This window comes from Macaca fascicularis, chromosome 19, assembly GCF_037993035.2.
Source record: "Macaca fascicularis isolate 582-1 chromosome 19, T2T-MFA8v1.1".
NCBI classification, from domain to species: Eukaryota; Metazoa; Chordata; class Mammalia; order Primates; family Cercopithecidae; genus Macaca; species Macaca fascicularis.
In genome coordinates this window covers 52874833-53010835 of record NC_088393.1, presented here as the reverse complement: position 1 = coordinate 53010835, position 136003 = coordinate 52874833, and the positions used below count along the sequence as shown (strand labels likewise).

General features: G+C 53.0%; 8 protein-coding genes across 14 annotated transcripts in view; all 8 read right to left on the bottom strand.

Moving 5' to 3' along the window:
- The window catches only part of CLPTM1 (CLPTM1 regulator of GABA type A receptor forward trafficking), a 39543-nt gene extending 17299 nt beyond the window's left edge, over positions 1 to 22244 (bottom strand). Inside the window, exons 1-4 of one of the 2 annotated variants that reach the window (XM_045380825.3) lie at positions 21612 to 22244; positions 14161 to 14273; positions 4059 to 4182; positions 2671 to 2829 (exon numbers count right to left, since the gene is read on the bottom strand). In XM_045380825.3, coding sequence (XP_045236760.1) covers positions 2671 to 2829; positions 4059 to 4182; positions 14161 to 14273; positions 21612 to 21698 — 483 coding nt within the window. In that variant the 5' untranslated portion in view covers positions 21699 to 22244. Of the gene's footprint in view, positions 1 to 2670; positions 2830 to 4058; positions 4183 to 14160; positions 14274 to 21370; positions 21460 to 21611 lie in introns of those variants that run through there. The other variant, XM_005595533.3, reaches the window with a different exon arrangement.
- A 4495-nt stretch (positions 22245 to 26739) lies between these two features.
- On the bottom strand, positions 26740 to 30310 carry APOC2 (apolipoprotein C2). The gene is made up of 4 exons (XM_015444652.4): positions 30272 to 30310; positions 27854 to 27921; positions 27552 to 27711; positions 26740 to 27147 (listed from the first exon to the last, which is right to left on the bottom strand). Exons 2-4 carry the CDS (start codon positions 27906 to 27908, stop codon positions 27057 to 27059), a joined length of 306 nt encoding a protein of 101 aa, XP_015300138.1. The 5' UTR covers positions 27909 to 27921; positions 30272 to 30310; the 3' UTR covers positions 26740 to 27056.
- Positions 30311 to 30860: 550 nt separating this feature from the next.
- Positions 30861 to 34897, bottom strand: APOC4 (apolipoprotein C4). Of its 2 annotated transcripts, XM_065535643.1 has the most exons (4): positions 34781 to 34897; positions 32255 to 32396; positions 31342 to 31516; positions 30861 to 31031 (listed from the first exon to the last, which is right to left on the bottom strand). In XM_065535643.1, the coding sequence occupies exons 1-3, from the start codon at positions 34854 to 34856 to the stop codon at positions 31351 to 31353; spliced, it is 384 nt and encodes a 127-aa protein (XP_065391715.1). In that variant the 5' UTR covers positions 34857 to 34897; the 3' UTR covers positions 30861 to 31031; positions 31342 to 31350. The 2 variants fall into 2 exon arrangements, with proteins under 2 accessions (XP_065391715.1, XP_045234950.2); XM_045379015.2 differs by having other exon boundaries at positions 30861 to 31516.
- A 10875-nt stretch (positions 34898 to 45772) lies between these two features.
- Positions 45773 to 62566, bottom strand: LOC123570222 (apolipoprotein C-I, acidic form). Of its 2 annotated transcripts, XM_074023877.1 has the most exons (6): positions 62541 to 62566; positions 62329 to 62406; positions 61420 to 61555; positions 50255 to 50326; positions 49364 to 49499; positions 45773 to 45946 (listed from the first exon to the last, which is right to left on the bottom strand). In XM_074023877.1, the coding sequence occupies exons 4-6, from the start codon at positions 50304 to 50306 to the stop codon at positions 45889 to 45891; spliced, it is 246 nt and encodes an 81-aa protein (XP_073879978.1). In that variant the 5' UTR covers positions 50307 to 50326; positions 61420 to 61555; positions 62329 to 62406; positions 62541 to 62566; the 3' UTR covers positions 45773 to 45888. The 2 variants fall into 2 exon arrangements, with proteins under 2 accessions (XP_073879978.1, XP_065391717.1); XM_065535645.2 differs by lacking the exons at positions 61420 to 61555; positions 62329 to 62406; positions 62541 to 62566 and adding an exon at positions 50471 to 50496.
- APOC1 (apolipoprotein C1) lies at positions 58396 to 62566 on the bottom strand. The gene is made up of 4 exons (XM_005589555.5): positions 62541 to 62566; positions 62329 to 62406; positions 61420 to 61555; positions 58396 to 58569 (listed from the first exon to the last, which is right to left on the bottom strand). Exons 2-4 carry the CDS (start codon positions 62384 to 62386, stop codon positions 58512 to 58514), a joined length of 252 nt encoding a protein of 83 aa, XP_005589612.1. The 5' UTR covers positions 62387 to 62406; positions 62541 to 62566; the 3' UTR covers positions 58396 to 58511.
- A 4776-nt stretch (positions 62567 to 67342) lies between these two features.
- APOE (apolipoprotein E) lies at positions 67343 to 71339 on the bottom strand. Its single transcript, XM_074023874.1, has 4 exons — positions 71294 to 71339; positions 70457 to 70522; positions 68823 to 69015; positions 67343 to 68204 (listed from the first exon to the last, which is right to left on the bottom strand). Exons 2-4 carry the CDS (start codon positions 70497 to 70499, stop codon positions 67487 to 67489), a joined length of 954 nt encoding a protein of 317 aa, XP_073879975.1. The 5' UTR covers positions 70500 to 70522; positions 71294 to 71339; the 3' UTR covers positions 67343 to 67486.
- A 2259-nt stretch (positions 71340 to 73598) lies between these two features.
- On the bottom strand, positions 73599 to 86087 carry TOMM40 (translocase of outer mitochondrial membrane 40). Its single transcript, XM_005589552.5, has 10 exons — positions 86028 to 86087; positions 85652 to 85931; positions 84893 to 84960; positions 84430 to 84522; positions 83468 to 83569; positions 83283 to 83388; positions 76523 to 76645; positions 76262 to 76338; positions 76056 to 76158; positions 73599 to 74142 (listed from the first exon to the last, which is right to left on the bottom strand). Exons 2-10 carry the CDS (start codon positions 85923 to 85925, stop codon positions 74003 to 74005), a joined length of 1086 nt encoding a protein of 361 aa, XP_005589609.1. The 5' UTR covers positions 85926 to 85931; positions 86028 to 86087; the 3' UTR covers positions 73599 to 74002.
- A 1696-nt stretch (positions 86088 to 87783) lies between these two features.
- On the bottom strand, positions 87784 to 131100 carry NECTIN2 (nectin cell adhesion molecule 2). Of its 4 annotated transcripts, XM_005589550.5 has the most exons (9): positions 130778 to 131100; positions 111191 to 111580; positions 105481 to 105777; positions 103768 to 103885; positions 102663 to 102811; positions 94114 to 94267; positions 90861 to 90924; positions 90643 to 90729; positions 87784 to 88902 (listed from the first exon to the last, which is right to left on the bottom strand). In XM_005589550.5, the coding sequence occupies exons 1-9, from the start codon at positions 130863 to 130865 to the stop codon at positions 88633 to 88635; spliced, it is 1617 nt and encodes a 538-aa protein (XP_005589607.2). In that variant the 5' UTR covers positions 130866 to 131100; the 3' UTR covers positions 87784 to 88632. The 4 variants fall into 4 exon arrangements, with proteins under 4 accessions (XP_005589607.2, XP_065391702.1, XP_073879974.1 ...); XM_065535630.2 differs by lacking the exons at positions 90643 to 90729; positions 90861 to 90924; XM_074023873.1 differs by lacking the exons at positions 87784 to 88902; positions 90643 to 90729; positions 90861 to 90924; positions 94114 to 94267 and adding an exon at positions 97527 to 100152.
- Positions 131101 to 136003: the final 4903 nt, after the last annotated feature.

Below are 136003 nucleotides of genomic sequence, written 5' to 3'. Positions count from 1 at the left end.
CCGTCCCCAGCAGTTTCCTCCCCGTCAATTCTCTGGCCATTTACTGAGTACTCAGGGTGAGGCATGTAGTTGGGTGGCAGTAAATGGGGGGAAATGCTGGAGTCAGACTCAGACGCCCACTCTACCCGCCATGGCCGTGTGAGCTCAGCTTCTCTCTAAGCCTCAGGGCCCCACCTAGAGGATGCGAGGTCCCCACAGCACTGACCTGAGGGTACTACTGCAGGGACTACCTGGAGCACTGGCACACAGCTCAGTCAACAAGCTCTCGTTAAGCTCACTCAACAGGAAGAAGCAGCTGACCGACATGGAGCTCCTACTACGGGCCAGACCTTGCCCTGGGTACTTCAGACAATAGCTCCCTAATCTAATGAGTTAACACACATGTAACATGTCAACCGTATGCAATGGGTCATGTTACCACCCCATTTTGTAGATGAGGCAAACGGGGCTCATGCCAAGGGGTCATACAGTGTGTGGCAAGTATGCAGATGGAAACCCAGTCTGTGGGCTCCTGGGTGCTACTCCCTGCTACCTCCAGCTGGCCCCTCTCTGCCCAAGTCTTCCTCATTATCTCATCAAGTCTCCTTGCCTCCCAGGGAAGGGGGACTATTCTCACTTGATACAGATGAGGAAACTGAGGCTTCGAGAAGGGAGGCAAGTTGTCCAGGGGCACTGAGTGGAGACAAAGGCGAGCACTGAACCTCTCTGATCTTTGAGCAGAGCTCGGATTCACTTGGTCCCATTGTGTTCTCCTCACTCTCCTGTCTTTTTTAGAGATGGGGTCTTGCTGTGTTGCCCAGGCTGGAGTGCACTGGCTATTTGCAGTTGTGATCGTGGCACACTATAGTTCTACACTCCTGGGCTCTAGCCGTTCTGCCACCTCAGCCTCCTGAGTAGCTGTGCTTACAGGCACGTGCCACTGTGCCCAGCATTCCCGCCTTTTAAGTCCACTCAGACCCCACCTTGAAGCTTCAACTTAGATCCAAGCCCTTGAAAGCAGATCCCCCTGCTGGGCCTGCCAGGCCCTGGTCCTTCCTTGGATCTTGGGGCAAGGCCTGGGGGCTGGGCTTGAGGTCTCTGTGGGAGCCACCTCTCAGTGCAGGTCAGAAAGTCCAGCTGGGTGGGGTGGTTCATGCCTGTAATCCCAGCACTTTGGGAGGCTGAGGTGAGAGGATCACTTGAGCTCAGGAGTTTGAGACCAGCCTGGGCAACATGTTGAGACCCCATCTCTACGAAAAACACAAAAAATTAGCTGGGCATGGTGGTGCATGCCTGTTATCCCAGCTACTTGGGAGGCTGAGGTGAAAGGATGGCTTGAGCCCATGAGGTTGAGGCTGCAGTGAGCTATTAACTGTGCCACTGCACTCTAGCCTAGGCAACAGAGCAAGACCCCATCTCAAAAAGAAAAGAATGATGGCTGGGCATGGTGTCTCACACCTGTAATCCCAGCACTTTGGGAGGCTGAGGCAGGCGGATCACTTGAGGTCAGGAGTTCAAGACCAGCCTGGCCAACATAGTGAAACCCTGTCTCTACTAAAAAAATACAAAAATTAGCTGGGTGTGATCATGTGTGCCTATAATCCCAGCTACTCAGGAGGCTGACACGAGAACCACTTGAACCTAGGAGGTGGAAGCTGCAGTGAGCCAAGGTCGCGCCACTGCACTCCAGACTGGGTAACAGAGCGAGACGCTGTCTCAAAAAAAAAAAAAAAGAAAAAAAGACTGTGTTCACATTCTGCTTCTAGCCACCCAGACAGAAATAGAACAGAAATGTGCCCTCCACCCCAAAGCTGAGAAGGCCTGCTGGGGAGAAAGGAATGAGGGCAGCTGTCTTGGACTCAGCCAAAGAAGGCCCCAAAGAGATGTCCCTTTCACTTGTTCGGTACTTGTACTTGTTGATTCTGTCCCCAGCCCCACATTGGGCAGTGCTGGGGATGTGGAAGTGATCTAGGCAGCCCAGCCTTATTATCACAAGGCTCACAGTCCCATGCAGGAGTCCCAGTGAGGCCCCAGAGTGGGCTGGGATGGGGAAGTCCAGCAGGTGTGACAACCCAGAGAGGGTGCTTAACCAAGTCTGAGTGCTCTGGGGTCAGGGAGGGCTTCCAGGAGGAGGCAGGATTTGAGCCTAGGGCTGCAAGAGTCCACAGCCATAGAGCCTGAGTCTGAATCTCTCATGCAATGTGGCCTTGGGTAAATGACCTTCCCTCTCTATGTCTCAGTTTCCTCATATGTCAAATGAGAATAGCAGTTCCTGCTTCAGAGGGTTTCTGGTAGGTTTCCATGAGTCAGCCTAGCTTAGTACCCTGCACTTAGCTCAATCAACATTAACTAATGTTATTTTGAAATGGGGCTGCCTGATAAACTGGTGATAGGCAAACATCCCCAAGGACAATTACTAATCTTTCACCGGTTTCAAGTCAAGGACTGCACAACCTTAGAGGTAGCCAGCAGGGTCCCAGGCCAATTCCACCCATATCTACCTTTTTCATAGGGGAAAGTGAAGACCAGAGACCTCAGGGACCAGCCTGTGGTCACAGAGCGTGTGAGCCCAAGGAAGGGCCAAGCCTGGAGCCCAAACTCCACACTGTCTCAGCAAGGAGCGGACTGGAGGAAAGGTCCTTCAGTGCCAGTCAAGCAGCCATGGGGCCAGAAACCAAGAGCTGCCCCCACCTGTGGGATGTCAAGCTCAGCAAAGTGCTCATAGCAGCCGTCTGAGTTCTCGCCGCTAGTCCAGTCGCCATACACAAGATCGTGCTGCTCCCAGAAGAGTGCCGACGTGGCGTTGAAGTCTGTAAAGTGCTCGTGCTCTGAGATGTACACATGCAGGTTCTGTTGGGACAGAAGGCGACAGAGCTCAGGCCCGCTCTTGAGAGCCTTTGCAGGCTGGCTAAAGAGTAGATGAAGAGCTATGGCAGCGGTCAGCACACGTAGAGGAACAGTAATTACAGAGGGCAGGGGAGAGGAGAGAGGAAGAGCAGCAGAGAGAACATATTTTCTCTTTTCTCATACCACCATGTCTGTCCTGGTCTGAGCCTGTGAAGTCAACGAACAAAGAACACTTGGAGACTGGCCAGTCTGCCAATTAGAATTTAGGGGTAGGAAGGGGCAGAAGCTCCCTGAATGATCTCCTGCCCTAGTGGCTGCTGGGCCTTCCTGGTCAGAGCTCTGCAGGCTATGGACAAAGCAGTCCAGAGCTACAAAAGCACTGTCAGCCACCGGGCGTGGTGGTCCACGCCTGTAATCCCAGCATGTTTGGAGGCTGAGGCAGGTAGATCACTTAAGGTCAGGAGTTCGAGACCAGCCTGCCCAAAAAGGTGAAACCCCATCTCTACTAAAAATACAAAAAATTAGTGGTGGCACATGTCTGTAATCCCAGCTACTCGGGAGGCTGAGGTAGGAGGATCACTGGAGCCCGGGAGGAGGAGGTTGCAGTGAGCTAAGATTATGCCACCGCACTCTAGCTTGGGTGACAGAACGAGACTCCATCTAAAAAAAAAAAAAAACACAACAAAACCATTGTGACCCAACAAGAACTTCCTCCTTTCTCAAGCCCCCATGGCCATGTTTGCTCAGAAAAGCCTAGACTGACAGGTCTAAACACTTTTGCTCTGGACGCTCCTGAAGCCCTGCCCTGCCCATGCCCAAGCCCACTGTGGAAGTGCAGGTCTCCTCTCCTTCTGTGCCTACCTCCCACCAGCCTCTGCTGGCTCCCTGCCCTCCCCACCTCTCACACTACCTCCCTTGCACATATCCCGCTGCAACCTTAGAAGGCTGAATATATTTTGAAATACGACATCCAAAGACCCTGGTTAGATATTTTAACCAAATGAATTTCCTTTTTCTTTTGGGTGACACAGGCTTCATGTGCTGGGGATGGACCCAGGTGACACAGGTCTCATATACTGGGGATGGGCCTAGAGTTCCTCAACCCTGGACCTGTTTTCCTAGACCTGCCAGTGGGCAGGGACCTGGTCTGTCCCGACTGCTGACATCACTCCTCCACATTCCACCCCTCCTTGCCCCATCATCTCCAAGTCTGCCCTACCGCTGGCAGTTACCATTAAAGTGTCTTTGGGGAACAGGTTGCGGCTGGCGACACGTGGGGCTCCTCCGGGGCCCGTCTGGTCCTGAGGGGCCGGCCCTCGGCGGAACCAGCTGCTGATGGCCCAGATGATGAAGATCCTGAGGAGAGAAGCAGCAAGGTGGTGAGTCCCCAAGCCTTGGCTCTCCGCAACAGACCCGCCTGACTTCCTTCTGACTTGGCACATGCTGGCACCTGACCTGGGGCTAGTGACCAAGTCAGGGAGGCCCTGAGAAGGTAGTCACAGGGCTGGCAAGAAGACAAGATGTCCCCAAAGACCACATCTGGGGAGGGAGCCCAGATGCCACCGTTTGCCAGTGCAGGGGGGGCTGGCACTGCCCTGGTCTGCATGCAGACCCTTGACTCTAAGTCCTCCAAGAGCTCCTGGTGACCACAGGGCTGCAGGGGCTGACTCTTGAAACCTCAGTCTGGGAAACCTGCCATCCAGCCCCTTGGGACCCCCCAGAGAGGATACTAAGACTCTGGAACCCCTTCAGTGTGCAGATGGGTGAATTAAAAGAAAAACGAAATAAAGAAAACATAATAATAAACATGACATTTCTGAAAGAAAGAATCTGGAATCCCAGCACTTCAAAAGCATAGAACTGGGGATGGTTAATGGCTACAAAAAATAGAATGAACGAGATCTAGTATTTGGTAGCAAAACAGGGCAACTATAGTCAATAGTAATTTAATTACACATTTTAAAATAACTTAAAAAGTATAGAGGCTGGGCATGGTGGCTCACGCCTGTAATCCCAGCATTTTGGGAGGGCAAAGCGGGCAAATTGCGAGGTCAGAGATCGAGATCATCATGGCCAACATAGTGAAATCCCGTCTCTACTAAAAATACAAAAATTAGCTGGTCCTGGTGGCATGCGCCTGTAGTCCCAGCTACTTGGGAGGCTGAGGCAGGAGAATCACTTGAACCTGGGAGGCAAAGGTTGCAATGAGCCCGAAGGCACAGAAGCTTAGAAAGAGCAACATTTCTGAACTTCAGCGGAATTTCTGGAGAAGCAGATAGTAAGCGATAGGTTAGTTCCAATTTTAGTAACAGTGGGCTAAATTATTCAGACCAACCCTCTCATTGGAAAGAATTGAAAAAGCTTGAAAAAATTAATACACTACGAAGACATCAATGTATTTTATATTTATAATTATACATATTGATAGGATGAGAATATATGCTGCTCACGTATTCTCATATTTGTTCTCATGCATATAATTTTTATCAAGTTTACATATGAATATATACAAATAGCTCTGAAGAATGAACAAGACTGTAGGCTACCAAACCTTCAGGCAAAGACTGAAGGGAAAGTAGGAATCCTAAAGTAGTAAAGGATGGGCCGTGCGCGGTGGCTCACGCCTGTAATCCCAGCACTTTGGGAGGCAGAGGCAGGTGGATCACCTAAGGTCGGGAGTTCGAGACCAGCCTGGCCAACATGGTGAAACCCCGTCTCTACTAAGAATACAAAAATTAGCCAGGAGTGGTGGCAGGCGCCTGTAATCCCAGCTACTCAGGAGGTTGGGGCAGGAGAATTGCCTGAACCCAGGAGAAGGAGGCTGCAGTGAACCGAGATTGTACCATCGCACTCCAGCCTGAGCGACAAGAGCAAAAAGTCCGTCTCAAAAAAAAAAAAAAAAAAAAGTAAAGGATCCTGGATTTGCAGGTCTAGGAAAAAAAAATAAGTAAAGGAGCCCTATAAGCTTCTTCATGTGTCTGAGGACATCTGCTAGGTGTTTTGATAGGTGACAAAAATGCTGGTCTAGGCTGGGTGCAGTGGTTCGCACCTGTAACCCCAGCATGCTGGGAGGCAGAGGTAGGTGGATCGCTTGAGCCCAGGAGTTTAAGACCAGCCTGGGCAACATGGTTTCTACAAAAAATACAAAAATTAGCCAGGCATGGCAGCGCGCACCATGCCTATAGTCCCAGCTACTCAGGAGGCTGAGGTGGGAAAATCACCTGAGTCCAGGAGGTTGAGGCTACAGTGAACCATGATCGCGTCACTGCACTCTGGTCTGGGTGACAAAGCGAGACCCTGTCTCAAAAAAAAGAAATGCTAGCCCAGGGCACATATGACGTATGAGGTAACCAGAGACCTACCCTACAGAAAACTAAGACCCTGCAAGGCGCAAGGCTCCACCCCTAGGAAGGAGGGAACCAGGCGACCTACTCATTTCCAGAAGTTACACACCAGGTATGCAGGGCCAAGTATGCAAGGCCACTCGTGGGACAAGGAGTCACGCAGGGCAGCTCAAGACCTGAACCTGGTGCAAGGAAACCTGGGACTTGGTAATGTCCCCAGGCAGAAGCAAAGGCAATCCTCTCTGTAGAAAAATATGCTCATCCTAGCCCTGAAATTCCTATAAATAACTTTTCAAGTATAATGATCAGGACACAGACAGAGATAAGCCGGGCACAAAAGCAAACAAGATATTATGAGTGAGAATCAGCACCAACAACAGATACCAAAAACAAAACGAGGCTGGGCGTAGTGGCTCACACCTATAATCCCAGCACTTTGGGAAGCCAACACTTGAGGTCAGGAGTTTGAGACCAGCCTGGCCAACATGGTGAAACCTCATCTCTACTAAAAATACAAAAATTAGCCGGGCGTGGTGGCAGGCACCTATAATCCCAGCTACTCAGGAGGCAGAGGCAGGGGAATCACTTGAACCTGGGAGGCGGAGGTCACAGTGAGCCGAGATCACGCCACTGGATGCCAGTCTGGGTGACAGAGTAAGACTCCATCTCAAAAAAAAAAAAGTCCTTAAAGAGAAGGAATATTCCTTATTGATTTCTTCTTCCCTCCTGTTGCCTGGAGTGTGGATGTGATGGCTGGATCTTCAGCAGCTGTCTTGGGCTATGAGGATAAAGGGAAAAACCTAGCAATGGTGGAACAAACAGCAAGAAGGAGTCTGGGTCACTGAAGACTGCTGAATCCTAGTCTGCCTCCATCCAGACTGGTATATCAGAGAGAAATTAATCTCTACCGTGTTAATGGAGGTTTCTCAGCTGCATGCAGCCATGTGATTATTAAATGATTCAAGTACTTATTAATTACCGGTATGATAACCATATAGCAGAAAAGGTTACGAGCCCAGCTTACTGTGACCTCAGTGGTCAACTTCAGTGGTTGAAATGGAGATAATAACAGCTCCTACTCTCATAGGGTAGTTTGTAAGCATTACACGCATTAAATTACATATATATAGATGTTTATATAGTGTGTATATATATCTGAAATACACACACACACGCGTACCTCAGAATGGAACCTAGACATACCCAATACATGATTTAGAAGTGTTAGCTATTACTGTTATTTTAATCATAGGAAAAACGCATACAAAAAACTTTGGAGTGGAAAAACACTATGAGTGAATTCTACTGTGGGTGGGGTGCCTCCCTGCTGAGCCCTGATCGGGGCAGGATCAGGCACAGGGACTTGCCTCTGCCTATAGAAGCCATGAGGCCTTGGAGTCCAGGGTCTCAGGGGCCATGGCCCAGATGAGCCATCTGCTACCTCCCTATGAAGTCCCTGATACGCATGGCTGGGGAAGACCTGGACCTGGCAATCTCTGGGGTACCAATGCCTCCAGCAGAGGCTCTCATTTTAGTAAACACACCTGGGGAGAGTGTGGAAGCAGTGATGCCTCCAGGCAGCTCTGCCCCTGGCTTAGTGTGTGGCCTGTGGGGGTCCTAACCCCTCTGGGCTTCTAGGTTCCCATGTACAAAACAAGGCTAGGCCTTTTTGGATTCCAAACCCCTAGTCACCTGAAGAACATCTGTGTGTATCTACATGCCCACAGTTCCGTGGACCCTCTCAGAGGGCTCATGGCCACAGTCCCTCATCCATGCGCCCAGGCCTGCAGGAGACTGGACCTTTCTAATGCTTCCTGATACACTTGAGTAAGCAAAGAAAACAGACATTAAATCCTCTCTCCCACCCAAATAGGTATTCTACATTCACAGGTTCAGAACATTTTTAAATATATGAAAAGACGTATAATCAAAACTCTCCCTCCCACCCCGTTCCTTTATATACCCAGTTCCTGCTCCACCTCCCACTCCAGGTAACTACATGTGCTCAAAACCACAAACACCACAGACACCACCCGCTATCCAGAAAGGCTATTCCTGCATAATCAGCTTCAAACTACAAGGAGTTCATGGGCCCCTGAAAACAAACCCTGAATCCCATTTTAAGAACTGCAGCCAAGACGGTCTCTGAGCACCCACCCGAACTGATGTTTGATGCTGCCTCGTTCTAAGAAAGGAAATTAGCCTACAGTGTGACTTGTATTAAAAATGTCTCTCTGAAGGAAGCTCCCTATGCACTGACGTGGAAAGATTTCGAAGACATATTGTTAATGAAAAAAATCAAGGAGCAGAACAGTGTGTAAAACAGGCTATCGCTTATGTAAAAACGAAGGGAAAGATAAAAATAATTTTCATGCAGAGCAGCTTGCAGCATGCAAAAAAAAGAAGGTGATATATAAGAAAATCTGAAGTCTTTACGTGGCCATGGGGAGGGGAGATGAAGTGAAGACGATAAGGGACAGGGGCCCATGACAGAAGCTTAGGGCACATGGCAGGAATTTTTGAGGCACACATGTCAGTTTTGCAACTTATCAGAGTGGGGAGGTTTCTTTCCTGCACAGTTTCTCAGTGTCCTGTGTGACACTCTTGGAGGACACCAGGCAGGCGGTTCTGCTCTAGTCTAGAATGTGATCGGTGACTATATCAGGGATCATGAGTTGTGTGTTTTTTTTTTTTTTTGAGACAGAGTTTCGCTCTTGTTGCCCAGGCTAGAGTACAACGGCACGATCTCGGCTCACTGCAACCTCCACCTCCCAGGTTCAAGTGATTCTCCTGCCTAAGCCTCCTGAGTAGCTGGCATTACAAGCACAAGGCACCACGCCCAGTTAATTTTGTATTTTTAGCAGACACTGGTTTCTCCCTGTTGCTCAGGCTGGTCTGGAACTCCCAACCTCAGGTGATCCACGCGCCTTGGCCTCCCAAAGTTCTGGGATTACAGGCATGAGCCACTGCACCCAGCCTCATGAGCTATTTCTTTTAACTCTTTCACTATATATTTCCTAAGGTTTTTGTTTGTTTGAGACACAGTCTCACTCTGTTGCCCAGGCTGGAGTACAGTGGTATGATCATGGTTCATTGCAGCCTTGACCTCCTGGGCTCAAGCGATCCTCCCTCTTCGGCCTCCCTAATACCTGGGACTACAGGTGCACACCATCACACCCAGCTAATTTTTTAGTTTTTTAAAGAGATGGGGTCTTGCTGTGTTGCTCAGGCTGATCCTAAGGTTTTTGTTTGTTTGTTTGTTTTTTGTTTTTTGTTTTTTTGAGACAGGGTCTTGCTCTGTCACCCAGGCTGGAGTGCAGTGGCCGGATCTCAGCTCACTGCAAGCTCCGTCTCCCGGGTTCACGCCATTCTCCTGCCTCAGCCCCCCGAGTAGCTGGGACTACAGGCGCCCGCCACTTCGCCCGGCTAGTGTTTTTTTTTTTTTGAGACGGAGTCTCGCTGTGTCTCCCAGGCTGGAGTGCAGTGGCGTGATCTCGGCTCACTGCAAGCTCCGCTTCCCAGGTTCACGCCATTCTCCCGCCTCAGCCTCCCGAGTAGCTGAGACTACAGGTGCCCGCCACCACGCCCGGCTAGTTTTTTGTATTTTTAGTAGACACAGGGTTTCACCGTGTTAGCCAGGATAGGTTTTTTGTATTTTTTAGTAGAGACGGGGTTTCACCGGGTTCGCCAGGATGGTCTCGATCTCCTGACCTCGTGATCCGCCCGTCTCGGCCTCCCAAAGTGCTGGGATTACAGGCTTGAGCCACCGCGCCCGGCCCTGGTTTTTTTTTCACGTTGAACAACAAAAGGAATCATGGCCGACATCGTCTGAGTGTGTGCCAGGTCCCGCACCTCTCAGTTGACACGAATTCTCTTGGAATCCTTTTGATGCACCCTAATTGTCAAGATTCCTGTCTGTGAAGTGGAAAGTGAGTCTCAAGAAGGGTGATCACCTGACCAGGCCACAGAGTTCAGAGGTGGCAGGGCTGATATGTTAGCAGGGCTGTGCTCTTACACGCTGTCTGACACTACCTGCCCCCCACCTCCTAATTTTTTCTCTATTTTAAACAACTCTTATCTGTGAGCATCTATATATAATCCCATTTAGGGTCAATTACAAAAGTGTGTGCTTATGGGATGGCCACCGATACATTACACTTTTTCTTCTTTCTTTTTTCGTTTTGAGATGGAGTCTCACTCTGTCACCCAGGCTGAAGTGCCTGGCTCACTGCACGCTCTGCCTCCGGGGTTCAAGTGATTCTCCTGCCTCAGCCTCCCCAGTGGCTGTGACTACAGCAGCCCGCCACCATGCCTGGTTAATTTTTTTTTTCTTTTTCATAGAGATGGGGTTTCACTATGTTAGCCAGGATGGTCTCGATCTCCTAACCTGGTGATCCGCCCGCCTTGGCCTCCCAAAGTGCTGGGATTACAGGCGTGAGCCACAGCACTCACCCCACATTACACTTTTTCATTGCTTTTTTCTTTTCACTCTTCTGTATTGGTTGAACTACTTAATTTGGTAAAGTAAACACACATTAATTATAAGTTAAGGGAAACAAGTAATAAGATTTTACGGAAGAGATAAGTAGCTGCCCCCCCAAAACCACTCTCCTCTTCTTCCTCAGTAATAGAAGTCCTGCTTTCCAGCAGGGTGCTCAGTTTCCCAGATTAAAGACCACATTTCCCAGCCTCCTGTGCAGCTGGCCATGGCCACGTGAAGACATTCTAGCCAAGGGAATGACTGTTTTATTTTCTTTTTCTTTTTTTTGAGACACAGTCTAGCTCTGTCGCCAGGCCTGAGTGCAGTGGCGCAATCTCAGCTCACTGCAACTTCCATCTCCCAGGTTCAAGCAATTCTCCTGCCTCAGCCTCCCAAGTAGCTCGGACTACAGGCATGCGCCACCACACCCAGTTAATTTTTGTATTTTTAGTAGAGATGGGGTTTCACCACGTTGGCCAGGATGGTCTCCATCTCTTGACCTCGTGATCCGCCTGCCTCAGCCTCCCAAAGTGCTGGGATTACAGGCGTGAGTCACTGCACCCGGCGGGATGATTGTTTTAAACATCTCTGCTGTGCAATTCCTTCTATCTGATAAGAAGGGGAGCTGACTGCCTAATTGCACGGTGTGGTCTCTTATTTTGCTAAAATACATCTCCAAAAAGAAAAAAAATAAAAGGAATATCTATTTTGCAGAGGAGTAAACAAAGGCTCAGAGCAAAGAAGGTGGCTGTCACCAGGTCTAGGCAGGAAGGATAGAACCCAGTGCCAAGCATATTTTCCTGCTACCACCCAGCATCTCCCCAGGGCCTCGGAGAGAAGCTGGGCTTTGAAAAAGCAGGCCCTGGGGTTCCACTGCCCAGGAATAGCATGTGAACCCACAGGTAAAAGGGTCACCACCAGGCAGTCACAGAAGGACAAATGCTGATTCCACATACAGGAGCTAACTAGAGTAGTGAAAGAGAGACAGGAAATAGAAAGGTGGCTGCCAGGTGTTGCAAGGAGGAAGAAATGGGGACCTGGTGTCTGACGGGTATGGAATTTCAGTTTGGGAAGAGGAAATTCTCAGGATGGATAATGGTGATGGGGGCACAACAGTGGAGATGTACTTAATGTCACAGGACTATATACTTAAAAATGGTTAAAATGGGCCAAGCGTGGTGGCTCACGCCTGTAATCCCAGGACTTTAAGAGGCTGAGGCGGGTGGATCACCTGAGGTCAGGAGGTCAAGACCAGCCTGGCCAACATGGCAAAACCCCATCTCTACTAAAAATACAAAAATTAGCCAGGCATGGTGGCGGATGCCTGTAATCCCAGCTACTCAGGTGGCTGAGGCAGGAGAATCGCTTGAAACCAGGAGGCAGAGACTGCAGTGAGCCGAGATTACACTATTGCACTCCAGCCTCGGTGACACAGTGAGATTGTCTCAAAAAAAAAAAAAAAAAAAAGGTTACAATGAAAACATAGGTTAGGCCAGGCGCGGTGGCTCACGCCTGTAATCCCAGCACTTTGGGAGGCCGAGGCGGGCGGATCACAAGGTCAGGAGATCGAGACCACGGTGAAACCCCGTCTCTACTAAAAATACAAAAAATTAGCCGGGCGCGGTGGCGGGCGCCTGTAGTCCCAGCTACTCAGGAGGCTGAGGCAGGAGAATGGCGTGAACCCGGGAGGCGGAGCTTGCAGTGAGCCGAGATTGCGCCACTGCACTCCAACCTGGGCGACAGAGCGAGACTCCGTCTCAAAAAAAAAAAAAAAAAAGAAAACATAGGTTAAAATTGTAAAATTGATATTACATGCAGATGTGGGCTGAACCATGTCTCCTGAAATTCATATGTTGAAGTCTTAACCTTCAGCACCACCGTGACTGGATTTAGAGACAGGGTCCCCTAACTTTTTTTTGCGATAAGGTCTCACTCTGTTGCCCAGACTGGAGTACAGTGGTGTGATCTCAGCTCACTGCAGCTTCAACTTCCGAGGGTCAGGCTGGGCGCAGTGGCTCACGCCTGTAATCCCAGCACTTTGGGAGGCCAAGGTGGGTAGATCATGAGGTCAGGAGTTCGAGACCAGCCTGGTCAACATAGTGAAACCCCATTTCTACTAAAAAAAAAAAAAATTAGCCAGGCGCTGGGTGCAGTGGCTCACGCCTGTAATCCCAACACTTTGGGAGGCCAAGGCGGGTGGATTGCCTGAGGTTGGGAGTTTGAGACCAGCCTGACCAACATGGAGAAATCCCATCTCTACTAAAAATACAGAAATAGCTGGGCATGGTGGCACATGCCTGTAATCCCAGCTGCTTGGGAGGCTGAGGCAGAAGAATCGCTTGAACCCAGGAGGCGGAGGTTGCAGTGAACTGAGATCGCATCACTGCACTCCAGCCTGGGCAACAGAGCAAGACTCCATTACAAAAATAAAAATAAAAAATCTTCCAAGGCTCAAGTGATCCTCCTACCTCAGCCTCTCAAGTAGCTGAGACTACAGGTACGTGTCACCATACTTGGCCTTTTTTTTTTTTTTTTTTTTTTTGAGATGGAGTCTCGCTCTGTACCCAAGCTGGAGTGCAGTGGCGCACGCAACCTCTGCCTCCCGGGCTCAAACGATTCTCCTGCCTTAGCCTCCCGAGTAGCTGGGACCACAGGCACGTGCCACCACGCCCAGCTAATTTTTGTATTTTTAGTAGAGACAGGTGTTACCATGTTGGCCAAGATGGTCTCGATCTCTTCACCTCATGATCTGCCCGCCTCGGCCTCCCAAAGTGCTGGGATTATAGGCGTGAGCCACCGCGCCCGGCCAGATTTTTTATTTTTGGTAGAGACAGGGTCTCACTATGTTGCCCAGGCTAGTCTCAAACTCCTGGGCTCAAACGATCCTCCCATCCTGGCCTCCCAAAGTGCTGGGATTATGGGGGTGAGTCATTGTGCCTGGCCCAGATAGGGTCTTTTAAAAAGTAAGGTTCAGTGAGGTCATTATGGTGCGCACTAAGCCAGCATGACTAGTGTCCCCATAAGAGGAGCTTAGAACACAGACACACACAGAGGAAAGACCACATGAAGACACAGGGAGAAGATGGCCTTCTACAAGCCAAGGAGAGAAGCCACAGAAGAAACTGCCCCTGCCCACAGCTGGATCCTGGACTTCCAGCCTTCAGAACTGTAAGACAGTCAATTTCCACATTTCAGTTGTTTAAACTACTCTTGTTTTACTTGTTACAAGGGTCCTAGCAAACCACTTCAGTATTTTTTGTGTTTTTATTTTGTTACAAATCAGGTAGCCCCCACCAAACCAGAACAGGTTCAGGGAGACTCCCTACTTCAATATGTTTTACCAGAGTAAAACAAAGGTTTAGAAAATATTCCATCATACAAAAAAAAAAAAAAAGTATCTCTACCAATGCAGTAATGATCACCATCCTCAGCTGATCAGCTGATTTTTCCTTTCTTCCTTACTTTTATTTGAATGTTTTCGGTGAACAAACCCAAGTCCCGTCTGCTCACCTGAACAGCACACCTTTGATGACCTGCCAGGCATTGGGTGCCGGCTGGGCCGGTGGGTTCTGAGGCTGGGTCTCTGCTGGCGGGTCCCTCCCGATGCTGCCATTGCTGGTCACCTGTGGGGGACAGAGGCCAGGGTAAGGAGGGAGAATGGACACAGGGGCTATCTTAGACACCATCACACATGAAGGCCAGACACAGGCTGGGCAAAGAGTGGCTGCTTATCAATAACTGGAGAATGAATCAGTGAAAGCACCTGGGAAGGTGGGGCCCTCTTGTTTTAGGAGGAAAACACTCCCAGAGCACCTCCTCTGCGCTGGGGACCCAGTGGTGACCTAGAGAGTCCTTTGCTGTCCTCCTGGGGTTCAACAGCTCAGTGGGGAGACAGACTCATCTCTAGACAGTGACTGTCCAGAACGGGGCTGGAATGCAGGAGCCCCGAGAGGTACCTGGTCCAGCCTAGAAGTCGGGGCAACTTCCTGGAGGAGAGGGCATTGGAGCTGTGACCTAAAACATAGCAAGCTGGTGGCGCAAAGGAGGAAGTGAGAGAAGCAGCAGGTGCAGAAATAGAAGATTAGAGACACAGTCTGATCCTGATGACTGTCCACTGCTCCCTGGGGCTGGAGCCAGGATGCAAGGAGGTGGCTACTGGGGACAACAACAGAAGGAGTCTCATGGCAGGTGCCAGATTCTTCAAGGCTGGGGCTTAGCTGAAAGGGCCTTCCCTGGGCAAACCATTCCTGAGACCCCCTCTGTGCCCAGCCCTGCCCTCCAAGGGCCCCTGGTCCAGCAGGTGAGACAGACACAGAAAAACACAATCAGACTATCAGCCGCTACCATAAGCCACGGCCACAGGACATGTCTGTGACAGCACACAGCACACTAACCCTGAGGCCAAAACTATGACCAGCTCCATCTGGCTGCTGAGCAAAGGGAGGCTCAGAGAGGTGAAGCCACTTGTCTGGTCACTCAGGAAGGACAACCGCAGAAGCAGAATGACAGAAGGGAAGGGGGGCGGGCGAGGGAGCCAGGCACGGCTTCCCAGAGGAGGGCTCTTCCCTCAGACACAGAGGGTCACAATCAGAGACTCTCAGAATGCCAGGTTTGGAAGGGGATGTCCTGCTCACCCTTCGTGCACCCTGCTAGCTCCCCAGTCCTGTTCTCATTCACCCCTCCTCCCAGCTGTCCCCTCAGCTGTCAGCCTTCAAGAGGCAGGACCAGGGCTGCCATGGTCATGGTCAGCTTGGGAGCTGCAGCGGCACAGAGTAGGGGTGTGATACACACCTGTGTAGCCATTGCTGCCTGAAGGGCTCACCCTGGACACTCAGGTCACCCAAACCCACTTCCCTCTGAGGCGCCAGTGTCTGGCCTTCCCCTCCACAGCCCCCAGTCCACTCCTCTGCAATGTTTTCTCCATTCACCTCACCCACCAGATAGCAAATGCCCCAGGAGCATGGTCAGAGGGGCCACATTTGTTAAATGTGTCACTTGTCACCTCCTGTCCCCTTCACCAGCAAGAGCTCTGTCCTGTAATCTCCCAAAGTACAGGACAGCACTGTAGGGGCTCCAGGGTCAAACGGGCCTCAGCTATTGTCCTGGTCCCACCGTTCTTGCTGTGACACTTTGGGAACATCACTTCACCTCTCTGAACTGTGGACCAGATTGTGAAAATACTGGTACATTTAAGACAGAAATGTGGGCCCTGCTTGCCCAGAGCTGAGGATCTAGAGGGAAACACACTAGAATGGTAAACAGGATAATTAAAAATGGTACATGAGGCCGGGCACGGTGGCTCAAGCCTGTAATCCCAGCACTTTGGGAGGCCGAGACGGGCGGATCACGAGGTCAGGAGATCGAGACCATTCTGGCTAACATGGTGAAACCCCGTCTCTACTAAAAAATACAAAAAACTAGCCGGGTGAGGTGGTGGTGGACGCCTGTAGTCCCAGCTACTCAGGACGCTGAGGCAGGAGAATGGTGTGAACCTGGGAGGCGGAGCTTGCAGTGAGCTGAGATCGCGTCACTGCACTCCAGCCTAGGTGACAGAGCGAGACTCCGTCTAAAAAAAAAAAAAAAAATGGTACATGGAAAACAAGCAGGGGGTAGTGACAGCAACTGAGTTGGGGACAGGGATCCACTTTGGAGTGGGTGGTCAGAGAGGTCTCCCTGAGGCGCTCCCTTTCGCGTCTGGGTCATTGGGTGAGACCCTTGGGCTGAGACAGAAGAAGCCACATTCTGATGAGATCTATGGAGCAGGGGTCGGCTGCGGAAGCTAAATCAGACAGGCACAAGGCCTCTCCTCACGGCCAGCCTAGCTCCTGGGAAATTTAGGGGCCCAAGTATGGGTTTCAACGGGTCTGAGCTGATTTGGGGTCAGGAATGGACATTTGATGCCAGGCCAGGATTTGAAGCTATGTCTGGCTGACTCCCAGGTCTCTTCTCTTACCTGTTAGTGATGGGCAGTCTGGCTGGGAACCTTCCCACGGAAGGGCAAGTTAAAACCACCATGAGATGTCACTTCACACCTATTACGATGGCTATCAGCAGAGAGACAGACAATCACAAGTGCTGGCGGGGATGTGGAAAAACAGGAACCCTCATACACTGCTACGGGGAAAGGAAAAGTGCAGCCACTTCGGAAAATATGGCAGTTATTTAACGAGTCATATGTGCACCTACTACACAATCCAGCAAACCCATCCTGAATGGCTACCCAGGAGGCAGAAAATGTGCAGCCAGGCTGGGCGCAGTGGCTCATGCCTATAATCCCAGCACTTCAGGAGGCCAAGGCAGGAAGACTGCTTGAGCCCTGGAGTTCAAGACCAACCTGGGCAACACAGCAAAACCTCATCTCTATAAAAAATACCAAAATTAGCCAGGTGTGGTGGTGCATGCCTGTGGTCCCAGCTACTCAGGAGGCTGGGGCGGGAAGATCAATTGAGCCTTGGAGGATGAGGCTACAGTGAGCCAGGATCGCACCACTGCACTACAGCCTAGGCGACAGAGCATGACTCTGCCTCAAAAACAAACAATGGCCGGGTGTGGTGGCTCATGCCTATAATCCTAGCACTTTGGGAGGCCAAGGCAGGAGGATCCCTTGAGCCCAGGAGTTGGAGACTAGCCTGGCCAACACAGGGAGACCCTGTCTCTCTTTACTAAAAAAAAAAAGACAAGAAATACTGCACAGAAAAGCTTGTACATGAACGTTCATAGCAGCATTATTGGCAATAGCCAAAAACTATAAACAACCCAAATATCCTTCGAGGTATGAAAGAATAAACTGTGTCACGTCTGTGGACTGCTACTCAGCAGTGAAAAGGAACAAGTGAGAGCATGTACTTTAGGATTTCCTCAAAGGCCAAATTTCCCTGATCCTAGGTTGTAAAAAATAAAATAAAAGGAACAACTGCAGATCTGTGTAACAACATGAACCTCAAACCCATTACACCCAATGAAAGAAGCTGGACACAAAAGACTGGATGTTGTTTAGGTCCTTGTTTAAGAAATTTGTAGAAAATTACAGAGATAACACCTCTGTGGCTGCCTAGGGCTGGGAGCAGCAGAGACTGCAAAAGGGAACTTTTTGAGGAGACAGAAGCTTTCTCAGACCAGACTGTGGTGATGGCTGCACCATACAACTGCATAAATGGACCAGGAGTCAACGAACTCTACCCTGACAACAGGTTAACTAACGTTATACCATCTAAATTATACTACAAGGCTGGGCATGGTGGCTTATGCCTGAAATCCCAGCACTTTGGGAGGCTGAGGCAGGCAGATTGCCTGAGGTCAGGAGTTTAAGACCAGCCTGGCCAACCTGGTGAAACCCTGTCTCTACTAAAAATACAAAAATTAGCTGGGTGTGGTGGCAGATGCTTATAATCCCAGCTACTTGGGAGGCTGAGGTAGGAGAATTGCCTGAACCCAGGAGACAGAGGTTGCAGTGAGATGAGATTGTGGTGACAGAGTTTTCAGCTCCTATTTCTCTGAGTAAAGGCCAAGTCCTCCCCAAGGCCTCCAAAGCCTGGCATAATCTGCATCTGTCCCCAGCCACTCCTCTCCCCTCACCTGCTCCAATCTCCTTGACATTCCTTCATCACACTAGGCACCTCCCACCTCAGGGCCTTTGCAATGGCTGTTCCTTTGCCTGAAAGGCTTTTCCCTCGTATCTTTGGGACTCCCTCTCTCACTTCCTTCAGGTCTTTGTTCAAGCATCACCTCCTCAGAGAGGCCTTCCTAGACTACCCTATTTAATTGCAACTCTTCTACCCACCCCTCACTTCCTATTCCCATCCCAGCTTTATTTCTGTCCATGGCACACAGAGTCATCTGAACTGCTGTTTTTCTTATTTATCTTGTTCACTGTGTGTCCCTGTCTGTGCTTCCCCTACAAATTCAGCTCCAACTAGAACACAAGGATAAGGGCCTTCAAGAGGGCAGCACCTATTCTGTTCACAGCTGTATCCCCAGCATCAGCACAAGGCCTAGCATGTAGTAGACTCAATTTGTATTCGCTGAAGGAATGAACGGCAAAGCTGAGTTCCTGGCTATAGGAGCATGCTGGCTAAAGCAGGAGACTGGGCCGAGGGTCTGCCTGCTGTGTGCTAGGCCCTGGGCATGGGAGAAGGGTGGCAGTGGCTGTGGACACATCAGTGACTAAGACACAGTTAGTTCTGCTCTTGGATCTGCAGATCGACGCGCACACACAATGCCCAGCAACATCTGCTAAGGGGCCCAAGAAGCAGCTAAGACCACCAGGGCTAGGCAAGAGCGGGAGGAAGCTACATTTTACGGCATGTCTTCACTGATTACCTGAATCCACCACTGCGCATCAGGGAATTTCACCTCAGCCCAGCCTCTGTTTCAAGATCTACTCATTCTACAAACACTGAGCACCTCCTCTGTGCCCAACCCTGAGCTGAGTGGTGCTAAGGAAGTAGTGGTGATCAAGGCAGTCCCGGCTCTGCCCTCCTGGGGCTCCCAGTCCAGTGGAGGAGACCAGTCCCCAGACAGTGAAACCCAGCTGGTGCAGGCCTGGCACAGAGGATCCCAGACAGTCAAAGAGGGCTTTCTGCAGGAGGGAACATCTGAAATCTGTAGGACTAACACAATCAACTAACTAAAGAGGGGAGAGATCTGTGCATAGACTGCGAGGAAAGAGACTGAGAGGCAATAAAAGAGGTTTAGAAATAAAATAGGTTTCAGAGCAGTGGATCCCCTTTAGCGCAGTGGTTCTCATGCAGGGATGACTTTGCCCCCCTGCTCCTGGAACGTTTAGCAATGTCTGGAGACATTTATGGCTGTCACAACTGGGGAGGGGCGTGGATGCTACTGAGCTACTGACATCTAGTGTGTAGAGGCCAGGGATGCTGCTAAACATCCTAAAATATGCAGGGCAGTCCCCCAAACAAAACATTATCCAATTCAAAATGTTGACAGTGCCGAGCTCGAGAAATCCTAGTCTAGTCTGAAGAAAAGAGTCGGATCAGCCGGGCGCGGTGGCTCAAGCCTGTAATCCCAGCACTTTGGGAGGCCGAGACGGGCGGATCACGAGGTCAGGAGATCGAGACCATCCTGGCTAACACGGTGAAACCCCGTCTCTACTAAAAGATACAAAAAACTAGCCGGGCGAGGTGGTGGGCGTCTGTGGTCCCAGCTACTCGGGAGGCTGAGGCAGGAGAATGGCGGGAACCCGGGAGGCGGAGCTTGCAGTGAGCTGAGATCTGGCCACTGCACTCCAGCCTGGGCGACAGAGCGAGACTCGGTCTCAAAGAAAAGAAAAAAAAAAAAAAAAGAGTCGGATCATGCGAGGCTGTGATTTATAAAAGAATTTGTACTTTGTCCTAAAGGCAAAGGGGTAAGTCTTGATTGTTTTTAAGCAGAGTTGGTACAAGAGAAGATCAGAGTGCCATTTGGAAGCTCAGGGCAATCAGAACAACCTGGGCCCTGGTCTCTCAATCCACCACCAACCCAATAATCAACAGAAACCCAGAGGGAAAACGACCTCCTTTCAGCAAGACTAGAAAACCCCTGAAGACAGGAACTGAGCCTTCATTCCAGCACTAACTCAACACACATTTCCTGAGCTGTCCCTGAGGCCAGGCTCTGGCTGAGAATGCTGAATAGATTCAGAGCAGATATAGTGGGCTCTATCACACTAACTTCATCCAGGTGTCCTCCCCAGGTAATACCACTTGCTCCTTCTCTGGGCTCCCCCAGTCCCTGGACACAGACTTCTGTCACCAACCTAATCATTCAGGATTATAACTGTTTGTTTACATGTCAGTCTCCTCTCCCCGTCCCATGACAGCAGGGATATGGCTGGCCCTCCTGTCCAACCTCTGCAGTTAACAGGGGAGAAATAAAGGCCTAAAGAGGGAAAGGAACTTGCCCAAGGTCATACAGAGAGTCAGCTTCATTCTCCCCTCTCAACCCGCACTCCTTTCCCCTGAGCTGCCTCCTACATGTCAGTGACATCCCAGTGGGTGGGTCGACAGCACCTTGATGTCTCCATCTATTCCCCAAATGCCTGAACGGTAGCTGCCTGAAATGGTATGCTCTGCAGTGTGTTAAGGCAGCAGTGGGTCAGAAGTCATCCGTACATGGACTAATTAACCTATAGGCCTAGTTCATGTTAAAAGCACATCCATACTAGTCCCTGTGTCAGCAATGTCTTGTAACTTCTACATAAAGTTACAAACCTAACCGGGATGACCTTCTGGAAGCGCCTTAGTCTCACTGTTCCTTGGATTCCCGTCTGTAAAATGGGTCTGTCGGCCATGCCCTGCTTATCCTGACTTCCCCAGAGCTAGAAAACTCTCAATTAATCACTGCGCACACCTCCAGCACTACAACGAAACCTGAACACCAGATCACTCTAGAAACGGCCTCAGAGCCTGGAATCGCGGAGTCGAGAAGCCAGCGCGCCAAGGCACAAGCCTGCGCCCCTCCGAGCCAGTGTCTTCCCGGCTCGAGCGATAAGGCTGGTGGCAGCCCGGCGCGAGCGCGCAGGGGACCCGACACGCAACAGGGCCCCGTTCGCGGCACCGTCCGGCCTCCCGGGCGGTCCGGCCCTCCCTGGGCCGGGTATTCAAGGTCCCTCTGGGCAAGGGGCCCCCACTGCACTGGATTCCACCACAAAAAGCAGGACACGCCCCGTGGGAGGCCCCCCGACTGGGGAAGAACCCCCTCAGTCCCCTTTCGGCCTCCGTACCTGACCGGAGCCGCCTCCCCCGGCCGCCACCACGGCGCTGCGGGCCCCGTCCACCTCCTGCGCCGCCGCCATCTTCCCGCTCCGGGTCCCCGCCCCCGCCGCCAGCCCCGCCCCGTCCCCGACGGCGCAGCGTAATCGCGCGAGATTTCATGCTTTCTAGCCCCGCCGGGCCACCGTATCCGGCAAGAGTGCCGCAGCCACGCCTCTCAGAAAGGCCGCTTTCGGCTGTGAAAGGACCAACCTGGCCACCGTATTCCTTTCCCGCAGGCTGTTTCCACCTAATAGAAACACTGTATGTTCCGAACTCCAGGACTTTCTCTGCCAGCATGCACCTCCCATAAGTTGTCTCTTCCGCCCCTTCACATTAACCCATGTTTTCGGTTATATGAGCCTTTCGGGCCATCCTGTCCGCTTCTCCCTGCCGATTCTTTTCGTCCTTTTCGTTCCATGTTTCTTGAGCTTTACCGGCCACAGTACGGCTTCGAACCACGCCCCTCTTTCGTCAGAGAAACCTTTCTGGCCACCGTATTCGGAGTCGAAGAGCAAGCCTTTTGCCCAGCACCCTTGTCTTCTGACCCCTCTTCCTAACACAACTCTTTCGTCCAAGTCTCCTGAGCTCATAGCCTTTCTGTGTATTTAGAATTCCAATTCCAGGGGTCTTACGGCCAACACACCTGCGATGAGACCCTATGATACACCCCGAAGCCTTCGGTCGGCCCTGCCTAGCACGCATGCGCGTTCCCTTAGTGGTCCAAACCTCGCATCCCTGGACTAGGCTTCACAGGCTCTGAGAATTCCACAGTTTTTCATTAGCTGTGTGTCTTCGTACAGCTCTAAACCCGGCCATGTGCTGGGAGATCCCTGGCTTGGAGAGGGTGTTACGGAGGCCCAGAGAGGACAAGACTCTAGGAGGCCGTTAACTCTTCGCACGTGAAATTGGGTGGACGTCTGGCCAGGGTTCAAATCCTTGTGGTGCTACTGACCGGATAAGAGATCCTGGACAAGTGGCATCTCTCTCTCTCACTCTCTGTCTTTTTTTTTTTTTTTTTTTTTTAGATGAAGTCTCACTCTGCCCACCAGGCTGGAGTGCAATGGCGCGATCTCGGCCCACTGCAACCTCGGCCTCCCGGGTTCAAGTGATTCTCCTGCCTCAGCCTCCCAAGTAGCTGAGATCACAGGAGCGCGCCACCACGCCTGGCTAATTTTTTTTTTTTTGTAAGTAGAGACGGAGTTTCACCGTGTTGGCCAGACTGGTGACAAGTGACATCTCTGAGCCTCAGTTTCTCCCCTTTTATAAACTAGGGATTATAATCGTACTCATTATTCGTCTTCCCGTTTTGCCCCCCTGTGTTATTGGGAAGACGTAGTTAGATCGCGAATGTAAAACATCAGGCCCTGGGCCTCATGCTTAAGTGGTCAATATTCGGGGCGCTGTGATTATGAACTTTATATATTACCTGGAAAGAGAGTAAGCTTTGCATTGGGATATTCTAAATGTTTAATTATCATTTTATTATCGGTTTCCTCCACTTTCCTCTAGGTCTCAGCTCTGTAATACTAGCTCTCGATCTAGGAAGCTCTCTCTGGGTTGCTTTCCCATCCTCCCTTGCCTCCTCAGCTGCTCCACCCCACCCCTGCTCACTTTGTGTCATCACTGTCAGGGGTGGGTGTGTCTCCCCAACTGGGCGGGCTGACCCTGGACTGTTGTGGTCACTGCTATATCTCCAGCACTGCCCTGGGGATTATTGCTGAAAGAAAGTATGAGGCTCTCTAAGTGCAGAAGGTGAGTGACTTACCTCTCTGAGGGCTAACACAGGGCAAGAAGGAACCTTAGAAAACTTCATGCCTCAGCAGGGCGCGGTGGCTCACGCCTGTAATCCCAGCACTTTGGGAGGCCGAGGCAGGCAGATCACCTGAGGTCGGGAGTTTGAGACCAGCCTGGCCAACATGGTGAAACCCCGTCTCTACTAAAAGTACAAAATTAGCTGAGTGTGGTGGCACATGCCTATAATCCCAGCTACTCGGGAGGTTGAGGCAGGAGAATCGCTTGAACCCGGGAGGCAGAGGTTGCAGTGAGCCGAGATCATGCCATTGCACTCCCAGCCTGGGCAACAAGAGGGAAACTGTCTCAAAAAAAAAAAAAAAAAAAAAGTACAAAATTACTTGTACAAATTTAGGTAGAGGACCATGGAAAGCCCAGGCAAGTGAGGGGCCCTTTTTTTTTTTTTTTTGACAGAGTCTTGCCCCAGGTTGGAGTGCGGTGGCGCCATCTCGGCTCACCGCAAGCTCCGACTCCCAGGTTCACACCATTCGCCGGCCTCAGCCTCCCAAGTAGCTGGGACTACAGGCGCCGGCCACCACACCAGGCTAATTTTTTTTTTTTTTTTTTTAGTAGAGACGGGGTTTCACTGTGTTAGCCAGGATAGTCTCGATCTCCTGACTTCGTGATCTGCCTGCCTCGGCCTCCCAAAGTGCTGGGATGACACGCGTGAGCCACTGGGCCCGGCCAAGTGAGGGGCTTTGAAACTTTCACCAGCCTCACTGCAACCCCAACTGTGCTCTAGGCTATAAATACAAACTGCCCCAATGTGCCGTCCAAGTCTCATACACTGCAAGGGCCAATGTGCTGGAGCATGACGAGGTCTCAGCTTCTGATGAAAAGTGTGATCTTGGACAGGGCTCCTGTGGAGCCAGGTTCCCTGCAGAGCCTTCCTACGCTCTGTTGAGTGACCAAATAAATTCTGCCATTCTGTCCAGGCTTGGTGGCTCATGCCTGTAATCCTAGCACTCTGGGAGGCTGAGGCAGAAGGATCGCTTGAGCCTGGGAGTTTAAGACCAGCCTTGGCTACATAGCGAGATCCTAGCTCTACTAAAAATTTAAAAAATTAGGCGGTGTGGTGGCATCCATCTGTGGTCCAGCTACTCCGAGGCTGAGGTGGGAGGGATGCCGGAGCCCAGGAGTTCGTTCGAGGTTGCAATTAGCTGTGATCACACTACTGCACTCCATCCTGGGTGACAGAGTGAGACTCTGTCTCTTAAAAAGTTAAGAATCATAGTAAGTAAAAAATTCTGCCATTCCTACTGTAAGTCACATGATAGACCCACTGTTCTCTCCACTAGGGGGCGCAAAATACTGATCAAGGGCTGTGATTTCAGGTTCTAAGGGAGAAGGGGACTGGGGATCCAACCTTCTAGGTCCTGAGGAGAAGGGATTGGGGGGTCCCAGACTCCTGAGTCCTAGGGGAAGAAGAATCTAGGGGCCTGGACTCTGGGGCCCCTGAGGGGAATGGGGTTCTGAGAAAGGAAGGAGGAGTCTGAGGCCAGCACCAGTATTGGTTGGAAGCGGAACTGGTCCGGGCAGTGCTTTGGTTTGGCTCGAGTCCGTGGGAACCAAGTGGACAGAGCAGGGATTGTTACTCCAGGGTCTCCCCCTCCCCACCACCTCCTGCGCTTGGCAGCCTCCGTTCTTCCCAGGCCCCGGGGACTCGGGGGCATTGCCCACAGTCCCTCTCCAGGGCCCCTGTTTTTTACTGGACTCAGCTGCCCAGCCCCAGGACCTGGGAAAACTGCCCCAAGGGTGTTGAAAGCCTGGCTGGAGGTTAATGCCAAGCAGATTAGGAGAAACACAAGCCGTGGATCTCCAGAGACCAATAGCCCCACCCATGGGACTTGGGGAGCAGGACCACCCTGGACTCCCTCAGGATACAGGAATCTCGGCCCCCAGCCCCCTTCATTCATGGTCCCAGCAGTGGCCTCCTTCAGACCATGGAGCCTCTGCTTATTTGCACCTTCTGCCTTCTGTGCTTTTTACTTGCATTTTTTTAAAATAAGTTTTTCTTTTTTCTTTTTTTTTCTTTTTTTTTTTTTTTTTTGAGACAAAGTCTCACTCTGCTGCCCAGGCTAGAGTGCAGTGGCCCGATCTCTGCCTCCTGGGTACAAGCAGTTCTCCTGCCTCAGCCTCCAGGTAACTGGGATTACAGGCGCAGGCCACTCTGGCTAATTTTTGTGTTTTTATTAGAGAAATTTTTGTGTTTTATTTTTGTGTTTTCACCATGTTGGCCAGGCTGGTCTTGAACTCCTCACCTCAGATGATCTGCCCACCTTGGCCAAGCAAAGCTCTGGGATTACAGGCGTGAGCCACTGTGCCAGCCCTAGAGGTCTGTCTTCTTAGGTCCCGCCCAATGCAGCACTGACTTGAGCACCATTCTCCCCTCTGCCACGGGACCTTTATACCTGATTGCAGTGGCACATTTAAAGTGTCAGCCCAGGCCTGGTGCAGTGGTTCACACCGGTAATCCCAGCACTTTGGGAGGGCAAGGTGGGCAGATCGCTTGAGCCTGGGAATCGGAGACTAGCTTAGGCAACATGGCAAAACCCCGTCTCTACTAAAAATACAAAAAATTAGCCAGGTGTGGCAGTAGGCATCTCTAGTCCCAACTACTTAGGAGGCTGGGATGGGAGGATCTCTTGAGCCCAAGAGGTCAAGCCTAGAGTAAGCGAAGATCTCACCCCTGCGCTTCAGCCTGGGCAACAGAGCAAGACCTTATCTCAAAACAAAATAAATAAAATAAAAAATGTGTTAGTCCAGCAACTGTGAGGCAGGAAAATAGGGTCTGGAGGCAGGGAACATAAGGCCAGTTCACTTCAGCTATAACAGGAAACATCCTCTCCTGTAGGCGGTAAATAACTTTGTAACTTTTCTTCATCCTCTTCATTTACATAGGGTGTACGGGAAGTAACCAGTGGAAGGGGAATCCTCTAGGGAGGGAGTTTAAACTCCCAAAAATTCTGTAACAGGACTTTTGAACCCATATGCTTGGGCCCGCTCCCACACTGTGGAGTGTACGTTCATTTTCAATAAATCCCTTCATTTCTTCCTTGCTTTGTCTGTTTTGTTCAGTTCTTTGTTCAAGACGCCAAGAACCTGGATACCATCCACTGTTAACAACTGGAGACTGTCAGAGGCCACTGTGGACTACCTGTGTCTATGATGTGTCATTTTACAAATGAGAAAGCCGGATTTTGGCCTGGCGCGGTGGCTCATACCTGTCACCCCAGTACTTTGGGAGGCCGAGGCAGGTGGATCACTTGAGGTCAGGAGTTTGAGACCAGCCTAGCCATCATGGGGAAACCCTGTGTCTACTAAAAATACAAACATTAACCGTGCACAGTGGCACATGCCTGTAATCCCAACTACTCCAGAGGCTGAGGCACAGAGAATCGCTGCAGCCTTGGAGGCGGAGGGTGCAGCGAGCTGAGATTGCACCACTGCAGTCCAGCCTGGGTGACAGAGTGAAACCCAACCTCAAAAAAAAAAAAAAAAGAGAGAGAGAGAGAGAAAGCTGGACTTCAATAAAGAGCAGTTCTAATTGCTGTTTCGATTATTTACTGTTACTATTCACTGTTTTATTCCCACGGACCCATGGGTTAGGGCTCCATACACAACAGTAGGTGCTGATTAAATGTTGGCTGGACTGAGTCAGCCCCTCCATCTTGGCCCCTGAGTCCTCAGAAAAGCAGTGCCATCCATGAGAAGCAACTTGAATTGTATTTTTTGTTGAAAAGAATTCAGGCTAGAGTTGGGAGCAGGATGCAAGAGCTACTGGGAAGGGGGAGCTCAGTCCGAACCTGGGGGATCAGGGGAGCGGGGGACTCTCCCCTTGTCCACAGATGGAGGGTCTGGCTGTTATTCCTCTCCCTTCAGCACAGAAAGAACTTGGTCAGTAAAAATGCCTGTGTAAGTGCTCATGGCTGCTGTGCTTTTGCTGTACAAGTCCCTGGGGAGAAAGCACAGAGGGTTAGAGGGAAGAGGGGCTGGGGGCCTGGACTCCTGGGTCTGAGGGAGGAGGGGCTGAGGCCTGGACTCCTGGGTCTGAGGGAGAAAGAGGGGCTGGGGGCCCGGGTCTGAGGGAGGAGAGGCTGGGGGCCCGGACTCCTGGATCTGAGGGTGGAGAGGCTGGGGGCCCGGACTCCTGGGTCTGAGGGTGGAGGGGCTGGGGGCCCGGACTCCTGGGTCTGAGGGTGGAGGGGCTGGGGGCCCGGACTCCTGGGTCTGAGGGAGGAGGGGCTGGGGGCCCGGACTCCTGGGTCTGAGGGAGGAGGGGCTGGGGCCTGAACTTCTGGGTCCCGGATACAGTCGGTGGTACGGGCCAGACCCCATTTCTCCAGGGGCAGGTGCTACCTGAGTTTCTCGTCTACAGCAGGCAGGTATGTCTTCTCGTACAGCTTCTGGGCGGCTGCCTTTGCTGACTCCCAGTAACTGGAGAGAGATTCCTGCACCCGGCTGAGCAAGGCCGGGCTGGGCGGTTCATCTTGCTGGGGGAGTTGGGCCCCCTGGACCTCTGCAGGGGGAGAGTGTGTCAGGGGAGCCCATGGGGCTGCAGCAGGGGGAAAGGAGGCAGGAATGAGGGGAGAGGGCAGAGGCAGGGGTAAGAAGGGCCTGAGCTGAGAAGATGCTTGGAGCTCATTCGCCTCCCCACTCACCGAATCCCAGTACCAGGAGGACGAGACACAGAGCCAGGAGGAATCGTGTGCCCATGGTGTCGGGAGACCTGGAACATTGAGTGGGGGTCATATGGCAGGCTGACTGGAGGCGGCTGTTCCTGTGGTCACGCCCCACTCTGGTGGGGGGACTGAGATCCTGCTCTGCGTGTACTCGGTGTCCAAGTCAAGTTTCCCATGCATGGACTTGGACACAGCCCCCTTCTTGGGCCTCACTTTCCAACATCCTGTGATTCTACTCCTGATTTTGACATTTTAATTCTTTTTTTTTTTAATTTCCTTTTTTGAAACGGAATCTCACTCTGTCACCCAGGTTGGAGTATAATGGTGCGATCTTGGCTCACCGCAACCCATACCTCCCAGGTTCAAGAAATTCTCCTGCCTCAGCTTCCCCAGTAGCTGGGATTACAGGCATCCGCCACCACGCCTGGCTGCTTTTTGTTTTTGTTTTTGTTTTTTTGAGATGAAGTCTTGCTCTGTCATCCAGGCTGGAATGCAGTGGTGTGTTCTCAGCTCACTGCAACCTCTGCCTCTGGGGTTCAAGCAATTCTCCTGCCTCAGCCTCCCAAGGAGCTGGGATTACAGGTGCCTGCCACCATGCCTGGCTAATTTTTTGTATTTTTAGTAGAGAGGCGGTTCCACCATGCTGGCCAGGCTGGTCTTGAACTCCTGACCTCATGATACATCTTCCTCGGCCTCCCAAAGTGCTGGGATTACAGGTGTGAGCCACTGCGCCCCACCTAAGTTTTGTATTTTTAGTAGAGATGAGGTTTCACTATGTTGTCCAGGCGGGTCTTGAACTCCTAACCTCAAGTGATTTGCCTGCCTTGGCCTCCCCAAGTGCTGGGATTACAGGCGTGAGCCACCATGCCTGGCTGCTAATTTTTATTCTTTTGTAGAGATGGGGGACTTGCTTTGTTGCCCAGGCTGGTCTGGAACTCCTGGGCTCAAGCGATCCTCCCATCTTGGCCTTCCCAAGGTGCTGGGAGTACAGGCGTGAGCCACTGAGCCCAGCCTAGAAGGCTTTCTTGAGCACCTAAACAGTTCTGGGCCCAGCAGGAACACAGCAAAGCCCCCGCCCTTTGCTAAGCCTGAGTCAGTGCAGGGAGGTGCTCTGCAGACACCATTAAGGACCCACACTAGATCAAAAGCCCTAAGTCAGACCTCATGTCCCTGCATCTGCTCATTGAGTTCTCACCCGCCCTATGAGGGAGGCACTTTTGGTTACGAAGAACATGCACAGGGCACAATATCATCATCCACACGTAGGAGATGAGGAAGCTACATCAGAAAGAGGTTTAAATCTGATCCCTGGAGAAAGAACGGCTCAAGCAAATGGTCTACAATTCTTTTTTTTTTTTTTTTTTTGAGACAGGGTCTTGCTCTGTTGCCCAGGCTGGAGTGCAATGGCAGAATTTTGGCTCACTGCAACCTCTGTCTCCCGGGTTCTAGTGATTTTCCTGCCTCAGCCTCCTGAGTAACTGGGAATACAAGCATGCACCACCACACCTGTCTAATTTTTGTATTTTTAGTAGAGACAGGGTTTCACCATGTTGGCCAGGCTGGTCTCCAACTCCTGACATCAAGTGATCCATCCACCTCGGCCTCCCAAAGCGTTTGGATTACAGGTGTAAGCCACTGCGCCCAGCCTACAATTCTTTTTTAGATTTTTTAATTCTTTCATTCTTTTTTTTCCCCCAAGATTGAGTCTTGTTCTGTCACCCAGGCTGGAGTGCAGTGGCATGATCTGGGCTCACTGCAACCTCTGCCTCCCGGGTTCAAGCAATTCTCCTGCCTCAGCCTCCGGAGTAGCTGGGATTACAGGCACGCGCCACCACACCTGGCTAATTTTTGTATTTTTAGTAGAGATGGGGTTTCACCATGCTGGTAAGGCTGGTCTTGAACTCCTGACCTCAGGTGATCCACCCGCCTCGGCCTCCCAAAGTGCTGGGATTACAGGCGTGAGACAATATGCCTAGCCCTTTTTCTTTTTTAGAAATGGGGTTTCTCTGTCACCCAGGCTGGAACACAGTGGCAAGATCATAGCTCACTGCAGCCTCAAACTCCTGGGCTCAAGGGATCCTCCCCTCCTCAGACACCCAACTCTAAGCAGAGGTTCAAATAGTCTACATTTCTAAATTCTGTGATTTACGGAGTGTGGTGATGCACCTATAGTCCCAGCTACTGCGGAGGCTGAGGCAGGAGGATTGCTTGAGCCTAGGAGTTTGAGTCTAGCCTGGGCAATATAGCAAGACTCCATCACACACACACACACTCACACAAAGTCACAGTTCCAACACGGGCTTCTAACATTGTGCCTCCTACAATTCCTACTTTATCGATCTTTGCCCTCTCCCTGCTGACGCCCCCCTGCCCCCGCACCCTGGGTCCCTCTCTTACCAGACTCGCGGGCTGTCCTCACCAGCTCTGGACAGGCATAGAGAGGCTTTATAGCATTTGAGACCCACTTCCGCTCCACAGCCACCACCCCCATCCTTTGTCTAGGCCAAAGTCCTGGCCAACAGAACCACTGAGGGGGTGGATGGGGACAGAAAGGGCAATGACATCCCCCAAGGTCACGCCACAGGGAACCTTCACTCAAGTGACAGGGAACCCTCACTCTGAGAATTTGCCTCTGACAGAGGCTGGCTTGGGGGCTGTGGAGGGGTCGGAGGTGCTGGGTGCCCACTGGGAATGGAGTCAGAGCTTGTGGGAGACAAGGGCGAAGTTCTCAATGAGGGCCATCATGGGGACCTGCTGACTCCACCTGCACTCCTGCCCTCACCCTCCTGAAACTGGTGCGCCTCGAAGTCCCCCATTCTCCACAAACCCACAATAGGGTGTTATCCCTTGATACCCTTCCCTACCCCCCAACTCTCCCTTCCCCATCAGGTGTCACCTCTTCTACTCATTAATTCCTGGGAGGAGGTGGGGTGGGTTTTCTTCTGGCCATACTGGGGAAGGATCCAGACAGGGACACAGGTGAGACTTTATTTATTGGAGAAGTATGAACTTTTTTTATTTCTTTTTGTTTCCCCCCCAAGGGATCTCGCTGTGTTGCCCAGGCTGGTCTCGGACTCCTGGGCTCAAGCCATCCTTCCACCTCAGCCTCCTGAGTCGCTGGGACTACAGGCACCCGCCACAACCACCCCTGGCTTTTTTTTTTTTTTTTTTTTTTTTTTTTTTGAGACGGAGTCTTGCTCTGTCACCCAAGCTGGAGTGCAGTGGCGCGATCCTGGCTCACTGCAAGCTCCGCCTCCTGGGTTCACGCCATTCTCCTGCCCCAGCCTCCCGAGTAGCTGGGACTACAGGCGCCCGCCACTGCGCCCGGCTCATTTTTTGTATTTTTAGTAGAGACGGGGTTTCACCGTGGTCTCGATCTCCTGACCTTGTGATCCGCCCGCCTCGGCCTCCCAAAGTGCTGGGATTACAGGCGTGAGCCACCGCGCCCGGCTTCACCCCTGGCTTTTATGAATATTTTAACCCTGGTCCTTGTCCCCACAGACAATCCTGGGGCACAGGCTGTGGGTCTTGTTCAAGAGGCTTTCTTTGGATTTGAGGAGCCAGGCCTTGGTGCGCGGACCCAGGTCCCTGAGGTGGTCGTCATAGTACGTCTGCATGAAGCCCCGGAAGGTGCTGAGGCTCCTGAGGGAGAGAGGACATCACGGTGGAGGCCCCAGCTCTCCCCAGGTGTTCTCTGCCCCATTTATCTGCTCCTTTCTCTGACCTAGTTCTTGCTCTCAGCTCTAACCCTCTGCTCCTCCCAGACCTAGGGGTCACAGCCCCACTGCCGCCCTTTCCTCCTCCCTGAAACCCAGGGGTTCCGGCCCCAGCCCCTCCTCCCTCAGACCCAGGAGTCCAGGCCCCCAGCCCCTCCTTCTCCCTCAGGCCCAGGAGTCCAGGCCCCCAGCCCCTCCTTCTCCCTCAGGCCCAGGAGTCCAGGCCCCCAGCCCCTCCTTCTCCCTCAGGCCCAGGAGTCCAGGCCCCCAGCCCCTCCTTCTCCCTCAGGCCCAGGAGTCCAGGCCCCCAGCCCCTCCTTCTCCCTCAGGCCCAGGAGTCCAGGCCCCCAGCCCCTCCTTCTCCCTCAGACCCAGGAGTCCAGGCCCCCAGCCTTCCTCCCTCAGACCCAGGAGTCCAGGCCCCCAGCCTTCCTCCCTCAGACCCAGGAGTCCAGGCCCCCAGCCTTCCTCCCTCAGACCCAGAGATACAGGGCCTCAGTCCCTCCTCCCTCAGACCCAGGAGCCCAGGCCCCCATCCCCTCCCTCAGACCCAGGAGCCCAGGCCCCCAGCCCCTCCTCCCTCAGACCCAGAGATACAGGGCCCAGCCCCTCCTCCCTCAGACCCAGGAGTCCTCTCCTGCCACCCAGTCCAGCACACACTCACCAGAACCACTGCCACCTGTCTCTGGTCCTGTTCAACACTGGCTCCAGCAGCTCCTTCATCCTGCCCGTCGCCAGGCTCCAGTGACTCATCTTTAGCTTTGGTGGGGGGCTGGGGGTTCCTTCATAGGCTTCTGACTGGCATGCTAGGTGGAACCAGAGGGCAACTTGGGCGGGCTGGGACCCTACAATCCCCCCTTCTCCCTTTCCCGCCATGCTCATCCTGTGTCACTCCTGGTGGCCCAGGGGCAGCCCCCTGCCAGTCCTCTTGCCTCCTGCCTTTACCCGTATATGTCCCATGATCGCTTACCCCTCCTTCAACCATCAGTCATCTCTCTCTCTCCCCCTTTTTTTTTTTTTTTTGAGACAGAGTCAGTCTCTTGCTCTGTTGCCCAGGGTGGAGTGCAGTGGCATGATCTTGTCTCATTACAACCTCCACCTCCTGGATTCAAGCAATTTTCCTGCCTCAGCCTCCTGAGTAGCTAGGATTACAGGCATGTGCCACCATGCCCGGCTAATTTTTATATTTTAAGTAGAGATGGGTTTTTGCCATGTTGGGGCCTTAAACTCCTGACCTCAAGTGATCCACCCACCTCAGCCTCCCAAAATGCTGGGATTACAGATGTGAGCCACCCCGTCCGGCCGGGCCATCTCTTCACCTTGTGTCAGTAGTCTCTCCTATCACCCTGTCTGCCTATGGTTTCCCTCTAACGGCCTCTCTAAGTGCCATCCTCTGATGCCTCCCTTCACCACCTGATTTTGCTGCCCAGGAACTACCCCTTTCCCCCTTAGTCTCCTGTGACCCCCACCCTGTCTAAGCTACCTCTATGGACAGTGGAGGGAAAGCAGGAGGTGACTTTCTGCCCCCAGGGGCAGACATTGGCTCAGCCTTGCTGTCAGTTCCTCTTTCCAGGCCAGACCTTCTACCCACGCGTCTGGACAAAGCCTCGCCTACAGAGACCAACCGTCACGCGGGGGCCACATGTGGCCGGCTGTGTGCCTTGGCCAGTGACTTATCCTCTCTCCCCATGACTCAGTTTCCCCTTCTGTAGAATGGGATAATAGTACCTACCGCAGGGTTATTGTGAGAATTGAGTTAATACATACGATGCACATAGAATGGTGCCTTGCACATTGTAGGCGCTATATACGTGTTAATTTCTTTTTTTTTTGAGACTGAGTCTTGCTCTGTCGCCCAGGCTGGAGTGCAGTGGCGCGATCTTGGCTCACTGCAAGCTCCGCCTCCCGGGTTCAAGTGATTCTCTGGCCTCAACCTCCCAAGTAGCTAGGACTACAGGTGTGTGCCACTATGTGTGGCTAATTTTTTGTATTTTTAGTAGAGACAGGTTTTTACCCGTCCGTTAGCCAGGATGGTCTCAATCTCCTGACCTTGTGATCTGCCCGCCTCGGCCTTCCAAAGTGCTGGGATTACAGGCATGAGCCAACGTGCCCGGCCCTGTGTTAAAAATTTAAATTTCTACTGGATGACACTGATCTAGAATATGATCCCATTTTAAAATAAAGTACATCGCCGGGCATGGTGGCTCATGCCTGTAATCCCAGCACTTTGGGAGGCCAAGGTGGGCGGATCACCTGAAGTCAGGAGTTCAAGACCAGCCTGGGCAACATGGCAAAACCCTGTCTCTACCAAAAATATAAAAAATTAGGCAGGGCCGGGCGCGGTGGCTCAAGCCTGTAATCCCAGCACTTTGGGAGGCCGAGGCGGGTGGATCACAAGGTCAGGAGATCGAGACTATCCTGGCTAACATGGTGAAACCCCGTCTCTACTAAAAATACAAAAAACTAGCCGGGCGTGGTGGCGGGCGCCTGTAGTCTCAGCTACTTGGGAGGCTGAGGCGGGAGAATGGCGTGAACCCGGGAGGCGGAGCTTGCAGTGAGCCGAGATCACGCCACTGCACTCCAGCCTGGGAGACACAGCGAGACTCCGTCTCAAAAAAAAAAAAAAAAAAAAAAAAAAAAAAAAAATTAGGCAGGCGTGGTGGCGTGCGTCTGTAGTCCCAAATACTCTGAAGGCTGAGGCAGGAGAATCGCTTGAACTGGGGAGGCGGGTGATGCAGTGAGCCGAGATCGCACCACTGCACTGTCACGCACTGGGTGACAACAGACTTCGTCTCAAAAAAAAAAAAATTAAATGCATATGCAAAACACAGACGTACACACCAGCACACACTCACAGACCCCCTCACATGTGTCCACACACTCAAATATTTTGCACACATGTACCCCACAGAGAGACAGGTGCACACAAATACATACATGCACACAGACATGCACTTTTACCACGACTGTGTACTCCCAGTTCCACGCACGCACACACACACATGCACAGATGATCCCAGTTTGTACCAATGTTATATTCACACTTTACTCTCAACTACTGACACACACACTCCCCGACACGCACACGCTCCGTACTCACGTCTCACGTGGCTACAGAGCCACAGGACACACAGCCACACTCACACCCACCAGGTGTGGGCCCCACATCCCTCCACCCTCTTCTTCTCACCCCCAATGCAGGCCAGGACCAGCACACAGAGGTACAGGGCAAGCAGGTCCTGGAGCCTGTTTCTGAGGAGGGACATTTCTGGGGGTTCCGTGCCTCTGTCCCTCTGGGCTCAACTCTGTGGGCCGGGGGAGGGGAGGCTGCACAGAGCAGGGCCCTCCTCCGGCCACCTCCCCACTTGGCAGAGACTTCAAAGAGCCGGGCCCAGGTGACAGTGGCAATCAGAGGTCATGCCTCTGTGGGCCTCCCTCCTTCCCACCCTCCCACACCGTGCCCTGAGAGAAGACAGAGGCTCTTGAGCCTCCTGCACTGAAGCAGTTTCAAATCCTGTCTCCACCTCCCATGACAGCCTCATTTGCTGGCCTGTTTCCTCCTCTATAAAGTGTGAGACATAGTACATATTTCAGGATATTACTTGAACAAATACAAAGAAAGGCACAGTGGCTCATGCCTGTAATCCCAACACTTTGGGAGGCCGAGGTGGGCAGATCATATGAGGCCAGAAGTTTGAGACCAACCTGGCCAACACGGTGAAACCCTGTCTCTACTAAAAATACAAAAATTAGCCAGACATAGTGACACGCGCCTGTAATCCCAGCTACTCAGGAGACTGAGGCAGGAGAATCACTTGAACCCGGGAGGTGAAGGCTACAGTGAGCCACGATCATGCCATTGCACTTCAGCCTGGGTGACAAAAAGACTCTGTCTCAAAACAAAACAAAAACAAAGAAAGCTCTTACCATGGAGCCTGGCATTATAGGTGCTCAAAGATCATCGCTGTTATTATTATTTTGTGTCTACTTTCTCCTAGCCACTGGGCTGCAGGGCCAGGCTTGTGGTAGGGCCTCAACAGGGCCTAAGGGATGATGGCAGGAAATAGCAACACAGTCTCATGTCTCCAGCCTCTGTTTCTTTCCGGGTAGGGTGGAACCCGATCACCTCCACGCATTCCTTAAGTTCTCAATTCCAGCTCTTTCTCCTCCAGGTGACTCTGGCTTCAGACAGACCTGGGCTTCGAATCCCCCACTCCTTCACCGCATGACCTGGGCAAATACGTTTTCTTTTCCAGGGCTCAATTTGTTCAACTGTAACATGGGGTTGATAGGGAGCACCTGCCTCCCAGCGTCCTCATGCAGGAGGGCTGAGGCCTATGCAGGAGAGCTGCAGGTGCACATAGTAGGAGGTCATCAACATCAGGTCCTGGGCCAGGGCGGTGGCTCCCACCTGAAATCCCAGCACTTTGGGAGGCTGAGGCAGGTGGATCACTTGAGGCCAGGAGTTCAAGACCAGCCTGGGAAACATAGTGAAACCTGGTCTCTACTAAAAATACAAAAATTAGCCAGGTGTGGTGGTGCATGCCTATAATCCCAGCTACTCAGTGGGGGGCAATGGAGCGAGACCTTGTCTCAAAAACAAAACAACATTAACAACAACAAAAACCAACAAAGGCCAGGTATGGTGACTCATACCTGTAATCCCAGCACTTTGGGAGGCCAAGGCGGGTGGATCATGAGGTTAGGAGATCGAGACCATCATGGCCAACATAGTGAAACCCCGTCTCTACTAAAAATACAAAAATTAGCTGGGTGTGGCGGCGTGTGCCTGTAGTTCCAGCTACTCAGGAGGCTGAGGCAGGAGAATCGCTTCAACCTGGGAGGCGAAGATTACAGTGAGCTGAGATTGTGCCACTGCACTCCAGCCTGGGCGATAGAGTGAGAGTCTGTCTAAAAAAAAAAAAAAAAAAAAAAAAAAACAACAACCCACATCAGGCCAGAAATAGTGCCGGAAATAGAACATTTTTCTCTTGACGGACCCAGCTGTACCCCAGGGCACATGGCTCAGTCAGGGGACTGTGGACTGGACTCTTTTGTCTACGCTTGCCAGATGAAGTAGAGGAGGCCCAATTATATTTGAATTTCAAATCAACAGTGCATGATGTTTTAGTATAAATATGTCCCATGCAATATTTGGGAATTGTACCAAAAAGTTTTTTTGCTATTAATCTGAAATTCAAATGTAACTGAGCATCCTGCATTTTTACATAACAAATCTGCAAACCCAATCTTGGCCACAACCTGAACAACTGTGCAGGACTATCTTGACCCAAATGTCTGCCTTGGCAGAATCCTGTCCATCCCAGAGGCCCCAGCATGAGCACAGCAGATGTCCCCTGGAGTTCCTTGGTAACAATCATCAGCAGATTGAAAACACCCAGAGTTTCTGTTTGGGATGACGAAGATATCCTGGAAATAGTGGTGATTGTTGCACAACAAGGTGAATGTACTTAATGCCACTGAACTGTACACCTAAAAATGGCTGCAATGGTAAGTTTTGTTTTTGTTTTTGAGGTGGAGTCTCACTCTGTCACCCAGGCTAGAGTGCAATGGCACGATCTTGGCTCACTGCAACCTCTGCCTCCCTGGTTCAAGTGATTCTCCTGCTTCAGCCTCCTGAGTAGCTGGAATTACAGGCGCGCGGCAACCATGCCCGGCAAAGTTTTTGTATGTATGTATGTGTGTATGTATGTATGTATGTATGCATTTATTTATTTGAGACAGAGTTTCGCTCTTGTTGCCCCGACTGGAGTGCAAAGGTATGATCTCAACTCGCTGCAACCTCCGCCTCCCAGGTTCAAGCAATTCTCCGGCCTCAGCCTCCTTAGTAGCTGGAATTATAGGCACCTGCCACCACGCCTAGCTAATTTTTTGTATTTTTAGTAGAGACGGGGTTTCACAATGTTGGCCAGGTTGGGCTCGAACTCCTGACCTCAGGTGATCCACCTGCCTCAGCCTCCCAAAGTGCTAGGATTACAGGCATGAGCCACCATGCCCGGCTCAATTTTTTGTATTTTTAAAGAGACGGGTTTTCACCATGTTGGCCAGGATGGTCTCGAACTGCTGACCTCTCAAGTGATCCACCCACCTCAGCCTCCCAAAGTGCTGGGATTGCAGGCATGAGCCACCGCACCTGGCCGCCCAGCTAATTTTTTTATTTTTGTAGAGACAGGGTTTTGCCAAGTTGCCCAGGCTGGTCTTGAACTCCTAGGCTCAAGTAATCCTCCCACCTCGACCTCCCAAAGCGTTGGGATTACAGGGCTGAGCCACTGCACCCAGCCATGTTGTTTATATTTTATCACAATTATAAAAACCAAAAACAGCCAGGTACTGTAGCCCCAGCTACTCAGGAAGCTGTGGTAGGAGGATTCCTTGAGCCCAGGAGTTTGAGAGCCTAGCCTGGGCAACATAGTAAGACCCCCATCTCTTAAAAAAAAAAGCCGGGTGCAGTGATTCATGCCTCTAATTCCATCACTTTGGGAGGCCAAGGCAGGTGGATTACAAGGTCAGGAGTTCGAGACCAGCCTGACCAACATGGTGAAACCCTGTCTCTACTAAAAATACCAAAAAAAAAAAAAAAAAGTTAGTTGGGTGTGGTGGTGGGCACCTGTAATCTCAGCTACTCAGGAGGCTGAGGCAGGAGAATTGCTTGAACCCGGGAGGCAGAGGTTGCAGTGAGCCGAGATCGCGCCACTGCACTCCAGCTTGGGTGACAGTAAGAGACTCCGTCTCAAAAAAAAAAAAAAAAAGGGGGGCCAGCATGGTGGCTTATGCCTGTAATCCCTTGTAATCCCTTGTGGGAGGATCACCTGAGCCCAGGAGTTAGACACTAGTCTGGGCAACACAGGGAGACCTCATCTCTACTAAAAATAAAAAAAATTAGCCAGGCGTGGTGGCATGCACCTGTAGTCCCAGCTACTGAGGAGGCCGAGGTGGGAGGATTGCTTGAGTCTAGGAGTTCAAGGCTACAGTGAGCTATGATTGTACCATTGCACTACAGCCTGGGTGACCCTGTCTCCACAACAAGCAAACAAAAACCCAAAATAAAAAACAAAAACAAACCCATTATGTGTTGTGTTATGAAAACCAGCTTGGTGTGGGGTTCAGAGCCTGACTCTACCTTTTTCTTCCTTTCCTCTCCTCTCCTCTCCTCTCCTCTCCTCTCCTCTCCTCTCCTCTCCTCTCCTCTCCTTTCCTTTCCTTTCTTCCTCCCTCCCTCCCTCCCTCCCTCTCTCTCTCTCTCTCTCTCTTTCTTTCTTTCTTCCTTTCTTTCTTTTTTGAGACGGAGTCTTGCTCTATCGCCCATGCTGTAGTGCAGTGGCGCGATCTCAGCTCACTGCAACTTCCATCTCCTGGGTTCAAGCAATTCTCCTACCTCAGCTTCTTGAGTAGCTGGGACTACAGGCGCTTGCCACCACGCCTAGCTAATTTTTGCATTTTTAGTATAGACAGGGTTTCACCACATTGGCCAGGCTGGTCTTGAAATCCTGACCTCAGGTGATCCACACGCCAAGGCCTCCCAAAGTGCTGGGATTACAGATGTGAGGCACTGCGCCCAGCCTCTTTTTTTTTTTTTTTTTTTTTGAGATGGAGTCTTGCTCAGTCGCCCAGGCTGGAGTGCAGTGATATGATCTTGGCTTACTGAAACCTCCACTTCCTGGGTTCAAGCAATTCTTCTGCCTCAGCCTCTTGAGTAGCTGGGATCACAGGCGTCCGCCACCACGCCCGGCTAATTTTTGTATTTTTAGTAGAGATGGGGTTTCACCATGTTGGCCAGGCTGGTTTTGAACTCCTGACCTCAAGTGATCCGCCTGCCTCGGCCTCCCAAAGTGCTGGGATTATAGGTGTTAGCCACTAGGCCAGGCCGATTCTACCTCTTTCTAGCGGTATGACCTGGGGCAAGTTGCTTCACCTGTCTGGGCCTGTTTCTTCATCCATGAATGGCAGTCATGGACTACCTACCCCCATAGGGTTGCCCGGTAGAGTAAAGATCGTGCACAGAAAATGCTGCATAGGTGCTCCGTCAACGCCAGCTGCTGTTTCATTAGTGCATGCTTCCCCAGCACACACTGTGTGGCAGGAACCACAGCAGGGCTTTTAGATGATTAATGTACTTAATAGGAGTGGGGCATAGTGGCTCATGCCTGTAATCCCAGTACTTTGGGAGGCTGACACGGGCAGATCACTTGAGGTCAGGAGTTTGAGATCAGCCTGGACAATATAGTGAAACCCTGTCTCCACTAAAAATACAAAAATTAGCCAGGCAGGCCGGGCGCGGTGGCTCAAGCCTGTAATCCCAGCACTTTGGGAGGCCGAGACAGGCGGATCATGAGGTCAGGAGATCGAGACCATCCTGGCTAATACGGTGAAACCCCGTCTCTACTAAAAAATACAAAAAACTAGCCGGGCGAAGTGGCGGGTGCCTGTAGTCCCAGCTACTCAGGAGGCTGAGGCAGGAGAATGGCGTGAACCCGAGAGGAGGAGCTTGCAGTGAGCTGAGATCCGGCCACTGCACTCCAGCCTGGGTGACAGAGCGAGACTCCGTCTCAAAAAAAAAAAAAAAAAAAAAAAAAAAAATTAGCCAGGCATGGTGGTGGGCGCCTATAATCCCAGCTACTTGGGAGCTTGAGGCAGGAGAATCGCTTGAACCCAGGAGGCAGAAGTTGCAGTGAGCCAAGATGGCGCAATGCACTCTAGCCTGGGTGACAGAGCCAGATTCCATCTCAAAAAAAAAAAAAAAAAAGTGGGGGGGCCGGGCGTGGTGGCTCACGCCTGTAATACCAGCACTTTGGGAGGCCGAGGCAGGTGGATCACAAGGTCAAGAGATTGAGACCACCAACATGGTGAAACCCCGTCTCTACTAAAAGTACAAAAATTAGCTGGGTGTGGTGGCACATACCTGTAGTCCCAGCTACTCGGGAGGCTGAGGCAGGAGAATCACTTGAACCCGGGAGATGGAGTTGGCAGTGAGCCGAGATTGCACCACTGTGCTCCAGCCTGGGTGACAGAGCAAGACTCCATTTCAAAAAAAAAAAGAAACCAAGGCCGAGCACAGTGGCTCACGCCTGTAATCCCAACACTTCGGGAGGCTGAGGCAGGTGGATCACCTGAGGTCAGGAGTTCAAGACCAGCCTGACCAACATGATGAAACCCCGTCTCTACTAAATACAAAAAATTGGGTGGGTGTGGTGGTGCATGCCTGTAATCCCAGCTACTCGGGAGGCTGAGGCAAGAGAATCGCTTGAACCCAGGAGGTGGAGGTTGCAGTGAGCTGAGATTACGCCATTGCATTCCAGCCTGGGTGACACAGCAAGACTCCGTCTCAAAAAAAAAAAAAAAAAACCACTTACTTATTTGCCACAAAAACCCTATCAGGTGAGCATCTTTATCACTTCCATTGTACAGATGGGGAAACAGGCTTGGGGTGGGGGCGGAGCCACTTACTGACAACTCCCCAACCAGCAGGGGGTGGTTTTGAACCGGGACCTCTCACACTACCTAACAAGGCCAGGACAACCTCGGCCCCTCTCCACCAAAATCCAAGAGGTCAAGTGGATGTTGGAGGTGGCGTGGGCCCAGGGAGGTCTCTGACCTCTGCCCCAGCTCCAAGGTCAGCACGCAGGGAGGGCTGTGTGTTTGCTGTTTGCTGCTTGCAATGTTTGCCCATCTCAGGGACGGGAACAGGCTGAAGGTCATTCAGGCTGGACTTCAGAGGCAGCACACAAACAGCTGCTGGAGGATGGGAACTAAGAGATCGGAAGGGGGCGGGGTGGGCCCCAAAACCCAAAAACAGAGCCTGCAATTCTGTTCTCTAAGTCACCAAGCCCCCAAACCACTCTCATCTCCTTCTCTCTATCCCTGGATCCTGTCCCTGGTCTGAATCCCATTCCCTCATCCCCCAAATCCCTGCACCCTCCTCTCTGCTAATCTTCTGGTGTCTCTAGCCGCTCCCCTCCTGGCTGGATACTCTGGGTGATGGTAGGGAAGGCTGGGGTAAAAAAGAGTTTGAAATGTCCCTCCTAATGCATGTTGAAAAATTGAGTTATAATTCACATTCCATAAAATTTACCTTTTTTTTTTTTTTTTGAGATTGAGTCTCACTCTGTTGCCCAGGCTGGAGAGCAGTGGGGCAATCTCAGCTCACTGTAGCCTCTGCCCCCAGGTTCAAGAAATTCTCATGCCTCAGCCTCCCAAGTAGCTGAGACTACAGGCACCTGCCACCATGCCTGGCTAATTTTTAAATTTTTAGTAGAGATGGGGTTTCACCATGTTGGTCAGGCTGGTTTAGAACTGTTAAGCTCAAGTGATCTGCCCTCGGAATCCGAAAGTGCTGGGATTACAGGCATGAGCCACTGCGTCCGGCTAAATTTACCCTTTTAAAGTGTACAGTTCAATGGTTTTTCCTATACTGGCAAGGATGCACAATCATCACCAGTATCTAATTCAGAACATGGCTCACTGCAGCCTCAACCTCCCTGATTCAAAGCCATCCTCCTACCTCAGCCTCCCGAGTGGCTGGGCCCACAGGTGTGCACCACCATGCCCAGCTAATTTTTCTTTCTTTTTTTTTTTTTTTTAAGGAGTGATGGGGTCTTGCTATGTTGCCCAGGCTGGTCTTGAACTCCTGAGCTGAAGCAATCCTCCCACCTTGGCCTCTCAAAGTGTTAGGATTACAGGCGTGTGCCACCACGTCTGGCAAGGGATGATTTTGGAAGAGAACCGGAGGAAGTGAGGAGGGAGTCAGGCAGATATCTGGACCCCTGGGAAGAGCATTCCAGGAAGAGGAACAGGAACTGCAAGGGCCCTGTGGTGGGAGCGTGCCCAATACGTTGGAGGAATAGCGAGGAGTTGCTTGTGAGTGATGGACAGAGAGACAGAGATGAGGCGATCATGGACAGGGTAGTGTTCCGTTTATAGGCCTTTGGTAAGTTCTTCTGGGTTGACTCTGAGAGTCAGGAGAGTTCTGAGCAGAGGAAGAGCATAGTCTGCCTTGAGGCCGGACACGGTGGTTCATGCCTGTAACCCCAGCACTTTGGGAGGCCGAGGAGGGTTGATCGCTAGAGCTCAGGAGTTCGAGACCAGCCTGGGCAACATGGCAAAACCCCGTCTCTACTACAAATACAAAAATTACCTGGGTGTGGTGGCACACACACGCCTGTAGTCCCAGCTACTCGGGAGGCTGAGCAGGAGAATCGCTTGAACCTGGGAGGCAGAGGTTGCAGTGGGCTGAGATGGTGCTGCTGCACTCCAGCCTAGGCAACAGAGTGAGACTCTGCCTCAAAAAACAAACAAACAAAAAGTCTGACTTGAGTTCTAACAGACTGCTGAGTGAGAAGAGAGGAGAGTATAGGAGTTTGGAGAATTGATTTTCGGGGAGAAGGGAATACATTAACCCCAGAGAGTAATATTTATACATTTATTTATTCTCTTTATATCTTTTTATTTTTTATTTTTTGGTAGAAACAGTGTCTCACCATGTTACCCCGGCTAGTCTTGAACTCCTGGCCTCAAATGATCCTCCCACCTCAGCCCTCCAAAGCGCTGGGATTACAGGCATAAGACACTGTGCCCACCTTCAGGATTTCCTTTTTCTTTTTTTTTTTTTTTTTGAGACAGAGTCTTGCTCTGTCCTCCAGGCTGGAGTGCAGTGGCCCAATCTTGGTTCACTGCAAGCTCTGCCTCCTGGGTTCACACCATTCTCCTGCCTCAGCCTCCCGAGTAGCTGGGGCTACAGGCGCCCACCCCCATGCCCCTACGCCCGGCTATTTTTTTTGTATTTTTAGTAGAAACGGGGTTTCACCATGTTAGCCAGGATGGTCTCAATCTCCTGACCTTGTAATGCACCTGCCTTGGCCTCCCAAAGTGCTGGGATTATAGGCGTGAGCCACTGCACCCAGCCCAGGATTTCCTATTTTCTTTTTTTCTTTTCTTTTTTTTGAGACACAGTCTCGCTCTGTTGCCCAGGCTGGAATGCAGTGGCACAATCTTGGCTCACTGCAACCTCTGCCTCCCGGGTTCAGGCAATTCTCCTGCCTCAGCCTCCTGAGTAGCTGGGACTACAGGTGCCCGCCACCATGCCCGGCTAATTTTTGTATTTGTAGTAGAGACGGGGTTTCACCATATTGGCCAGGCTGGTCTCAAACTCCTGACCTTGTGATCCGCCTGCCTTGGCCTCCCAAAGTGCTGGGATTACAGGCGTGAACCACCGCGCCCGGCCCAGGATTTCCTTTCATGTTTTGAGATGGAGCCTTGCTCTGACACCCAGGCTGAAGTGCAGTGGCATGATCTTGGCTCACTGCAGTCTCCACCTCCTGGGTTCAAGCGATTCTCATGCCTCAGCCTCCCAAGTAGCTGGGATTACAGGTGCACACCACCACACCTGGCTAATGTTAGTATTTTTAGTAGAGATGGGGTTTCACCATGTTGGCCAGGATGGTCTCCAACTCCTGGCCTCGACTGACCCTCCTGCCTTGGCCTCCCAAAGTGCTGGGATTACAGGCGTGAGCCACCGCGCCCAGCTTCAGGATTTCCTTTTCTTTTTTTTTTTTTTTTTGAGACTGAGTTTTGCTCTTGTTACCCAGGCTGGAGTGCAATGGCGTGATCTCCGCTCACTGCAACCTCCGCCTCCCGAGTTCAAGTGATTCTCCTGCCTCAGCCTCTCGAGTAGCTGAGTTTACAGGCACCCATCACCACGCCCAGCTAATTTTTTTGTATTTTTAGTAGAGACGGGTTTCGCCATGTTGGCCCAGTTGGTCTCAAATTCCTGGTCTCAAGTGATCTGCCCGCCTCGGCCGCCCAAAGTGCTGGGATTACAAGGGTGAGCCACTGAGCCCAGCTAGGATTTCCATTTTAAGGCTGCGTTACATTCCATTGCATGTATAGACCACATTTCCTTGACCCATTCATCTGTTGATAAACATTTAGGTTGTTTCCATATCTTGGGTATTGAGCAGAGCTGCAGTGAACAGGGGAGGGCAGGTATCTCTTCAAGGTCCTGATTTCAATTCTTTGGAATAAATACCCAGAAATGAGATTACGGCATCATTTGGTAGTTCTGTTTTTAACGTTTTGAGGAACCCCCATACTGTTTTCCACAGTGGCTGCGGTGTTTGGTGTTCCCACTAGCATTGTAGGAGTCCCTTATATATTTTGAATATTAACCCCTTATTAGTTATATGGCTTACAAATATCGTTCTTATGAAATCTTAAGCTGGGTGAGGTGGCTCACACCTGTAGTCCCAGCACTTTGGGATGCCAAGGTGGGTGGATCACTTGAGGTCAGGAGTTTGAGACCAGCCTGGCCAACATAGCAAAACTCCATCTCTACTAAAAGTACAAAAAAATTAGCTGGGTGTGGTGGCACATGCCTGTAATGCCAGCTACTAGGGAGGCTAAGGCAGGAGAATCCCCCAGGAGGCAGAGGTTGCAGTGAGCTGAGATCACGACATTGCACTCCAGCCTGGGGGACAGAGTGAGACTCTGTGTCAAGAAAAAAAAAAAAAAGGCCAGGCACGGTGGCTCATGCCTGTAATCCCAGCACTTTGGGAGGCCAAGGCAGGTGGATCATGTGAAGTCAGGAGTTCGAGACCAGCCTGATCAACATGGAGAAACCTCATCTCTACTAAAAATACAAAAATTAGCTAGGTGTGGTGGCACACGCCTGTAATCCCAGCTACTTGGGAGGTTGAGGCAGGAGAATCACTTGAACCTGGGAGGCAGAGGTCACAGTGAACTGAGATTATGCCATTGTACTCCAGCCTGGGCAAGAGGAGCAAAACTCCGTTTCAAAACAACAAAACATAAAACAACCTCAACCTCTCATCTCGGGTAGACCACACCAGGAAAAGAGTAGCGTAGTGACATTGCCAGGTTGAGGGTTCAATCTAGTCCCAGTTCTCCACTTCCTGGCTGTGTGACCTTACACAAGTAGCCTCACCTCTCTGGGCCTCAATGCCCTTATGGGATTAATAAGGCCCAGTTTGCAAGGTTCTTAGGAAGATTCTTTTGAGACCACGGAGTTAAAACATCCTCAGCACAGGGCAAGGAGATGGGGCATTGGAGGGCTTGTGAGGAGTCTCTAAGGTACAGCCTCTGCCCTCTCCCGCACCCCCTACCCTCTCTGGCACCCCTGGCCCACAGTGAAGAAGCACTCAGGAGAGAATTTTCTATAGGCTTTTTATTGGTGGCACCTGGGGCCACATGGAGGGAGTCCTCAGCACAGGTGCTAAGGTGCGGGAAATTTCAGAGCCCCCTCCTGGGATGTCACCCTTCAGGTGCTCATGAGTTAATCTTGAGTTTCTCCTTCACTTTCCGAAATGTCTCTGAAAACCAATCCCTGTGGGGAGGGATAAGGAAGGGGTCACTGTGTGCAGCCCCTCCCAGGCTGTCCACATTCTACCTGCTACCTGACTCCCACCTCTTCCCCTTCCTGAATCTCCATCCCCACTGTCTGTGGGATTAGGAGGTCCGCTGGGCTGGGTGGGCCAGCTTCTGTGCTTCAGTTTCCCAGATGGACCGGAGCACGATGAAGTCTAAACACTTTACCCTTGACTGGGCATGGTGGCTCACGCCTGTAATCCCAGCACTTTGGAAGGCCGAGACAGGCAGATCACTTGAGGTCAGGAGTTCAGGACCAGCTTGGCCAACATGGCGAATCCGTGTCTCTACTAAATTACAAAAATTAGCCACGCATGGTGGTGCATGCCAGCTACTCAGGAGGCTGAGGCAGAATTGCTTGACCCTGGGAGGTGGAGATCGCAATGAGTCAAGATCACGCCACTGCATTCCAGCCTAGGCAACAGCGTGACGACTCCATCTCAGAAAAAAAAAACAAAAAAAAAACCCTGGCCTGGCTTTCAAGGCCTGCCATCTCTTGCTACCAACTCTTTCTTCCAATCCGCCCTTGCCTTAGCTGTTCTCATTCAAAGGTACTTTCCAGTCTCCCTGCCTATGCCCAGGCTGTTCACATGCCTGGAATGCCACCCGCTCTTGATTATGATTATCGATCAACCTTCTTGGCTTAGGACCTTTGCCTCTCCCTCCAATCTTCCTTCCTTCCTTCCTTCCTTCCTTCCTTCCTTCCTTCCTTCCTTCCTTCCTTCCTTCCTTCCTCCCTCCCTCCCTCCCTCCTCCCCTCCCCTCCCCTCCCCTCCCCTCCCCTCCCCTCTCCCCTCCCCTCCCCTCCCCTCCCTTCCCTTCCCTTCCCTCCTTCCTTTTTTTTTTTTTGACAGAGTTTCCCCTTTGTTGCCAGGCTGGAATGCAATGGCGCGATCTCGGTTCACCGCAACCTCCGGCTCCCAGGTTCAAGCGATTCCCCTGCCCCATCATCCCGAGTAGCTGGGATTACAAGCATGCGCCACCATGCCCGGCTAATTTTTTGTATTTTTTTTTTAGAAGAGACAGGTTTTCTCCTTGTTGGTCAGGCTGGTCTCAAACTCCCGACCTCAGGCAACCCACCCACCTCGGCCTCCCAAAGTGCTGGGATTACAGGCATGAGCCATTGTGCCTGGCCTACTTTTGTATTTTTAGTGGAGATGACGGTTTCTCCATGTTGGTCAGGCTGGTCTTGAACTCCCGACCTCAGGTGATCCGCCTGCCTTGGCCTCCCAAGGTGCTGGAATTACAGGCATGAGCCACTACACCTGGCTTCCAATCTTTCTAAGTTTAGTCCTGGCTAGATTTTCCCTCCCTCCCTCCCTTCCTGCCTCCCTCCCTTTCCCTCCCTCCCTTCCTCCCTTCCTTCCTTCCTTCCTTCCTTCCTCCACCCCTTCCTCTCTCTCCTTCCTTCTTTCTTTTCTTTTCTTTTCTTTTCTTTTTTCTGTTCTTTTCTTTTCTTTTCTTTTCTTTTCTTTTCTTTTCTTTTCTTTTCTTTTCTTTTCTTTCTTGTTGAGACAGGGTCTCATTCTGTTGCCCAGGCTGGAGTGAAGTGGCACAAACATAGCTCACTGCAGCCTTAACCTCCTGGGCTCAAGGGATCCTCTTGCCTCAGCCTCCCGAGTAGCTGGGACTACAGGTACATGCCATCATGCCTGGGTAATTTTTTGTATTTCTAGTAGAGACAGGGTTCTCAAACTCCTGACCTCAAGTGACCCACTCACCTCAGCCTTCCAAACCTTCCAAAGTGCTGGGATTACAGGTGTGAGCCACCGTGCTCAGCATGTTCTTCACTGTTTTATTGCCCACAATGAAACAGTTTCCAGCACTTAACAGATGCTCAATAAATATGTGTTAAGGAATGATTCTCTAACTTGCCACAGGGAGCAAGGGTGGATTTAAAGATGCACTGAGCATCTACAATGTGCCAGACACCCTGTAGACCCTCTCCTTTACTTCCCCTCAGAACCACCATTTTACAGGAAGGAAACTGAGGCTCACAGTAATGCCTCTCTCTTAAGATCACACAGGGAGTAAGGGGCTCTATGCCAGCCTGGGGACACAGGTCTGGCCAAGTTTGGGTCCTCCATTACCCCACAAGACCATCTGTTTTTTGTTTTTTGTTTTTTTTCGAGACGGGAATTCGCTATTGTTGCCCAGGCTGGAGTGCAGTGGCATGATCTCCGCTCACTGCAACCTCTGCCTCCCAGGTTCAAGTGATTCTCCTGCCTCAGCCTCCCAAGTAGCTAGGAATAGAGGCATATACCTCCATGCCCGTCTAATTTTTTGTATTTTTAATAGAGATGGGGTTTCTCCATGTTGGTCAGGCTGGTCTTGAACTCCCAGCCTCAGGTAATCTGCCCGACTCGGCCTCCCAAAGTGCTGGTTTACAGGCGTGAGCTATTGCGCCCAGGCTTTTTTTTTTTAGAGACAGGATCGCCGGGTGTGGTGGCTCACACCTGTAATCCCAGCACTTTGGGAGGTCGAGGCAGGCGGATCACAAGGTCAGGAGTTCAAGACCAGCCTGGCCAAGATGTGAAACCCTGTCTCTAATAAAAATACAAAAAAAATTAGCCAGACATGGTGGCAGGCGCCTGTAATCCCAGCTAGTCAGGAGACTGAGGCAGAGAATTGCTTGAACTGGGGAGGTAGAGGTTGCAGTGAGCCGAGATGGTACCACTGCACTCCAGCCTGGGAGACAGAGCAAGACTCCATCTCAAAATAAATAAATAAATAAATAAATAAATAAATAAATAAATAAAATAAAAATAGAGACAGGATCTCGCCACGTTAGCCAGGCAGGTCTCAAACTCCTAGGCCCCAGCAATCCTCCCACAGTCATGAGCCACTGTACTTGAGCAAGACCATCTTTTCTTTTTCTTTTTTTAGACGGAATGTTGCTTTGTCACCCAGGCTGGAGTGCAGTGGCACCATCTTGGCTCATTGCAACCCTCACCTTCCGGGTGCAAGCAATTCTCCTGACTCAGCCTCCCGAGTAGTTGGGATTACAGGTTCATGCCACCATGTCAGGCGAATTTTTTTGTAATTTTAGTAGAGACAGGGTTTCACCATGTTGGCCAGGCTGGTCTCGAACTCCTGAACTCAGGCAATCTGCCCACCTAGGCCTCCCAAAGTGTTGGGATTATAGGCATGAGCCACGGCGCCCAGCCCAAGACCATCTTTTAAAATGTGACCTGGATGGGAGTCCGGGAAACTGTCCCTGAAGTCTGAGATCCTTGAGATCTAGCTGTGTGACCAGAAGGACGCTGTCAGCCTCTCTGGGACTTGTTTTTTTTCAATTTGTCCATCTTGGACCATCCTCCACGGCTCCACCCAAAAACACAGCCCAGCCCTCCTGTGCCCTGGGAAGGGTTCTAACCGTGTCTTGGCAGGAAGTTCACTCTGTGTGATGAGGTTGATGAATTCCCCAACATTGTCCTCCAGGGTCTTTCCAAACTCCTCCAGGACATCAAAGGGGTTGGAGATGTCTGGAACCCCCTGGGCTGGGGTTGGGCCTGCCAGGAAGATGGGCAGCGGTGCAAAAATTTTTTTTTTCTTTTTGAGACGCAGACTTGCCGTGTCAAGTGCTATGATCTCGGCTCACTGCAACCTCCACTTCCTGAGTTCAAGCAGTTCTCCTGCCTCAGCCCCCCAGGTAGCTGGGATTACAAGCGCACGCCACCACAACTGGCTAATTGTTTTGTATTTTTAGTAGAGATGGGGTTTCACCATGTGGCCCAGGCTGGTTTCGAACTCCTGACCTCAAGTGATCTGCCTGCCTCGGCCTCCCAAAGTGCCGAGATTACAGGCATGAGCCACCGCACCCGGCCAAAAATTTGTTATTGGAACCCCCTTGGGATGGGATCCTGGGATGGATAAGGAGATCCTTGGGGATCATGTGGTTAGAATGGGGAGGATACTGGAGTGACCGCGTGGGGCTCAAGCCGCTGGGAATTGCCTTACTCAGCACTGACCTCCTCCCACAGCCCCTCGCCCTGATCACCCAGTTTCAAGGCGGTAGAAGGAGGACAGCCAATCCTAGAGGCGTAGGCGTCAATACGTCATCAGATGCTAGGGCTCTCCTGGGCAGATTTGGCGCCTGCCGAACTGAGCCTGGGAGAACCTGGAGACCCACCCGACCACAATGGGGCAACCACGACCCAGAGGGGGCCCCAGAGCTCTCAGAGGTCCTCTAAGCCGGGACCCAGGCCTGTAGCCACCTTCACTCTTCCAAAAGTCCAACTCCGCAATTCTCCCATCCCTCTTTTACCTTCCAAGACCATCGACAGAACCACCACCAGGAGCGACAGGAAGAGCCTCATGGCGGGGCCGGAGGGGCACTCTGGAGGCAGAGGGGGAGGGGTGCAGGGGATCAGTAGCACCCTCCTCCGTGCCTCCCTTTCTTCCTCCCACGATACCCTCATCTCCTTTTTTTGAGTTCTTGCAGAGTGGAGGCTGGTGTCCCTCCCAAACACTCAGCACCAACTTGAATCCTTGCTGGAGGGCTCCGTTGGGAGGTCCTGTACCACCAGCAGGACCTTTATCAGGCTGGGGAGGGGGCGGGGCAGGTTGATGTTGATCTCTCTCCTCCTGAGCCTGCCTCCTTCTGCCCACCCAGGTTTTTCTCCTCTGCCCCTGGCCCGTGGGCGTTGGGGTCAGGTGGGGTCCCGGGCACTTCCCTTAGCCCCAAAGCCCTTTACCATTCAGCACCCTCACCTCCCAATCTCCCTGACTCTAGGGGGTCCTCAGACTACCATAGCCCCTTTCCTCAACTCAGAGGGCAGCCTCGTCCTGTCTCTGTGGACATCCTCCCTCAGGGGCCTTCCAGTAATAACCCTGTGATCTCATCCACCCCTCATTCACACCATGTCCCTAGACCACCTCTTTCCCCCACTTCCCCTCTCTTAGCAAGCCTCCTCAGCCCCAACAACTTTTCCTTTATGTTGCTGGGGTCTCTCAGTTGGCCCCGCACTCCTACCCTGCGTGCCACCTCCAATTTCTTTCAGATCAGCCCTTGAAGCACCCCAGACCACCCTGATACTCTCTGGGCTCTTAACTTGATGGTTCTGTCTCCCTTTTTTGCGAGGGGGTCACCTTAGCTGGACGACACTGTAAAAACCTCACTTGCATTAGCCAGGTGTGGTGGCTCATGCCTGTAATTCCAGCGCTCTGGGAAGCTGAGGAGGGAGGATTGCTTGAGCCCAGGAGTTTGAGACCAGCCTGGGCAACATAGGGAGACCTCATCTCTACAAAAAAATTCAAAAATTACTGGGTGTGGTGGCGCACACCTGTAGTCCCAGTTCCTCAAGAGGCTGAGGTAGGAAGATTGCTTGAGCCCAGGAGTTCAAGGCTGCAGTGAGCTGTGATTGCACCACTGCACTCCAGCCTGTTGGGACAGAGTGAGACCCCATCTCAAAAAATTAAAACCCTCGGCTGAAAAGTTCTGAGTGTATGCCCCTTCCTCCCTTCCACCAGGACTCACCCCCTTTGCCTGACTACCTCCCCACAACACTCCATCTGCTCTTATTCACCCTCCAAGGCCCCTCCTGGCACCAAGCCTGCTTCCCCCCATCACCACATCCGTCCCCCAAGGCTGGAGTCCAATTCCTTCCCCACCAGCTGCCTTTGACCGCCAGTGACCCTGGCAGCTGGTGGGGAGGGTGTCCTCGGCCCAGCCTCAGACTCTAGGTTGGCTGGCCTTGTGCCCCCACAACCACGTGTCAGCCTGGCGGTAGGGGGGTGGTTGTGAAAGGGACAGCGTAGACCAGACCCTGGCAGGATTGCAACATCCCTCTGGCCGGCTCAGAGCTTCCAGTCCCTGTCAGCCCCAGGGGCCCCCCTACTTCCCCAACTGAGCCCAACATTCCCCAAACATCCACCCAGATGTCTGCTTCCCTGACCCCACAAGAATAGAAAACAGTGCTCCTGCTTTTCCAACCTCATCCTCTCCTCTGCTCTAGGAGTTTCTGTTTTATAGATGGGGAAACTGTCGCCCAACCAAGAACATCCAGTAGGGCTCGGCGAGGGGCAAAGAGGGGGCTACTGGCTGGGCGCAGTGGCTCACACCTGTAATCACACCACTTTGGGAAGCTGAGGCGGGAGGATCTGCTTGAGCCCAGGAGTTTGAGACCAGCCTGGGCAACATAATAAGACCCCATCTCTAGGAAAAAAAATAAAAATTTGGCCAGGCGTGGTGTGCCACGCCTGTCATCCCAGCACTTTGGGAGGCCAAGGCAGGCAGATCACTTGAGGTCAGGAGTTCGAGACCAGCCTGACCAACTGGTGAAACCCTGTCCCTGTTAAAAATAGAAAAAATTAGCCAGGTGTGGTGGCGCAGGCCTATAATCCCAGCTACTTGGGAGGCTGAGGCACAAGAATCGCTTGAAATGGGGAGGCAGAGGTTACAGTGAGCCGAGATGGTGCCACTGCACTCCAGCCTGGATGACAGAGCCAGACTCCATCTCAAAAAAAAAAAAAAAATTCGGCCGGCTGCAGTGGCTCACGCCTGTAATCCTAGCGCTTTGGGAGGCTGAGGCTGACCAACATGGAAAAACCCGGTCTCTGCTAAAAATACAAAATGCGCCAGGTGTGGTGGCACATGCTTGTAATCCCAGCTACTTGGGAGGCTGAGGCAGGTAGAGAGGTTGTGGTGAGATGAGATTGTGCCATTGCACTCCAGCCTGGGCAACAAGAGCGAAACTCCGCCTCAAAAAACAAAACAAGCCGGGCGCAGTGGCTTATACCTGTAATCCCAACACTTTGGGAGGCCGAGGTGGGTAGATCACGAGTTTCAGGAGATCGAGACCATCCTGGCTAACACGGTGAAACCCCGTCTCTACTAAAAATACAAAAAATTAGCCGGGCATGGTGGCGGGCGCCTGTAGTCCCAGCTACTCGAGAGGCTGAGGCAGGAGAATGGCGTGAACCCGGGAGGTGGAGCTTGCAATGAGCTGAGATCATGCCACCGCACTCCAGCCTGGGCGACAGAGCGAGACTCTGTCTCAAAACAAAACAAAACAAAAAAACGTACTTATTTGCCACAAAAACGCTATCAGGTGAGCATCTTTATCATTTCCATTGTACAGATGGGGAAACAGGCTTCGGGGTGGGGGCGGAGCCACTTACTTCCCTACCAGCAAGTGGTTTTGTTTTGTTTTGTTTTTTTTTTTGAGACAGAGTCTCGCTCTGTCGCCCAGGCTGGAGTCCAGTGGCCGGATCTCAGCTCACTGCAAGCTCCGCCTCCCGGGTTTATGCCATTCTCCTGCCTCAGCCTCCCGAGTAGCTGGGGCTACAGGCGCCCGCCACCTCGCCCGGCTAGTTTTTTGTATTTTTTAGTAGAGACGGGGTTTCACCAGGTTAGCCAGGATGGTCTCGATCTCCTGACCTTGTGATCCGCCCGTCTCGGCCTCCCAAAGTGCTGGGATTACAGGCTTGAGCCACCGTGCCCGGCCTAAGCAAGTGGTTTTGAACCCAGACCCTCTCACACTACCTAAACCATGCCAGGACAACCTCTGCCCCTCTCCACCAAAATCCAAGAGGTCAAGTGGATGTTGGAGGTGGCGTGGGCCCAGGGAGGTCTCTGACCTCTGCCCCAGCTCCAAGGTCAGCACGCAGGGAGGGCTGTGTGTTTGCTGTTTGCTGCTTGCAATGTTTGCCCATTTTAGGGACGGGAACAGGCTGAAGGTTGTTCAGGCTGGACTTCAGAGGCAGCACACAAACAGCTGCTGGAGGATGGGAACTGAGGGGTTCCATGGAAGGGGGCAGGGTGAGCCCAGAAACTCCAGTGTGCCTCTGAGCCTGCAGCTCTGTTCTCTAAGTCACCAAGCCCCCAAACCACTCTCATCTCTTTCTCTCTATCCCTGGATCCTGTCCCTGGTCTGAATCCCACCCCCTCATCCCCCAAATCCCTGCACCCTCCTCTCTGCTAATCTTCTGGTATCTCTAGCCACTCCCCTCCTGGCTGGATACGCTGGGTCATGGTAGGGAAGGCTGGGGTAAAAAAGAGTTTGAAATGTCCCTCCTAATGCATGTTGAAAGATTGAATTATAATTCACATTCCATAAAATTTACCCTTTTATTTATTTATTTTTTTGAGATGGAGTCTCACTCTGTTGCCCAGGCTGGAGTGCAGTGGGGGAATCTAGGCTCACTGTAGCCTCCACCCCGCAGGTTCAAGAAATTCTCAGGCCGGGCGCGGTGGCTCAAGCCTGTAATCCCAGCACTTTGGGAGGCCGAGACGGGCGGATCACGAGGTCAGGAGTTCGAGACCATCCTGGCTAACACGGTGAAACCCCGTCTCTACTAAAAAATACAAAAAACTAGCCGGGCGAGATGGCGGGCGCCTGTAGTCCCGGCTACTCGGGAGGCTGAGGCAGGAGAATGGCGTAAAAACCCGGAGGCAGAGCTTGCAGTGAGCTGAGATCCGGCCACTGCACTCCAGCCTGGGCGACACAGCGAGACTCCGTCTCAAAAAAAAAAAAAAAAAAAAAGAAATTCTCGTGCCTCAGCCTCCCAAGTAGCTGAGACTCCAGGCACCCGCCACCACGCCTGGCTAATTTCTTAATTAATTATTAATTTTTTTTTTGAGATGGAGTTTCGCTCTTATTGCCCAGGCTGCAGTACAATGGTGTGATCTCGGCTCACCGCAACCTCTGCCTCCTGGGTTCAAGCAATTCTCCTGCGTCAGCCTTTGGAGTAGCTGGGATTACAGGTGTGTGCCACCATGCCCGTCTAATTTTTTGTATTTTTAATAGAGATGGGGTTTCTCCATGTTGGTCAGGCTGGTCTCAAACTCCCAGCCTCAGGTGATCTCCCCAACTCGGCCTCCAAAAGTGCTGGGGTTACAGACATGAGCCACCGTGTCCGGCTACATTTACCCTTTGACAATGTACAGTTCGATGGTTTTTCCTATATTGGAAAGGTTGCACAATCATCACCAGTATCTAATTCAGAACATGGCTCACTGCAGCCTCAACCTCCCTGATTCAAAGCCATCCTCCTACCTCAGCCTCCCGCATGGCTGGAACCCCAAGGTGTTCACCACCATGCCCAGCAAATTTTTTTTTTTTTTTTTTTTTTTTTAGGACGGATGGAGTCTTGCTATTGCCCAGGCTGATCTTGAACTCCTGAGCTGAAGCAATCCTCCCACCTTGGCCTCTCAAAGTCTTAGGATTACAGGCATGTGCCACCACATCTGGCAGGGGATGATTTTGGAAGAGAACTGGAGGAAGTGAGGAGAGAGCCAGGCAGGCTTGACCCTGGGAGGCAGAGGTTGCAGTGGGCTGAGATGGTGCCACTGCACTCCAGCCTGGGCAACAGAGTGAGACTCTGTCTCAAAAAACAAAAAATCTGCCGGGCGCGGTGGCTCAAGCCTGTAATCCCAGCACTTTGGGAGGCCGAGGCGGGTGGATCACGAGGTCAGGAGATCGAGACCATCCTGGCTATCATGGTGAAACCCCGTCTCTACTAAAAATACAAAAAAAAACTAGCCGGGCGTGGTGGCGGGCGCCTGTAGTCCCAGCTACTCGGAGGCTGAGGCAGGAGAATGGCGTGAACCTGGGAGGCAGAGGTTGCAGTGAGCCGAGATCGCGCCACTGCACTCCAGCCTGGGTGACACAGCGCGAGACTCCGTCTCAAAAAAAAAAAAAAAAAAAATCTGACTTGAGTTCTGACAGGCTGCTGAGAGAGAAGAGAGGAGAGTATAGGAGTTTGGAGAGTTGATTTTGGGGGAGAAGGGTATGCATTAACCCCAGAGAGTAATATTTATACATTTATTTATTATCTTTCTTTCTTCTCTTTTTGGTAGAGATGGTGTCTCACCATGTTACCCAGGCTGGTCTCGAACTCCTGGCCTCAAGTGATCCTCCCACCTCAGCCTTCCAAAGCGCTGGGATTACAGGCATAAGCCGCCATGCCCAGCTTCAGGATTTCCTTTTATATTTTGTCTTTTTTTTTTTTTTTCCTTTTTGTGGAGAACGGGGTCTCGCTATATTACCCAGGCAGGTCTTGAACTCCTGGGCTCAAGCTATCCTCCCACCTCTGCCTCCCTGAGAGCTGGGATTACAGGCGTGAGCCACTGCGCCCGGCTCCTTTTATGTTTTGAGATGGAGTCTTGCTCTGATGTCCAGGCTGAAGTGCAGTCGCATGATCTCCACTTACTGCAGCCTCCACCTCCTGGGTTCAAGCGATTCTCATGCCTCAGCCTACCGAGTAGCTGGGATTACAGGTGCCGGCCACCAACCCTTGCTAATTTTTGTATTTTTAGCAGAGACGCGGTTTCACCATGTTGGCCAGAATGGTCTCCAACTCCTGGCCTCGAGTGATCCTCCTGCCTTGGGATCCCAAAGTGCTGGGATTACAGGTGTGAGCCACCGAGCCTGGCTTCAGGAGTTCCTTTTTTTTTTTTTGAGTTGGAGTTTTCCTGTTGTTGCCCAGGCTGGAGTGCAACAGTGCAATCTCCACTCACTGCAACCTCTGCCTCCTGGGTTCAAGTGATTCTCCTGCCTCAGCCTCTCGAGTAGCTGGGTTTACAGGCACCCGCCACCACGCCTGGCTAATTTTTTTTGTACTTTTAGTAGAGACGGGGTTTCATCATGTTGGCTAGGCTGGTCTCCAACTCCTGGCCTCAAGTGATCCGCCCGCCTTGGCCTCCCAAAGTGCTGGGATTACAAGCATGAGCCACCGAGCCCGGCCTCAGGGTTTCCTTTTTAAGGCTGCGTTACATTCCATTGCATGTATAGACCACATTTCCTTGACCCATTCATCTGTTGATAAACATTTAGGTTGTTTCCATATCTTGGGTATTGAGCAGAGCTGCAGTGAACAAGGGAGGGTCCTGATTTCAATTCTTTTGAATAAATACCCAGAAGTGGGATTGCTAGATCGTTTGGGAGTTCTATCTTTAATGTTTTGAGAAAACCCCATACTGTATTCCACAGTGGCTGCGGTGTTTGATGTTCCAGCTAGGACTGTGGGAGTCCCTTACATATTTTGATATTTTTTTTTTTTTTTTTTTGAGATGGAGTCCCACTCTGTCGCCCAGGCTGGAGGGTAGTGTTGCAATCTTGGCTCACTGCAACCTTCGACTCCTGGGTTCAAGGGATTATCTTACCTCAGCCTCCCGAGCAGCTGTGATTACAGGCATGTACCACCCCACCTGGCTAATATTTTTGTATTTTTAGTAGAGACAGGGTTTCACCATGTTGGCCAGGCAGGTCTCGAACCCTTGACTTCAGGAGATCGGCCTGCCTCAGCCTCCCAAAGTGTTGGGATTACAGGCGTGAGCCACTTCGCCTGGCCTGAATATTAACCCCTTATTAGATATGTGGCTTACAAATATTTTTCTTTGAAATCTTAAGTTGGGCGCGGTGGCTCACGCCCGTATTCCTGGCACTTTGGGAAGCCAAGGCAGGTGGATCACTCAAGGCCAGGAGTTTGAGACCAGCCTGGCCAACATGGCGAAATTCCGTTTCTATTAAAAATACAAAAAAATAAGCTGGGCATGGTGGCACATGCCTATAATCCCAGCTACTCAGGAGGCTGAGGCAGGAGAATCCCTTGAACTCAGGTGGTGGAGTTTGCAAGGCTGCAGTGAGCGGAGATCATGCAAGTGCACTCAAGCCTGGGTGACAGGACCAGACTTCGTCTCAAAAAAAAAAAAAAAAAAAAAAAATATATATATATATATATATATTAATTACATAGGGTTCATAAGGTTGTTTCTCATGTGTATGTGGTTTAATTTTCCATAAGAGCCGGGCACAGTGGCTCACGCCTGTAATCCTAATACTTTGGGAGGCCAAGACAGGAGGATTGCTTAAGCCCAGGAGTTGGAGACCAGCCTGGCCAACATGATGAAACCCTGTCTCTACTAAAAATACAAAAATTAGCTGGGTTTGGTGGCACATGCCTGTAATCCCAGCTACTTGGGAGGCTGAGGCAGGAGAATTCCTTGAACCTGGGAGGCGGAGGCACCGTACTCCATCCTGGGGGACAGAGTGAGAGTCTGCCTCAAAACAAAAACAAAAACAAAAACAAAAAAACCCTCAGCTCCTCATCTTGGGTAGACCACACCAGGAAAGTGTAGCGTAGTGACATTGCCAGGCTGAGGGTTCAATCAAGTCCCAGTTCTCCACTTCCTGGCTGTGTGACCTTATACAAGTAGCCTCACCTCTCTGGGCCTCAATGCCCTTACAGGATTAATAAGGCCCAGTTTGCAAGGTTCTTAGGAAGATTCTTTTGAGACCACGGAGTTAAAACATCCTCAGCACAGGGCAAGGAGATGGGGCATTGGAGGGCTTGTCAGGAGTCCCTCAGGTTCAGCTCCTGCCCTCTCCCGCACCCCCTACCCTCTCTGGAAGCCCCCACTCTCTCCCGAAGCCCCTTCCCCAGAGTAAAGAAGCACTCAGAGAATTTTCTATAGGCTTTTTATTGGTGGCACCTGGGGCCACATGGAGGGAGTCCTCAGCACAGGTGCTGAGGTGCGGGAAATTTCAGAGCCCCCTCCTGGGATGTCACCCTTCAGGTGCTCATGAGTTAATCTTGAGTTTCTCTTTCACTTTCCGAAATGTCTCTGAAAACCAATCCCTGTGGGGAGGGATAAGGAAGGGGTCACTGTGTGCAGCTCCCTCCCAGGCTGTCCACATTCTACCTGCTACCTGACTCCCACCTCTTCCCCTTCCTGAATCTCCATCCCCACTGTCTGTGGGATTAGGAGGTCCGCTGGGCTGGGTGGGCCAACTTCTGTGCTTCAGTTTCCCAGATGGACCAGAGCACGTTGAAGTCTAAACACTTTACCCTTAGTTGGGCATGGTGGCTCACGCCTGTAATCCCAGCACTTTGGGAGGCCAAGGCAGGCAGATCACTTGAGGTCAGGAGTTCGAGACCAGCCTGGGCAACATGGTGAAATCTCGTCTTTACTAAAAATACAAAAAATACCATGTGTAGTGTTGCACACCTGTAGTTCCAGGTACTTAATGAGGCTGAGGTAGGAGAATTGCCTGAACCCGGGAGGTGGAGGTTGCAGTGAGACCAGATCGCACCACTGTACTCCAGCCTGGGCAACACAGCAAGACTCCATTTCAAAAAATGAAAAATAAGACCGGGCACGTGGCTCACACCTGTAATCCCAGCACTTTGGGAGGCTGAGGTGGGCGGATCAAGAGGTCAGGAGATTGAGACCATCCTGGCTAACATGGTGAAACCCCATCTCTACTAAAAATACAAAAAATTAGCTGGCATGGTGGCGGACGCCCGTAGTCCCAGCTACTTGGGAGGCTGAGGCAGGATAATGGCGTGAACCCGGGAGGCGGAGCTTACAGTGAGCCAAGAGCGCGCCACTGCACTCCAGCCTGGGCAACAGAGCAAGACTCCATCTCAAAAAAAAAAAAAAATAAAAAATAAAATAAAATAAAATAAAAATAAGAAACGTTTCACCCTGACCTGGCTTTCAAGGCCTGTCATCTCTTGCTACCAACCCCTTCTTTTTTTTTTTGAGATATAGTTTTGCTCTGTCACCCAGACTAGAGTGCAATGGCACTGTCTTGGCTCACTGCAACCTCTGCCTCCCAGGTTCAAGCGATTCTCCTGCCTCAGACTCCCGAGTAGCTAGGACTATAGGTGCCTGGCACCACACCCAGCTAATTTTTGTATTTTTAGTACAGAGAGGGTTTCATTATGTTGAGCAGGCTAGTCTTGAACTCCTGACCTCATGATCTGCCCGCTCGGCCTCCCATAGTGCTGGGATTACTGGCGTGAGCCACCGTGCCAGGAGTTTTTTTTTTTTTTTTTTTTTTTTTTTTTTGAGACAGAGTCTCGCCTTGTCACCCAGGCTGGAGTGCAGTGGCACGATCTCAGCTCACTGCAACCTCCACCTCCCGGGTTCAAGTGATTCTCCTGCCTCAGACTCCCCAGTAGCTAGGACTACAGGCATGCACCACCACGCCTGGCTAATTTTGTATTTTTAGTAGACACGGGGTTTCTCCATGATAGTCAGGCTGGTCTTGAACTCCCGACCTCAGGTGATCCGTTTGCCTTGGCCTCCCAAAGTGCTGGGATTACAGGTGTGAGGCACTGTGCCTGGCCTCCAAACAATCTTTCTAAGTTTAGGCCTGGCTCGATGTTTTGATTCCTTCCTTTTTCTTTTCTTTTCTTTTCTTTCCTTCTTTCTTTCTTTTTTTTTTTTTTGTTGTTGTTGAGACAGGGTCACATTCTGTTACCCAGGCTGGAATGCAGTGGCACAAACATGGCGCACTGCAGCCTCAATCTCCTGGGCTCAAGGGTTCCTCTTGCCTCAGCCTCCCAAGTAGCTGGGACTACAGGCGTGGGCCACCATGCCCGGCTAATTTTTTTTGTATTTCTAGTAGAGACGGGGTTCTCGCACTCCTGACCTCAAGTGATCCACCCACCTCAGCCTTCCAAAGTGCTGGGATTACAGGTGTGAGTCACTGTGCTCTGCACATTCTTCACTGTTTATTCCCCACGCTGAAACAGTTTCCAACACTTAGCAGATGCTCAATAAATATTTTTTAAGGAATGAATGACTCTCTAACTTGCCAAAGGGAGCAAGGGTGGGTTTGATGATGTACTGAGCATCTACATGTACCAGACACCCTGTAGGCCCTCTCCTTTACTTCCCCGCAGAACCACCAGTTTATAGGAGAGGAAGCTGAGGCTGACAGTAATGACCCTCTGTCAAGATCACACAGGAAGTAAGGGGTGCTACGCCAGCCTGGGGACGCAGGTCTGGCCAAGCTTGGATCCTTCATTTTCATTATCTCACAACACCATCTTTTTTTTTTTCTAATAGAAACAGGATCTTACCACATTGGTCAGGCTGGTCTCGAACCTCTGGGCTCAAGCAATCCTCCCATCTCAGCCTCCCATAGTGCTAGGATTACAGGTGTGAACCACTGTACCTGGACAAGACCATCTTTTTTTTTTGAGACAGAGTCTCGTTCTGTCACCCAGGCCCGAGTTCAGTGGCGCAATGTCAGCTCACTGTAACCCCCGCCTTTCTGGTTCGAGCAATTCCCCTGACTCAGCCTCCTGACTAGCTGGGATTACAGTCGCACGCCACCACGCCTGGCTAATTTTTTTGTATTTTTAGTAGAGACAGGGTTTCACCATATTGGCCAGACTGGTCTCGAACTCCTGACCTCAGGCAATCCGCCCACCTCGGCCTCCCAAAGTGCTGGGATTACAAGCATGAGCCACGGTGCCCAGCCCAAGACCATCTTTTAAAATGTGGCCTGGATGAGAGTCAGGGAAACTGTCCCTGAAGTCTAAGCACCCTGAGATCTAGTTGTGTGACCAGAGGGACGTTGTCAGCCTCTCTGGGACTTGTTTTTTTTTTCAATCTGTTCATCTTGGACCATCCTCCAGGGCTCCACCCAAAAACACAACCCAGCCCTCCTGTGCCCTGGGAAGGGTTCTAACCGTGTCTTGGCAGGAAATTCACTCTGTTTGATGCGGTTGATCACTTCCCAAGCCTTGTCCTCCAGGGTGTTTCCAAACTCCTTCAGCTTATCCAAGGCGCTGGAGACATCCGGGGCCCCCTGGGCTGGGGCTGGGCCTGCCAGGAATATGGGCAGGGGTTCAACATTTTTCTTTTTTTTTTTTTTTTGAGACGGAGTCTTGCTCTGTAGCCCAAGCTGGAGTGCAGTGGTATAATCTCGGCTCACTGCAACCACCACCTTCTGGGTTCAAGCAGTTCTCCTGCCTCAGCCTCCCAAGTAGCTGGGATTACAGGTGCGTGCATCCATACCCGGCTAATTTTTTGTATTTTTAGTAGAGACGGAGTTTCACCATGTGGGCCAGGCTGGTTTCGAACTCCTGACCTCAAGTGATCTGCCCGCCTCGGCCTTCCAAAGTGCTGGGGTTACAGGCATGAGCCACCCTGCCCAGCCAAAAATTTGTTATTGGAACCCCCTTAGGATGGGATCCCGGGATGGATAAGGAGATCTTTGGGGATCATGTGGTTAGAATGGGGAGGATACTGGAGTGACCTAGTGGGGCTCAAGCCGCTGGGAGTTGCCTTACTCAGCACCGACCCCTCCCGGAGCCCCCCATCCCGCTTACCCACTTTCAAGGCTGTAGAAACAGGACAGCCAATCCCAGAGGTGTGGGCGTCAATACGTCATCGGTTGCTAGGGCTCTCCTGGGCAGATTTGGCGCCTGCCGAACTGAGCCTGGGCGAACCTGGAGACCCACCCGACCACAATGGGGCAACCACGACCCAGAAGGGGCCCCAGAGCTCTCAGAAGTCCTCTAAGCCGGGACCCCCGGCCTGTAGCCACCTTCACTCTTCCAAAAGTCCAACTCCGCATTCTCCCATCCCACTTTTACCTTCCAAGACCATCGACAGAACCACCACCAGGACCGGGAGCGACAGGAAGAGCCTCATGGCGGGGCCGGAGGGGCACTCTGGAGGCAGAGGGAGGGGTGCAGGAGATCAGTGGCACCGTCCTCCCTCCCTCCTTCCCACGATCCCCTCATCTCCCTTTTTTGAGTTCTTGCAGAGTGGAGGCTGGTGTCCCTCCCAAGCACTCAGCACCAACCTGAATCCTTCCTGGAGGGCTGGTGTGGGAGGTCCCGGCCCGCAGGACCTTTATCAGGCTGGGGAGGGGGCGGGGCAGGTTGATGTTGATCTCCCTCCTCCTGAGCCTGCCTCCCTGTGTCCACCCACGTTTTTCTCCTCTGTCCCTGGCCCGTGGGCGTTGGGGTCAGGTGGGGTCCCGGGCACTTCCCTTAGCCCCAGAGCCCCTTACGGTTCAGCATTCTCATCTCCCAATCTTCCTGACTCTGGGGGGTCCTCAGACTACTACAGTCCCTTTCCCCACTCAGAGGACAGCCTCGTCCTGTCCCTGTGGACATCTTTCCTCAGGGGCCTTCTAGTAATAACCCTGTGATCTCATCCGCCCCTCATTCACACCATGTCCCTAGACCACCTCTTTCCCCCACTTCCCCTCTCTTAGCAAGCCTCCTCAGCCCCAACAACTTTTCCTTTATGTTGCTGGGGTCTCAGTTGGCCCCGCACTCCTACCCTGCGTGCCACCTCCAATTTCTTTCAGACCAGCCCTTGAAGCACCTCAGACCACCCTGATACTCTCTGGGCTCTTAAGTTGATGGTTCTCAGTGTCCCTTTTTTTGTGAGGGGGTCACCTTAGCTGGACGACACTGTAAAAACCTCACTTGCATTAGCCAGGTGTGGTGGCTCATGCCTGTAATTCCAGCGCTTTGGGAAGCTGAGGGAGGATCGCTTGAGCCCAGGAGTTCGAGACCAGCCTGGGCAATATAGGGAAACCTCATCTCTACAAACAAATTCAAAAATTAGCCGGGTGTGGTGGCGCATGCCTGTAGTCCCAGCTACTCAAGAGGCTGAGGTAGGAAGATTGCTTGAGCCCAGGAGTTCGAGGCTGCAGTGAGATATGATTGCGCCACTGCACTCCAGCCTGGTGGGACAGAGTGAGACCCTATCTCAAAAAGTTAAAACCCTCAGCTGAAAAGTTCTGAGTGTATGCCCCTTCCTCCCTTCCACCAGGACTCACCCCCTTTGCCTGACTACCTCCCCACAACACTCCATCTGCTCTTATTCACCCTCCAAGGCCCCTCCTGGCACCAAGCCTGCTTCCCCCCATCACCACATCCGTCCCCCAAGGCTGGAGTCCAATTCCTTCCCCACCAGCTGCCTTTGACCGCCAGTGACCCTGGCAGCTGGTGGGGAGGGTGTCCTCGGCCCAGCCTCAGACTCTAGGTTGGCTGGCCTTGTGCCCCCACAACCACGTGTCAGCCTGGCGGTAGGGGGATGGTTGTGAAAGGGACAGCATAGACAAGACCCTGGCAGGATTGCAACATCCCTCTGGCCAGTTCAGAGCTTCCAGTCCCTGTCAGCCCCAGAGGCCCCCCTACTTCCCCAACTGAGCCCAACATTCCCCAAACATCCACCCAGATGTCTGCTTCCCTGACCCCACAAGAATGGAACAACAGGGCTCCTGTTTTCCAGCCTCATCCTCTCCTCTGCTCTAGGAGTTTCTGTTTTATAGATGGGGAAACTGTCGCCCAACCAAGAACATCCAGTAGGGCTCAGCGAGGGGCAAAGATGGGGGCTACTGGCTGGTTGCAGTGGTTCATGCCTGTAATCCCAGAACTTTGGGAGGCCGAGGTGGGCGGAACACTTGAGGTCAGGAGTTGGAGACCCACCTGGCCAGCATGGTGAAACTCCGTCTCTACCAAAAATTCAAAAGTTATTCAGGGATGGTGGTGTGCACCTGTGGTCCCAGCTACTCAGGAGGCTGAGGCAGGAGAGTCGCTTGAACCATGAGGTGGAGGTCCCAGTGAGCCGAGATTGTGCCACTGCACTCTAGCTTGGGTGACAGAGTGAGACTCTGTCTCAAAAACATAAAAAATAAAAAAAAAGGGGCTCTTTGTCTTTCTCCTTCCCAGGCTCCAGGATATCTCTCTGGATTGTTGCTGGATCAGCTCCTGTCCCATACGACTCCCTGCCAGCCTTTGTTCTGGAACCTCCTTCCCATCCTTGCATCACCTCTGGATCTGACTGGGGATGTAGTGAGATAGGGCACCCTGTCTGCTTAGACGTCTTCATAGGTCGGCTGGTCGTGGTGGCTCACACCTGTAATCCGACCACTTTGGAAAGCTGAGGCAGGAGTATCTGCTTGAGCCCAGGAGTTTGAGACCAGCCTGGGCAACATAGTAAGACCCCATCTCTACAAAAAATGTTAAAATATAGCTGGGCGTGGTGGCTCACGCCTGTAATTCCAGCGCTTTGGGAGGCCGAGGCGGGTGGATCACCTGAGGTCAGGAGTTGGAGATCAACCCGACCAACATGGTGAAAGCCCGTCTCTACTAAAAATACAAAAATTAGCCTCGTGTGGTGGTGTGCGCCTGTAATTCCAGCTACTTGGGAGGCTGAGGCAGGAGAATTTCTTGAACCTGGGTGTTGGAGGTTGTGGTCAGTCGAGATGGTGCCACTGCACTCCAGCCTGGGCGACAGAGTGAGACTCCGCCTCAAAAAAGAAAAAATTAGCCAGGTATGGTGGTGGGTGCCTGTAGCCCCAGCTACTCAGGAGGTTGAGGCAGGAGGGTCACTTGAGTTGGAGGCTGCAGTGATCTATGATCGTGCTACTGCACTCCAGCATGGCCGACTGAGCAAGGCACTGTCTCAAAAAAAAAAAAAAAAAAAAATTCTTACGGGTGAGAACTCAAGGTTCGATTCTTCAGGTGGCAGATGTGACTGACGCTGATCCCCTCATTGACATCTGGGGAAACCGAGGCTCTGAGAGGCTGCTGCTCCAGTCCCTGGACACATAGTGAATCAGCAGCAGGCTCAGTGGACCAGGACCCCTGCCTGTGAGCACACTGACCCTTTCCCTCCTCACTCAGCCCTGGTGAGTCATCTCTAGGGGAGGGGAGCTGCCTCCTCGTGGGTGATCAGAGCAGCGCCAGGGAAAGCACCGAGTTCAGGACGTGTAGGAGCCAAGGCGGGCAGAGGGACATGCAGACATTGCAGCTGGCCCAGGAGATACAAGCTCAAGTCCTGGCCTGTCCCCCGTTGGTGGGAACCCTCCTCCCCGTCTCTGAGAACTGAGGGGGTGGGAGGGGAGGAGAGTGCCGGCGGCTCCTAGGCTTCCATCCAAGCTTCCCCTCTCTGAGCGCCAGCTCTCATCTCAGCATGGGCCTGGTGCAGACTTCGACAAAGGAGCCGCTCCCTTCTCTTCCCAGCCTGGACTCAGTACCCAGTAGGCTTGTTGGGAAACACAAGGGGTGGACATCACAACTGGAGGAAAGGATAGAGAATGAGGGATGGTCCGGGTGAGGTGGTTCATGCCTGTAACCTCAGCACTTTGGGAGGGTGAGGCAGGCAGATTACTTGAGGTCAGGAGTTCGAGACCTGCCTGGCCAACGTGGTGAAGCTTCGTCTCTACCAAAATCCCAGCTACTCTGGAGGCTGAGGCAGGAGGATCTCTTCAATCCGGCAAGTGGAGGTTGCGGTGAACCAAGATCACACCACTGCATTGCAGGCTGGGCAACAGAGCGAGACTCTGTCTCAAAAAAAAAAAAAAAAAAAAAAAAAAGAGAATGAGGGTTGGGCAGGGAAGCCCAGTTCACAGCGGGTGAAGGGACAGCTAGCTCAGAGGGAACTGGAGAAGAAGAGGGCTCAAACCAAACCGAGCGTTGGAGCGAGAAACCCAGATGAAGGGAGTTGGGGGTAGAAACAAGCAGGCCAGGGAGAGAGAAACCGTAGGAGGAAGAGATAAAAGATAGAGGTGGAGGAAAACAGGAAGCCAGAGTCTCCTAAGGAGAACAGGGAGACAGAGGGGCGGGGCTGGGTGAGGGGTGGGAAGGAGGCAGATATCAGATAAGACCAGAGGAGAGGAGGGAGAACAATGACAGCAGAAAAAAAGAAAAACGGCTTCATAATAAAGGCACCAATCTCAGGTCTTTTGGAGTTGCAACTCTGAGGAACAGGTATTAGGTTGGGCAGGCCGGGCACGGTGCCTCACGCCTGGAATCCTAGCACTTTGGGAGGCCAGTGGGGGAGGATCGATTGAGTCCAGGAGTTTGAGACCAGCCTGGGCAACATAGACCTTGTCTCTATAAATAATAATAATAATAAAAAGCGGGGTGTAATGGTGCTAGCCAGTAGTCTCAGCTACTCAGGAGGCCACAATGGGAGTATCGCTTGAGCCCAGGAGTTCCACATCAGCCTGGGCAACAAAGCCAGACCCCATCTCCACAAACACACACACACACACACCCCCAAAATTAATCCTGGTGGTGTGCGCCTGTAGTCTCAGCTACTGGAGAGGCTGAGGTGGGAGGATCACTTATCACTTGAGTCCAGGAGGTGGAGGCTACAGTGAGCTGTGATGGCGGGTGACAGAGTGAGACCTTGTCCCCCCCAAAAAAGAAAGAGGGGCAGAGGCCAGGCACAGTGGCTCAGGCCTGTAATCTCAGCCCTTTGGGAGGCCGGTGGGTGGGTCACTTAGTCAGGAGTTTGAGACCAGCCTGGCCAACATGGTGAAAGCTTGTCTCTACTAAAAATACAAAAATTAGCTGGATGTGGTGGCATGAGCCTGTAATCCTAGCTATTGAGGCAGGAGAATCGCTTGAACCCAAGAGGCAGAGGTTGCAGTGAGCCAAGATCACGCCACTGCACTCCAGCCTGGGTGACAGAGCCAGACTCCATCTTAAAAAAAAAAAAAAAAAAAGGCAGAGAGAAAGATACAGACACGCAAACACAGACAGAGAGGAGGGGGCTGAGAACTGTGTGGCCAGTGTGCGGGCAGAAAGAGAAACTGAGGCTGGGGCTTAGAGGAAATCACACAGGGAGGCCAGCAGATGCGGTGAAACTTGGCGAATCTTTATTAAACTAGGGCCCACCCCTGGAGGACGGCTGGGGCGGGGACAGGGTCTCCCGCTGCAGGCTGAGCGGAGAGAGGAGGCATGGGGTGGAGTCGGGTCGCATGGCTGTAGGCCTGGGCGTTCAGTGATTGTCGCTGGGCACAGGGGCGGTGCTGGCGCCCACGGCAGCCTGCACCTTCTCCACCAGCCCAGCCCACTGGCGCTGCATATCTTCCACCAGGGGCTCGAACCAGCTCTTGAGGCGGGCCTGGAAGGCCTCGGCCTGCAGGCTTATCTGCTGGGCCTGTTCCTCCAGCTTGGCGCGCACCTCCGCCACCTGCTCCTTCACCTCGTCCAGGCGGTCGCGGGTCCGGCTGCCCATCTCCTCCATCCGTGCGCGAAGCCGCTCACCCAAGGCCTGGGCCCGCTCCTGAAGCGGCTGGCTGGCCAGGGAGCCCACAGTGGCGGCCCGCACGCGGCCCTGCTCCACCAGGGGTCCCAGGCGCTCGCGGATGGCGCTGACCCCGCGCTCGGCGCCCTCGCGGGCCCCGGCCTGATACACTGCCAGGCGCTTCTGCAGGTCATCAGCATCGCGGAGGAGCCGCTTGCGCAGCTTGCGCAGGTGGGAGGCGAGGCGCGCCCGCAGCTCCTCGGTACTCTGGCCCAGCATGGCCTGCACCTCGCTGCGGTACTGCACCAGGCGGCTGCGCACGTCCTCCATGTCGGCACCCAGCCGGGCCTGCGCCGCCTGCAGCTCCTTGGACAGCCGTGCCCGCGTCTCCTCCGCCACCGGGCTCAGCTGTTCCTCCAGTTCCGATTTGTAGGCCTTCAACTCCTTCATGGTCTCGTCCATCAGCGTCCTGCAGCCGAAAGAGCAGGAGGGTGTGCGCACAGGGGGAGGCGAGAAGGGCTGGGATAGGTGTGGGTGAGATGGGGATCAGCCAGAGAGACCCGAGAAGGAAGAGAGGAGAGTCTCCTAAGGAGAACAGGGAGAGACAGAAGGGCAGTGAACCAAGAGAGAAGGAAGGGGACAGAGGCAGAGAGGAGACAAAGACAGACGCAGAGAGCAGAGGCAGAGACGAAGAAAGAGCTAGGAGGCCGGGCAAGGTGGCTCATGTCTCTATTCCCAGCACTTTGGGAGGCGAGGTGGGAGGATCGCTTGAGCCCAGAAGTTCAAGACCAGCCTGGGCAACACAGTGAGACCCCATCTCTCTGTCTCTATATAAAAGAGCTAGTGAAGGACAGAGACAGAGCCAGGACGAGTGTGAGAGGCTGAGTCAGAAGGGAAGAGGGAGAAACAGAACTGAGAGAGAGAATTCCAGAGAGCTAAAGCCAGGAGTCAGAAATGGGAAGAGGAAGCTAGAACCAGCAGAGACCCAGGACTCCCAAGACTTAGTGGCAGGGGCAGAATGAAACCTGGACCTGGGGAGGTATAGCCGCCCACCAGAAGGGTCAAGGGCCGGGATGGGGACACTCACGTCAGTTCCTGGGTGACCTGGGGGCTGAGCAGCTCCTCCTGCACCTGCTCAGACAGTGTCTGCACCCAGCGCAGGTAATCCCAAAAGCGACCCAGTGCCAGCTCCCAGGGCTGGCCGCTCTGCCCCTCAGCCTGCTGGCGAAGCTCGGGTTCCGTCTCTGGCTCCACCGGTTGCTCCACCTTGGCCTGGCATCCTGTGTGGAACAAGTTGAAGGTGGTTCAGGTTCCTTCTGACCCCGTCCAGGCACCTAGTACCTAGGGGCACACAGAAGGTGCTCCACAAATGCTGCTTTGGAGCCATGGTGGGCAGGGTGAGGGGGGAGTCTGTTTAATCACTTGAAAAGCGTTATTTATTTACAGACAGGGTCTTGCTCTGTCACCCAGGCTGGATTGCAGTGGCCTGAACGTGGTTCACTGCAACCTTGACCTTCTGGGCTCAAGCAATCCTCCTGCCTCAGCCTCCTGAGTAGCTGGGACCACAGGTGTGTGGCACCAGGCCTGGCTAATTTTTGTATTTTTAGTAGAGACAGAGTCTCACTATGTTGCCGAGTCTGGTGTTGAACTCCTGGGCTCAAGTGATCCTCCCACCTTGGCCTCCCAAAATGCTGGGATTACAGGGGTGAGCCACCGTGCCTAGCGGAAAAGCATGTATTGAGTGTCCTTGTGTGTCCCAGGCAGGGCTGTGTGGGGTGATGGAGAATAAAGATCACAGCTGTCCCGTGTCTGGTATTCTAAAGCAATGCATTAGAAGCCTCTTAACTCCCAGCTGGGCGCGGTGGCCCACGCCTGTAATCCCAGCACTTTGGGAGGTTGAAGCAGGCAGATCACCTGAGGTCAGGAGTTCCAGACCAGCCTGGCCAACATGGTGAAACCCCGTCTCTACTAAAAATACAAAAAAAGTTAGTCAGGTGTGGTGGCATGTTCCTGTAGTCCCAGCTACTCCGGAGGCTGAGGCAGGAGAATGGCATGAACCTGGGAGGGGGAGCTTGCAGTGAGCTGAGATCCTGCCACTGAACTCCAGCCTGGGAGCCACCGCACTCCAGCCTGGGCGACAGAGGGACTTCATCTCAAAACAAAACAAAAACAAACAAAAACTTCTAACTCCTATATTAAGGATGGGGAGGCCGGGCGCGGTGGCTCACGCCTGTAATTCCAGCACTTTGGGAGGCCAAGGCGGGCAGATCACGAGGTCAGGAGATAGAGACCATCCTGGATAATACAGTGAAACCCCTTCTCTACTCAAAGTACAAAAAATTAGCCGGGCATGGTGGCGGGCGCCTGTAGTCCCAGCTACTCGGGAGGCTGAGGCGGGAGAATAGCGTGAACCCGGGAGGCGGAGCTTGCAGTGAGCTGAGATTGTGCCACTGCACTCCAGCCGGGGCGACAGAGTGAGACTCTGGCTCAAAAAAAAAAAAAAAAAAAAGCGGGGGCAGGAAACCGAGGCTCACAGAGCGTCAAATCGCTGTTCTGAGCCAGAAAGCAGCATAGAAGCCTCAGACCTGGGCTTTCCCCTCAAGGGGAAGACAGACCAGCAGAAGAAGAGGGGGCCCGAGGTCTGCCTGAATGGGGCCAGGAGGTTGAGGTGAGGATGAGAGGGGGAGGAGCAGGGAAACCGAGCAAGCCCCGCCCCCATACCTGCCAGGAATGTGACCAGCAACGCAGCCCACAGAACCTTCATCTTCCTGCCTGTGATTGGCCAGTCTGGGGAGGGAGAAACAGTCAATCAACCGCCAGTGAGGACTCCTCCCACTCCCAGCCCGACCCCAACCCGGCCCCACCCCAGGTTAGCCTTCCAAGCCTAGTTCCATTATCTGCAACAGCCTAATCCTAGCACAAACAGTTACCAAGCCGCCCCCAACCCATTCCCTATTTAACTCCCTCCTGGTCTTCTCTTATTTCCCCATCCCCAGGTCGGCCTCCATAGTCAAAATTCCATCTTTCTCTCCCGGGGTTCAAATTCCACACCCCCTCCCCCTCCCCACCGCCGGTTCCATCTCAGTCCCAGTCTCGCATTCCTCATTCTCCCTTCACATTCTAAGCTCTAACCTCACATTTAAGCGCCGTTTTCCATTTATGAGCTAATTCAGTCCTCATTTTAAAGTTCTCCAATCGACGGCTAGCTACCGTGTCGCTGCCCCTGGCTTCCCTGTTATGGAGATCTGAGGACACTGGGGACACCCAGTAGGTGCTCGATAAATGACAGTGACAACTCGTGGGGGTCCTGCTGTGGCTTAGCTCCTAGTCCACATGCTCTGCCCACCCCACCTTCTAGCGGGTCGGGTCGTCTCTGCTGCCCAGCCCTTACCAGGTCCAGTCCCCTGCTGCTGGCCTCACCCCCGCTCCTCCTATCCCCAAGCCCGACCTCGAGTAGCTCTCCTGAGACTACCTGGAGGCCAGGGCTTCCCGAGGTCCCAGCTACATCTTTCTAGAGGCGCCTGAGCTCATCCCCGTGCCCCCGACTGCGCTTCTCACCGGCTCCTGGGGAAGGACGTCCTTCACCTCCGCTGGGGCTGAGTAGGACTCAAGGATCCCAGACTTGTCCAATTATAGGGCTCCCCCTGTCCCGCCCCCTCCTCCAGGGATAGGGCGGGCTGGGCCAGCCCCCAGTCACGAGGTGGGCTGTTCTCCCCCTGCCCCAGGCACAGCAGGGCAGAGGGAGGAGGTGGGGCATAGAGGCCTTTTGACCACCCCCCACAGTCCCCAGGAAGTGAGGACACCTCGCCCAGTAATCCAGACACCCTCCTCCATTCTGGGGGCCAAGCGTGGAAGGGGAATGTGCAGGCTGCCGCCCAGAGTCCTCCTTCCCTGACCCTGTCCTTTCCTGTGCCTGGATGAATGCAATCTGGAGAGGGGGCTGGGGATCTGGACTCCTAGATCCCAGAAAGAAAGTAGGGATAGGGGGCTGGACAGAAGTGGGATGGGAGGGGCTGGGCGCGGTAGCTCACGCCTGTAATCCCAGCACTTTGGGAGGCCACGGTGGGCGGAACACTTAAGGTCAGGAGTTTGAGACCAGCCTGGCCAACATGGTGAAACCCCATCACTACTAAAAATACAAAAATTAGCCAGGCGTGGTGGCGGGCGCATGTAATCCTAGCTACTTGGGAGGCTGAGGCAGGAGAATCACTTGAACCCAGGAGGTGGAAGTTACAGTGAGCCGAAGTCTCGCCACTGCACTCCAGCCTGAGCAAGAGTGATGCTTTCTAAAAAGAAAAACAAAAAAAGAAAAAGAAAAAAGAAAAGAAAGTGGGGCTAGGCGACTGGACAGAAGTGGGATGGGAGGGGGGTGGGAACAGTGTGGTGCATCTGCTAAAAGTCTAGGCTTTGCGAGTGGGACCTGGGTTTTAATCATAGCTTCCTCTTTGGTTGTGACCTTGAGCACAGGGGACCCACCCCTCCCCACGTGTAAAATGAGATTCCAGCACCTCCCCCTGGCTGCCACAGGCATTGTGGTTTCCAGGGTCTTGAAGCTGTGCTTCTGGGTTAAGGTTAGGATTCTGGAGTCAAACTGCCAGGGCTTGAATCCTGACTCTGCCAGTTGCCAGCTGTGTGACCTTGGGCAAATGACTTGTCCTCTCTGAGCATCGGGTTCCTTTGCTCATCAGACTGGGAAAGCAGTGACACGGATATGTTTGGTGACAAGCTAACGTGTATGGAGCACGGAGGACAGCCTTGGCACAGTGGTCCTGTTAGGGCTAGCAATGGACAGGCCGCAGTGAGCGCTCAGATGCTGTCCCTTTCCTAACAGCCCTGTTATAAATCCCAGATGTTTCAGAGGAGAAACCCGCGGTTCAGCAGCGAGATGAATGGCAAAGTCACACATCGAGAACTGGAGTGGGTGGGATCAGAGGATTCTGCGAGTCAGGGGAGGCTGGACTCCTGGTCCCGGTAAGGAACCCCCAGTGCCAGGCCGGGCCTGTTTGCTTTGGCTGGCAGGGGGTGGCTGAGGTAGCTTCTGTGGGTAACTTGGGGTCAGCTCTACTCAGCAGCCTCCCTCCCTAGACCCTGGGGGTAGACAGGGTTTCAGTTCCCGGAGGCTCGGGAGTGGTGCTGGTGGTGTTGGGTGTCAGCTGACACCAGCCCTAGGTTGGCAAAATCCAGACAGCACCACATCCTCAGACATAGGTGACCCAACCCCCATGGCTGCACAAGGAGCCTAGTCTGGCCTAGGCCCCTCCTCTCATGCCTGCAAGTCCTTGAGCCCCTTCTTCCCGACACAGCAGTTCCTAGTACCCTAGTTGTTCTGAAGCTGTTCCAGTAGCTTGAACCTTCTCCCAGCTCCCTGCCCCCCCATGTCTGCACTCAGAGTGTGTCATCTCTGCTGCTGCAGTTTGCAGGGACAAAGTCTTCTATAGCCACTCCGGCCAGGTCAAGCTGGGGCGAGTGACCTTGAGACCCTACCCTCGGACGACAGAAGGCCCGAGGTGTCCCCCAGCAGGGAAGATGTTCCGGATGGGGAGACCGCGATCCCGGGCCACGCTGCGCCCCTCTGAGCCGGACTCAATGCAGCGTCAAGCCAGGCAGTGGTGCGGCTCCGCTGCTTTCCGTGCTCCGGCCCTCTGGCGCCCCCTGCAGGCGGCCGGGGGAAGGTCAGGGCGGCCGGACTCTGGATGAAATGCTCCAAACAGGCCAGGCACACTTGAGAAAACGGAGGCCTCCCATCTTTTTTTTTTCCCACATATATTTTTTGTTGTTTTTTGTTTTTTTCTGTAAAATGTCCCGGTTCTTCCATAACTTATAAACATGATTTATACCGAGGAGTAGATGGGAAAGTGGACAGGGCAGGGTGGACTGACAGGGGATGGGGAAGCTCCTCTCGCTGCCCCCTCGGGGCGGGCCCAGGCCCTTTGGAGGATGGGGACGCCAGGACACTCCTCCCTGAGGTTGTCTGGCCGCCTCTGCCCCTGGTGCTCAGAATCCTGCGTGCCCCTCAATTCCGGAATCCTTCCCGGGACCCCAGGCCCACTGGGCACGCTGCCCCTAGTACTCAGAATCCCGAAGCGCCATTCGGTTCCAGAATCCCCTCCTCAGCTGCTGGGGTGGCGGGGTCCCTCCTTTCCGATGTCCCCCCCGACCCCCAAGGGGGGAGGGAAGGGAGGGGGGCTCAGGTCTCCCCTCTGTGGCAGGGGGAGGTGGAGGTGGAGGTGGAATTGGAAGGGCGTGGAAGGCGGGGGCCAGGAGGGCTCAGCCGATGGTGAGGCCAAAGCCACACTGGAACTTGTTCTTGCGGTGATTCAGGAAGGCCCCGAGGGCCAGTGTCAGGGGCAGGGGTGGGAGCTTCTTCTCCAGCGTGGCACCCACGATCCAGTTGCTGTCCACAGAGCCTGCAGGGAAGAGCTGAGGTGAGAGGCATGCCAGCTTCCCACCATATCCATGCAGAGTTCCTGGCCACCCTAGATACCAGTCACATGCTGACAGCTTCCAGACCTCCAACCAGAGGGCTCCTGCCACCCAGAAACCCCATCACACCCCCAACAACTTCACGCTGCAGCAAATGGCTCACTCCTCCTCTGCTCTCCGCTCAGTGACCCCTGCCCTCTGAAAAGCCCTCCAGACCCCTGGCTTCCCCCAACCTAGTCCTGCCCACTCTGGGGATGGATCTGTTCCTCCCACTGAGTTCCGTGAAGACAGGGCTGGTCACCGCTGTGTACCCAGCAGTGCTCAGCAGGAGGCTCAAACACCCAAAAGTCTGTGAGTCACAGATACCCAAGAAGACTTAAGCCTGGACATTGGGACTATGGCCAGTGAGCCTGAGATGAGGTTCTGGATTTGGCTGTGACCTTGAAACCTCTGGAAGCTTCCATTTCCACTAATGTAAGATGAATGGGGCAAGGCTGGATGCTTCCAAAGTGCCTTCTACCCTGGCTGGGTGTGGTGACTCACACCTATAATCCCAGCACTTTGGGAGGCCAAGGCTTGAGTCCAGGAGTTTGAGACTAGCCTGGGCAACATGGTGAAACCTCGTCTTTCCCAAAAAATTCAAAAAAATTAGCCGGGCCTGGTGGCATGCACCTGTGTTCCTAGCTACTCAGGAGACTGAGGTGGGAAGACTGCTTGAGCCCGGGAGGTGGCGGCTGCAGCGAGCTGCAATTGCACTGCTACACTCTAGCTTGGGTGACAGAGGGAGATCAGTCTCAAAAATAAGAGGGTCAAGTGCAGAAAAATAAGAGGGGATGGGCAAAGCTCCAGCTCGGTCCAAACACTCATCAGACGCTCCACCAAAATTTTTTTAAACATTTATTTCATTTTATTATTATTATTATTTTATCTTTTTATTTTTTCATTTCATTTTATTTTTTTTGGGTCTCGCTCTGTCGCCCAGGCTGGAGTGCAGTGGTGCAATCTTTTCTCTCTGCAACCTCCGCCTCCCAGATTCAAGAGATTCTTGTGCCTCAGCCTCCCGAATAGCTGGGACTACAGCTGCAGCACACTACCTAATCTTTGTACTTTTAGTAGAGAGGGGGGTTTCACTATGTTGGCCAGGCTGGTCTCCAACTCCTGGCCTCAAGTATTCTACCTGGCTTGACCTCCCAAAATGCTGAGATTACAGGCGTGAGCCACCATGTCTGGCCACTCCAGCCACTTTTTTTCCCAAGCATAAAACATAGTAGAGGGTCGTCCACCTACTTTTTTTTTTTTTTTTTTTTGAGACAGAGTCTTGCTCTGTTGCCCAGAGTGCGGTAGCGCCATCTCGGCTCACTGCAAGCTCTGCCTCCTGGGTTCATGCCATTCTCCCACCTCAGCCTCCTGAGTAGTTGGGACTACAAGCACCCGCCACCGTGCCCGGCTAATTTTTTTTTTTGAGACAGAGTCTGGCTCTGTCGCCCAGGCTGGAGTGCAGTGGCGTGATCTCAGCTCACTGCAACCTCCGCCTCCTGGGTTCTTGCTATTCTCCTGGCCTCAGCCTCTGCGTCTGGGACCACAGATGCCCACCACCACGCCCGGCTAACTTTTTTTTTTGTTATTTTTAGTAGAGACGGGGTTTCACTGTGTTAGCCAGGATGGTCTCAATCTCCTGACCTTGTGATCCGCCCGCCTTGGCCTCCAAAAGTGCTGGGATTACAGGTGTGAGCCTCCGCACCCGGCCCCACCTACTTTTTAACAAGTGTTCGTTCCCTGGTAATGTGCAGGCCCACAGGGTCGCAGCACACCATCCTCCAGCACCTGTGGTGGCCCACACACCCAGAGTTGAGTCACCTCTTGCCTGTTTCCCGCATAGGGAAACCGAGACCTTTACCTTTGAAGAGGAGGTTGGCCTTGGGCAGGTCCAGCTGGTACCCGAAGGAGACACTGGTGTCCTGCATCCTTGTGCTGGCCTCAAACTCCACGCCTACCTGCAGCTGGAGGGGCCGGAGCAACACACGAGAGTTAGTGAGTGGCCCCGCCTGGACTTCCAGGCCCGGCAGCCCCTGGCAGCACCAGCTAGTCCCTGCACCCACTCACCTGGTCACTGGCTTTGTGGTAGTATGTTGCGTGCATGCCCGCCTGGCCCAACGTTACCGTTGCCAACCAGTTGTTCACTGTCAAGAGAGTGGGGTGGAGGTGAGGGCTCATTACCAAGGGGATTTGGGCATCTGGGAACCCAGGCCTCCTCCCTCAGACCTAAGTGTCCAGGGCTCCAGCCCGTCCTCCCTCAGACCCAGGAGAAGTCCAGGGGCCTGGCCCCTCCACCCTCAGACCCAGGAGTCCAGGCCCCAAGCTCACATGTGTATTTCCCAGCTAGAGACATGACGGTGCCCTCCTCCCCAGGCCGCCGGTGGTAGACCAGCTCTCCGCCCAGGGCCAGGCAAGGTGTGATGCTCTGGAGGTAGTGGGCTACGAGGATTCCTGTGGACAAAATGACGAGCAGTTTCCACCCACCCTGGGTGCCAGGCCAGACTCCACCTCCAGGAAGCCCTCTAGGTTCACCCCTGCTGGAGGCTTGGGCTTGCTCTCAGGCCTCCCTCACAGGTTCCTTTTTCCTAACCCATCACCCAGGGGTTCCCACCGCTGAGCTCAGCGTCCCAGGCCCTGCTATGACTGCATTACCTGAAGGACCTCATCTGGTCAACACAAGCCCATGTGGTCAGCATTTATCCACCCCCACTTAGAGGTGGTCACCACCACTTACAGAAGCTTACAGGGTAAGTCACTCACTCATGCTCACGAAATGTGTCAGGGGCAGAATCCAAGCCTCCACACCTCCCAAACCCAGGCTCTGAGCCACTCTGCTGCTGATAGGCCGTTGAGTAGAGTGTGAGTAAGAACGCACAGCCTGGGTTCGAATCCCAGCCCTGCCACAGGCTGGGTGGTGACTGCGGACGCTGGCATCATCTCTCTGTGAACCTAACTGCCTCTTGGGGTCGTGAGGAATCGATCGCTCAGCTGTGGCTTGGACTCGCTACGCTGAGATCCAAGTCTCCGTTCCTCTGTCCCTCCACCGTAGGGAGTGCTTGCTGAACAAGAGAACTGCCACCTCTGGGCTGCCTTCTCAAGCCTCAGGATGGAGATAGATTCACTCTGGTTTCTTTCGAGCCTAGCAGGGTACACGCCACAAATGTGGTTTTATAGGGGCAAAAGAATTGGGGAGGAAGAGAGTGGGAAACAGAGAGGGAGGGACAGGGAAAGAAAACAAGCCTGGCGTGGTGGCACGGGCCTGTAATCCCAGCTACTTGGGAGGCTGAGGCGGGAGGATCGCTTGACCTCAGAAGGTCAAGGTTACACTGAACTATGATCATGCCACTGCACTCCAAACTGGGCAACAGAGATCCTGTCTTAAAAAATAAAAAATTGCCGGGCGTGGTGGCTCAAGCCTGTAATCCCAGCACTTTGGGAGGCGGAGACGGGCGGATCACGAGGTCAGGAGTTCGAGACCATCCTGGCTAACACGGTGAAACCCCGTCTCTACTAAAAAAATACAAAAAGCTAGCCGGGCGAGGTGGCGGGCGCCTGTAGTCCCAGCTACTCGGGAGGCTGAGGCAGGAGAATGGCATAAACCCGGGAGGTGGAGCTTGCAGTGAGCTGAGATCCGGCCACCGCACTCCAGCCCGGGCGACAGGCGAGACTCTGTCTCAAAATAAAATAAAATAAAATAAAAAAAATAAAAAAAATAAAAAGTTTAAAAAATTTTTAAAGAAAAAAAGAGGCTGGGCACAGTGGCTCACACCTGTAATCCCAGCACTTTGGGAGGCTGAGGTGGGCGGATCGCCTGAAGTCGGAGGTTCGAGACCAGCCTGGCCAACATGGTGAAACCCTGTCTCTACTAAAAATACAAAAAATTAGCTGGGTGTGGTGGCGGGCACCTGTAGTCCCAGCTACTTAGGAGGCTGAGGCAGGAGAATCGCTTGAACCCAGGAGGTGGAAGTTGCAGTGAGCTGAGATTGTGCCACTGCACTCCAGCCTGGGAGACACTGCAAGACTCCATCTCAAAAAGACAGGAAAAAAAAAAAAAGGAAACGACACGTCTGCAGAGACGGAAATGAAGGGAGAAGAGGGACTGAAGATTCACAGTTGAGAAATCCACCACGTTCGAGCAATCTCTAGGTTGCGGCCCTGGAGAGGAAGACACGTGGAGAAGGGAAGGGAGGTTGGGGGCCACGAGACTGAGGGCACACAGAGAAGCTGAGACAGCACACAGCAAGTCAGGTGTGAAGATGCTTCCCAGACCAAGATGACCAGAGTGGCAGACTTGGGGCCCCCGAGGGGGAGCAGGCTGGCCTGCTAGCCCGGAGCCAGCTCTCTGGAGCTGCAGGAATAGGGGCCTTTCATACCTGCAGGCATGGCTGGGTGAAGCTCTCAGAGGGGCTGAGTGTTAGGTGGCACCCCCCAAGATGAGCCTAGTGGGTGTGAGGGAGGCCATGAGTTCATGGCCAGTGTCCTGGTGGCATCTTCTGGGGAGGCTGAGATCAGAAGTGGGCTGGAGCTGATCCCCATGGGCTTGGGCAAGTGACTGTGTGACTCTCCTTCCCAGAGGAGATGAAGCAAATGAATCCCTGAACCCACCACTGGTTGTTAAATCACCATCCCACGGGCGGGGCACAGTAGCTCACGCCTGCCATCCTAGCACTTTGGGAGGCTGAGGCAGGAGGGTCATTTGATCCCAGGAGTCTGAGACCAGATGGGGCAACATGGTGAGACCCCCATCTCTCCCTCTCTCTCTCTTTTTTTTTTTTTTTTTGAGATGGCGTTTTGCTCTTGTTGCCCAGGCTGGAGTGCAATGGTGCCATCTCAGCTCACTGCAATCTCTGCCTCCTGGGTTCAAGCAATTCTCCTGCCTCAGCCTCCCGAGTCGCTGGGATTACAGGTATGTGCCACAACGCAAATACACAAAAATTAGCCGGGCGTGGCGGTGCGTGCCTGTAATCCCAGTTACTTGGGAGGCTGAGGCAGGAGAATCGCCTGAACCCAGAAGGTGGAGGTTGCGGTGAGCTGAGACTGTGCCACTGCACTCTAGCCTAGGCAACAGAGACTACGTCTCGGGGCAGGGGTATGCGAGCAAGGGCAGGGGAAGAAAAAACAATCACTACCATTACCACTCTGGTCAGTGTCATGCCCTCATTCAATCAAGGGGGAGACTGAGGCCCACAGAGGGAAAAGCAGCCATCTAGAGTGAGTGACTTAGGATCTCTGGCCTCTGAGCTCCAGGAACTGTTGGAACTGAGGCCATGAGGCCCTCAAGTATCTTTCTAACCATCCTTTCCCATCTCCTGGGCCACCCACCCAGTTTCTCTACCCACAGCCTCATCTCTAGTCTCCTGCCCCAACTTCAAGTGACCTCATAAACAGCAAACAGAGGGGTCATGTTAAAGCACAAACTTGACCCTTTGAACCCCTGCTCAGAACCTGCCATGGCTCCCTTGTGCCCTGAGAAGATATGCGTTCCTCAGCCCAGCTGCAAGGCCTTGGATGGCTTGGCCCCAGCTTCAGAATAGAACCACTTCCCCTTCCCAGGCTCCCAAGTAGCTGGGACTACAGGCGTGTGCCCTCCCAGCTCAGCCTCCCTAGTGGCTGAGACTACAGGCATGTACCACTATGCCTAACTTCTAATTTTTTGTAGAGATGGGGTATTGCTATGTTGCCCAGACTGATCTTGAACTCCTGACCTCCAGCGATCTATCCACCTCAGCCGCCCAAAGTGCTGGGATTACAGGTGTGAGCCACTGTGCCTGACCTGGGACCCCCATGAGGGCAGGAATGGGCTGTCTCGGTCACTTCTGTGTCCCAGCCCAGGGCTGGGCACACATGAGGTGCTCAGAGTGAAGCAGAAAAGGAGCTGTCGCCATGGGGAGGGGCTGGGGAGGCTTACAGGCTCCTGAATTAGGCTTCCATTCAAATCCCAGCTCCTCTGCTTTCCGGCCGTGTCACCCTGGGCAACCGATTTCACCCCTGGGCCTCGCTTTCCTTATCTGTGAAATGGGGGTGCCTGTGGGCTCCGGCGCCATGGAGATGCCAGCGTGGAGCAAGCGCTGACTGTGCATATGGCCCACTGCTGAGGCCGAGAAGTCGGGCCCTCTCACGGCCTCCTTCACTGGGAGGTAGTTGCTCCTATTGTGTCCAAGTGACAGATGAGGAGACTGAGACCCAGAGGGGCTGGAACCACTTGCCGGAGGTCACAGAGTCGCCTAGAGGTGGAGACGCCCTGGGTCAAGTTGGTGGCAAGACACTCAAGAGCCCAGCCCTGACAGGGCACACGGCAGGCACTGTTCTCACTGGTGTCTGGGGGAAGAGGCACTCGAAAGAACTAGAGACCAAAGCGTCACTGGTGGCCCTGGGCTCCAGGAGGCCAGTGCTGGGGAGCATGAAAGGACCAGGCTGGCAAGGAGGCACAGGGAACGGGGTTACAGGCACCGTGAAGAGCTGGGACACTGGAATCCCACTGGCCATGTGCCCTTAGTGGAGAACCTCCTCTTGGCCTTGCAAGATGGGGACGATGGTGGCCTCTACCTAGCAGAGAGGGCTTTCCTCCCAGCTAGCTCTGCCCCAGTGCCCAGCCTGAGCGAGGGAGAGGACGCACACAACAGGCTTAGGGAAAGGCAGAAGTGGGATGTCCATGCACGCTCCTTTCTTCAGTATTTCCTGAGCCCTCACACTGTTCCCAGCATGGTTCCTGGCATTGAGCAGACAGTGGAGAAGACAGGCAAGTCCAGGAACCCCAACAGCTGACACTGTTGTGTGGGCGACTGGAGACAGTGAGCGGGACCGTTCCAGAAGGAAGTGCGACCAGGACTAGGGGCCAGGAAGAGGTGATGCAGTGCAAAGACAGCTACCGCGTTCAGCACTGCAGGCCTGCTCACAGGGCGACGTGCACCCGCAAACCTTCCCAGCTGCGTCAAGACCAGAGGGAAGAATTCCATGCAGCAGGACCAGAGCATGCATCGGCCTTGGAGTAGAACCAACTCGGTGCTTTCAGGAACCGTCAGAAAAGCTTGCACGGTTGGCCGGGCAAGGTGGCTCACGCCTGTAATCCCAGCACTTCGGGAGGCCCAGGCGGGTGGCTCACTTGAGGTCAGGAGTTTGAGATCAGCCTGGCCAACATGGCAAAAACCTGTCTCTACTAAAAACACAAAAATTAGCCAGGCATGGTGGCGCATGCCTGTAGTCCAAGCTACTAGGGAGCCTGAGGCAGGAGAATCACTTGAACCAGGCAGGCGGAGGTTGCGGTAAGCGGGAGATTGCAACACTGCGCTCCAGCCTGGGCAACACAGCAAGACTCCGTCTCAAAAAAAAAAAAAAGGCTCATGTGGTTCAGCTGTAGTGTATGAGAAGATGGGGTGATGTCACCAGGGGAGCTGGGACAGGAAAGGTTTCTTCCTCATGGGGCCTACAGATCGGCCTCACCTCGGAAGCCTCTCTGTACCTGCTGCATCTCCAGCTTCCCTGTCTCCTGGGTTTTCTACCATGGCCCTTCCCTTCCCTCATCCCTGTTCCTACTGCTCCCTGCCTGCAATCTTCTTGCTCCTGTCCCCCAGCTGGAGTAGCCCCTTCTCCTCTGGCAGCTCAAATGTGAACACTTCTCTGAGTCTCCCTGGGCTCCTGCAGGGAGAAGTGGTGACTGTCCCTAGGCACTCCCAGGGGTCCGAGGCCAACCCTAGCTCCCCTCCCTGCCTGCACGAGTCATACACTCAGGACTCAGCGCCCAAGAGCCTGCTCTCCACGACACAGCGGATGGGTGTGCAAAGACACAAAGCTGGCAATCAGAAACTCCATCCTTCCAGTTCCAGCCAAAAACTATGGAGTCATCGCCTCCATCCAGTCTCTCCGCAAATCCTGGCAGCTCTGCCTTCAAACAACATCCAGAATCCAACCTCCCTCCCCGTCCACTCCCTCCCAGCGGTACCCTTTGGAGTCTGCTCTCTACGCCAGCTTCAGGGTCCTGTGAGAAGCTATGCCTTGGTTTCCGAAAGCCTCAGACTCACTCAGAGCAAAGGCCAAGGAGCTGTAAAGCCTTATGGAATCAGGTGACCATCCTCCTTGAGGTTCCTTTCACGAGTCCTGACTGCACTTGCTGCAGGCTGAAAAGCTCTTTCCCTGGCCAGGCGAGGTGGCTCACACCTGCAATCCCAGCACTTTGGGAGGTCAAGGTGGGAGGACTGCTTGAAGCCAGGAGTTCCAAGACCAGCCTGGCCAATACATCAAGACTCCATCTTAAAATTTTTTTTTTTTTTTTTGAGACAGAGTCTTGCTCTGTCACCCAGGCTGGAGCGCAGTGGCCGAATCTCAGCTCACTGCAAGCTCTGCCTCCTGGGTTTATGCCATTCTCCTGCCTCAGCCTCCCGAGTAGCTGGGACTACAGGCGCCCGCCACCTCGCCTGGCTAGTTTTTTGTATTTTTAGTAGAGACGGGGTTTCACCGTGTTAGCCAGGATGGTCTCGATCTCCTCACCTCGTGATCCGCCCGTCTCGGCCTCCCAAAGTGCTGGGATTACAGGCTTGAGCCACCGTGCCTGGCCAAAAATTTTTTTAATACACAAGAAAATCTCAGTTAAGACTACGCTGACTGGCCGGGTGTGGTGGCTCACGCCTGTAATCCCAGCACTTTGGGAGGTTGAGGTGGGTGGATCCTGACTTGAGGTCAGGAGTTCAAGACCAGCCTGACCAATATGGTGAAATCCTGTCTCTACTAAAAATATAAAAATTAGCTAGGCGTGGCGGCGCATGCCTGTAATCCTAGCTACTCGGGAGGCTGAGGCAGGAGAATTGCATGAACCCAGGAGATAGAGGTTGCAGTGAGCCAAGATCGTGCCACTGCAATCCAACCTGGGTGACAAAGCAAGACTCCATCTCAAAAAAAAAAAAAAAAAAAAAAAAAAAGACTGCGCTGGCTCTGAACTGTCTCACCCACTACAGTATATTGCCTGATGTTTCAAAATCACTCCTGCTCAACCACTTCTCCAATGGCAGAAAAGGAGGTTCACAGAAAGGGTGGATTTGCTGCGAAAGCCAGAACTGCAGTTTTGTGACCACTCTCCAAGCCCTCCACCTCTTACCTGAACCCACGAGGACGTCTGGGTTCCCCAGGGTGACGGCTGCTGTGAAGTCAGAGCCCCGATACTCCCCGTCCACCTGCCAGTTCACAAACTTCGACTGCTGGGTCTGTGGGGAGGAGGGGGTGTGAGGGCTGCTCCTTGCTCACGGTGGCCGAGGGGAGCAGCAGCCTCCGTGCCCCACTCACCTGGATGGCCATCTTGGATCTGAGGCCGGGGCCCAGCTGGTGAATGACCTGAGCGTTGAGGCTGCCGCTGTTGTCCATGTCACCCACCAGTACAGGGAACGCCTGTGAGGCAGACAGAAGGGCAGGGGTCAGAGGTCGCACACTGTGGAAGCAAGTGAGGTGGGCCAGGGTGAGAAGCCTGGGGTCAGAAAGCCTCAGATGGGGGTCCCCTCCTCCATGAAGTCCTCTCTGACCACCTAGGTTGAGTTAGGCTCCCCTACTTTTGGGTTCCCCCATGTCAGCCCTGCCCATCCTGGCTTGTTACTCTCTGGGAACAGGTCTGTCTTCTGCCCCACTGGTGAGTCCCATGGCTTTCAGTCATGTGTGCCAACACAGGGCTGGGCACAGAATATGTTGTGCAATGAAGGTTTGCAGAATAAACTCATTTACTGAAGGGAAACGATAGAAGCAGAGACCTCATTCAGACCCCCACACCCTGTCCAGGCCTCCAGTTTTGGCCTTCCTAATAACTAGCCCCTACACGGCTGCCCCAGAAATGCTTCTAAAGAAAGATTTCTACAGCGGGAACCTGTGGACCACGTCTTTCCCTTGACCAAACCATGCCATGACTCTTCACAAGCCCCTAGAGAAAGTCCAAAGCCTAGTTTGGCATTCAAAGTTCTGCATGATCTACAGCTCAGCTCTTTCCACCCTGGGTCATCGCTGTCTAGCAAGAGAGAGGCTGTGGTCACACCCCCAGCATTGCTCAGCATGGAGCCAGGCAGGCAGAGAGCAGGGGTTCGGCGGATGTTTGCTGGACGAAGGAATTACTCGTGTTCCACTACATCTCGGAGAGATGCAGTCCCCATCTCCAAGCTCTCGGCAGCTGTGACCTTTTCCTGATGATGCCAGTCTTAGCTTGGCATTTGGCCACAAATTTGTTATTCGAAAGATACAAAGAATGGATGAGAAAGGAAGCTCACCTCTGTGGGACTCAGCTGCTTTGTCCCCACATACGTGACCCCGAAGTGGTAGTTGGACTCCCCGATTGTGCTGAGGGCTACTGTGTGGTTCACCTGGGAGGAGAGCGAGGGCTGTGAGGATGCTGGACAGATGGGCTTGCCCAATGAAGAGGGTAACGAGAAGGTCTCTGGGCTGGGCAGGGGATGAAGACTGGGAGGCACAGCCTGACTAAGAGACTCGGAGAAAGGAGGTGCTGCCAACAGGCCCACATACCTGTTCCTTGACTCCAGCCTAGCTGCTATGGGAGACAGTACCTCTGGATTCTAGGTCCCCAAACTGAGTAGTCTGGCACTGTATCTCCGAGTCTTTTCAAGTATCAGGGAGCCCAGTTCTTGAGGGAGGAGTAAGGGGGCGAGTGTGCGGATGCAGGGAGGGGGATGGTGGGGACGATCTCTGGTGGGTAAGGACACCAGGAAGGCTCACCTGGAAATGGTTACTCAACCCTTTGTTGACTGTGAGCTTGACACCCTCCATCTGAATGGGAAACAGCTCTGGAGAAGAGAAACGCTGTCACACTCCACCCCAACCCCATACCAACTCTCATCTCTTCCTTCCCTGCTGTCCCCAGCTCTCTCCAGAGACCCATAGCAGAACATCTCACAAAGGCTTCCACCTGTAAAGAGGCAGTGCAGCCTAGTTAGACAGGGCCAGGGCCTTTGCCTGCTCAAATCTCACTGCCACCAAGCTGAGCAACTTTAGGTCAAACTCATCATCTCTAAGATGGGACCCTCACCATACAGAATTGGCCCAAGGATCTAATGAGTTAACATATAGTGAACACCAAAACAGAACTTCATAAACCTGTACCACTATTACTACTCTGATTGCTCCAGGCTGGGATCCGGAGGCTTTGGGTTCCACCCCCACGGAACCTTGCTGACACCGTGACCTTGGGCCTCAGTTGCGTTCCCGATAACAAGAGAAGTCTGGCTTGGCTGATCCCGGGGCTCCTGAGGTCCCTAAGGCTTTTCTCTACTGCTATGACATTCCACCCCGTTTCCACCATTTGATTCCATCATTCTAAGCCCCAAGTCCAACGTTCCACCATTCGATCCCAACGTCACCTCCTAGTGCTGTTGAATAATTCCAATGGTGCGCGCCAAATCCCAAAGTCCCCAGTGTCCTCCCCTTTCCCCCGAGATCCGGGCCATCGCAGCCCCGAGGGGGCCCGTCGCCCCTCACCCTTGCACTTCCGGTGGCACTCCTCGAATGTGCCCGGGTTGGGCAGGCAGCCGCAGGCCCCATCCTCGGCGGCCCCTGCGGCGCTGGCGGTTGCAGCCCCGGGGGTCCGTTCCGAACCTCGACTCGTACTGGTGCCGGCGCCCAGGCCGCCTCCCAGCGGTGGCAGCGTGAAGCCCGGCGGCGAGGGCGGAGGTGGCGGCAGCCCCACGAGGGCCGGCGCAGGCGGCGGTGGCGGCCCTGCGGGCGGCGAGCTGGCGGCCAACACATTCCCCATGGTCGCCTGCGAGGGGAGAGGTCAGAGGGCGGAGGTCAGGGCCCGTGCGCCCGAGACTCAGCCCCAGCAAATCCCCACCCGACTCCGGGCCCCGGTTCTCACTGGCGGCGGCGCCTGCTCCCGGCCTGGGCTCTGCTCCCACCCCGTGCGCCACGCGCAACCGAACCCGCTGCCGCCGCCGCCACCACCGTCTCCCCGCCCCGCCTAGCCCATTGGTTTAGTGTGCCCTGAGGCCCGCCCACCAGCGTCAAGACTCGGTCTTCCCATTGGACTTGTGAATAAAGTCCCGCCCACTTTTCCTAACTGTCCTTTTGTATTGGTTCTCACTCGCAGGCATGTCACGGCGCACCTCCCGCCCTTCTCATTGGCTCGCCGCGCTTACGCCTATTGGCTCGCGTCGCCGCGGGTTCCGGTGCTAGCCCGCCATTGGTGTGTGCTGCGCATTTTGCCACGCCCGCTGAGGCATCGCCCCGCCTATCACCTGGAGGAGGCCCTCTTTTGATTCCGCCCCGCGGCGAAGTTGCTGTGATAATTGGTCTGCTTTGACCCTTGCAGCATTTTGATTGGCTCCAATGTGTACGGGGGCCGACCTTGGTGGCGTATCAGCTTGGTACTCTCATTGGCTAACGTTCCAGGGTCGAAGGACAGGTAAAGGTGGGTTGCGCGGCAGAGGCGGCTAGGCAGCAAGGTCAGGCCTCGCGTCCCACCAGGCACCGCGGCAGCGGGGCACGCACCCCACCTCTGGTCCGGAGTAGCTGACCTAAAACCGGAAGTGCTGGCCCTTCCCAGAGTGCCTCGGGAGAATTGTAATCTGTTCTGAGAACCCTGCGCTGCTCCTCGTTACCCACAATGCCCTCATCACCTCTTAGACCCACCCCTTTCGTTACCCATCATGCCTCTTGTTCCTCGCGTCACTGCGGCTTCTATCTTTGGCCCATTCATTCCTCTCCCATTACCCATCGTGCCTCTGCCCCATTCATTTGAGCTTCATTGCCCGGACTACTTTTAGTTCCAGCAGCTTGCTCACTTTCGTCGTTCTTCCGGCCCTTCTCTAATTAGCCATCATGTTTTGGATCCATGAAGTCCTGTCCTTTACCTCCCTTGCCCCCGTCCCTATTTTTTCATTATTCATCACTCTGCCTCTGGCTCCTTCATTCAGGTTTATTACCCGTCATGCCTTGGGCTCCTATTACAACGTTATTCATGATTTTGCCTTTGATCTATTTTTGCTTGCCATTTATCCTTTAAACTTGAGCCTCTCATAGTTTCGATACTGCTTTTTTAATTTTTATTTTTTTAGACACAGGGTTGGACTCCGTCGCCCAGGCTGGAGTGCAGTGGCGCCATCATAGCTCACTGCAGCCTTGAACTTCTGGCCTCAGTCGATCCTCCCACCTCAGCCTCCAGAGTAGCTGAGACCACAGGTGCGTGCCATCACGCCCAGCTAACTTTTGTAGAGGCGGGGTCTCACTGTGTTTCCCAGACTGGTCTCTTAACTCCTGGACTCAATCGATCTTCCCGCCTCAGTCTCCCAAAGTGTGGAATTACAGGCATAAGCCACTGCACCTGGCCAATTGCTGTTTTTTATCTTTGTTCCGTTCATCATACTGCTGTTGCAATTATTCATATTCAGTAAACAGCATGCCCTGGACCCCTCCCCATTCCATTACTCAACATTTTTTGATTGATAGGTTTTTGCTCATTACTCTCTCAATTCTTATTTTGTATCTTTGGTCACTTTTTGTCTTTAACTCTCTTAACGCCTAGTTCACTGATTATCTCAAGCTCTTAGCCTCCTTCTTCATTCCCCTTCATGTCTCACCCCATCCCTTTCACATCCCACAGAAAACGCAAGTTCTGGTCAAAGTATAAATTCATATTTTGTAGGAAATGTAGTTTACAAAACAGTATCAATCGCTACCCCCAATCCAGGTGACCCACTTTCCCCTGAAGGGAGACGTTTAGGTCCTATTTCACTGGGCAAGGGTAAAATGATTCAGTAGTCTTCCAGGTTAACAGTAAATTCTTCTCCCAAGGCTGGGGGCGTCAAGGCACAGTCTGTATGAGGCTCACCCTGTCTGGTCCTAGGCTGGGCTGCTTGCTTGGTAGGTAGGAATTGGGGTGGGGATGGGGGCTCAGGGAAGGGTCTGGACCCTGAGACTTCTGCTTACAGGAGGGTGCTGGGAAAACTCTGTGTTGGGCTGGGGAATCCCCTCTCTCCCATCTTTGGGGAACAGGGTGGGGAGGGGGTAAGTGGGACCCTGCTGCCTGGAGGGCTCAGGTCTGAGCAGCAGGGAGCCCTCAGTGCCCACTCCAGCAGACCTATTGGGAATTTACTACCTGAAGACAAATTATAGGTCTAGGGTCTTCTTTGTGATTTGGGGGGAGTCGAGGCATTGGTGGGGGGTGAGAGGTATGATCTAAGGTCACAGTCTGGGAGAGGAGTCCTTGGGATCAGAGGTTGTGCAGAAGCACCTTCCCCACCTCCTGCCTCATGAGATAAGGTTGCCAGGATTCCATTATCATGGTGAGTTTCTCTGGGCTCATGGATTAGGGGTCATAGTGGAGCCACCAAGGTAGAAATCACAAATGGGATGCACGTGTGTTAACTGACAGTGGCCTGGCCAGAGGTCAGGGGGCACTAGATCCTTGGCAAGAAAGCTAAGGGATCAACAGGTGAGATGTGAGACACCAGACGCGTGGCAGCTCACACGTACATGGCCCGGGACATGACAAAGCCTTTGCCCTGGTAGGAATCAGAGGGGCTGCTGTAGGACAGAGCATCGTAGATGGGGTTGATCTTATCCAGATACTCTTCCTCCTCCTCCCCCTCCTCATCCTCTAGATCCAGGGAAACGTCTTCCACAACAGGTGGCCCTGGAGGCACCGGGATGGGGGATCCCAGGCTTGTGGCTCCAGGGTGCAGGGGTCCTGACCGCTCTTCCAAAGTGGGCAATTCATGGTATCGAGGCATTTCCTGGAGGTGGAGAAGGGACAGGAACTCAAGATCACTTCCTACGCATGACACAGATGACCAATCTGCTCTTGACCCCCAAATCCTGACCACTCTCTCTCCCCATGCCAACAAGATGCCACCTCACTCCTTGTCCATGAGGTCATATTGCACTGGGACATTCATTCGGCCCTTCCCTAACCCAAAGCCCAGCACACGCAACTCACCCTGTTAATACTGGGACTCACCTTTGTCCCTCGATCTCTGCAAATCTTTCCCCGTGAACTTTCACCTCAGTCTCAGCCTCAAGTACTTAACCTTGGGCTCTAAACGGCCCTTTGAACCTTCAGCGCAACCTCAGTGACCCCTGACCTCCGGTAGACCACTGAGGGGAGTGACTTGATTTGTCTTGTCCCAGCTTCAGGGATGGTATCCAGTAAATGTAGATAATCAATTTGCTTTCATTCTATTTTATTATTATTATTATTTTTTTGAGATGGAGTTTTGCTCCTCTCTCCCAGGCTGGAGTGCAATGGTGCAATCTCGGCTCATTGCAACCTCTGCTTCCCAGGTCCAAGCGATTCTCCTGCCTCAGCCTCCTGAGTAGCTGGGATTACAGGTGCCTGCCACCACGCCCAGCTAATTTTTGTAATTTTAGTAGAGACGGGGTTTCACCATGTTGCCAGGATGGTCTTGAACTCCTGACCTCAGGTGATTCACCTGCCTTGGCTTCCCAGAGTGCTGGGATTACAGGCGTGAGCGATTGCGCCTGGCCTTTTTCTTTCCTTTTTTATTTTTATTTTTGAGACGGAGTCTCGCTCTGTTGCCCAGGCTAGAGTGCAGTGTCATGGTCTCAGCTCATTGCAACTTCTGCCTCCCGGGTTCAAGCGATTCTCCTGCTTCAGCCTCCTGAGTAGCTGGGATTACAGGTGTGAGCCACCACGCCCGGCCAGATAATCAATTTTTGTTGACCTAGTGACTTTTCCTTTTCTTTTGTTTTTGAGACAGGGTCTCACTCTGATGCCCAGGCTGGAAAGTAGTGGCACAGCCTCAACCACCTGGGCTTAAGCAATCTGCCTACCTCGGCCTACAGGTATTTGCCACCACACCCAGGTAAGTTCTGTATTTTTGTAGATACACAATGTTGCTGGGTAGCCCATGTTGCCCACGCTGGTCTTGAGCGCCTAGGCTCAAGGGGTCCAGCTGCCTTGGCCTCCCAAAGTGCTGGAATTATAGACCAGAGCCACCATGCCCGGCCCAGGTGATTTTATTTTTTTGTTTTTATTTATTTTTTTGAGATGGACTCTTGCTCTGTTGCCCACGCTGGAGTGCAGTGGTGTGATCTTAGCTCACTGTAACCTCGGCCTCCTGGGTTCATGTGATTCTTCCGCCTCAGCCTCCTGAGTAGCTAAGATTACAGGCTTGTACCACCACACCTGACTAATTTTGTGTATTTTGAGTAGAGACGGGGTTTCACCATGTTGTTTAGGCTGGTCTGAAACTCCTGACCCCAAGTGATCCTCCTGCCTCAGGCTCCCAAAGTGCTGGGATTATAGGCCACCGCGCCCAAGTGACTTTAGATTCTAACCTTGTGACCTTGGGCTTTCTCGCCCCTGACCTCCCCCCACGGAATCCTGAACACACCAGGGACACACCCTTGACCTTGAGTTATGACCTTTAGTCTTTGACCTCTTCTGCCAGGTCTGACCCCTGGCCCTTCAACCCAGACCCCCAGCCCACCTTTGTCTTCCCATGAGCTCCTACCTGCTCAGTGCATGAGGCGCCAGCGTCAAAGTAGGGGGTCTTGAGTGGGCTGTGCTCCGAGGCCCCCAGAGTGAAGAGCTGGGAGGGCTGTAGCAGAGAGGGGCGGGGAGGTCAGGAACTGCCCCCACCACCCAGCCAGCCTCTCCCTGCAAGGCCCCTCCCAGCCCTGGGGTGCGTGTGGAGGTGGGGATAGCTTGGGCTCCAGGGAAAGTGCTCACCATCTCCTGCTCCTCCAGCTTCGCTTTTGGGGTCGGTGGCTTGTAGGAGGGAGGTCCCTCTAGGCTGTGGGGTAGGAAGTAGGTCAAGCGGAGACTAAGACCTGAGAACCCCTCAGACTCCGGCGTTACGGCACATGCTGTTCCTTTTGCCTGGGTCTCCCTTTCCCCTGCCCCCTTTTCTTTCCTGGAGTAAGAGTTATTATTCATTCCATGAATTCCTTTTTTTCCTGGAAGCCTTCAGGTTTCCCCAGCGGATCAGGAATTCCTGTTACATGGACATGCCTAGGTGTACTTCCCCCTCAGGGCACTCACTGAATTTGTACTTGAAATGTTATTTATAATTACCATGCCTCATGTGAGCTCTGGGAGGGAGAAAAGATCTGTGTTGGGCCGGGTGTGGTGGCTTATGCCTGTAATCCCAGCACTTTGGGAGGCCAAGGTGGGCGGATCACCTGAGGTCAGGCGTTCAAGGCCAGCCTGGGCAGCATGGCAAAACCCTGTCTCTACAAAAATACAAAAACTAGCTAGGTGTGGTGGTGCGTGTCTGAGGTCCCATTTACTTGGGAGGCTGAGGTAGGAAGATTGGTTGAGTCCAGGAGGCGAAGGTTGCAGTGAGCTCAGATTGTACCAGTGAACTCCAGCCTGAGGGACAGAGTGAGACCCCGTCTCAAAAAAACAAATTTTGCATACCTCACATACCTCAGACTGCTCTGAGCTATTTTTCTTTTTTTTTTCTTCTTTTTTTTCTTTTTTACGAGGTCTCACTCTGTTGGCTAGACTGGAGTACAATAGTGTGATCATAGCTCACTGCAGCCTCCACATGCCCCCACCCCCACCTCAGCCCACCCAAGTAGCTGGGACTTCAGGCACGAGCCACCATGTCTGGGCAATTTTTGTATTTTTTTTGTAGAGACAGGTTTCGCCATGTTGCCCAGGCTGGTCTCAAATTTCTGAGCTCAAGTCATTTACCTGCGTTGGCTTCCCAAAGTGCTGGGATTACAGGTGTGAGGCACCATGCCCAGTCTTTTTTTTTTTTTTGAGACGGAGTCTCGCTCTGTTGCCCAGGCTGGAGTGCAGTGGTGCGATCTCGGCTCATTGCAAACTCCGCTTCCTGGGTTCACGCCATTCTCCTGCCTCAGCCTCCCAAGTAGCTGGGACTATAGGCATCTGCCACCATGCCCGGCTAGTTTTTTGTGTGTGTTTTTAGTAGAGACGGGGTTTCACCGTGTTAGCCAGGATGGTCTTGATTTCCTGACCTCGTGATCCGCCCGCCTCAGCCTCCCAAAGTGCTGGGATTACAGGCGTGAGCCACTGCGCCTGGCCCTTCAGTCTTTTATTTTTTAAGATACAGGGTCTTGCTCTATCACCCAGGCTAGAGTGCAGTGACATGATCATAACTCATTGCAGGCTTCAGCTCCCGGGTCAAGTGACCTCCCACCCCAGCCTCCTGAGGAGCCGGGACCACAGGCATGCACCACTATGCCTGGCTAATTTTGTTTTTTTTTTAAGAGATGGTGTCTCACTTTGATGCTTAGTCTGGTCTCGAACCACCAGCAACAAGAGCCTTGGCCTTCCAAAGTGCTGGGATTGGCCAGGCTCGGTGGCTCATGCTTGTGATCTTAGCACTTTGGGAGGCCGAGGTGGGCGGATCACTTGAGGTGAGGAGTTTGAGACCAGCCTGGTCAACATGGTGAAACTCCGTCTCTACTAAAAATACAAAAATTAGCCGGGAGTGGTGGCGCGCACCTGTAATCCCAGCTACTGGAGAGGCTGAGGCTGGAGAATCCCTTGAACCTGGGAGGCAGAGGTTGCAGTGAGCCGAGATCGCGCCTTGGCACTCTAGCCTGGGCGACAGAGTGAGACTCCATCTTAAACAAAAACAAAAACAAAACAAACTGCTGGGTTATCTTCAGGTTTCTGGAATTTGTGATAAAAGGAGCAATATATAGCCAATCAATAGCTTGTTATTTTAATGTAAATTTTCGATAACAATTTAGGATCTGCCTCGTCTTTTTTATTAAAATAATTGTGGGCCAGACATGGTGCTCACACCCATAATCCCAGCACTTTGGGAGGCTGAGGTGGGCGGATCACCTGAGGTTAGGAATTCGAGACCAGTCTGGCCAACATGGTGAAACCCTATGTCTACTAAAAATACAAAAATTAGCTGGGCGTGGTGGCAGGAGCCTGTAGTTCTAGCTACTCAGGAGGCTGAGGTAGGAGAATCACTGGAACCTGGGAGGTGGAGGTTGCAGTGAGCTGAGATGGAGCCACAGCACTCCAGCCTGGGTGACAGAGTGAGACTCCATCTCAGACAAAAACAAAGCAAAGTGCTGGGATTACAGGTATGAGCCACTCTGCCTGACCCACCCTGCCTGACCAGTGTTACTCTTTATCTTCAGGTTTCTGGAATTTGTGATACAAAGAGCAATGGATAGCCAATCAATAGTTTATGTTAATGTAAATTCTCCATAACAATTTAGGAACTGCACTTTCTTCTTTTATTAAAAACTCGGCCAGGCACAGTGGCTCACGCCTGTAATCCCAGCACTTTGGGAGGCTGAGGAGGGCGGATCCTGAGGTCAAGAGATCAAGACCATCCTGGCTAACACAGTGAAATCCTGTCTCTACTAAAAATCCAAAAAATTAGCCAGGCGTGGTGGCCGGCACCTGTAATCCCAGCTACTGTGGAGGCTGAGGCAGGAGAATGGCTTGAACCCGGGAGGCGGAGCTTGCAGTGAGCCGAGATGTCACTGCGCTCCAGCCTCGGCGACAGAGCAAGACTCCATCTCAAAAAAACCCCAAAACCAAAAAACAAACAAACAAAAAAGCCCCAAAAATGTAGTAGGAGCCTGGGCTCTGATGAGTCTTCACAGAACAGAGCAGTCAGAGCCACCAAGCGTGGCTGTTTTTTTTTTTTTTTTGGTAGAGGGGGGTGGTCTTCCTATGTTACCCAGACTGGGCTCCAATTCTTGGGCTCAAGCAATGGATCCCCCCACTCCAGCATCCAAAAGTGCCGGGATGACAGGTGTGAGCCACTGTGCCTGGCCCCTGGCTAATTTTTAAAATAAATGCCATACTTTATGGCAGAGAGAAACCCATACCTCCCTACTCCATTTAGATCCCAGTTCCTTTAGGTCTGTCTGTTTCACACAGTCAATTATGGAGAATTTTCTGCCATCCTAACCCCTACCCCATACTCCTCAGTTCTTCCACCCCTCTCCCTTTCCCCGTCTCAGGGCCCATCACTTACTCTTCATCCTCCTCTGCCCCCTGCAGCGTCTGCTCCTTCCGCTGCTGCCGGCAGATAAGGATGCCCGTGGCAGCCACAGCAGTTGCAATGATGGCGGCGATGATGCCCCCGATGATGCCGCCCGTGGCCCCTGCGCCTGCTGTGTTGGGGGTCTCTGCAAGGAGAGGGACAGCGTAAGGGGGTCTCCAGGAGGAAGCCACAGCTCCGTATTCCAAGCTACCATCCCCACCCCAAGTCATCGCCTGCCTGTCTATGTCCTCTCCCACGGGCGGGGGACATTCTTTCATTCAACTCAAACTGCTGAGCATGAGGAAGGAGCGAGGACGTGTGCCCCGCATGGGAGACGACTGGAGAACAAAACATACATACAAAGTGTCTACCTTCATGGAACTTTGATTCTCGTTGGGCAGGGAGGCCAACAGTAAGCAAACCAGTACAATAGTTCACATGCCAGACGGGAGTAAGTCACGGGGGATACAAAAATACAGAGTGCGGAAGTGATAGGAGGTGCAAGGTGGGGTCCCCAAAGGTAGTGGGAGGGCCTCTACCTTACTGTAAGGTGACAACTGAGCAAGGACCTGAAAGAGATGCCGGGGATGAGTCACGAGAGTGCCTGGGGGCATCACAGGCAGTGCAAACAGCCAGAGGCCCTGCAGGAGGCTTGCGGGGCTTTATGGCTTTTTTTGAGACGGTCTTGCTTTGTCACTCAGGCTAGAGTGCAGTGGCATGATCACCGCCAACTGTAGCCTCAATCTCCTGGGCTCAAGTGATCCTCCCAACTTACCCTCCGGAGTGGCTGGAACTACAGGCATGTGCCGCCAGGACCAGCTTTTTTTGTTTGTTAATTTTTTGTAGAGATGGGGTTTTGCCGTGTTGCCCAGGCTGGTGTTGAACTCCTGGGCTCAAGCGATCCTCCCGCCTTGGCCTCCCAATGTGCTGGGATTATGCCATGCTCGGCCTGGCTTGTGTTGTTTTTAAAGAACAGCAAGTAGACCATGTAGCTGGGGCAGAATGAGGCGGGGAAGTGGGGAGATGAGAGGAGACAGGACCGGGGCGGCTAGAAAGCAGAGAATGCAGGGGCAGAATTCTGGGATCCAGAATCACCTCTGGGGACTAGAATCTCCTTCCACTTATCAGGAAAGGGGTTAGAGCTGGGGGCAATGACTGACGCCTGTAATCCCAGTGCTTTGGGAGGCCGAGGCGCGCGGATTGTTCAAGATCAGCCAGGGTGACGAGCACAAGACCTCATCTCTAGAAAAAATTTAAAAAATTAGCCGGGGGCCGGCCGGGCACCTATAATCCCAGCCCTTTGGGAGGCTGAGGTGGGTGGATCACCGGAGGTGGGGAGTTTGAGACCAGCCTGATCAACATGGAGAAACCCTGTCTCTACTAAAAATACAAAATATTAGCTGGTCGTGCTGGTGCATGCCTGTAAATCCCAGCTACTCAGGAGGCTGAGGCAGGAGAATCGCTTGAATCCAGGAAGCGGAGGTTGCCGTGAGCCAAGATTGCGCCATTACACTCCAGCCTGGGCAACAAGAGCGAAACTCCATCTCAAAAAAAAAATTAGCTGGGGGCCAGGAACAGTGGCTCACACCTGTCATCCCAGCACTTTTGGAGGCTGAAGTGGGAGGATTGATCACTTGAGCCCGGGAGTTTGAGCCCAGTCTGGGTAATATAGGGAGACCACCCTGCTTCTTAAAAAAAAAAAAAAAACAAAAGGATGGCTGGGCGCATTACTCAGGAGGCTGAAACAGGAGAATTGCTTGAACTTGGGAGGTGGAGGGTGCGGTGAGCCGAGATCGCACCACTGCACTCCAGCCTGGGTAACAGAGCAAGATACCATTTCAAAAACCAAACCAAACAACAAAACAAAACAAAACAAAACAAAAACACAAGACTGGAAAAGGGGTCGAGAAGCCCGTGTGCTCCTGGCCCTCTCCTTCCTTCCTAGCACTTCCTGTTTCCATATCTCACGTCTTCCCTAATGGAAGAGTTTTTGGAGCAGCTACCTGTTTACTTGCCAATTTTCACACTAGGCCATGCGCCCGAGGTCTGGCACACAGTAGGTGTTTGGTGGGTGTGTAAGGACGACCCAGCATGGCACTGAAGGATCCACTGTGTGCCAGGCGGACAGAATTCCCCGCTCCTGCCCTCCTGTTGCCTGGGTGGGGTGGGTGGGCGAGTACAGACAATAAACAACCGGGCAAGTACAGACAATAACACGTATGGAAGAGCCCATGGGGGTCACGCACGCATCAGCCTCACTCTGCAGATGAGGAGGAAGCTTCCAGAGGACGCTGGACTATTGGATCTTCATCTTCACTGCTCCCGTTCCACAGCCTGACATCCTCTGGAGGGCTTCAGCGGGTGGGGGAGTGAGAGAGACACTGCCCCTCGGTCCGCACACACACCTTCATGCTAAACATACTGCTGCTATTCTTGTGGTCATCACGGCAATGTGCACCGGAGGACGGGACTGGGTCTGTGCAGGTCATAGCTGCAGCCCCAGCACCGCCTGGCACAGGGCTTGGTGGGGTCTGTGGAGGTCGACGAGGCTGCATGAGGGCATCACGGGCATGTCCTTACTGGGTCCCGTGACAGCCTTGTGAGGCCGATGTGAACACCCGCCCCGTGTTACAGAGGTGGCACAGAGGCTTGGGAGAGCAGAGGTGACACGGGTAAAAACCTGCCCCTTACTGAGCCTGGGAGTTCAAGGACCCCCTCTATCTTTGCTTTTCCAGTTGAAAGGAGCTGGAGAGAGCTGCTGCCACTCCCAAGGAGTCACTGAAAAGTCCCTTGGGGTGATCCCTGAGGGCAAGGATGGAGAAGCAGGTGAGGGAAGCTACAGTGGGGGTGGCCAGAGATGGGACTTCTCCAGCACCCCTCGCCTGCCCCATGCCCTTAGGGTCCCTAAGAATGGGAGTGGGGAGCAGCCCTCCCCTCCCGAGACTGCCAGCAACCTGGGGGAGTTGAGGTCTGAGGCTCCATTGGATCACAGCCCTCTGGCCTCCCATTCTCTCAGGACGCAGGGAACCTGACTGAGCCCCTGCTGTCCCCACCCCCACCTGCACCCGAGGGTCTCTGGACTCCGACCGGTCTGGCCACACCATCCAGAAAGGCAGCTTCTGTCCTGGGACTCAGAAGTCCAAATGTTCAGGTCTCTGAGCCCACAGTCCAGTGACCTGAATCCTAGTTCCACGAGCCTCGCGGTTCTCGGCTGTCCAATGCGTCTTTCAAGGATCCAAGTGGTCCGAGCCCCACAGCCTTCCCCAGTCTAACCCCTTCCAGGCTCTCATTCCCAGGGGACGTGGATCGGCTCTTCCCAGCCCTGGGACCTAGGAGTCCCTGTCCCACCCCCTCTTTCCCCACCACCCAAGGAGGGGGTCTGATGTATTACAAGACACCCCCAATGTTTTCCTCCAAGGCATTTATTAACTCCTGAGTGTCACGGGGCCAGGGGCAGGCTGGAGTCAAAACCAAGTCTCTGGGGGCGAGGGTCCTCTCTGGATCCCCACAACTCAGCTCCCCGGGCTCCCCATGCAGCCCTAGAGACGGGAGAAGTCCAGTGTGCCATTCCACCTCCCTCCAAGTCCCAGGAAAGTGGGAGGCAGTGTTCCACTCCAGTGTTGTCCAGACGAACAAGTCCAACCAGTCTGGAACCCTAGGCCGGCGTGGCCCAGTTGGGGGCGGGAGGGCTGGGCCCGGCTCTGTCTCTGTCTGTGTCCAGGTCACACATAAACTGCCCGCCGTGAGATGAGGGAGCCGTCCAGCTGGGACTCCATGTCATCCTCGAGTGCTGGGGGTGGAGGCAACATGAGGCCTTTCTCTGCCTTCTCTTCCTCCTCCTCCTCCTCCTCCTCCTCACCATCTGGTTCCATGGGACCAGGGACTACTGGTGTCCAGAAGACAGGGTCCCCATTTCCCAACACCTGAGTTTTCGGATCGTAGAATCCCCCGTCGCCGCTGGCTCCTCTTCCTGTTCCTCCAAGGCTCTTCCTCCTCCTCCTCACCCTCAGCAGAATGAAGGCCAAGGACCCCCCAGCCAGAAGTAGCAGCACCAGCAGTGTCCCCCCCACGGCCCCCCACACCAGCGGGCCCATGTCTCGGGGCGAGGCCCTGGGGGTTTCTGAGGAGAGAGAGAAGGAGGGGTGAGAGAGAGAGAGAGAGAAAGGGAGACACAAGGTCATGAGGATAGCTCTGGTGAGGGGGTGGGGGAGATGCAGGATAGGCGGGGAGGAAAGGAACGGGAGTGACCATAATTAGGGGGTGACTCTAAGCAGAAGAATGGAGGAGGAAGAGGAGTGGGGGGGAAGGGGAAGCCCCCCTCCGCCCTTCACTACAGCCTGAGCACCACTTTGTACAAGGAGGGGATGCCAACCAGTGGTCCCCAGGTGTTCACGTTTTGCAAAATTTAAATTGCTAGCCAACCTTTCAAAAATCAGGCGATTTCACTTAAAAATCCAGGTTTCTCTTAGGGGGGAAAAGATCAGATCTGGCAACACCAAACTCCCACGTCTGGCAATCGCTGTGGCTGAGTGGAAGCTGGCTATTCGGATGCAGTAGATCTGGCCGCCCGGTCACTGGCTGGGACCCTGGCGCCACCTGACTTCGCAGCCCTCCCTGAATGTGCTGTGGGGTCCTCACACAGCTACGAGCTTGGGGGCACACCCCCTCGGGGGAGGACAGTTGGATTTCAGTGGGAGGCTGTCTGATCCCAAAGCTCTCTGCAGAGGGCCACAGACTCCTGATACTTCTGCCCTCTCGAGTGGCTGGGAGCATTTATTCCAAGTGCTGTGGCTGCCTCCTCTCTGGGCCACTCATCCCCAGCGTGTAAAATGGGGTTCTCATAGACCGGGACAGTAGGACTTCCTTAGTGCTCCCTGCAGGGGTTGAGCCAGGGAGGATGGGAGGGAGCAGGGAGGCAGAGAGAGAGGAAGCCATGAAGTGCTGAGGAGGGAAGTGTGAGCAGGGAGGGATGGGGCTCCTGGGCCCCAAGCCAGGGACAGGTATCAATGTAACCAGAACCTACCCACCGCCACTTCCCCCATCCCTGCATGCAAGGCCTAACTGGGACAGACGGGGGTGGGGGTTCACCCACACCTGACCGCACCTCTACACCTCTACTCACAGGAGAGCTGAGACCCAGGAAGGACATCTGTTTCTGTTGTTTTCAAACAGGGGGTCATGACCCAGTGGGCTGTCAAATCAGCTTAGTGACTCACAAATAGCATTAAAAAAAGAGGAGGATAAAATCTTTTTTGGCAGGGGGTAGGGTGGTATATACGTCTCTAGCTATACGCTGGGTTGAGGAGTGAAACAGATTTTTCTCCATAATGGAAGTGCTGGTCACTAACTGGACCAGGTTGAGCCTATCTCGGGAGGTCTGTCTCTGTTTCTGGAGGTGGCATTGGTGTTTTGGAACTTGATGCTGAGTCTGTTCATGTCTAGGGTTGAAAGTTCTGAATCAGGCTCATGTGGTGGCTCATGTCTGTAATCCCAGCACTTTGGGAGGCCGAGGCAAAAGGAATGCTTTGAGGCCAGGAGTTCAAGACCAGTCTGGTCAACATAATGAGACCCTGTCTCTATTAAAAATAAAATGTTCTCTGAGTCTCCCTAAAGATAGATCTGTCCTGCGGTGTGGCATGTGTACCTATGTTCGTGCTGCTGTGGACTCCATACTGTTTTTCTGTGACGACTGTGTGTGTGCCTGGATGTGGGTTCGTGGCTCAGAGACCCTCTGAGAGTGACCCCAGGAGCTTTGAGTGTGTCTCCTCTGGCTGTGGCTGTCGGGGCACTCACTGCTTGCAACGGGATTTCTAGGGTGCTTGGAGCACGCACGTTTCTGCAGGCATTATCTGTAGGCACGTGTCTTTGTAATGGTGTTGTCGTCTGGGGGTGGCTCCGTGGCCACCGTTGTGGGGAGGTGGGGTATCTTTCCACAGCGCTGAGTCTTTCTCTACTGCGTCTGTTCTGCAGGCTCCAACCTTGGAGCCACCTGCTGGGTGTGTGGGCAGGGCATCAGCTTCTCAGGTGTATCTGGGGTAGAGGTTAGGGGTGTATTTCCAGTCAGGTGTCTGTCTGGGTGGGTGGAGCTGACCCTCCCCTGGGTGTGCTGCTGAGGGCAGGGACTGTGGCTCATTCACCATTGTATTCCTAACCTCAGCCAGAGTGCCTAGCAAACAGGAAACACATATTTGTTGAATGAGAATCTCCCTAACGGACTTTCTGGAGAGTTTCGGAGGAGTTTCGGGGAGTTTCGGGAGAGTTCCCAGGCACAGGTTTCTCCCAGGGTGTCTTTTGATTTTCCGTCTGAGTGAAGGATGACATTCCTCTGTGGGCAGCCGTTGCTGTCCGGGATTAGTTTTGCCCCCAGCGTGTCTGTCTGTGTGATGTCTCCCTCCAGGGACTCGTGCGCATCCTCAAGCATCAGGCGAGCCCAGAGCGGGACAGCTGTCTCTCTGGGTTTGCTGTCTGTGACAGTGTTTCCCATAGGGGTGCCCTATCTCCCTGGCTGTCTCTGGATTCCTGAAGAGGGGTCTGTTTTCCCTTAGGTGTCCCTGCAAGGTTGTGTGTGCATTCTAAGATTATGACTCAGTAAGGGAGCCTGCTTCTGTCCCTCCGTGGCTACTCTGTCTGCATGACAGGGACAGCACCTGTCTGGGAGTTTGTCCCTACACCTTCGGTCATGTTTCTGGGGGGCCTGCACATTGAGTGTTTGCACAGGTGTGCTGCATGGACCGTTGCCCTCGGGTGTTCCTTTTTTTTTTTTTTTTTTTTGTTTTTTTGTTTTTTTGTTTTTTTGTTTTTTTTTTGAGACGGAGTCTCGCGCTGTCGCCCAGGCTGGAGTGCAGTGGCGCGATCTCGGCTCACTGCAAGCTCCGCCTCCCGGGTTCACGCCATTCTCCTGCCTCAGCCTCCCGAGTAGCTGGGACTACAGGCGCCCACAACCGCGCCCGGCTAATTTTTTGTATTTTTAGTAGAGACGGGGTTTCACCGTGTTAGCCAGGATGGTCTCGATCTCCTGACCTTGTGATCCGCCCGTCTCGGCCTCCCAAAGTGCTGGGATTACAGGCTTGAGCCACCGCGCCCGGCCCCTCGGGTGTTTCTAAGCATGTCTCTTTCTGGCCAGGTGCAGCGGCTCACGCCTGTAATCCCAGCACTTCTGGAGGCCAAGGCGGGTGGATCACCTGAGGTCAGCAGTTCGAGACCAGCCTGACCAATATGGTGAAACCCTGTCTCTACCGAAAATACAAAACTTAGCTGGGCTTGATGGTGAGCGCATGTAGTCCCAGCTACTCAGGAGGCTGAAGCAGGATATTGCTTGAACCCGGGAGGCGGAGGTTGCGGTGAGCTGAGATTATGCCACTGCACTTCAGCCTGGGCGACAGAGCAAGACTCCATCTCAAAAAAAAAAAAAAAAAAAAAAAGAAAAGTCTGTTTCCAGTTGTCACAGTTGTCATCTGGCTTCGTTCCGTCTGTCTTGGCCAGTGCCACTGTCCTCCTGGGTGTGTGTCTTGGTGACAATGGGTTTGAGTGTGCAGGGTTACTATCCAGGTGAGTGTCTGGATTCTTTTTTTTTTTTTTTTTTTTTTTTGAGACGGAGTCTCGCTCTGTCGCCCAGGCTGGAGTGCAGTGGCGCGATCTCGGCTCACTGCAAGCTCCACCTCCCGGGTTCACGCCATTCTCCCGCCTCAGCCTCCGAGTAGCTGGGACTACAGGCGCCCGCCACGACGCCCGGCTAGTTTTTTGTATTTTTAGTAGAGACGGGGTTTCACCATGTTAGCCAGGACGATCTCGATCTCCTGACCTCGTGATCCACCCGCCTCGGCCTCCCAAAGTGCTGGGATTACAGGCTTGAGCCACCGCGCCCGGCCAAGTGTCTGGATTCTGAGGCATCTCTGCAACAGCATTTCCCAGCACAGGGAGTGTCTGTGGCTGTGGGTCCTGCCAGCTGTGGCTTTGACAGGAGGGGTCTCTGGCCCCAGCTCCGGGGCCCGTGGGGCTCTCTGTCCCAGGGAGCATGGCTCTGTTAACAGTCCCGGCTTCCCTCTAGGTGTGTGGCTCTGCAGCTGTGAGTTTGACCCAGTTTCCATCACTGGGTGATGGTCTGGCTTCGCGCTTTTCCTCTTTGGCTCCGTGCCTTGGGGCCGGATCGTGTTTCTAGGGGTGGGAGCTCTTGGTTTCTGTCTCTTTGAGGTTTGCGTGCCTGATTCTAGGTGTGTGTCTTTCTCAGGAGCTGGAGCCCAGGGCAGCTTCCTCAGGTCTCTTCGTGAGGACCCTAGCCAGGCCTCTACTTTCTAGGAACCCCGAGCAAAGTCCTCAACCCCCCAACTCTGCTGCCTTCACTTACCCTGACACCCCAAATTCAGACCCCAGTCTGAGGCCACGAGGGGAAGGCCAACCCTCATCTCCCCTCAGCCAGGCGGGTCTACATCCCTCCCAGGCCGGCGGCGCAGCCTCCCCCAGTGCAGTCCCCAAATCCTGAAGGGTGGAGCTCTGGGGGAGCAGACCCAGGTCTCCACACACGGCCCCCAAGACCCACTCACCTCGGACAAAGATGACCTGCTCAGCGCGGCCCATGCCCACGGCATTGGTGACTGTGCAGACGAAGGTGGTATTGAACAGACTGTCCACCGCGTGGATGACCAGCTGGGAGCCCTGGGCTACTGCGGAGGTCGGGAAGATGCCTGAGGTCCTGGAGGGGTGTGGGGTCAGGTGAGAGGGATACCAAGGTCGAGAGGGGAGCACAGGTCTCATCCCTGAAGATACACCCACCAGGAGCCAAGCTGCAGGGACCTAAGTACTCCTGGAGACCCCAAATTGCCAAAATGCAAGCTCCCTTCAACCTGGAGGACTTAGGAGTTTAGGCCCAGCCCCTCCTCCCTCAGACCCAGGAGTCCAGGACCCCAGCCCTTCCTCTCTCAGACACTGGAGTCCAAGCCCCCAGCCCCTGCTCCCTTGGACCCAGGAGTCCAGCCCCCAGCCTCTCCTCCCTCAGACCCAGGAGTCCAGGCCCCAGCCCCTCCTCCCTCAGACCCAGGAGTCCAGGCCCCCAGCCCCTCCTCCCTCAGACCCAGGAGTCCAGGCCCCCAGCCCCTCCTCCCTCAGACCCAGGAGTCCAGGCCCCCAGCCCCTCCTCCCTCAGACCCAGGAGTCCAGGCCCCCAGCCCCTCCTCCCTCAGACCCAGGAGTCCAGGCCCCAGCCCTGCCTCCCTCAGACCCAGGAGTCCAGGCCCCAGCCCTGCCTCCCTCAGACCCAGGAGTCCAGGCCCCCAGCCCCTGCTCCCTCGGACCCAGGAGTCCAGGCCCCCAGCCTCTCCTCCCTCGGACCCAGGAGTCCAGGACCCCAGCCCTTCCTCTCTCAGACACTGGAGTCCAAGCCCCCAGCCCCTCCTCCCTCAGACCCAGGAGTCCAGGCCCCCAGCCCCTGCTCCCTCGGACCCAGGAGTCCAGGCCCCCAGCCTCTCCTCCCTCAGACCCAGGAGTCCAGGACCCCAGCCCTTCCTCTCTCAGACACTGGAGTCCAAGCCCCCAGCCCCTGCTCCCTCGGACCCAGGAGTCCAGGCCCCAGCCTCTCCTCCCTCAGACCCAGGAGTCCAGGCCCCAGCCCTGCCTCCCTCAGACCCAGGGTTCCGAGGCCACGTGACTCACGTGCTCCAGTCATAGCCCGTGGGCTCTGGGTTGCTGTGGACGTCACAGCTCAGGGTGGCATCGGTACGGCCGAGGTACCAGTTGTCATCATAGCCGGAGATGGACACTTCAGGAGGGTCTGCGGGAAATGGGGGGACTGGATCAGCAAGGAGGAGAATCCCAGAGTGGGTGGACAGGTTAGCAGATGGACAGGAATGCTAAAGAAACGGGGCAGGTTGGCAGGAGGTATGGCAGTCAAAACCATCTGGGGCAAATCAGTCCAGGCTGTGTATGCTGATGTCGGTGTAGACACCGTTCGGGGAAACCACTGTGGATAATTTTGTGGGAGTTATTCAGTGCTGGCAGTGCCTGTGGGAGCCACTACAAATAATGTGTGTGTGTGTGTGTGTGTTTGACAGGACGTTGCTCTGTTGCCCAGGGTGGAGAGCAGTGGGGTGATCTTAGCTTGTTGCAACTTCCGCATCCTGGGCTCAAGCCATCCTCCCGCCTCGGCCTCCCAGGTGGTTGGGATTACAGGCATGTACCAACACTTCCAGCTAATTTTGGTATTTTTAGCAGAGACAGGGTTTCACTGTGTTGCCCAGGCTGGTCCCAAACTCTTGACCTCAAGTGATCCGCCTGCCTTGGCCTCCCAAAGTGCTGGGATTACAGGTGTGACCCACCACATCCGGCCTATGTGTGTGTTTCTGACATGGAAGGAGGATGTCAAAACAGGGTTTGGGCAACCAGTGTAGGTCCTGGGAAGAAACTGGCACAGACGAGGCTCAGGGGAGCTGGTGCACTTATGGGCGCACATGATGCATGTTGTCTGGGGGAACCGGTGTAGACTTGGCTTAGGGAATCTGTGTAAGTGGAGGCATTGCCTGGGGAGCTAGTGTAGACAACGTTGAGTTGGGGTATGTGGTCATTTTGGACAGTGGTGGAAGAGGTGGTTAAGCCAGTATTTGAGGGATTCTGTGTGAAGAGTGCCAGGGTGGCCTCTCTGGGTAATATTATGAGGTGTGAGTATAGGCAGTTTCTGGAAGAGCTAGCAAAAATCCCAGTGGGAGGGGTCAGGATCAACAGGGCCCAGGGGGTGGGGGCAATGTAAATAATATCAGGGATCAGGGGTCGGTGTAGAGACTCTGGGAGACACAGTATAGATGGCACCTAGGGAAGTCAAGGCATAAGTATGAGAAGGTGTGGAGATGATGTTAGGTTGGGCAGTGTAGACATGTAGACATGGCCCAGCATGATTGACCCAGACGGTCCAGGGGCAGTGCCGACCAGGGTCCATGGAAGCCAGAAAAGACACTGTTGGGGGCAGCTCTTTGCTGGTAAACCAACTCTCTGGGGAATACAAGAAGCTCCCATTTCTAGGGTTTGCCAATTTCCTTGGTGTAAACATTCCCCAAGGTTGATTTCAAGCTCTGAGACGGCTTCATTGGATGTGGAATTGGAAAGAAATGTATCAAACTGGCTCTTGCAAGCCCATCCCAGCTTACCACAGACTAGGCATGGCATGGCATGAACCCAGTAAAGCCAGTATAGACAATGAGGGGGAAGTATGTAGATTTGCCCATGGGAACCAGTGTAGACAATGGCAGGAAGGTTGTGCAGAATTTGGCTTCAGGGAACCCACGTAGACAACATTCAGAGACAATGTAGACAGTGCTTTAGAGAAGCCAGTGTAGGCAGTTTTGATGGGGGAGGGGTCACCCCCGATGCACTCACAGCGTACAGAGAGGGTCACAGGTATCAGGGCTGGCTCCTCGAAGCTCTCATGCTCCACTTTGCAGGTGACCGTGACACCATCTGCTCGGCCCGAGGGGACCAAGGTGAAGCGGCTGGTGACGGTGACAGTGCCGGCCAGGGTCCCTGACACCTGGGTCTCTTTGGCTTCCCAGTCCAGGGATGAGAGCCAGGAGATCCGGGCAGGTGGGCGACCCTCTTTGGAGATGCAGCGGGCCACTGGCACAGGGTCCTGGCTGAACGTGACCTCCTGGGCCTCAGCGTGGTTCTGGGGCTTGGCTGGGGAGAGGATGAGAGGGGGTGCATCATTCCTCACCTGCAGTCATTCAACCAACACTCAGCAGAGGAGCAGGGTGCTAGGCCCTAACCGCTGGGTTCCAATCCCAGCTCTGCTGCTTATCAGTGGCCTGGCTTGGGGTAAGTGGTTTTGCAACTCGGTAGCTGTCTTTTCTTTGGTTCTGTAGCTGTCTCTTCTTTGGTAAAATGGGGATAATGAAAGTACCCACCCCGAGGATTTTTTTTTTTTTTTTGAGATGGAGTCTGGCTCTGTCGCCCAGGCTGGAGTGCAGTGTCCGGATCTCAGCTCACTGCAAGCTCCGCCTCCCGGGCTTACGCCATTCTCCTGCCTCAGCCTCCCGAGTAGCTGGGACTACAGGCGCCCGCCACCTTGCCCGGCTAGTTTTTTGTATTTTTTTTAGTAGAGACGGGGTTTCAACGTGTTAGCCAGGATGGTCTTGATCTCCTGACCTCGTGTTCCATCCATCTCGGCCTCCCAAAGTGCTGGGATTACAGGATTGAGCCACTGCGCCTGGCCTGAGGATTGTTGTGTGAATTAAATACTACACTGATAGGTAAATGCCTTAGGGTACTGTCTGGCCCACACTGCCCTATCCAAGCGTTGCCCATTTTATTTTACTTTATTTTTTAGAGACAGGGGCCCGCTCTGTCACCTGGGCTTGCGTGCAGTGGCGTGATCATAGCTTGCTGCAGCCTCCACCCACTAGGCTCAAGTGATCTGCCCTCCTTGGCCTCCAGAGTAGCCAGGACCACAGGCATGCACCACCATGCCCAGCTAATTTAAATTTTTTTTTTTTTTTGTAGAGATGAGTTCTTGCTATGTTGCCCAGGTGGATCTCAAACTCCTGAGCACAAGCCATCTTCCCACCTCGGCCCCTCAAAGCTCTGAGGTTACAGGCGCCTGGCCTGGCCATTTCGTTATACTGTCTCTTCGCCCTGCCAGAGATGCAGAGACAGGGTCCAAAAGCCTGGAGGAGGCTGGGATTTAAAAGAAAAAGGTGGTCAGGCATGGTGGTTCACACCTGCAATTCCAGCACTTTAGGAGGCTGAGGAGGGTGGATCACTTGAGGTCAGGAGTTCGACACCAGCCTGGCCAACATGGTGAAACCTTGTCTCTACTAAAAATGCAAAAATTAGCCAGGCGTGGTAGCATGCATCTGTAATCCCAGCTACTCAGGAGGCTGAGGCATGAGAATTGCTTGAACCCGGGAGGCGGAGGTTGCAGTGGGCGGAGATCATGCCACTGCACTCCAGCCTGGGTGACAGAGCAAGACTCTGTCTCAAAAAACAAAACAAAACAAAACAAAAAAGCCAAGGCTGAATAACCGAGTAATGTGGTTCAAAGGTCCAGCTGAAAAGGCCCCCTGTTCCTTTTCCTGTAGTCATCATTAGAGGATTGTATGACCGGAAGTGTGATAAAGGCAGAAAATTTTCAAAGTCGGTCCTTTTTTTTAATACCCTTTCCACCTTATCCTCTTGGAAAACATGGGAAGAAAAAAATCACAAAAAACAAACCTCCAGGAAGAATAGCAGCTCATGCTTATGATGTGTGTTCCCCACCCAGACTCACATCTTCCATTGCTTTCTGGACCTGGGTATCCACCTCTGAACTTCTCAACACAGTCTGACTCTCCCCTTCTTCCCAGCTCTCCCTTCCCACCGCCTTCTCCCCTGACCATTGTGGAGCATCCAACAAGCCTCCCCACATCCTCCTGGCTGCCCTCCAAGCTGTTAGAATAGCGACTCAGGGCCCAAGCCCAGCACTTCCCCATGGCCACCTCCCCTGGCCGCTCCACGTGCTCCCTACCCACGCCCTCCTCAGTCTCTGCCCCCACCCACTTTGGGGTTTTGGTTGGTGATTTTGTGACTGGATTGCTTTGGCTTCCTTCTCCAGACCCCACTCCAAGCCCCTCTTCCTCAAGGGCACTTTGCTGACTGCTGACTCTGGCCAACCATCCATCTCTCAGTGGCTCACACATTATGAAGACAGAGGCTTTGGCTGTTTTGTTCCTTACTTCTGCCCCAGTGTGTATATAGAAGCTTTTGAAGTTATCTCTCTCTCTCTGTTTTTTTAATTTGAGATGGAGTCTTGCTCTGTCACCCAGGCTGGAGTACAGTGGTTCAATCTCAGCTCACTGCAACCTCCTCTTCCTGGTTTCAGTGATTCGCCCACCTTAGCCTCCTGAGTAGCTGGGATTACAGATGTGCGCCACCATCCCTGGCTAATTTTTACTTTTATTTTTGGAGACCCTCTCTCCAAGAAACAAACAAACAAACAAACAAACAAAAGCTCACTTGCAAAAGCTCCTTGCCTTGGCCCCTGCTTGAAGTGTATATTCAGGACAACTTCAATCTATGCTCCCAGGTGGTCATCCTCAAGCCTTGCCCTTGATTAAACCCTACACTTCCTCATATCTTCTGAGTCGCTTTATTTATTTATTTATTTTGATTCGGAGTTTTGCTCTTGTTGCCTCTCAGCCTCCCAAAGTGCTGGGATTACAGGTGTGAGCCACCGTGCCTAGCCCTAAAGTTATCTCTGGAAGAGAACAAATGATTGCATAAGAAGAGAGGCATTGGTGAGGGTGGGGAGGAGACAGCTGTCCTTTGTGTTATGGGAAACAACTGTGGTCTCATGTGTCACTGGAAAGGGAAGTGTTTACTCAAGGACAGCACAGGGTGACCTTTCAGACGCTCTGGGCTGAGAAGGGGGAAGAAAAGGACATCCAGAGTGATGTGGCTTCTGGGAAGTTGCCTAGGGAAGGTGGGCTCCCAGGGGACTTCCAAGATTTAAAGAAACAGCATTTGTAGCTGGATGTGGTGACTCATGCCTGTAGTCCCAGCTACGCAGGAGGCGGAGGTAGGAGGATCCCTTGAGCCCAGGATTACAGGTGTGAGCCACTGCGTCGGGCCTGGGACTCTTCTCTGATCCTGCTTCCCCCTCAATCCATGGGCGAGCCCAGCACCTACTATCTCCTAAAAACACCTTTCATTGCCGCCCGCTTCCCTCTGCCCCCACTGCCTCATCCATCTTCCCAGCAATGCCTCCTCTTGCCTCTCTTCCCAGCTCCCTTCTACCTCCGTCCACTCCTCCAATCGCTTGTCACACAAATGCCAGTCATTTTTTCCAATCTCAAATGTCTGACCAGATCTCTCCTGTGGCTTGACGCCTCCCATGGCTCTTAACCATACTGAGGGCGTAGCGTAGTCCAGCCTCCTCGCCTCCACCTGTGAAGCTCGTGTAATGTGGCCCCGCTGAGGGTCACTCAAGCCCTTGCCTATCCTCCCCAGCCTCCTTTCCATTCCTGGAACATGCCCAGCTCCCAGCTCACGCCTACCTCCCAGCTTTTTCTGCCCGTGCCCCTCTGCTGTGCCCGAAGGTGGGCTCCTTCTCAGACTCCAGACTTGACTAAGACGCCTTCCCTGCACATCCTATCTCAATGAGGCCAAGGTGTCCCCTACTTCTAAACCATTACTTCCCGCCTGGACTGGACTTGTTTTAAGATAGGGTCTCATTCTGTTGTCCAGGATGAAGTGCAGTAGTACAATCAGTTCCCTGCAGCCTCATCCTCCTGGGCTCAGGTGATCCTCCCACCTCAGCCTCTCAAGTAGCTGAAATTACAGGTATGAGTCAGGTGATCCTCCCACCTCAGCCTCTCGAGTAACTGAAATTACAGATGTGAGTCACTGAGCCTGGTTAATTAAAACAACTTTTTTTTTTTCCTGGCTGGGAGCAGTGGCTCACGCCTGTAATCCCAGCACTTTGAGAGGCCCAGGCAGATGGATCACCTGAGGTCAGGAGTTCAAGACCAGCCTGGTCAACAAGGCGAAACCCCATCTCTACTAAAAATACAAAAAAAATTAGCCAGGCGTGGTGGTGGGAGCCTGTAATCCCAGCTACTCAGGAGGCTGAGGCAGGAGAATTGCTTGAACCTGGGAGGTGAAGGTTGCTGTGAGCTGAGATCGCGCCACTCCACTCCAGCCTAGGCAACAAGAGCGAACCTCTGTCTCAAAAAAAAAAAGAAAAAAATTTTTGTCATTGAGACAAGAGTCTTACTATGTTGCCTAGGATGGTCTCAAATTACTAGGCTCAAGGGATCCTCCCACCTCGGCCTCCCTGAGTGCTGGGGTTATGGGCGTGAGCCACAGCACCCAGCCCGGCCTGGACTTTTGCAGTTGCCTTACCCTGTGGTTTTGCAGCTCCCATCCTTTCCCCTCCCAACAGAGCCAGGAAGAGCTGGTGAGAACTCAAGCCAGATCAAACCTCTCTGCTGCTAAGAACAGAGCTTATCTACAGCTTACTACAGCTCTTGTCCTCCCTGGGCAAAAGCCAAAGCCTTCTCACAGTCCACAAGGCTTTTGCCAACCTATCCCCATCCTCTCCTTGACTTTGTTGCTTCCTACTTTCCCCCACTCATATGCCTCCAGCCACACTGACTTCCTTCCTGGCCCTCAAATACTCCAGGTATTCCTGTCTCAGGGCCTTTGTACTTGCCATTCCCTCTGCCTGGAATGCTCTTCCCTTAGATACCCACAGGGCTCTTCCTCTCCTAGCTTCTGCCTAAATATTCCCAGACCTCCTTAGCTAGAATTCCAACTTGGCCCCCTCCAACTTCCACAGCCCCTTTAACTGCTTTACTCTTTTATTTATTTATTAGAGATAGGGTCGCACTTTGTCACCTAGGCTGGAGTGTAGTGGCATGATCACAGCTCACCTCAGCCTCAAATTCCTGGTCTCAAGTGATCCTCCCACCTCAGCTTCCCAAGTAGCTGGGGCCACATCTGCGCACCACCATGGGCTCAATCTACCTGCCTCGGCCTCCCAAAGTGCTTGGATTATAGGCGTGAGCCACCACGCCCAACCTCAATACTTTTTTTTTTTTTTTTTAGATTGAGTCTCGCTCTGTCACCCAGACTGGAGTGCAGTGGCACACTCTCGGCTCACTGCGACTTCTGCCTCCTGGGTTCAAGCGATTCTCCTGACTCAGCCTCCTGAGTAGCTGGAATTATAAGCGCAGGCCACCACACCCCGCTAATTTTTGTATTTTTCATAGAGACAGGGTTTCACCATGTTGGCCAGGCTGGTCTTGAACTCCTGACCTAAGGCGATCTGCCCATCTCGGCCTTCCAAAGTGCTGGGATTACAGGGGTGGGCCACCGCGCCCAGCCAATACTTATTTTTTTGTTTTTTTCCAAGAATGCCTGGTTGCCTGCTGCATCCTCAGCACACAGTAAAGCATCTGGCACATGGTAGATGCTTAATGAACATTTGCTGATGGATGGAAACCCAGAGAAAGCGAACCTCGCAGCTGAAGCCAAGAGAGAAACTGACCCGCAAGGGGATGCTTCCACACCGTGGCCCTCCCCCCTCCTTGCCTCCCGCCCTTACCCTGCTCACCTATGACTCTGAGCCAGGTCATCCCTCGGACGGACCCCTTGGGGAAGGTGGCAAACTCGCAGGTGTAGTTGCCTTCGTCCTCCACCGTGAGCCCGCGGAGGGCCAGCGTGGCGTCCTGGAGCTCCGCCTCTGTGTCTTGCCTAGTGCTCTGCTTGGCAGAGACGAAGGACAGCCGCTGGCTGCCGGGCTTCGGGCTGGGGAAGCTGGGACCCATCTTAGGGTGGAAGGCGGCCACATTCTGGTGGTCTGGAGGTGCATCTGGGCGCTGCCAGGTCACCAGGGAGATGTACAGTCCAGGAACAGGTGGCAGCAGGTGGCACGGCAGCTCCACGGTGCCCCCGAGCTGGCCTCGCACCTCGGGTAGTACTTGAACTCGCACATCCTGGGCTCCTGGGCAGAGAGGACAGAGAGTGAAGAAGTCGGGTGGGGGAGGAACCCAGACACCTCCAGGCAGGGCTACCACAAAGGGGGCCCCACGGGAAATGCAGGCTCCATATGTAATGCAGGCAGCTTTGCAGCATCCTGATTCTGAAAAAGTCACCTGGAAAAGACATTTTAGGGAAGACTAAAATGACTATTCTATTATATTACTACGACACGTACTATGAAGTCATATTACGTATGATTTTGGAATTGCTGTTCATATTCCTAGGTGTGATAATTAAACTGTGGCTATGCACATTATTTTTCCCAGAAGATATGAAGTCGCAGTGTCATGATTTCAAGTTACTCGTAAATGGTTCAGCAAAAAACAAAATATGTCACCCATTGTTAAGGGGGTCTAGGTGGGGAGGGTGAGGGAGGCTCCAGGCCATTCTTTTTTTGTTTTTGAGACAGAGTCTTGCTCTATCGCCCAGGCTGGAGTGCAGTGGCGTGATCTCAGCTCACTGCAAGCTCTGCCTCCCGGGTTCACACCGTTCTCCTGTCTCAGCCTCCCGAGTAGCTGGGACTACAGGCACCTGCCACCATGCCTGGCTAGTTTTTTTCTTTTTTGTATTTTTAGTAGAGACGGGGTTTCACCGTGTTAGCCAGGATGGTCTCAATCTCCTGACCTTGTGATCTGCTTGCCTCAGCCTCCCAAAGTGCTGGGATTAAAGGCGTGAGCCACCGTGCCCAACCACCAGGCCATTCTTCTTACCTACACTTGTATGTTTAAAAGTTGACATGATGGCCAGGGTGGTGGCTCAAGACTTTAATCTCAGCACTTTGGGAAGCCAAGGTGGGAGGAATGCTTGAGCCTAAGAGTTCAAGATCGGCCTGGGCAATAGAGTGAGACCCTGCCTTTAAAATTAAAAAACAAAATAAATCAATAAAAATTTTATTTTCTTTAAACTAAATTTTGTTTTCCTCAGACAGGGTCTCACTTTCACCCAGGCTGGAATGCAGTGGGCAACTCAGCTCACTGCAGCCTCGACCTCCCAGGTTCAGGCTGGGACTACAGGCGTGCACCACCACACCTGGCTAATTTGTAATTTTTTTTTGGTAGAGACAATGTCTCGCTATGTTGCCCAGGCTGGTCTTGAACTCCTGGACTCAAGTGATCCTCCCACCTCAGCCTCCCAAAGTGCTGGGATTATAGGCGTGAGCCACTGCACCCGGCCCACCCCAAAATTTTCATAAAATGTTTTTTTTTTTGAGTGGGGAGGAATCATCTGAAAATAGATCAATTAAAAAAATTTTTCATACAATACATTTTAAAACATTTAAAGGCTGAGTATAATCTTCATCACCCCCCTCAGTAATATACTTTCTCTCACCTTCCTATGAAACCTACAGCCCTCCCTATATAGTATTTTTTTCCCAAGTTCCTTTCTTTTTTTTTGAGACCGAGTCTCGCTGTGTTGCCCAGCCTGGAGTGCAGTCGTGCAATCTTGGTCACTGTAACCTCCACCCCCGGTTCAAGGGATTCTTGTGCCTCAGCCTCCCGAGTAGCTGGGATTACAGGCGACCGCCACCATGTCCAGCTAATTTTTGTATTTTTAGTAGAGACAGGGTTTCACCATGTTGGCCAGACTGGTCTTGAACTCCTGACCTCAGGTGATCCGTTCCCCCTTGGCCCTAAGTTTCTATTTTTTATTAAAATAAAAATTTAAAAAGTATTATATTTTTAGCAGGTGCGAGTGCCGGTTTCTTACTTACATATATTGCGTTGAGGTGAAGTCTGGGCTTTTAGCGTATCCATCACCTGAATAGCAAACATTGTACCCAACAGTTAATTTTTCTTTTTCTTTTTATAGGGTCTCACTCTGTCTCCCAGGCTGAAGTACAGTGGCACGATCCTGGCTCACTGCAACCTGAGTGGCTGGGACTGCAGGCATGCGCCACCAATGCCTGGCTAATTTTTTATTTTGTAGAGACAGGGTTTTGCCATGTTGCCCAGTCTGGTCTCAAACTCCTGAACTCAAAGCGAGCAGCCCGCCTGATCCTCCCACAGTGCTGGGATTATAGGCATGCACCAATGCACCTGACCTCCAACAGTTAATTTTTCTTTTTTTGAGACGGAGTCTTGCACTGTTGCCTGGGCTGGAGTGCAGTGGTGTGATCTCGGCTCACTGCAACCTCCACCTTCCAACTTCAAGCGATTCTCCTGCCTCAGCCTCCCGAGTAGCTGGGATTACAGGCACACGCTACCACGTCCGGCTAATTTTTTAATATTTTTAATAGAGATGGGGTTTCACTATGTTGGCCAGGCTGGCCTCGAACATCTGACCTCATGATCCACCTGCCTCGGCCTCCCAAAGTGCTGGGATTATAGGCGTGCGCCACCGTGCCCAGCCTCCAACAGTTAATTTTTCAACCCTCACCCCTTTCCCTCCCTCCCACCTTTTGTAGTCTCCACTGTCCATTATTCCAATCTTTGTGTCCATGTATATTTGCTGTTTAGCTTCCACTTATAAGTGAGAACATGTGGTATTTTGACTTTCTATTTCACTTAGGATAATGGCCTCTAGTTCCATCCGTGTTGGTGCAAAAAACATGATTCCATCCTTTTTTATGGCTGTGTACTATTCCATGATAGATATGTACCACATTTTCTTTCTTTTTTTTTATTGTAAGTTCCAGGGTACATGTGCAGGATGTGCAGGTTTCTTACGTAGGTAAACATGTGCCATGGTGGTTTGCTGCACCTATCAACCCATCACCTAGGTAGTAAACCGAACATGCATTTGCTATTTTTCCTAATGGTCTCCCTTTCCCTACCCACCCCCGCAACCCCACTGCAACAGGCCCAGTGTGTGCTGTTCCCCTCCCCATGTCCATGTGTTCTCATTGTGCAGCTCCCACTTATAAGTGAGAACATGTGGTCGTTGGTTTTCTGTTCCTATGTTAGTTGCTAAGGATAATGGCTTCCAGCGCCATCCATGTCCCTGCAAAGGACATGATCCTGTTCCTTTTTATGGCTGTGTAGTATTCCGCGGTATATATATGTACATAATCTTTATCCAGTCTATCCATGATGGGCATTTGGATTGAGTCCATGTCTTTGCTATTATGAATAGTCCTGCAATGAACATACACATGCATGTATCTTTGTAATATAACGACTTACATTCTTTTGGGTATATATCCAGTAAAGGATTGCTAAGTCAAATGGTATTTCTGGTTCTAGATCTTTGAGGAATTGTCATACCGTCTTCATAACGGTTCAACTAATTTACATTCCCACTAGCAGTGTAAAAGTATTCCTATTTCTCCACAGCCTTGCCTGCATCAGTTGTTTCTTGACTTTTTTTTTTTTTTTTTTGAGACAGAGTCTCACTCTGTCGCCCAGGCTGGATGGAGTGTAGTGGCACGATCTCGGCACACTGCAAGCACACTTGGAACCCCTCCTGGGTTCACGCCATTCTCCTGCCTCAGCCTTCTCCGTAGCTGGGACTACAGGTGCTCGCCACTATGCCCAGCTAATTTTTTGTATTTTTAGTAGAGACAGGGTTTTACCTTGTTAGCCAGGATGGTCTTGATCTCCTGACCTTGTGATCCGCCCGCCTCGGCCTCCCAAAGTGCTGGTATTACAGGCGTGAGCCACCACGCCCAGCCTTTTGACTTTCTTTGAGACAGAGTCTAACTCTGTTGCCCGGGCTGGAGTGCAGTGGCATGATCTCAGCTCACTGCAACCTCCACCTCCTGGGTTCAAGTGATTCTCCTGCCTCAGCCGACAGAGTAGCTGGGATTACATGTGCCTGCCACCACACCCAGCTAATTTTTGTATTTATTGTAGAGACAGGGTTTCACTGTGTTGGCCAGGCTGGTCTCGAACTCCTGACCTTGTGATCCACCTGCCTCGGCCTCCCAAAGTGCTGGGATTAAAAGAGTGAGCCACTGCGCCTGGCTGTTTCTTGACTTTCTAATAATGGCCATTCTGACTGGTGTGAGATGGTATCTCACTGTTGTTTCGATATGCATTTCTCAATGGTCAGTGATGTTGAGCTTTTTTTTCATATGTTTGTTGGTTACACGAATGTCTTCTTTTGAGAAGTGTCTGTTCATGTCCTTTATCCACTTTTTAAGGTTTTTTTTTCTTGTAAATTTGTTTAAGTTCCTTGTAGCTTCTGGATGTTAGACCTTTGTCAGATTGATAGATTGCAAAAATGTTCTCCCACTCTGTAGGTTGTCTGTTCACTCTGAGGATAGTTTCTTTGGCTGTGCAGAAGCTCTTTGGTTTAATTAGATCCCATTTGTCAATGTTTGCTTTTGCTGCATTGCTTTTGGCAATTTCATCATGAAATCTTTGTAGATATAGACCACATTTTCTTTATCCTCCATTCATCGATAGACACTTAGGTTGATTCCATATCTTTGCTATTGTGAACAGTGCTGCAATAAATATACAAGTGCAGGTGGATATAATGGATATAATGATGTCTTTTCCTTTGGGAGGATACTCAGTGGAATCCTGGACCGAATGGTAGTTCTATTTTTAGTTATTTGAGAAATCTCCATGCTGTTTTCCATACAGGCTGTACTAATTTACATTCCCATCAACAGTGGGTAAGTGGTCCCTTTACTCTGAATCCTCGCCAGCATCTGTTGTTTTTAGACTTTTTAGTAACAGACATTCTGACTGGGGTGAGATGGCACCTCATTGTAGTTTAAATTTGCATTTCTCTGATGATTAGTGATGTTGAGCATTTTTTCATATGTTTGTTGGCTGCCTGTATGTCTTCTTTAGAAAAATGTCTCTTCAGGTCCTTTGCTCATTTTTTACGTAGGTTTTTTTTTTTTTCTTACACTACACAATTCACCCATTTAAAGTATACAATTAAGGCTGGGTGCAGTGGTTCACATCTGTAATTCCAGCACTTTGGGAGACCGAAGCCGGTGGGACACTTGAGGTCAGGAGTTCAAGACAAGCCTGGCCAACATGGTGAAACCCTGTCTCTACTAAAAATATAAAAATTAGCCAGATGTGTTCACTTGAACCCAGGAGGCGGAGGTTGCACTGAGCCGAGATTGCGCCACTGCACTCCAGCTTGGGTGACAAAGGGAGACTCTGTCTCAAAAAAAGAAAAAAAGATATAATTTTTTAAATAAAAAAAATACAGTACAATTCAGTGGCTTTAAGTATATTTGGAGTTTTACATCTGTTACTATAATCAGTTTTAGGGTATGATTTTTTGAGACAGGATCTCACTCTGTCCAGGCTGGCGGGCAATGGTGCGATTTCTGCTCACTGCAAACTCTGTCTCTGGAGCTGAAGTGATCCCCCCACCTCAGCCCCCCAAGCAGCTGAGACTACAGGTGCGAGCCACAAAACCTGGCTAATTTTGTATTTTTTGTAGAGATGAGGATTCACCATATTGCTTAGGCTGGTCTTAAACTCCTGAGCTCAAGCGATCCACCTGCCTCAGCCTCCCAAATTGTTAGGATTATGAGCATGAGCCACTGCACCTGGCCTGGGCATTTTTATAATTCCCATAAGTAACCCCTTTACCCATTAAGCAGTCACTTCCCATTCCCCCAGCCACGAATTGACTTTCTGTCTCTGTAGATGTGCCTGTTCTGGACATTTCATGTAACAGACTATGCAGCCTTTGTGTCTGGCTTCTTTCACTTGGCATCCTGTTTTCCAGGTTCATCCATCTGTAACACGTGTTGGTGCTTCACTCTTCTTTAAGGCTCAATAATATTCCACTGGAGGGACGGACCACATTTTGTTTATCTATTCAGCCGCTGATGGGCATTTAGGTTGTTTCGACTTTTTGGCTCTGCTTAATAAAGCTACTGGGATCATGCGAGTTCAAGTTTTATTTATTTATTTATTTTTGTAGACGGAGTCTCGCTCTGTCGCCCAGGCTGGAGTGCAGTGAGCTGAGCAAGCTCCGCCTGCTGGGTTTACGCCATTCTCCTGCCTCAGCCTCCCGAGTAGCTGGGACTACAGGCGCCCGCCACCTCGCCCGGCTAGTTTTTTGTATTTTTTAGTAGAGACGGGGTTTCAACGTATTAGCCAAGATGGTCTCGATCTCCGGACCTCGTGATCCGCCCGTCTCGGCCTCCCAAAGTGCTGGGATTACAGGCTTGAGCCACCGCGCCCGGCCAATTTTTTTTTTTTTTTTTTTTTTTTTTTCTTTTTTGAGACGGAGTCTCGCTCTGTCTCCCAGGCTGGAGTGCAGTGGCGCCATCTAGGCTCACTGCAAGCTCTGCCTCCCGGGTTCGCGCCATTCTCCTGCCTCAGGTGCTGGCCACCATGCCCGGCTAAGTTTTTGTATTTTTAGTAGAGACGGGGTTTCACCCGGTTAGCCAGGATGGGCTCTATTTCCTGACCTTGTGATCCGCCCGCCTCGGCCTCGCAAAGTGCTGGGATTACAGGCGTGAGTCACCGCGCCCGGCCACGAGTTCAAGTTTTTATGTGGACGCATGTTTGCAATTCTCACCCTGTCCTTTCATTTCTCAGCCATCCTAAGTGTTTCTTGTCACCTTTTTATTTTTCTGGAGATGGAGTCTTGCTCTGTTGCCTAGGTTGGCCCGATCTCAGCTCACTGCAACCTCCGCCTCTTGGGTTCAAGCGATTCTCCTGCCTCAGCCTCCTGAGTAGCTGGGATTACAGGTGCGAGCTACCATGTCTGGCTAATCTTTGTATTTTTAGTGGAGACCAGATTTCACCATGTTGGTCAGGCTGCTCTCAAACTCCTGACCTCAGGTGATCCATCTGCCTCAGCCTCCCAAAGTGCTGGGATTACAGGCGTGAGCCACTGCGCGTGGCCCATGTTTTCTCACTTTTAATATAAACGAGAACAAGAACAAATCTTCCTCTGCTCTGCACGGCGGTACAGCATGGCGACTGAGTGGCCCACAGTTCATGGGTTTGAATCCTGCTCTGCACGGCGGTACAGCATGGCGACTGAGTGGCCCACAGTTCGTGGGTTTGAATCCTGGCTCTGCGATCTTGTGCAGGTCACTTAACGTCTCTGTGCCTCAGTTTCCACAGCTGTAAAATGAGGTTAATAATAGTGCCTGCGTCCCAAGGGCTGTTATAAAGATTAAAGAATAGCTGTGGAACACTCAGCATAGAGCCCCAGGAAATGAGAGGTCAGTGCTTGCTGAGTAAACATAGGGAGCTCAGTTTAATTACAGGTGGCCTTGGCACTCAGCCTCCAGGCCAGGAAAAGCCCAGGGCACAAGACTCATTTCGAGGGCCAGCGCCACTGCCCAGCTCTGTCTGAGGGAGATGGGCCATGGAGGCGGTGAAAAGGCCCTGGCGTCACACACACAGGAACCCGAGGGAAGACAACCCTAATGAGTAACCCTAATGAGCGGTCGCTGGTGGAAGGCAGTCCCCTTGGGTGGGGATAAGCCGAGGATCTTTGGGTAAGAAGTCATCAGTGAATTATAGCAATACGAGAAAGGAAATTAAAAATAAAATAAGGCCAGGTGCGGTGGCTCACACCTGTAATCCCAGCACTTTGGGAGGCCGAGGCAGGAGGCTCACTTGGGGCCAGGAGTTCGAGACCAGCCTGGCCAACATGGTGAAGCCCCGTCTATACCAAAAATACAAAAATTAGCTGGACGTGGTGGCAGGCACCTGTAATCCCAGCTACTCAGGAGGCTAAGGTGGGAGAATCGCTTGAACCCGGGAGGTGGAGGTTGCAGTGAGCTGAGATCATGCCACTGCACTCCAGCCCGGGCAACAGAGTTAGACTCTGTCTCAAAGAAAGTCAAAAGGCTGGGCGTGGTGGCTCACGCCTGTAATACCAGCACTTTGAGAGGCTGAGGCAGGAGGATCACCTGAGGGCAGGAGTTCAAGACCAGCCTGGCCAACATGGTGAAGCCCCGTCTATACCAAAAATACAAAAATTAGCTGGACGTGGTGGTGGGCCCCTATATTCCCAGCTACTTGGGAGGCTGAGGAAGGGGAATCGCTTGAACCCAGAGACCTCACCACTGCACTCCAGCGTGGGCGATAGAATGAGACCCTGCCTACCTTAAAAGAAAAAATTTAAATTAAAAAAAAGATAATTAAAAAAGAAAAAGCCATCAGCAAAGACCGAAGTGTGACATAAATACATCATCTCCACACAAGTCCCACAACTCAAACTCAGGTGGGTCACTTGGGGGAAAAATGAGGCTTTTCCAGTCCAGAGGGGCCACCCCCACCCACCTTGAGAAAAGAAAAATAGCTCAGATCAGTCTGAACTATGCGAAATGTATCAGGCCCAGGGAGACTGTACAGGGAATAGGGGACTTTGGTCACACACCTCCTCCACCCATGCCCGGGGCAGTGGTTCCTACCCAGCTGCCCTCCCCATTAGCTTCTTGTTCCTGGAATTTGTGATACAATAGCCAATCAATACCTCCTGTTATCTTTTTTTCAGATCCAGACCTGCAGATACCTTATCCTATTTTAATGTAAATTCTTGGTTAACAATTTAGGAACTCTCTCTTCTTTGGTCCTTAAAAATCCACTTGCAGACTGGGTGTGGTGGCTCACGCCTGTAATCCCAGCACTTTGGGAGGCCGAGGCAGGCAGATTGCCTGAGGTCAGGGGTTTGAGACCAGCCTGGCCAACATGGCGAAATCCCGTCTCTACTAAAAATATAAACATTAGCCGGGCATGGTGGTGCGTGCCTGTAACACCAGCTATTGGGGGGCTGAGGAAGAAGGATCGCTTGAACCTGGGAGGTGGAGGTTATAGTGAGCAGAGATTGTGCCACTGCACTCTAGCCTGGGCAACAGAGAGAGACTCCATCTCAAAAAAAAAAAAAAAAATAGCTGGGCAAGGTGGCTAGGGCCTGTAGTCCCAGCTACTAGGGAGGCTGTGGCAGGAGGATCACTCAAGGCTGAGAGCCCAAGAAACTGATGCTGCAGTGAGCCATGATCACACTGCACTCCAGACTGAGTGACAGAGTGAGACCCTGTCTCACAAAGAAAAAAGTCCACTTGTAATTACAGCTAGTCAAAGGGTTTATTCGGAGCAACTCGAATCCACACTCCCGGGTGGCCATCCTCAAGCTTTAGGCTTCAATAAACTCTGTACTTAATCATATTTTCTGAATCTCATTATTTAAGGCTGACACCCTTTCCAGCTGGCAACCTTGTTTCCAAGCCCAACTTCCTCCATCCATAAAATGGGGATGTTTCAGCCTCCCTCCAGGGTCCCTGTGACAGTTCCATGGAAGGACTTGCTCATGGGGGATCTTCACGGGGCTTGGCCCAGGTGAGCAGAGCAGTGGCGGTCAGCCTCCTGTTGCAGGCCAGATCTGGCTGTGGCGCATGTTTGCTTTGGCCCACAGAGTGTTATTTCAGATGGGAAGTAGCGGCCCACACAGAAAGGCCTGGAGATTGCTGTCTAAAGCACCAGACAGAAGTCCGGATACGTGGCTCCTGGGAGCAACAGCTGACTGGGGCTGAGGAAGGACAACCCCCCTCCCACAGGGCACTCCCTTCCGGCTCTACTCAAAATACAAAAATTAACCGGGTGTGGTGACACACACCTGTAATCCCAGCTACTCGGGAAGGTTGAGGCAGAGTTATCACCCAGGTGCTGCGACTTCTCACCCGCCTGGCCCCCAGAGACACTGAGGTTGGAATCAGGGTTGTTAAGGGCTCTGGCCCCTTCCTAGTTGGGCAAGCAGGGAAGGCCACTCAATGAGGGTCAAGGAAAGCCATTTGGGCCTGTGTGAACTGCAGAGACAGCAAAGTAGGCTGGGGCCTAGGAGGTTAGCTTCCTCTTTGCGGTAAGTGGGAGCCGTTGAGGGTTCTTCAAATGGAGAATGACTTTGCTTCTTCCAAAGAGGTCTGAGGGGAAGGTGGTGGGCTGAGCAGAAATAGATGACCAGACAGCAAAATGACACAAAAAAGGTGGCAGTGAAAAGAACAAGAGGTTAAGACTGAGACTGAGCGTTGGGGAGGAAGATAACAGGTCTTAGGATTTATTTTTTTGAGACAGAGTCTTTCTCGCTGTATCACCCAGGCCAGAGTGCAGTGACGCCATCTTGGCTCACTGCAACCTCTGCCTCCCGGGTTCAAGCAATTCTGCCTCAACCTCCTGAGTAGCTGGGATTACAGGTGTGTGTCACCACACTCGGTTAATTTTTGTATTTTGAGTAGAGACGGGGTTTCACCATCTTGGCCAGGCTGGCCTTGAACTCCTGACCTCAGGTGATCCGCCCACTTTAGCCTCCCAAAGTGCTGGGATTACAGGCGTGAGCCACTGTGCCTCACCAGGATTTAAAATTTTAAAATGGAAGGGATTTGGTAGTAGGGAGAGAGGGAGGGATCAGGAAAAGGCAGAACCTGGAAGAATCTGGCCATTCTTTCACATCTTATAGGTCAAATCCAAAAAACTAATAGTTACTCAACAAACAGATCCTGGGTGCTAGAGGGTCTGCCCTCTCCAGCCCCGAGGTTTGTCTGTGTTATCCCCTACTGTATCCCCAGCACCTACAACAGGGCCTAGCATATAGTAGGTGCTCAATAAACACTGCCAAGTGAATGAATGGCATCTGAGCACTACTGGCTTTGGAGGATTAAAACAAAAAAACCACTTTAGGCTGGGGGCGATGGCTCATGCCTGTAATCCCAGAACTTTGGGAAATCAAGGTGGGTGGATCACTTGAGGCCAGGAGTTCGAGACCAGCCTGGCCGACATGGTGAAACCCTGTCTCTATTAAATATACAAAAATTAGCTGCATGCCTGTAATTCCAGCTATTTTAGGGAGAGTCGTTTGAACTCAGGAGGTGGAGGTTGCTGTGAGCCGAGAATGGGCCACTGCACTCCAGCCTGGGTGGCAGAGTGAGGACCCTGTCTCAAACAAACCCACCACTTTTAACTTCTTGTGGGGCACACTCCTCGGAGGGTTCTTTTACCCCCAGATACTCCACCTCAGCTGCCACCTCCTCTCCCCTCCCTGGCTGGCTGCTCTTCCGCCCTTTCACCCTTTTATGTTTTCTGTCTGCATAGTGCTTCTCACCATCTCACACACTAGATATGTCACATCCTCCTGGAAACCGACTGCCAGTGCCATGAGGGCAGGGATCTTCTGTCTGTTTTGCTCACACCTGTACCCTCAGCATCTACAAGAGAGATTGGTACCTAGTAGATGTTCAATATTTGCTGAATGAATGAATGAACCAAGCTCTAAAATCCCATTGCTGCCAGGTGCAATGGCTCACGCCTGTAATCCCAGCACTTTGGGAGGCCCAGGCAGGCAGATCACCTGAGGTCAGGAGTTTGAGAACAGCCTGACCAACATGGTGAAACTAAAATACAAAAAATCTACTAAAAATACAAAACTTAGCCGGGCATGGTGGCGGGTCCCCGTAATCCCAGCTATTCGGGAGGCTGAGGCAGGAGAATCACTTGAACCTAGCAGGCAGAGGCTGTATTGAGCTGAGATTATAGCACTGCACTCCAGCCTGGGGGACAGAGGGAGATTCTGTCTCAAAAAAAAAAAAAAAAAAAAGGGCCAGGCGCGGTGACTCATGCCTGTAATCCCAGCACTTTGGGAGGTCGAGGCGGGCGGATCACAAGGTCAGGAGGGCTAACACGGTGCAATCCCATCTCTATTAAAAATACAAAAATTAGCCGGGCAAGGTGGTGGGCACCTATAGTCCCAGCTACTCGGGAGGCTGAGGCAGGAGAATGGTGTGAACCTGGGAGGCAGAGCTTGCAGTGAGCCGAGATCGCGCCACTGTACTCCAGCCTAGGCGACAGAGCGAGACTCTGTATCCAAAAAAAAAAAAAAATCCTATTGCTGTAAGTTCCCCATTCTGAGTTTCTAATTCCAAATGAATGAACAGGATAGTTCAGGCCCTGTGGGGTTAACAGTCCTTTTTTTTTTTTTTTTTTGAGATAGGATCTCACTCCGTTGCTCAGGGTGGAGTGCAGTGGTGTGATCTCAGCGTGCTGCATGCAGCCTCAACCTCCTGGGCTCAAGCAATCCTCCCACGTCAGCCTTCGGAGTAGTTGGGACTACAGGCGGGCACCACCATACTTGACTAATTAAACAAAAATCTATTTTGTAGAAAGGGGGTTTCACTGTTTGTTGCCCAGGCTGTTCTCAAACTCCTGGACTCAAGCAATTCCTCTTGCCTTGGCTTCCCAAAGTGCTTGGATTACAGGCGTGAGCCACCGCGTCCTGCCTACAGTCCATTTTTAAGGCATTTTCACCTCTTTCTCTCTCACACAAAATGGACTTGTGATAGATCACAAGCAATCTATCAGGAAACCCTGACACCTCCTTTTTTTGAAATTTATCTATTTAGACCACCTCTGACGCCTCCCCAGTCCCTGCCCTGGTCTAATCCACTGCCACTTCCCACCTGGAGGACTGCAGTTGTCCTTGTGGTCTGTTCCTATGCACAGCCAGAGGGATCCCGCTAGAAACTGCAGCAGAACACGCCCTCCTGCACAGAGCCCTCAGGAAACAAGCTCAAGTCTTTTCTGTGTTTTTTCTTTTCTTTTCTTTTTTTTTTTTTTTTTGAGACAGAGTGTTGCTCTGTCTGCGTCTCCTGCCTTAGCCTCCTAAGTAGCTGGGATTACAGGTGCCCGCTACCATGTCTCAAAAAAAAAAAAAAAAAAAGAAAGAAAGAAAGAAAAAACCCTACAGGCCGGGTGCAGTGGCTCACCTGAGCTCAGGAGACCAGCCTGGGCAACACAGTAAAAGCCCGTCTCTACTAAAAATACAAAAATTAGCTGGGCAGTGTGACACCAACCTGTAATCCCAACTACTTGGGAGGCTGAGGCACGAGAATCGCTTGAACCTGGGAGGCGGAGGTTGCAGTGAGCTGAGATGGTGTCACTGTACCAGCTTGGATGACAGAGTGAGACAGTGAGACACTTGCCAGCTTGGGCAACAGAGTGAGACTCTCGTCTCAAAGAAAAAAAAAAAAAGAGAAAGAGCCCTCAGTGGGGCAGGGGTCTGGGGGAAGAGGCGCCACGATCAGGGCAGGGGCTATGGGGATGGAGGAGGGCTAGACTGGAAACACTCAGAACTTGGAATGGGAGAGCGGGACCAGCGGTGAGGGTGACAGGGAGAAGCTGGGAGGGTAGGGACTTGGAGGCTGACAGGCTGTAGAGGTAAGGGGGACAGGGGTGAGGGCCGCTGCCCAGACGCTCTGTGTGTCAGGTGGGGGCAAGGGAGATACAGCCAGGAGGATGGCCGGCCTGGAGTGAGCCCCCACCGTCCAGCACACTGCTAGGCAGGGGCTGTGCCGTGAACTTGGCCAGGACATGGCCAGCACCATAGCTGGGGGACTGTGGCCATGGGAACACCAGCCTCCCTCAGTGTCACTGGGCAAGCCAGACTGGTGACAGCTTCATGAGGTGTGAGCTGGGTCCCCAGATACACTTCCTCTCCCTGTGGACTGCACCTGCAGGCTTCCTGTGGTGGCAGAGTGGAGGCTGTCCAGGGCGTGGTGTGAGCCCATGGGAGAACTATGGGGACAGACACAGCTTGAGACCCCGAGATCCATAGGTGGGTAGGCCAAGGCAGCGAGGAGGGTGCAGAGTGACTTATGGAACCCTGGAGGAGAGGCTGGGGGCTTGGACTCCCGGGCCTGAGAAAGGAGGGGGCTGGGCGCCTGGATTCCTGGGTCTGAGGGAGGAGGAGCTAGAGGCCTAGACTCCTGGGTCTGAGGGAGGAGGGGACTGAAGCTGGACCCCTGGGTCTGAGGGAGGAGAGATGGTGGCCTGGACTCCTGGGTCTCATGGAGGAGGGGCTGGGGCCTAGACTCCTGGGTCTGAGGGAGGAGGGATGGTGGCCTGGACTCCTGGGTCTGAGGGAGGAGGGATGGGGGCCTGGACTCCTGGGTCGGAGGGAGGAGGGGCTGGGGGCCTGGACTCCTGGGTCTGAGGGAGGAGGGATGCAGGCCTGGACTCCTGGGTCTGAGGGAGGAGGGATGCAGGCCTGGACTCCTGGGTCTGAGGGAGGAGGGATGGGGGCCTGGACTCCTGGGTCTGCGAGAGGAGGGGCTGGGACCTGGGCTCCTGGGTCTGAGGGAGGCGGGGCCTGAGGCTGGACACCTGGGTCTATGGGAGGAGAAGTTGGGCTCTTGGACTCCTGCGTGGCTGGCTCCCCAGGGCCTGGCTTCCCCCACAGATCTATAAAGCACAGCGACCCACCTTCCTATGGCAAGGCGCGTTGGGACTAGAGCAGACCCTTGAAGGCCAGAGGCTTTGAGTACTGGCCTCAGCTGCTGCCTCAGCTACCTTGTTAGTTAATTAATTACATTAAATTAATCACAGTGCCCACCCCCCACAGCGGAAATCCGGGAGCTGGTTTGGGGGGTGAGCAGCGGCTGTAGCAGCCAGGATGTAGGGCTGTCTGCGCCTGGATTTCTGCAGCTGCCCCCTGGCCTCTAATCTGTGTGTTTTGTTTTGTTTTTTGAGATAGGATCTTGCTTTGTTGCCCAGGGTGGAGTACAGTGGTGTGATCTCAGCTCACTGCAGCTTCAACCTTCCTGGCTCATGCGGATCCTCCCACTTCAGCCTTCCAAGTAGCTGGGACTATAGGCGCACACCATCACCTTTGGCTAATTTTTAAACTTTTTGCAGAGACAGAATTTCGCCATGTTGCCCAGGCTGGTCTTGAACTCCTGAGCTCAAGTGATCCACCTGCCTGGGCTTCCTAGAGTGCTGGGATTACAGGCGCAAGCCACCGTGCCCGGCTTCTTGAAAGTCTTTTAATGGTCTCCCTGCTGTCTCTTAGCGTCTCTTATCTGTGTCTTCCAGGGTCTCTTCTATCTCTGTGTCTGCCACCGTGCCCGGCTTCTGGAAAGTCTTTTTTTTTTTTTTTTTTTTTTTTGAGACGGAGTCTAGCTCTGTTGCCCAGGCTGGAGTGCAGTGGCCGGATCTCAGCTCACTGCAAGCCCCGCCTCCCGGGTTCACGCCATTCTCCTGCCTCAGCCTCCTGAGTAGCTGGGAGTACAGGCGCCCGCCACCTCGCCCGGCTAATTTTTTTTTGTATTTTAGTAGAGACGGGGTTTCACCGTGTTAGCCAGGATGGTCTCGATCTCCTGAACTCGTGATCCGCCCGTCTCGGCCTCCCAAAGTGCTGGGATTACAGGCTTGAGCCACCGCGCCCGGCCCTTGAAAGTCTTTTAATGGTCTCCCTGCTGTCTCTTAGCGTCTCTTATCTGTGTCCTCCAGGGTCTCTTCTCTCTCTCTCTGTGTCTAGTTCTTAGGGTCCCTGTCCCTCTGTGTCTCGAATTCCCAGGGTCTCTCTTGGGATCTCTGTTACTGTTTTCTCTTTTGAGACAGCATCTTGCTCTGTGGCCCAGGCTGGAATGCAGTAGTGCAATCAGGGCTCACTGCAGCCTTGAACTCGGTTCAGGGATTCTCCTGCGTCAGCCTCCCAAAGTGCTGGAATTACTGGTATGAGCCACTGTGCCTGGCCTCTGTCACTCTTATCCGTGTCTCCCAGAGTCTCTGGTCTCCGCTCTGTGCCTCTCATATTCTCTGTCTCTTTGTAATGGCTTTATTAAGACATTATTCCCATACTATACAATCTACCCATTTAAAGTGTACAGTTCAGTGGCTTTTGTATATTCAGAGTTTGCCATCCAACACTCGAGCAATTATAGAACATTTTCATTAGCCCAAGAAGATACCCCGTCCCCCTTAGTCACTCTCTTCCTCTTTCCTCTGTATGTCTGACATTTCTGGTCTCTTTCTCTGTCTGGGTCTCCCTATCTCTGGAACCTGGCTCTCTGCCTTGATTCCTGGGGCTCTCCTCTCCCAAGACTTCTGGTCTACGTCTCTAAGAGTGTCTGTTTCTGTCTCTGACCGTGGGGTCTCCCTGCCTCCGGGGTCTCCAGTGCCCTGTCTCCCCACACCTTCTCACAGCCTGGCCCATCTCGCTGGGCCCCCACTTCTCCTCCCCTTCCTGCTCCATTTGTCAGCATTGCTGGGACATTAAAAATGTAACAGCATCCCAGGCAGGGGCGGGGGAGCTGGCCCATGTGCCCAGCTCCTTGTCCCCAGCTCCCTGTCCCTCCTGTGTTCATCACTCCCTGTGGCCCCCACATATCGCTGGCCTTGAGGCCCCCTTTACACTGACCTCCCTGGGTCACGGCACCTCTGCTCTTCCACAGCTGGAGTCTTTGGGGCTCCCTGCCTGTCACCAAACCCCTTTCCTTTTGTTGTCCCTGCCTTCATCTGGTATCTATGTCTATCTCCCTTCCCCCACCCTCCTCTGTCCCAGTCCCATTCCAGTGTCTTTCCGCCTCATCCTGTGATGGTATTTCACCTCCCCTCCATCCTCCGGTTCCATTCCTAGATGTGTCTCTGACCCCATTCCTAAATCTGTGTCTGACCGCTTCCCTCTACTGGCCTCTGTCACCATCCTTGTAGCTCCAGCCTCTCTATATACCCACCCCCCCACTTCTCTGGCCAGTCCCCCTTCCCTAATGAGAGGAGACAGCCAGGCTGCTGTCCCTCTGCTCCCCTCCCCCTCCACTACATGGGGCTGCCTGGCGGACATGGACACATGGATGGGCAGGGAAGGAAGCTGGGGGAGGGGAGCCGGCCCAGCTGGGGGCCCAGGTGGTGCACCCACATTCCTTGAGGAGGCCAAGCGGTGAAGGCAGTGCAGCTAGAGAGGTATACAGAGAAGGATGGAGAGGAGAGAGAGAGATGGAGGGGAAGAGAGAAAGAGCTTGGAGAGGGATGGAGAAAGAGAGGGTGAGAAACGAAGAGAGATGAAGAGGGGGAAAGAAAGTGAGGGAATGAGGAAAACAGCGAGGAGGAGGGGAGAGAGAGATTTGGAGTGAGCACGTGCCAGTAAGCCAGCCAGCAGACCACAGAGGCGAAGGATGGGGGGGGTGGTCAGGAAAAGGGTCGATAGCTCCTTCCCCAGGTGCTAAGAGCTTTCACAGGGAATCAGTGGGGCCTTGGAGCCTTCCGGATGGTCCGCAGGGAACGGATTGTTATCTCAGTTTTTTTTACCAGGGAGGAAATGGAAACTCAGAGGCACTTCCTGGAGCCCACCCAGTGAGGGGCTCTGAAGAACCGGAGCCCGGCTTCCCCGGGACCTGCTGTGAGACCTTGAGAAGCCAGCTTGCCTTTGCTGAGCCTGTTTCCTCATCTGTAAGATGGAAACAGAAACAGGACCTGTCTCCCAGGGCAAGCTGGAGCCTTCCGTGAGATCATGCACCAAGCCAACAGTAGGTTCAGGGTCTGGTGGGTTCGGAGAATTCACCCAGAGGTGCCAGTTCTGATCTTACCTCTCTATTTCTGCCTTAAGGGAGAGGCAAGGGATTGACGGGGAGTCCCCAGCTCTGGGTCAAAGCTGGGAGGCCAGTGAGAGCCATCCTGGGGCAAATGAGGCCAGAGAGGTGGCCGGGGTTCCCCCAAGATCCCCCTGAGCTCTTTTTTTTTTTTTTTTTTTTTTTTTGAGACGGAGTCTCGCTCTGTCGCCCAGGCTGGAGTGCAGTGGCCGGATCTCAGCTCACTGCAAGCTCCGCCTCCCGGGTTCACACCATTCTCCTGCCTCAGCCTCCCGAGTAGCTGGGACTACAGGCGCCCGCCACCTCGCCCGGCTAGTTTTTTGTATTTCTTAATAGAGACGGGGTTTCACCGTGTTAGCCAGGATGGTTTCGATCTCCTGACCTCGTGATCCGCCCGTCTCGGCCTTCCAAAGTGCTGGGATTACAGGCTTGAGCCACCGCGCCCGGCCCCCCCTGAGCTCTTTTCTGCGCAAACCCTCGGGAAAGTCTAGCATCCCAGAGTTTGTCGCTGGGAATACACAGCCGGGTCACCTGCAAGGGGCGGGGCCAGTGCCTCTTTCAAGGGTTCCCTCCCAGCCCCTCCCTCCCCAGGGGGGCCGCTCTCCTCCCCTAATGGGGTGGATGGAAGGACGCCAGGGGGTCCAAGGCATCCCAGTGGGAGGGACGGGGGGGGGGGGGGCGGGGGGGGAATAAGGGCGGCGGCTCCACTCGTCCACCTCCTGCTACGGCTCTGAGGACAAAGGCGCCACCAGAAGATAAATAAGGTCCCGAAACCGGGAGTCCGGAACACGGAGCCAGGAGCGCCCGCCCCGCCCCTCCCTGGCTCGGCGAGAGTGAAACCAGGAAAACTTCCCCGGCGACGTCTCCGTCGCCCCCGACCATTCACAGGGAAAGGGAGCGGGCTCGCAGCCTCTGGGACTCGGGGCCTCCCGTTCTATCCGGGACTCAGGCGACTGAGACTCCAGCCTCAAGACAGAGCCTTCGACCCTTGATCATATCTGGAGCCCAAGAGACGGGAACCGCAGCTCGCACTTCTATTGGATCTCAGAAGACGTTCCTCTGCCCACAATTAAGTCTGAAGCTCACGCTATCGAGTCTCCTGTCCCCCCAGTTCTGCCGGGAACCCAGAAAACGAAGCCCCCTGCCCACAATTAAATCCAGAATCTACAAGTTTGATCCTCTCTCGCCCCCAGTTTTACCTATATCCCAGTTAGACGTAGCGCCTAGCCTCCATTCTACCAGGGACCCAGAAGACGGAGCCCCTGGCCCCTGATTTTTCTGGAGTCCACGGAGTCAGAGCCCCCAACTCCCTGAGGTTTGGGGTTGGAGCTCCGAGCTCAGGCCCTTCCCACTAAGTCGCTAGAACTCTTATCCTTCGCCCTCCAAGGGACCCGAATCAGGTCCCCTTGTCCTCAGTTCTCTCCGGGCCTCAGACGCCCAAGCCGAGAAGAAGGAAAAATGGGGGAGGGGGTGGTCTCGCCTCTTCCTCCAGACCCTACTGCGGGAGGTGGGGGGAACATTCCCCACATTCCTGAGACGGGTAGAGGAGATAGAGACCCAGATCCGGGGTGAACTGCTCGGCGCGGGGTGGGGAGGGGGCGCCAGGCCTTCCTCGGATTTAACTCTTTCGGCGCGGGAATCCGAGAAAGGGGGAGGCGGACAGACAAGCCGGCGTAGGATGGGCAGTTGGATTAAGAAGGATGGGGGTGGTGGTGAGAGAGATGCAGAGAGGAGGGGTCAGAGTCTCCTCGAGAGAATCGGACATGTAGGGGGTCGGAGTCGGGGGGGCCAGCCAGGAAGGGGACACGGGAGAGGGGGCTCGGGGAGCCGGGGGTGGGCGGGGAAGGTGCTCGGCTTCCCCAATTCGGAAGGTAAGGGAGGAGGGGGTCCGCGCGGGGGCAGGGGGCCGTCCGCTCGTCTCACCGGTTTTCCGGAGCAGCAGCAGCAGCAGCGGCCACAGCAGCGGCGTCGGCGGCGATCTCGACGGCAGGAGGGCAACGGCCCGGGCCATGGAGGGCCCGGGAGGGGACTGGGCCCGGGCGGAGGCCCGCGGGCCACTCTGTGGGGGCCGATAGGCTGGGCGGGCGAGTAGGTGCCTGTGGGGCTCCGGCTCCGGCTCCGGGCCGGTTCCCGCCGCGCTCTAGCCTCCCTGTTCTGCTCTCCCGGCCCAGCTCTCCCGCCCGGCTCGGCACCCCCGGCCCCTCGCTCAGCTCCGGCGGTTCGAACCCGCTGACGTCACAGGATCTACCCGCTGCTCCCCCGAGCCGAGTCGACCCCGGCTCCGGCCCCGCCCCCTCCTGGCGTTCTGACCCGCCCCCTGGATTCCACGCCTGTTCCTCCACGGGATTCCATTCTCGCTCCTCCCCAGGATTCTAAGGTCGCCCCTGCCACAGAATTCTGTCTCTGTCTGCTCCCAGCGATAAGCCACGCCCCCTAAGGTCTAGCCACGCCCCCTCTGCTCCGGAGTAGGTCCCGCGCCCCGCCCCCTGCCCCCAGCCTGCAGGCCGCCTCGCCAAGGTCTTGCCACGCCCCCTTAGGACCTTCCAGCCGACTCCGCCCCCGCGAAGCCCCGCCCCCACCAGCCCCGCCCCTCGCCCTAGCCTTAGTTCGCCCGGTCTCTTAGCTCAGTCCGTCCTGGCCTCAGTTCTGCCCACAGTTCGAATCTTGCCCTTTCTTGCCTGCCCGGGTCCTCTCACCACAGTTGCCTGACGCACGTGGGGCCTTACGGTCCTGACCCCACCACGTCCTGGTTGTGCGACCTCCCCGCAGGTCGCGCCCATCGCTCTGAGCCTGTCTCCCGTACCCTCGTGCGTTTCTAATCTTTGCCCTGGACTCTAGGTGTCGCTGCACTCGTTTCTTTCTGGATTTCTCTGTCTCTCTTAGGTGTCTTTGTGTCTCTCCCTCTCTTTGGGTCTTCCTCTCTGTCCCCTTATTTTTGCCTCTCTGGGTCTTTCGGTCCTCATGCTTCGGTATCGCTCTCTTTCTGGTCTTCCTTTATCGGTCACTCTTTCTTTCTTTTCTTTCCTTCCTTCTTTCTTTCTTTCTCTTCCTTTTTTTAAATAAAAGAGACGGGGCGGGGGACAGCGGGTGGGTCTCACTGTGTTGCTGAGGCTGGCCTCAAGCGATCCTCCCGTCTCGGTCTCCCAAGATGCTGGGATTACAGGCATGAGCCACCGCACCGGCCTGTCTGTCATTGTTTCTGGGTCACTTGGTCCCTATGTCTCTTTCCGTCCTTTGACTGTCTCTGTGCCTCTCTGTCTCTTGTGTTTCTCTCTCCGTCTCTATCTCTGCGCCTCTCTATCTCTGTGCTTCTCTGTCTCTGTCTGTATGTCTCTCTCTGTCTCTATCTGTGTCTCTCTGTCCCTGTCTCTGTCTCTGTGTCTCCCTCTCGGCGTCTCTTATCTCTGCGTGCGAGTCTCTCTCGCTATCTCTCCGTCCCTGCTCTGTTCTCTGCGTCCTTCCCTCCTTACCTCCCTGCGCGCCCTGGTCCTCCCCTCCCACACCTGCTCCGTACCGCCTTCTCACCGCAGCCACCCGCCAGGGGGCAGCAGAGACCGGCCCCCGCGCTGCGGTGGCCCGGCCGAGCTGGGTGGGGCTGGGCTCCAGTCAGGCCTTCGGACCTGGTCCCTCCCCGCGTCCTTGTCCCACTTCCCCTATCTCCCCAGCCTCCTCGCGTCTTTGTGTCTCTCGCTCAGACTCGGGCCCTTTGTCTCTCCCCGGCGGCTCGCCCTCCTCCCTGCCCCCACCTACCTCTTCGCATTCTTTGGGCTGCCCAGGGGGAGCTGCTGAGGCCGCGCCGCTGGGCGGGGTGAGGGCGGGAAGCGGGAGGCCTGGGGGAGGGGGTGCCACTGAGCGCCAGCCTGGGCCCAAGTTCCTTCCAGGCCAGTAGGCGCCGAGCTGCTCAGCTGGAGGCAGGTGCTTCGGGGCTTCTTGCCCTAGCAAGAGGACCACCTGGGCTCGCCCTCCCTTCTACCTGCCACACCTGGGCTTTCCTCCCCAGAAGGACTAGGTTTCAAGTATCAGAGGCTGTTATCTCTCCGCGTTCAAGTCTTAGTTATGATACTTTTTATTTATTTATTTATTTATTTATTTATTTATTTATTTATTTATTTATTTATTTGAGACGGAGTCTCGCTTTGTCGCCCAGGCTGGAGGGCAGTGGTGCGATCTCGGCTCACTGCAACCTTCGCCTCCTGGGTTCAAGCGATTCTCCCACCTCAGCCTCCTCCTGAGCAGCTGAGATTACAGGCGCGCGCCACCACGCCCGGCTAATTTTTGTATTTTTAGTAGAGACAGGGTTTCACCATGTTGGTCAGGCTGGTCTCAAACTTCTGACCTCGTGATCCACCCGCTTTGATACTATTAATACATGTAGTCAGTGTTTACCATGTGCCAAGCACTGATCTAAGTGCCCTGCGAATATTGTCTCATATAAGCAATGCAGCGCCCTGGGCAATAGGAAACTGAAGCAGAGAGATGAAGTGACTCACTGAGTTACAAAATGGCAGACCAAGGCAGGGCGCCGTGGGTGACGCCTGTAATCCCAGCACTTTGGGAGGCTGGAGCTGGTGGATCACTTGAGTTCAGGAGTTCGAGACGAGCCTGGCCAATATGGTGAACCCCTGTCTCTGCTCGGGAGGCTGAGGCAGGATAATCGCTTGAACCCAGGAGATGGAGTTTGCAGTGAGCTGAAATCGCACGACTGCACTCCAGCCTGGCAACAGAGTGAGACTCCGTCTAAAAAAAATGAAATAAAAATTAAAAATTAAAAAAAAAAAAAAATGGCAGAGTCAGAGCTGACTCTTCTAAGCACCTTATTTCTCTTAGTTCCTCACAGGGATCCCATGAAGGGGACACCATGGTGATCCCCACTTCACTGAAAAGTTAACTGAGGCCCAGGGTGGTTATTTGCCCCAAGCCACCCAGCAAAGATACATAGCAGGCTGGGTGCTTCTTTTGGGCCCGGATGGTCTGTGCTCTTTTTGTTTTTGAGACGGAGTCTGGCTCTGTCACCTAGGCTGCAGTGCAGTGGCACAGTCAATCTTCACTCACTGCAACCTCCGTCCCCCAGGTTTAAGTGATTCTCCTGCCTCAGCCTCCTAAGTAGCTGGGATTACAGGTGCGCACCACCACGCCCGGCTAATTTTTGTATTTTTAGTAGATAAGGGGTTTCTCCATGTTGGTCAGGCTGGTCTCGAACTCCTGACCTTGTGATCTGCCCGCATTGGCCTCCCAAAGTGCTGGGATTACAGGCGTGAGCTACTGCACCTGGCCAGTCTGTGCTCTTAACCTCCATGCCATGTGAGCTCCAGATAGCTTGTGTCTCAGGCTTGGCACAAGCTGGGTGTGAGGATGGCTGGACAAATAAGTGCACACAGCCTCCTACTCGGGAGGCTGAGGTGGGAGGATCACCTGAGCCCAGGGCGGTTGAGGCTGCAGTGAGCTGTGATTGAGCCACTGCACTCCAGCCTGGGAGACAGAGAGAGAGTTTGTCTCTAAAATAAATAAATACACAAATAGGCCTGGTGCAGTGGCTCATGTCTGCAATCCCAGCACTTTGGGAGGCCAAGGCTGGCAGATCACTTGAGCTTAGGGGTTCGAGACAAGCCTGGCAGCATGGTAAAACCCCATCTCAAATATATATATATAAAATAATAAAATAAAACAGTAAAATAAATAAGCGTGCTTAATTTATGTATTTAATTTTGAGGCAGGGTTGTGCTTTGTCACCCAGGTTGGAGTGTAGATCTTGGCTCCCTGTAACCTCAAACTTCCCAACTCAAGGGATCCTCTGCCTCAGCTTCCTGAGTACCTGGGACTACAGGCATGTGCCACCATGCTTGGTGCATTTTTTTTTTTTTTTTGAGACAGAGTCTCTGCTCTGTCGCCCATACTGGAATGCAGTGGTGCGATCTCAGCTCACTGCAAGCTCTGCCTCCCCGGGTTCACGACATTCTCCTGCCTCAGCCTCCCTAGTAGCTGGGACTACAGGTGCCCGCCACCACACCCAGCTAATTCTTTGTATTTTTAGTAGAGATGAGGTTTCACCATCTTAGCCAGGATGGTCTTGATCTCCTGACCTCGTGATCCACCCGCCTCGGCCTCCCAAAGTGCTGGGATTACAGGTGTGAGCCACCGCGCCTGGCTGCTCGGTGCATTTTTAAATGTTTTATAGAATTTGATTCTCGCTTTGTTGCCCAGGCTGGTCTTGAACTCCTGCCCTCAAGTGGTCCTCTCAGCCTCCCAAAGTGCTGGGATTACAGGTGTGAGCCATCGTGCCTGGCAATAAATGTGCTTTAGATCTCTCTGACCTTCTCTCTCAATCTGAGGCCAGGTTAGTGGGCCAAGACCTCTGGGTTTTAGTGCCAGCCTTGGTACTAACTTGCTTTCAGAATCCTGGGACCCCTGTTTCTCCAATGAACAAAATAACCAGTCCCCAGTGAGTCTTCTTCTAAGAATTCTCTCCAGCACCTCCTTTCTCCTGGCCTACCAATGAGTGGGCTTAGCTCTCTCCTGGCTGTTCTTTGTGAGCAGGGGTGAGCCCAGGAAGAAAGCCCCAGGAGGCTGGGCATGGTGGCTCAAGCCTGTAATCCTAGCACTTTGGGAGGCTGAGACAGATGGATCACCTGAGGTCAGGAGTTTGAGACCAGCTTGGCCAACATGGTGAAACCCCGTCTCTACTAAAAATATAAAAAATAGCGGGATGTGGTGGCGGGCGCCTATAATCCCAGCTACTTGGGAGGCTGAAGCCAGAGAATCGCTTGAACCTGGGAGGCGGAGGTTGCAGTGAGCCAAGACTGCGCCACTGCACTCCAGCCTGGGCGGCAGAGCAAGGCTCTGCCAAAAAAATTTTTAAAAATCCCAGAGGTGTAGGGTGGAGTTTCACATCCTTGGGTCACAAGCATGAGGCTGAGCACCAGGTTTGTTGACAAATGACTAGGTGGGTTCCACGCCCGCCTGGGGAGTTGACTTTTAGGGTCAAGGAGTCCCAGAGGTGGCACTTCACTGAAGAGCCATAACCACTAGGAGATAGGGGCATAGGTAGGAGCAAATGCTTCCTGATGGAGCTATGGAGCTGATGTCAAGTATTTTACCTGCCTGGCAACCTCTCCTTTCTTTTAGCAGCAGTGGCCCCCCAACCACTTCCTC

What these genes read in the sequence shown, in the direction of transcription:
- APOC2 (XM_015444652.4), bottom strand. Translation starts at nt 27,908, where the DNA reads ATGGGCACACGATTCCTCCTGGCTCTGTGTCTCGTCCTCCTGGTACTG. An exon ending in CCTCCTGGTACTGGGATTCG is followed by an intron (nt 27,712 to 27,853) that starts GTGAGTGGGGAG and finishes CTCCCCCTGCAG; the next exon opens with AGGTCCAGGGGGCCCAACTC. An exon ending in GCTGTAGACGAGAAACTCAG is followed by an intron (nt 27,148 to 27,551) that starts GTAGCACCTGCC and finishes CTTTCTCCCCAG; the next exon opens with GGACTTGTACAGCAAAAGCA.
- APOC4 (XM_045379015.2), bottom strand. Translation starts at nt 34,856, where the DNA reads ATGTCCCTCCTCAGAAACAGGCTCCAGGACCTGCTTGCCCTGTACCTC. An exon ending in GGTCCTGGCCTGCATTGGGG is followed by an intron (nt 32,397 to 34,780) that starts GTGAGAAGAAGA and finishes GGTTCCACCTAG; the next exon opens with CATGCCAGTCAGAAGCCTAT. An exon ending in GACAGGTGGCAGTGGTTCTG is followed by an intron (nt 31,517 to 32,254) that starts GTGAGTGTGTGC and finishes TCTCTCCCTCAG; the next exon opens with GAGCCTCAGCACCTTCCGGG.
- LOC123570222 (XM_074023877.1), bottom strand. Translation starts at nt 50,306, where the DNA reads ATGAGGCTCTTCCTGTCGCTCCTGGTGGTGGTTCTGTCGATGGTCTTG. An exon ending in TCTGTCGATGGTCTTGGAAG is followed by an intron (nt 49,500 to 50,254) that starts GTAAAAGAGGGA and finishes TCTTCCTGGCAG; the next exon opens with GCCCAACCCCAGCCCAGGGG. An exon ending in GAACTTCCTGCCAAGACACG is followed by an intron (nt 45,947 to 49,363) that starts GTTAGAACCCTT and finishes CCCTCCCCACAG; the next exon opens with GGATTGGTTTTCAGAGACAT.
- APOC1 (XM_005589555.5), bottom strand. Translation starts at nt 62,386, where the DNA reads ATGAGGCTCTTCCTGTCGCTCCCGGTCCTGGTGGTGGTTCTGTCGATG. An exon ending in TCTGTCGATGGTCTTGGAAG is followed by an intron (nt 61,556 to 62,328) that starts GTAAAAGTGGGA and finishes TATTCCTGGCAG; the next exon opens with GCCCAGCCCCAGCCCAGGGG. An exon ending in GAATTTCCTGCCAAGACACG is followed by an intron (nt 58,570 to 61,419) that starts GTTAGAACCCTT and finishes CCCTCCCCACAG; the next exon opens with GGATTGGTTTTCAGAGACAT.
- APOE (XM_074023874.1), bottom strand. Translation starts at nt 70,499, where the DNA reads ATGAAGGTTCTGTGGGCTGCGTTGCTGGTCACATTCCTGGCAG. An exon ending in GCTGGTCACATTCCTGGCAG is followed by an intron (nt 69,016 to 70,456) that starts GTATGGGGGCGG and finishes TGTTCCACACAG; the next exon opens with GATGCCAGGCCAAGGTGGAG. An exon ending in CAGGTCACCCAGGAACTGAC is followed by an intron (nt 68,205 to 68,822) that starts GTGAGTGTCCCC and finishes TTTCGGCTGCAG; the next exon opens with GACGCTGATGGACGAGACCA.
- TOMM40 (XM_005589552.5), bottom strand. Translation starts at nt 85,925, where the DNA reads ATGGGGAATGTGTTGGCCGCCAGCTCGCCGCCCGCAGGGCCGCCACCG. An exon ending in AGCAGCTGAGTCCCACAGAG is followed by an intron (nt 83,570 to 84,429) that starts GTGAGCTTCCTT and finishes TCTGCCTCACAG; the next exon opens with GCGTTCCCTGTACTGGTGGG. An exon ending in ACCACAAAGCCAGTGACCAG is followed by an intron (nt 76,159 to 76,261) that starts GTGAGTGGGTGC and finishes CGGCCCCTCCAG; the next exon opens with CTGCAGGTAGGCGTGGAGTT.
- NECTIN2 (XM_005589550.5), bottom strand. Translation starts at nt 130,865, where the DNA reads ATGGCCCGGGCCGTTGCCCTCCTGCCGTCGAGATCGCCGCCGACGCCG. An exon ending in GCTGCTGCTCCGGAAAACCG is followed by an intron (nt 111,581 to 130,777) that starts GTGAGACGAGCG and finishes CTCTCTGCCCAG; the next exon opens with GAGCCCAGGATGTGCGAGTT. An exon ending in GCGCCTCATGCACTGAGCAG is followed by an intron (nt 88,903 to 90,642) that starts GTAGGAGCTCAT and finishes CTCCACCTCCAG; the next exon opens with GAAATGCCTCGATACCATGA.